Source organism: Sus scrofa, chromosome 3 (assembly GCF_054392235.1).
Source record: "Sus scrofa isolate SSC_HxYL_T2T_F1_AM1 chromosome 3, Sscrofa_HxYL_maternal_Yorkshire_Landrace_v2.0, whole genome shotgun sequence".
NCBI classification, from domain to species: Eukaryota; Metazoa; Chordata; class Mammalia; order Artiodactyla; family Suidae; genus Sus; species Sus scrofa.
Window position 1 is genome coordinate 132,149,626 of NC_139385.1, and position 131,369 is coordinate 132,280,994.

The following is a 131,369-nucleotide window of genomic DNA, read 5'->3' on the forward strand; positions in this document are numbered from 1 at the left end:
CATTATAGGCAAACAGTTATTTTTAGGTTGACCATTTCACCTCCATCATTCATCTTACTTTCTCTCAGTAACTCTAGAACATACATGCCATGAAGGGCATAGGATGCAATTACCACCTGGTGCCATATGATAACTAAATTCTCCCATAATTTTTCTCTGTTTGAATGAGTGCCAAAACACCATTAGATCTTTACACTGATAAGCTCTACCTCTCAGGAACTTATCCCACTGTTGCCTTTGAATCATCTTTTCCTCTTATGTCCCAATTTATACTCCATGCTATAATCTAATAGAACTTAGATGGCATCTCTCTGTGGCTCCACACAGAAGAAGGAGGAAAAGAAGGAAGTGGAGGAGAAGAGGAAGGAAGCGGAAGTGGCCTTCTGCTGGCTCTGATAGGAAGTGGCCTTCTGCTGGCTCTGATCCCTTATTTTAAGACTGTCTTCATCAATGTGAGAAATCCCTGGTACAAAACTAAATATTTTGGTGATTTACACAGGATTATGTGATTGCCTTTAAATAAAGAATATCATTAATTCAAACTTGTGTAATTACTGTACCAGGAAAGACAGACAAATATAGTGGGAAGGTTATTAATTTTAGTAAAGTGTTATGAATTCAAGTCCAAGCTCTGCCATTTATCAGTTGTGTGTTTTGGGCAAACCATAACCTCTCAGAACCTCAGTTTCCTCACCTAGAAGATGGGAAAATAATCTTCTTTTATTTTCTTTTTTTCATTTTTTAAAGTTTTGTGAAAGTATAGTTGATTTACAAAGTTGTGATAATTTGTGCTGTACAACAAAGTGATTCAGTTATACATGTACACACATCCATTCTTTTTCAGATTCTCTTCCCACATAGACTATCACAGATTGTTGGGTAGAATTCTCTGTGCTACGCAGCATGTCCTCATTGGCCAATCATTCCAAGATGGGAAAATTATCTTGACCTTATCTATTTTCAGGGATTTTTGAGAGAATCACAGAAGATGATACATGTAAAAAATGCCTTGTAGGTTGAAAGGGCTAGGGAGGTGGGTGGGGCACTCCGCTCAGCATCTCCTGGGTCTGACTTATACTATCCCACCTTCCTTGGTGCCACTGGCAGGCAAGGGCTGGGCTGATGTTGCTGACTCCACCATTTAGCTCAGCTGCACATCTCAGTGGACTCAGATGACTCAGGGAACAGCTGAAGCATTTTCAAATCCACATCCATCTCCAAATCCAATCTGAACTGGCCACCAGATTCTTTTGTTATCTTTCAGTTTGGAGCATGCTAGGAATGGCAATTATGAAATTTTTAAAGGATTCATTGGCATCATTAGAACGAAATTCATCTTCAGAACAAAGAAGACTTGCTTGTTTGTGCATACAAATAAATCCGGCACAAAAGCCTGGGATAACTCTCCTTTTCCTCCTTGGCAGAGTTTCTGTTCTCTAGAAATAAAAGAAATTCTGAGAGGTGGCATATATTGAAACTTTATTCTTCTTTCTTGGAAATAGATTGAGTACTGTGGAGGGAATATATGAGGGAAGTACTATATTGAGAATTTGTCATGCTTGTCAAGAAAATGAACATTTACTCAACGCCTACCCATGTACTGGGTGCTTTCCCTCTGGTGTCATTACATTCGGACAATAATTCTATGAAAAGTGCTGACATCCTTGCTTCAGAGAAAAGAAGACAAATATGGAGGGGTGATGCCATTTCTCCCAGGAGGCACAGTGGTGAGAGAGTGTTCACACTCTGGTGTGACTCCAAGTCCATGCTCTTTTCTAAACGCGAAGGGAACCTTCCCTAGAAAAGAAAGAAGTCCTTGGCATCCCCCAGCCTAATGAGCCAGGGTCACGAAGCTCTTGTGGCAGAAGGTGGTAGGCTGAATGTGCTCTGAAACCTCTGGCACAGGCCAATTTTAACTGGCAAATGAGCCTTCTTTCATACTGACCTTTATGGGAAAATATTATAGAGCTTGAGTGGGAACAACAGAAAGATGCTCCCATGTTTCAGATCAAAGATGAGCTGTCGGCGGGTACCCCATTATTTTTCCCCATAAGCACGGGCAGAGTCAGGCTTCAGCTAGGTGGCAGAGCTGGCCAAGTTGACCACCCTCTCCTAGGTGGAGTGCTTACTAAAAAGAGCTCTGGATTTGGGGTCAGACAGATTCAAACGTCAACTGAGCCGTCTACTAGCCTTGTGACCCTCAGGAGAACATTTAACCTCTCTGAGCCTCAACAGGGCTACTGGGGTGACTAAATGCCATATGGCCTCAGCATGGTCCCTGGTTCAGCAGGTGCTCAAGGTAGAGGCCTCGTGGAGATGCACCCCCACACCAGCAGTAAGGACCCACAAATGGGCTGGGCTTGCCCCGCCTTAGTGTTGACCTCAGGAAGATGGCAGCAGAGGGATCATGGATTTAGGGAAGCTATGTGGTCAAAATATCCCCCGCACTCATTAATTCACCCTATCTCCACAGCATTAAGGGTTTATTATCTCGGTGAGAGATCACCGAAGCCCAAAGCCCACCTTTGGCAAAATAATTTAGAAGAGCACATAAAAAGCAGAGAATCTCTATTTTACTATAAAGCATAAGTTAGAAAGGATTTTTAAAAATGTTAAAGACACCTAAGATATCTTAAGGACACTCTGATTCATTTGTCAACTTTACCATCGTTTAAAAATTCAGAGCACTGAATTTCTGAGCAAGTCATTCAGGAGAGAGAACCCATCCCTCATCTTAAGCAATTCATAGCTTTTCTCTTTGTAGGACTGAAAATGCCACATAAAGAGAGGGCTGCGTATTGTCTTAATAGTTCAGGGTATTTGAATATACAATACAAACAGCCAGCAATGGAGAAAGGACAGTAAATCTCTCATACACATGAGATGAGACTCTGAGATAATGGAACTATTTGCAAGGACATTCTTCAGAGGCTTAATGTGAATATCAGATAGCAGCTGTCTGGGGAGGCACGCTGTCCTCAGGTTCTCCTACCAGAGTGTGCAGCTTCTCAAAGTCTCAGCAAGGATGTGGCTGAGAGCCATCTGAGCCCCCGCCCCCATCCCTTTCTCATGACTACCTACCTTCAAGATCAGCCCTACCCGCTTCTCCAAGATACCTTGGACCTGAGGACAAGGCACCTGAGCAGCCAGGACCCTTAACTGCTGATCCAGTTCTGACCTCATGCCCCCATTTAAGGTGATGAGAAATCTGGTTCCTGGTCATAGTTCTTTTTATTTTGATGTAATTTTAGACTTGTAAAAATAGTAAAGAATAGCACTCTCCACCTAGCTGGCCCTAATGTTCATATAACCATAGCAAAATTTAAAAAATCACAAACCCAGGAAATGAACACAGGTGCAATCTTATAAACTAAACTGCAGGCCAATATTTCGCATTGCAAACAATGCTGCCACGAAGAAACTGGTGCATACGTATTTTCATATTGTTGAGATATGTCTTCAGGATCGATTTCAAGAAGCAGGATCGCTAGGTCGAAAGGTAAGTGGATTTACAGTTCGGTCAAGGGCTTCCAAATCCCTCTCCAAATAGGTTGTAACAGTTTACATTCCCCACCAGCAGCGTGTAACAGTGGCTGTTGCCCCACAGATTTGCCAGCTTTTACTCTTTTTTATCTTTGCCGATCCGATAGGTGAGACATGGGTATCTTGTGGTGTTTTAATTTTCATTTCTCTAATTATGAATAAATTTGAACATTTTTCATATGGTTGTGGTCCGTCTGCTTTGCTTTTGTGGATATCTCAAGGAAAGTCATGGAACAATCCACCCACTCCAGCTGGGTGAGGGCAGAGTAAACGTTTCAGATTCTTTGGTCCAAAGTTGGACATTGGCCGTCATTGTCCCTCTGCTGGGTCTGGTCTCAGCGCCTTGGGAGTATCTTACTCTGCTAAAAGATACCAGGAGCTGTCCTCTCCCCAGGAAACTGAACTGATAGAAGGAGCCTGGGCTTTGTGTCAGTTGAACCTGGTACTACTTTCAAGCTATGACTTTTGAGGTAAATTACTTCACCTGTCTGGGTCTCGTCCATATTTTTTAAATGAGGACAGATAGAATCTGTCTAATCCACATGGCTGTCACAAAGATTAACGACTCAATGGGAACAAAGCTTCGCCCCAGTTTTTAACAAGTGAGAGACCCTCGGTAAATGTTAGTTCTCCGGAGTTCTCCCTGCCTCTCACACAGGCCATGGAATAGGGCTTCATTAGCAGGCACACCCTTGCCTTCAGATGCCTGAGAAATACGGGTGCCATCGAAGATGCTTTAACCCAAACATTGCTTCTTTGACCACAGAGCAGCAAAAGAAGATGGCTCTTGGGTAACAGAAATGAGGTGCTGTATCATCAAATCGAGAAGATAATTGAGATGGGCAGGGACTATATCCAGCAAATGAAAATACAAGATACCCAGATAAATTTCCATTTTACACCACAGGTATGAATACTATTCGTGTGGGATGCTCTCCTAAATTTAGAAACGTCATATTATTTTAAGCACATTCTTAAAGTATGGTTATTTGGTGAGACTGGTATTGCCAAGTAAAATGTAGGATATTTTTGGCATAAGTGTATCCTACACATTGCATGGTACCTACTTATATTAAATATTATTTGGTTTTGGTCTGAAATTGAAGTGTTGCAGGGGACGTACTTATACTAAAAGAAATATTAGTTATTCGAAGGTCAAATGTAACTGGGCATCCTGTATTTGGTATGGCAACTTTAGTAGAACACCTTTCATCTCCAAAAACTACCTGCCTACTGCCCTTCACAAAAGGTGAGTGTCCCTCTGTTGCCCACTCTGTGCCCAAGGATGCCAGAAAAGTAGATAAATAGGCAATGAAACCGACTAAAGAGAAACTTCCATGGATGAAATGGCTGGCAGTTGTATCTCTTAAGATACTTTGGTTGCCCATGACAAAAAACCCAACTTGGAGCTTCCTAGGGGCTCAATGGGTTAAGGATCTGGCATGGGCACTGCTATGGTTCTGGTTACTGCTGTGGTGGGAGTTTGATCCTTGGTGGGTGCAGCTGAAAAACAACAACAACAACTTAAGCTGGTGTACTCAAAAGATGGACTGTAGCCCCAGGTCGCCAAAAGTATAAGGGATAGAGCTGACTGAGGAGGAGGAAGAGGTTCGAGGAAGTCATTAGGAGCATCTCTTTTTCGCCACCTCTCAGCTCTGCATTTCTGCTCTGACTTCATTCTCAGACAAGCTCTCCCCATATGGTGGCAATGATGGGGACCAGCAGTCTCGCTCACATCATCCTCATAAACAATGATCCTGCAAAGGGGTGGAGTTCCGCCTCTCCCATTTATTTTTGCAAAAGAGGACCCTAAAAGGGCTGGGGCATTGCCCACTCCTGTGACTGACAAGTCAAAGCACAGCCCCTTCAGAGAGCATAGGAAGGGGTTTCCCAGAGAAAGAAGATCTTTGTCACCAAAGGAACAGGGAAAGGAAATGGGCATAAAGAAGCAAGAACTGTATCGCTCAATAAAATTTGTTAATCCGGCAAGCCTCCAATACCAAAAGAAATTCCTCTGTTACTGATGCAGGACTTTGAGCAGGAAGGAATCAAGACCAGGATATGACCAGTTGCCTACAACTGTCTAGAGAAACCAGTTAGTACTAGCATGAGGCCAGAGAGAATAATGAAACGATGAAAGTGTGACACTCTTTATCAGTCTACCCGACATAGGGATGAAATCCACATGGGAAAAAAAAAATCTGCATAATTGTGACACTAATAGAAAAGAAAGTGATCTCAGATTTCCACCAAAGACCTAAAGGAAACTGAAAATGCACTAGTCATTTAGAAGGAGGGGATAAAGTTAAATTTAAAACACCAAGTGTAGCATTCCCATTGTGGCACAGCAGAAATGAATCCAACTAGTAACATAAGGTTGCAGGTTCGATCCCTGGCCTCGCTCAGTGTGTTAAGGATCTGGCATTGCCATGAGCTGTGGTGTAGGCCACAGACAGAGTCAGATCCTGTGTGGCTGTGGCTGTGGTGTGGGCTGGCTGTAGCTCCAATTCGACCCTTAGCCTGGAAACCTCCATATGCCAAGGGCGTTAGCCCTAAAAAGCAAAAAAAGTAAATAAATAAAAATTAAATTAAATTAACTAAAACACCAAGTGCGGAAGCATTCACTTCCCTGTCTGAACTCTCCCACAGGATGGCCTCCCTCCCACCAACACAGAGCTCTGCAAGGTCGACTTTTCTAAAGTTGCTTCTCCTAATTTTCTAGTGTCCTCCTAGGGAGAGTTTTCTGAATGGAAGAATTCGATAATTATTAAATGTCGCAAGCTTGAAGTGACTTGCTTTGGTGGAAACAACATTTCCGGTGACCAGTCAGCCCTGAAATTAAACAAATAGCTTAAAATGATGGTGAGAAATGGGGGGTGGGAAGCTAGTGAGGGAATTGCCTTAGATCTCGAAGGAAATATTAATTGGAATTCATGGTGGGGTCCCGATAAGGGGATACTAAAGTGTGATCGAGACACAGTTCTTTCAAAAGAGCAGGGAGCATATCTGTGATTCTCTCAATGGAAGCATTGCGCAGAAAGGGCAAGTGTGGGACAGAGGGCAGCAGTCAGGGATGCAGCAAAACGCAGAAACCCCCCGGTTCCTCCCTGGTCTGCACCCTAAATCCTTCCGATCTTCCACGGCATCTCTGCCATTAGAGCAGTTTTTCTTTAATGGCATTTGATGCCTGTGATCTCAAATACCAGTCCAAGAGTAAAAGGAAATATTCCTCAAGCTAACTGCTTAGAAAAATCTAACAGAGGAAATACTATATTTTATCATTTTAAAAGATTAGTGTGCTTATAAAGTGTAATAGAGGAAAAATGGAGTGAAATCACATTTCCAATTACCTCAGGAAAGCATTACTCAAGGACATTTTTCCCCCCTTTTGAAGCTTGAATTCCTGCATTAAGGAACAAAATTGCCTTCTTCTTATATGTGTCTTTCTAAAGATTCTATGGTACTTTTCCTGGGTCCTAGAGCAAGGTAACAAGTCAGATATGAAATCATAAACTACCCTCACTCTAAATCTAAAAGTAGAATGCAGGGGGAAATAACAGCAAAACTCACACTAAGGAGGTATTGATCAAAGACCAAAGACGTGAAGCTTTAGAATCAACATTTACCTTTAAGAAATCCTGGGGAGCCCCACGCAGCCCAGCCTCCACATGGAGTCGTGTTCAAAGGAAACACAAACTGGATTGTAACAGCATTAAAAAAAATGCAGATCTTTAAAAGGGGGCACCAAGGCGGGGTGTTTATGCATCTCAGCACCCAAAAATTTCCTGCAAAGATATTAAGGCATTGATTCCTCTCCCCTCTCTCAGGCATACAGGGAGCTCACCATGATGCTCCCCTCTTCTGTCCCTTCTTCCTTCGCAGCTGTGTTTAGCGTCACGCTGGCAGGATCCATGCTCATTCCCAGGCCTGCTATTCCTAATAGTCAATCATGTTCTCCCCACGTGGTGGCAAGGATGGGGACCAGCTGCCTCAGTTCACGTTGTCCTTGTAACCAGTGATCCCCGGAAGGTCAGTATCTGCCCCTTCCCCATCCTTAGTGGACTCTCCTCTTGCTCGGACTCTTTTCCTTAAGAGAAGCTCTTAGGCAGCAGCGTCCCTCACACGCTGACCCTCTTGTTCTGTCCCCTCAGAAAGAGACAACAGGAAGAAGTTGGGAGGCAAAACTTTCAAGGAAAAAGTTACAAAGGAACCCCTAAAAATATGGGAGTTGAGGGACAAGGGTTCAACAACCCAGGTGAAATAATAGGGAATGTCTTTGTAGAACAGAAACTCCTTTGGCCACCTGGATGGAGAATGAATGGCTCGGCAGACAGCAGAAATACCTGCCATGTCCTTGCTCTCTAGAAGGGAGAGGAAGTGGTAGGCTCAGGAGACAGGACTTTATGCAAAGAAGGACATGGCTGATTTATACATCCATGTTCAGAGCAGCAGTGTTTTCATAGCCAAAAAGTGGAAGCAACCCATGGACAAATGAAGGAATAAACAAAATATGATATATTCAAATAATGAAATATTATGCAGCCCTAAAAAGGAAGGAAATCCTGTTACATGCTATGACATGCATGAACTTTGAAGATATGTTAAGCAAAATAAGCCAGTTACAAATGGAAAAATGCTGTATAATTCTAATTACATGAAGTTCGTAGAGTGGTCACATTCAAGAAACAGAAAATACAATGATAGCTGCCAAGGGCTGGGGGCAGGGGAAGAAACTAGAGAGGTGTGGTTTAAGGGGTACACTGTTTCAATTTTGCAAGATGAAAAGAGTTCTGGAAATTGGTTGAGCAGCAAGGTGAAAAATACTTAACCCTACTTGTGTACACTTAGAAATAGGTACAATGGTCAATTTTATGGTATATGTACTTTGCCACAATTAAAATGTTTAATTAAAAATAAAATGACATCGGCGTTCCTGGTGCAGCTCAGTAGGTTCCTGACTAGCATCCATGAGGATATGGGTTCGAGCCCTGGCTTCACTCAGTGGGTGAAGGATCTGGTATTGCCACAAGCTGTGGTGACGATTGCAAATGCAGCTCAGATCCCAAGTTGCTGTGGCTGTGGCATAGACTGGCAGCTGCAGCTCCGATTTGACCCCTAGCCTGGGAACATCCATATGCTTCAGGTGCAGCCATAAAAATTAATTAATTAGTTTAAAATGACATGGTTAGGCGGACCAAAAGATTTCGATGGTATGAAGACTATGTGTCAGAGGGGCAGAAACTGGAGCAGACAAAGGATGAGGCTGATGTAAAAGTGCAGGGGAGGGAGTTCCTGTCGTGGCTCAGTGGTTAACGAATCCAAGTAGGAACCATGAGGTTGCGGGTTCGATCCCTGGCCTTGCTCAGTGGCTTGGGGCTCCAGCGTTGCCGTGGGTTGTGGTGTGGGTTGCAGACACAGCTCAGATCCCGCATTGCTGTGGCTCTGGCGTAGGCCAGTGGCCAGTTCCGATTCGACCCCTAGCCTGGGAACCTCCATATGCCGCAGAAGCGGCCCAAGAAAATGGCAAAAAGACTAAAAAAAAAAAAAAAAAAACTGAATGGCAGTATCAAGAAAGGCGGGTTCCCAGGGGGGCAGAGGGAGGGACCCAGCACCCTGCTGCCTCCCCATATGCCTGCCCAGCCACGGAGAAGGAGCTCTGCTTCTCCTACATGCCCTGATACGGCTGCCTTCTGGGTGGCACACATTGGCCCTGTTTCCCAGAGTCACCGCAGAAAATCAGCACAGCCTCCACCTATGATCCAAAGCCCTGCCCAGCAAGCCAGGCAACACAGACTGCAGACAAGGGCCCTGTGTTGTGGCTCCTTAATTCTCAAGGCATCGCCGGCATTGAGCTCTAATCTGTCATGTGACCGGAGAGTGACCCTTCCACATGGCCATTTCCCAAGGAAAGAGACTTGAAAAAAATATATATTAAAGAAAACCACTCCAAACAAGAAGCCACGCCATCTCCATGTCGCCTCTGCCCGGGATTGAAGGCAGCTTACCTGAGGGCGGGTGTATGCAGGGGCCTCATTCAAGGGCCACACAGCAAGTCTGGGCTGTGAGTCAATCTAATAGTTGAGACCTTATCGTAACAAGACCCTAATATACAGCTGAAAACTGTCAGCGCATTCCTTTTGTTCCTAAATTTCACCAGCCTGCTGCAGAAATGTTAAGACTGCTGCATATCCCATTTATAGGTTCTCTCTTCCTGTTCTCCATGTAATCTTAGCATCTTCACTATCACTCGGCCCATTCTCCACATAGCTGCCGAAGAAAGGTTTCTGGAATACAAACTTTACAAGGTTAGTTTCATGCTACCTCAAAGACTCCCCAGGGGACACAGGATAAAAATCCAAGCTTGTCAGCCCAGATCTCAAAGTCCTTTGCAACCTGACACGGCTTCCCGGCATTTGCCTCAATGGCCTCAAGTCTCAGCTCAGTCCAACACACTCCTTTTGTTCCAATGTTGCCTTTGACCAAAGTTTTCTCAGCCTAGAACACTGTCCCATCTTCACTAAAGCCCAATCATCCCACCTAATTATCACACACCCACCCGTTTAGCCTAAGTGCCACCTCTACGGCCAAGCAGGGTTAGGTTCCTCCAACTGTCCCCTCCTTCCCAACACCTATCAGGCCGAAAGCACTTATCCAAAGACTTGAACACAAAGGGGCAAAAATCATCTTTGTCATCAACGAAAGTTCTGATGATTTTGAACAGACAAGAATCATTTGAGAAATGTTGATCCTTTCAAAAGCTTTCAGTTGAGATGGTAAAAGAGGAGGAAAAAAAAATTTTTTTTTTTTTTGAAAGAACCACATGATTATTCTGAGTCCAAAAACCCAGCAGCTGGAGTCTGTCAGCGAGGGCTCCAGAGACGCGTCCTTGGAGAACCTGCACTGCCCTGGTCCTGCCCTCCCCACGGCTTGGTTTCTGCTCTTCCTACCGATCAGTGAGGCTTCCTCGTGTTTTCTAATGACCTCTCGCTTTTGCTTAAGTTATCTACCAACTGTTTTTGTTGTTTGCAACTGAAAGTGTCTTCACTGACAGAGGGAGTTCCTAAAGTCCACTTTGGCTATGGAGCCTAAGGATGTGAGAGAACTGGGAAAAAGAAGCACGAAAGAAACAAGCTCTTGTCCCCAGAATGTCAAGTTCTGGTTCTTGAGACATTACACAATAGCCTGTGATAGCCCTCAGTGAGCCTCAATTTCTCCATCGGTAAAATGCTAAATGATTTACAAGATGCCTTCTAATTCTGACAGCCTATGAATTTCTGAGAGCCCAGAATGAGCCAATGTACATATTTGTTTAAAGTCCCTGTACTGATCATTCCACCAATAGCCCGCGACACTGGCAACGCTTAGTGCCAACCCCAAAATCCTGCCAGAGACACAGTGCAGTGAAGCAGTCCAGACACGTTCCTTTGTTTATTTGTAAATCAAAATGTCTGGGCTTCCTTGAGGCATGCCTCTGACTCCTGACCCATGAAATGAGACACAAATCTAATGGCAAAGACCTTGAAGAATAACACAGAACTTCAATGAAGGCTTTTGAAGGAACTGTTACTCACATAAAATGTACAAAAGGATTTCTTTAAAATGCTTTTTGAATGTATTCCTTCCCCCCACCCCCGATCGACAAGGCAGGGTGACTACTGCATCTCTGTCTATCCACATGGCGCTCTCACAACCAAGAGATGCCCCCAGATCCCCACTCTTCCCTTCTGTACGATGCCCCATCACCCATGCATTCCAGCAGCCCCTCCAAATCCTGCCATAGGATTAAGATTTTCCCCAGCATGCCCTACGTCCCTTTGTCATCTACTTGTTGCTTTGATGTTCTTGCAAGATGAGACTTCCTAAAATGGGGGTAAATAGATCATACCCTCCCTCAATAAATAGCCACATACCTGGGAGGAAGGGGCACCTTGGGGAAAATTTGAGATGCATTATGTAAGGCGAGTGCAGAGAAAAAGAGAACGAGCCAGGTTTTCAGGCAAATAGAAGAAAATTTATTAGAAGGAAAAGGAGAGGGTGACTGACACTTGAGAAGAGCAAGTCCCCTGCCCTTCTCGCAGGGCCTTCTTATACCCCACGGATGGGAAATCGGATTCCCTGAAGCGGGGGGGGGCAGGGGGGGGGGCTAGTTTATCTTTCACCTGCAGCTGGACTCTGGTGGTCACTCACGTAGTCATGAGAAAGTTGGAGGTGTCTTAATGGTAGGGTGGTCTCCTAATCTTGAGAAAACCGAAGGTGTGCGGCGTCCCACAGTGAGGGGGGAAGGGTCTCGTGGTCTGGGGAAAGGAGGCACCAGCGGCCAGACCAGGATGTCGGCTGAGCAAAGTGGTCCGTCTCAGGAGTCAGCATGATGAGCCGTTTTAACAATGAGCCCCCATTCAGCCCCTAAACATTTCACATTCGGATTCTGGCTCCATTCCCTGTTTCAGTTCTGAAGGATTAAAATGTGTAATTCATTTAAAACCCCTCGTCCAATTGGCAGTTCGAAGTGGCCTCGTTTAACCCTGGCTTCACGTGACCCCCAGCTGTGCCGCTGGAATCAAAGCCTCAGCACAAAAGGGCAGCTGCCTCATAGGAAGGCCCATCAGGCCAGGCGGGGAGGGAAGCCACCACTCCCCGAGGCGCTGGCACTGACTGGGGGGTCTTACTGGCCACGGAAGGTAGGCACTGCTGATGCCTCTGGACTGTGATCTGAGGGCACTGCTGGAAGGGCGACCTCAGAGTCCTGGCTGGTATCTGACAGGGGTCCAGGGCCCATGGAAGAACCTCTGCAAAACGCCCTTCTGTAGCAGCAAAACAGCTTCCTCAGGAGGATTCACATTAAATCATCGCATCAAGTCTCTGGATCTGCGGAAGACACTGGGCTCACATCATTGAAGTCAGGTCGCTCCCCTCAGAGAGGTGAATTGAATTATTTCAAGCCAAATTGACAGGCCTTGTGTAAAGGGACCTACAGCTCTCGGTTCTCGGTGGTTGTACTAACAAGCTGCCAGCATCTCACACCTCTTAACTAGCATCTCCGCATCCATGCTTTTTCCTCTCTTCTCCACACTTGAAGATAAAATTGCAAAATGATCAGGTCACTCCTCTGTGTACACCCTGAAGCAACATCTCATGTACTTGTAGGGTGAAGACCAGAGCCCCTCAGAGGACCCCCCAGGCCCTGCATGGTCGGTCCTGCCACCACCCAGCCTCAGCCAGGCCCCCTGTGGCAGCCATCTCAGACTCGTCTATGTCCTTCAACCACCTGGCTTCCTCTCACAGCCTCGGCATGTGCTGTTCCCCCTGCTGAGACCCTGTCCTCTACCTTTAAATAGCTCGTGCATAGTCTTCCTTCTGTATCAACGGACATCTCAGTTCCTACGGGGAAGACTTTTATTTTATGTTTCCAAACCAATATTGATCACAAATGCAATGTTCCATTTCTTTTTACAGGACTTTGATTAAAGTGTAAGTTCATGAAAGCAGAGGCCAGGACTTGGTTTTTTGCTTACTTTTTTTCTCCCACTAACTAGCACAAAACTTGAGAAATATGGGAATTAGGAAGGAAGGAAAGGGGAAGGGAGGGAGGACCTGAAGTGGGGGGCTTGGGAGATGACTTTCAGGCCTCTGGGGCGGAGGAGGGTACTGCCAGTCCCTGAAACAGACAGGATAGAGGATCATTATCTTAGAAAGAGGATGAGGTCAGTTTGGAACTTAGAAGGACACCCCTGGGGTGATATTCCTCGTCCTACTAAGAGATTTTCTCTTGATCTGACACTCAGGGGACTGAGTACGTCCCAAAACATAAATGTCTGCCTTTGCCTTGTACGTGGATGGGGTTTTACGAGGAAGAGAGTGCACAGAAAGGAGAGCGCGGGGCCAGGGGAGGCTTGCACAGAACCCATCCTTAAGTACGAGGCAAAGAGTGAGCAAGCCCCAAAGAAGATAGAGAAGGAATGTCTAGAAGTTTACAAAAATCCAGAGAGTGGTGTCAAAGACACCAAGGAGGGTTTCCAGAAGAAGGGAGTGGTCAAAGCTGTCCAGGGCACTTGAGGGGCCCAGTCCAGGGTGGACTCAGAGTGTGCAGTGGAGTGACTTCGGTAAGGACCATCCCAGGAGAGGGGTGGGGGTAGGGGACTGCGGGGATGCGAAGAAAGGAAGGAAAGGCTGAAACCATAGGCAACTCTTTGGAAGCTGGGCTCAGAAGAGGGAAACCAAGGTGACAAAAAGGAGGCAAGAGAGGATGAAAAATATTTGGGCAATTTTTTAGGTTGCGTTGGAAAGAACCAGCAAAGCAAAGAGAAGCCATCGGTGACAGAAAGGGGGTGATGGATGGATACATGCTCTGGCATTGAAGAATGAGTGACTGTTATTCCCATGGCCGGGCACAGTACCTGGCACCCAGTACCAGTAAGTACTGAATGAATGAATGAATAAAGAACAAATAGGTGAATGGACACAGGGAGGTGAAGAAAATGGTTTTGAAGAAGAATGACTTTCTTAGATGGAAAAATGGCAGAATGGGTGCAGATATAAATAAATTGCTATGGATTATGACTAGTATTGTAGCAAAAGCCTTCATTTTGAATAATCACCTCTACCTCGGTAGCTATTTGGAGATGGACACTATTGAGAAGGTGAGGCTCTTGTCACACAGGGACACCACCTGAGGCCCCTCAGTTTTACCAGGCATCTTGACTACCACGGATGTGGCTGAGTGAACCAGAAGACGCAGCGGCGTGGGGAAATCTGGCCTATGGAGCCAGGAGGACGTAGATGTAGTTTTTAATCCTGCTTAAAACTTCATACCCTTTTGACCTTGGGAGAGTCCTCTAGCCTCTCTGCACCTGAGTTCGTTCTTAGTAGAAGAATGCTAAAAATTCATCTTTAGTCATGACATTTTGTGAGAATGGGCGTAACGCATCTGGCACCCTGCCCGCCGCAGAAGTGCTCAAACGTTGAAGATGAGACTGTTATTGTTGCTTGTGTTGTTGATGTTGTTTTGCAGCCAAGAAGCAAGCCCTTCTGCTTCTAAATATTTTATTTAGCAGAAACCTGAGACTCCTTTGTAAAGTGATAGCCCTGAGAATGCTTGCACAGTGTCCCATCAGCAAATTGACAAAAGCAGCCCATGACTTACGGTGCACGAGTAGTCCAAATGCCTGACACACCATCAAGAGAGGTGAAAAGCCCCAAGTCCAGGCTCCACCTCAAAGGCAGACAAATGGGTGAAACAGATGCTTATGCAAATGAAGCTACCAGACGAAGAGAGTCAATCAGCATGGATATGCCGTCGCCGGTAGTCACAGTGGGTCCCATCCTCCCAGACGGCACTGTTGAGACGGGGATTTGGATTCCATGAACCCAAGATGGGGCAGCCAGGAACAACAGAGTGCTAGAAGGGTCCTGAGTGGAAGTCCCCAGAGATGTGTTGCTAAAGCCAAGTGGGGAGAACAGTTTGGTGCACAAGCCAGAGGGCAGGAGCAGAACAGCAAAGAGGAATCAAGGTCAGTGTTGAGTCAGGGCAGAGGCAGAAGAGGAGAAAACTGGAAGCAGTGCAGGAGAACCCAAGTGATTGCAGAAAACCATGATCACTCCAGGTCTCAAGTTTTGCTCCGTTAATATTCATGCTCTTGCCGTAAAGGGTCAGGACGGATACCAGGGGCCACTCGCTTAGCATCTCATCTCCTCACTTTTTCTTCTGCCAACTGGTTTTTGTTCTTTTTTATTAATTACCTGGTATTTGTTTGTTTTGAATATATAAGTGAAAGTCCTTTGGGGCAGCAGTTACGGAATGAATGCATATGCTGCAGTTATTTTAATTCTGTCATGTTAGATGGATATATCTTTGTAAACTACTTTAAAGCCCTCCTCTAAAGAGACAGGGCACAAACAATTAAATAATATATACTTTTTAAGTATAGAGCTATGCATAATTTCAATGTATTTTACTTGGCCACCTCTTTCTCAAGTAATTTAGTCTTTTTTTATTAAGGTGTCGTTCATTCACAATGCAATGCCAATTTCTGCTGTACAGCAAAGTAACCGAGTCATACACACATATATATAATCTTCCATTATATTCTATCCCAAGAGACTGGCTATAGTTTCCTGTGCTGTACAATAGGACCTCATCAAGTAATTTATTCTTATCTCCCTGTTTCTCTCATCTGTATTCCACAGAGTCTTGATTGAAATTGGTGGCTGGGGTTGGAATCTGTTTGGGGAAACGAATCACTTTTAACTCCCTGTAAGTGACCTCATTTTTTTTTTTTTTTTTTTGGAATGAGGTGGAATGTTATATATTTTAAATATATAAAAATATATTTTATTTCTATAGTAACAATAGACACCATTTACTGAGCAGTTGCTATTTACTGGGTTCGGTGCTGAGGGCTCTTTAAATTTTATTTCATGTAACCCTCACGAAACTGAAGATGAAATTTGCTGCAAAGGTCACTCGGTTAGGAAAGATCTGGATCCAAGGATACCAGATGCCAGAATCCTGGCTGTTTCCTCTAACATGCACAATCATTCATAAATGTGTGCCAGGGTATACCAGATACCCCACAGAATACCAGTAGTGGAAAGGGCTGGAACATGCCACCAAATTCTACCACTTACCCTGACTTCTCCAGCAACATCTCCAAGATTAAAGTCTTCCACCTGGGGAGTTCCCATCATGGCTCAGCGGAAACGAATCTGACTAGCGTCCATGAGGACACAGGTTCAATCCTTGGCCTCACTCAGCGGGTCAAGGATCCAGTGTTACTGTGAGCTGTGGTGTAGGTCAGAGATGTGGCTCAGATCCTGCAGTTGCTGTGGCTGTGGTGTAGGCCAGCAGCAACAGCTCTGATTCGACCCCTAGCCTGGGAACCTCCATATGTGCGGCCCTAAAAAGACAAAAAATAAAAAATAAAAATAAAGCCCTCCACCTGGAACTCAAGTATAGGAAAAACAGATTTCCCTAGTTTTGTCATTCTTCTCAAGGTCAACCCCAACTTGGACCCACACATTCACTGAATTGTACATATTTTGAGAACTCACAGATACAAACGAATGCCTACAGAGCCCTCACACACACTTCATATCTCAGAAAGGGGTAGTGGTCACATCTCAAAACCTCTGTGGCTTCAGCTTCATGGATGCTGGATCCCAGACTGCCACTGAGATGCCAGGAGAAAATGAACTTGTCTACTGCCTTGTCTCGCAACTCTTGTTCTCTCAAAGCTGGAGCTAGGCTTGCACAGATGGACTATTTCCCTCACGGTGGCCCTGAAAGCTGGATGGGAATAACAAAGAACAGAGTTCACTGCCACTCCTCTGGACAGACCAGAAGGGGATTTGGCAGCACTCTGAAGAACCCATGTTCCTCTCTGCCTGGAATTCACCATTCAGGATTCTTTAAGGTCTCTTGGATCTTCAGGATTCTCTGAAAAAAAAGTACCCTTGGAAGGAGGGGAGATTAGACTTCATGGGAACTGGTTCCCCCAAACTCCTTCTAGTCCTGATTTTTAACCTTGATTAATCCCCTATGAGAAAGGGATAAGTGATGGGGAGGGGGGTGAGTAAGGAATGAAAGGTTAAAAAGGGCTGGAGGAGAAGACAGGCTGTGCCCAGAGCCAGCCCCGTCCTTCACCTTCCTATGGAAGCTCACCTGTAGTAAAGGTAAGAGGTTGTGATGTACTGTGCATGGCCACAGGGTCTTGACTCAAGAGTTATGCTTGTTGGTCCCCCAACACTCATTCCTTTGTTCACAAAACCATTCAATTGTTTTCATGCATTTATTCATTGGACAAATATCCTCTGAGTACTTATTACCCACTTTTAAAAACCCACCATCTAATGGAGAGACAGTTATATATACATTTTATATTACAGTGGGGGTAAATATAACAAGATATAGAGAGATGATGGATGATGGATGGATAGATAAGAGGGAGGTAGGGGAAAGAAATTAATTCAGGAGCATTAAGTTTCGTTGTTTTATTTTTAAGGGAGGAGGAGGCAATTATTGAGCTGATTCATAAAGGGTTAACAGCAGTGAGATAGGAATTCCCATCCCCACTGCACCACAGTGAGATCCAACCGTAGTGGCTTGGGTCCCTGCAGAGTCACGGGTTCTGTTCCCCAGCCTAGTGCAGTGGGTTAAAGGATCTGGCATTGTTGCATCTGTGGTATAGGTCACAGCTGTGGCTCAGATTCAGTCCCTGGCCCATGGAACTCCACATGCCACACTCTATAGCCATAAAAACAAACAAACAAGAGAAAACTAGTGAGAGGGTAGGAAAGAAATCTTTCCAGAGAGAAAGAGCAGTAAAAGCACAAGCATGACAAAACAGTTGCCAGTTGTATATGTGTGTGTGTGTGTGTGTGTGTGTGTGTGTGTGTACAAATAGCACACTTTCAGTCTAGCTGGTCAGTAAAGTATAAGGTATAAGGGGCAGAGGAAGGGAGATGAAGCGGAACTGGGAGACCTGGGCCAGAAAACAGAGATCGCATAGTTGAGTTATAGAGTCGGAACTTCACCCTTGGACAATGAGTACAACTGAGTGATTGATTGAGAACAGCAGTGACAGGGTCAGAGAGAGAAAATTCAGGGTTAGTTAGGGTGAGTCAAGAAAATGCCCTGGAGAAGGGAGATAATGTGCCTGTTGTCTTAGTAAAGATAGGAGGGATCAACTATTATTCGAAGAATCTGAATAATCTCTGGCCATATCACCAATTACCTCAATACAAAGAAAATCCAGCTCATTTGTCTTAACTCTCCATTGTGGGTATAGATAAGCAAAGATCTTGCCATTTTTCACTATGATATTGAGCAATCTCTCCATCTGCAGGTAATAAGTATTCATACCCTGTAGAAAAGGAAAGAAAAACTCGATAAACAACAACCAGAAGGTTAGAGGGGTTGCCCAGGGCATATAACTAATAAACAACTGAGCCATTATTGGAACCCAGGCCTGACCCCAACTCCAAAGCCCTGATGACAAAGCACCTAGCCTCAGCTGTGACAAATCATAGAAAGTTCACTCTTTTTTTCAATTCTGCAATTTATTCCACTTAGTGACATCTCTCCTCTTTCATGAAGACTTCAATACCCTCCAGATCACAATGACGTTTCCCTCCAAGAGGCCCTTTATATTTGCAGTCAAAATTATATAATCCCAGAGTTCTGTTGTGGCTCAAGGATAAAAAATCCGACTAGTATCCATGAGGATGCATGTTTGATCCCTGGCCCCACTCAGTGAGTTAAGGATCTGGTGTTGCCATGAGCTGTGGTGAAGGTCACAGATGCGGCTGGGACTGGTATTGCTGTGACTGTGGTATAGCCAGAGCCACAGCTCTGATTTGACACCTAGCCTGGGAACTTCCATATGCTGTAGGTGTGGCCCTAAAAAGCCAAAAAAAAATTATATAATCCCCTATATTATTATGACATTGTTTCATGTCTGTTATTCTTACTCACACATTGAAATTCCAGATTCTTAGGAGTACAGGGACCTATTAAGAGACAGTTCATTCTCACATGATGAGAAGAAACACAAGATACCCAAGACTTGCCTTTGTTCTGATCTACTTTTTCAAGGATGTTTGTAGAGCCAACAGCCCTGGAAGAGAGAGAGAGTGTCTCCAGGAAGTGTCATCCAGAACAAGGAGTGGGTTTGCTTACTGAGCAGCATAATAAAGGTACTGTCGACTCTGTAGCAAAGGATAGACCAGCTTATTTCCCATTATAAAATATTTGGGGAGTTCCCATCATGGCGCAGTGGTTAACGAATCCGACTAGGAACCATGAGGTTGTGGGTTCGGTCCCTGCCCTTGCTCAGTGGGTTAACGATCCGGCGTTGCCGTGAGCTGTGGTGTAGGTTGCAGACGCGGCTCGGATCCCGCGTTGCTGTGGCTCTGGCGTAGGCCGGTGGCTACAGCTCCGATTCAACCCCTAGCCTGGGAACCTCCATATGCCGCGGGAGCGGCCCAAGAAATAGCAACAACAACAACAACAACAACAACAAAAAGACAAAAGACAAAAAAAAAAATTTGGGTTCCCTCAGCTCGGGTGTACCCTTCAGGCCCATTTTGCCTCACCCTATGGAAATGAGCTCAGGAACTGGTATAAATGCTGACACTCTGGTGGCTGCCATTGCTGTGTCTGATGAACTGCCCTTTGTCTCTGAGACACACAACCCAGGAATCATGTGTCCTCTGCCAGCAGACTAATTTGTTACCATGAAGGCAGGGTAAAATTCCAAATTATTCACATTTCTCTAGTCTTCTCTTCAATAACTAAGAAAGTCCTCATCACATAGTAGGACCTCAGCAAAAACCATCATGAGCAACCAATTTTCAGCATTCAAGTGTGGAAGTCATATTATCGGTAAATGTTAAAAATTCAGCCTCTTGAGATAGTCAAAATCTCTTCAATCAGATTTATACATAACCATTAGTCATGTATCTTAAATTAGTATTGAGCCAGTATATGCAATGGCTGAGAGCATGAATTCTGAGATCAAACCAGCTGCTTGGTTCAAATTCTATCTCCTAAATTACCAGCTGCGTGAGTTTGGGCAGGTTTTATAACCCCTCGGTTCTTTAGTTTTTCCTAATGGTAAAATGAGGGTAACACCAGTATCTTAGTTCATGGGGTTGTTGTAAGGATTAAATGAGTGAATTTATATAAAGCACTTAAACCAATGCCAAGTCCACATATAATGTTGTTATTGTATAGCTGCCATTTCAAATGTAGCAGCACATTCCAATGGCATCAAAATTACTTTAAAAACTCCAAGTCTGTTGATTGCAGAAAAATTCTTGAAATGGACTGAAACATTTAGCCATCAGAAAGAAGGATGCTTATCCTAAGACAAACCTATGCAGCACCTCTATAGAAGTCTGGTGCTCAGGTAATGATGGAAACCTTTGCCAAAGTTTTTATAGATCATGGTGATAACAGTCCTCCCTCAAATACCAGGTTCATAAGGCAGTTATTTTGGGCCCATGTTATTTTTAGAATCCCTCGTTGTTGGACAAGGCAATACTGGATTCACCAATGACAGCAAATCTGTAGCTGCTCAAGAGAGCTCCCGCAGTTCAGGGGTCTCCTGCCTTAGGATGCACACGATCATCAGGGGAAGGTTAAAAGGTCTATACCAGCAGCCACTCAGGGGCAGAAGAGGCTGCTTTTGACCTCAGAGAAACAATGGCTTTTAATATCATTTTAATGAACCAAAATGAGTTTACCAGGCAAAGAATGAGGTGAGGATTAAGGAGACAGTAAGTCTGAATCATGTGGTTTATAGTCTACACTGTACAGGTTCATTAAATACGTGTCAAGTCCAGTCCTCTTTTGTAATAAAAGCTTAGTATGAGAAAAAAAGAATGAATATATGTGTATATATAATTGATTCACTTTGCTGTACACTTGAAACTAATACAGGAGTTCCCACTGTAGCTCAGTGGGTTAAGAACCCTCCATAGTGTCCACGAGTATGCAGGTTCAATTCCTGGCCTTGTTCAGTGGGTTAAGGATATGGCATTGCCACAAGATGCCGCTCAGATCCCATGTTGCTATGGCTGTGGTATAGGTGGGCAGCTGCAGCTCCTATACAACCCTAGTCTGGGAACTTCTATATGCCGCAGGTCCAGCCCTAAAAAGAAAAAAGAAAAAGAAAAGAAACTAATACAACATTGTAATTCAACTACACTCCAATAAATTTTAAAAATAAATTTAAATTTTTTAAATGTAAAAAAAAAAACCTTAGACAAGAGTGCAATTTGGTTAATGAAAAGAGGAAAGCAATGCTTATTGAGCACCTACTGTGTGTCTTTAATGTGCACTATCTCTACTGTGGGAAACGGGCCAGATTAGTCCCCTTTGAATAGTTGAGAAAATGTAAGCTTCAGAGAGGTTAAGAGGCCTCATTGTGATCACAGAAAAGTAAGTGGTGAAGCCAGACCCTGAACCAAGGCCAGGCTCTCTTCCTGCTCGGCCTCAGGTACCACAGCCCAGATGCCCATCCCACTGCACTGTGAGCTTTCCCTAAGCAGCTTTATGTCCTTTTCATCAGTGTATCACTACATATATTTATTAAATATAAATATATATTTATGAATGTAGAGCCTTTAATAAACTTTTATTGAACAGATGAAATTGGACATCAGGCAAAATCATAGTAAATAGACTGGGTCCTTGAACACAATCACCCAAAAATAAGACTTATCAACCTGGGAAGCTGCCACAAATAACCACAAAATGCTGCAAAGTCCCTTAATCACCAAGAGCAGCTCGGGCTGGCTGGTTAGAAGAAGGGACAATTATACTGGAGGTCCCAGGAATATGAAAGAGAAGAATGGTCCATTTAAAATCTTATTACCCTCCATGCATTACCTTAGCTTTGACTCTGGGCCCCCAATGTTAGTTGCTAACTCTTGCCATGAAGCCTAGAGTGAAGTCTGATCAGACGCGTATCAGTCAGCTGAGTATATGGACTCTAACAGCCGGAAATGTCCAAGTTTCTTCCTGCAAGGCGTCCAGCCAGTTGGACTGATCCCTGGCTGGTTGGGGCTGGGGGTTTTCCTGAGAGGCCATCTGGGTTGAGATCACATGGAAAATGGTCTGAAATGGGAAGACAAACTGACTGTGGACTTGAGGGCAAACCAAACCAAAATAAGGAACAGAAAAATCATTTGCCAAGATCCAAGGCCAGAAGGTGAACAAATGTCAAGGCAGAGAATCAGGAGCCAGATCACACCCAGACCCATCAGAAGCTGGAGGGGACCAGTAAAGGGGCCCTAAGTCTACTGCTCTGAACAAGAGAGCCTGAGTCAATGACTATGAACTTGCAGCTCACTCCTATGGGCTAGGCAGTCAGGTTGACTCCGAAGCAAAATGTATAGCAAACATGAGCCACTCTTGCTCCCATCCTAACATAGTCAACCCCCTTGAGAACCTGGAAAGGATTCAAAGGAGCTGGCCCTTTAAGAGCCACCCCCTAGCATTGCAGTAAGATGTACCTGAGACAGCTCTGAAAGCTTTCTCTTGCTGGGCAGTGGGAGGGATAAAGATGAGGATAGTGCTTGATGTCCACCCACCATCCACCTTCTCTATGACACCAAGAACCCTGCGCCATGACTTTTCCCTTCCTTCTGGAATCAGTCGGGGCTGACCCGGGGGGGGGATGGGCCAAGTGTCTGACCCTGAGCTTGCACGCCATTCAGTCCAGGATTAGAACTGCACGTGCTGGAGTCATCATCACCCACGGAGAGAATCCCTTGCAGCAATAGATTTGCTGACAGAGTCTACGAATCCATCATTAGCTTTTCAGAAACAACAAGGCTATTTCTTGCCAGCACTCGGGGATGAATGTATGTGCTGTGCATGCTGACAAACATCTTTTACAGTTTATAAATACCATAGCACGTGCTCTGTACTCCAATGGGAATAGATCCGGTTCGTCTGCTGCAGACAAGGCGCAATTTCAGCAGATAATTGCTACTGGAAAAAGAGCTCTGTGTGCGTTTCATACATCTGGTCTTACAGCACCGTGGAACTTTTCCATAATATGTATACCCACGTTGGTAGCTGGCAGGATTCATTTGGAAAGAAAGCTGTGTTCAAATAAGCCTTCAGGAAACATGTCCATTGATTTTTTTTAATGATGCAAGAAAGTCCATCATAGACACACGTGTAGTTGCTGCTTCTCTGTATTTCTTAACAGAGGAAAGGGCTTCATGATAGCTTCTTACTATGCAGTGCTGTAGAACATGCACAAAGCATTTTTACATCCTCATAACCATGATCTTTTTGTTCCCTTTTCATACATTAAGATACTGAGGCTGGAGTTCCCATCGTGGCTCAGTGGTTAACGAATCCAACTAGGAATCATTAAGTTGTGGGTTTGATCCTTGGCCTCGCTCAGTGGGTTAAGGATCCGGCATTGCCATGAGCTGTGGTGTAGGTCGCAGACCTGGCTCAGATTCTGCGTTGCTGTGGCTGTGGGGTAGGGTGGCAGCTGTAGCTCCGATTGGACCCCTAGCCTGGGAACCTCCATATGCCGCAGGTGAGGCCCTAGAGAAGACAAAAAAAAAAAATAAGATACTGAGGCTGAGAGAGCTGAAGTGGCTTCCTCAAGCCCATTCAGAAAGAAGCAGAGCTAAATGCAAACAAAAGGTATTCTTTTGTTTTAGCCTTTTTTTAATTAAAATACAGTTGATTTACAATGTTGTGTCAATTTCTGCATCTACCAGCCCCAAACTCCCAGTCCACCCCACTCCCTTCCCACACCTCCTTGGCAACCACAAGTCCATTCTCTATGTCTGTAAGTCTGCTTCTGTTTTTAGGTTCATTTGTGCCATATTTTAGATTTTATATGTAAGTGATATCACATGTTATTTGTCTTTCTCTTTCTAGACTTACTTCACTTAGTATGAGAATCTCTAGTTCCATCCATTCTGCCACAAATAGCATATTTTTTTTTATGGCTGAGTAGTGTTCCATTGTATACATGTACCACATCTTCTTAATACATTCATCTCTTGATGGACATTTAGGTTGCTTCCATGTCTTAACCATTGCAAATAGTGTTGCAATGAACATAGGGGGTGCACATATCCTTTTGAATTGTAGTTTCGTCTTGATATATACCCAAGAGTGGGATTGCTGGATCATACGGTAGCTTTATTTTTAGTTTTCTTAGGTACCGCCATACTGGTTTCCATAATGGTTGAACTAACTTAAATTCCCACCAACAACATAGGAACATTCCCTTTCTCCATCCCCTCTCCAGCACTTGTTAATCATAGACTTATTAATGATAGCCATTCTGACCACTATGAGGTAGTACCTCACTGTACAAAAGGTGTTCCAATTCCAGGTCCAGTGCTCTTTCTCATCTGCAAATCCCTTGTATCTCAGTGAAATTTTCTATTTTCCAGAAACCCTTACAATCACCTAAAAGTTGATCCAACATTAAATAAATTCTTCTGTTTTAGATCTCTACTTTTAATTTTAAATTAGCTTCAGTGTCTTTATAGACAATAATACTTCATAAATAATTTTTCTACTGACCCGGGTAAAGGTCTTACAGTCAAATTGTGTTTGATTTTAATAATGTATTGCAATCAGACAGAAAATACCAGGTCCTGCCTGGGTACCACCTGAGCTAAGTCAAGAGAAATCTTGCACCACAATAACATGAAGGACCACTTATGAAGTGCACACTGCAAGCACTGTACCAGATACTTTATATTGATTAGCCAGTTTAATCCTTACTCTATCTCTGTGAGAAGTTTGGTGTCAACCCCATGTACAAATGAGAAGATAGAGACTCAAGGAGATTAAAGAGCTTGTCTGTGATTACAGACCAAGCTAGGATTAGAACTCAAGCTTGTCTGACACCAAAACCCATGTTCTTATCCTATGTTCTTTCCTTTCAACCAATAAGATGCATTATATTAACATATCATTTGAATTAAGTCTTCTTAGTAACTTGGATCCAGTAAGCTGAATATTGATCCCCAAACTATCCAGGTCCTCATCCCTCCCAGGGCAAAGAAACTTTGCAGCTGTGATTAAATTGAAGAAATTGACATGGGGAGATTGCCCTGGATTATCTAAGTGGATCCTAAACGTAATCACAAGTTTCCTTATAAGAGGAGGAAGCAAGAAGTGTGGCACAGAAAAAGAGAAGGCCACCTGACCACATTGGCCAAGATGGCAGTGAAGTGGCCACAAGCTAAGGAATGCAGGTAGCCATCAAAAGCTGGGGGATGCACAGAACAGATTCCTGCCACCATGCCCATAGCATCCAGAAGGAACCAGCCCTGACAACACCTTAAGGTTAGCCGCTCAGATTCAGTTCAAATTTCCGGCCTCGAGAACTGTAAGAGAATGAATTTCCATTGTTTTAAGCCAGGAAGGGTGTGATAACTTGTCACAGCAGCCATAGGAAACTAATACTTTTGGGAAAGTTGTTTAAGCATTCTACTCAAATACCCACCCTCGTCTGGATGTTGGTCAGATTGAGTAACACTTAATAAATATTTTATTGTCTTCTCTTAACGTTCCTGGGGGAAAAATAATTGAGTGAAGCTTTCAAAACTGGGATTCCTTATAGCAGGAGAGGGAGTTCAGAATGGAAACTGAATAGCTCAAAGGCCACAGACACTCCTTATTCAGGGGCAGTTGTAGTTGGGTCCGTCCTCAAGGAGTGTGAAACAAGGACAAATGAATTTAAACTGCTGTTGGCAGCATTTAGGTTAAATTTAAGCTGTAAAGTGTGTTCTTTGAGCCTCGGGAGATTTTTTAAAACTGAGGAAATACATGTCTCAGACAATTTGAAGGTCTCGGCAGAAGCCATTTCAATTACTTCTTGAGGATCCCAGCTTTCCTACGACTCTTTAATGCATGATTTGTAGAAAGACCTACCTGAAACAGGTGTTCAGAGATGCCAGGTTAACTGGAAAGTAATGGCTATGCGGTACCTTCTAAGACTAGATTGTTGATAGTATTGAAAAACTGTTAATTTTTAGTTTTACTAATGGCATGGCAACGGTGTTTAAAAAAAGATTATTCTTTTAAAGAAACTGAAATACTTACAGAATCAATGATATGACTGACACTTGCTTCAAAATAAACTGGGAAGGAGAGGAAATGAGTCAGGGAAGAGATATAACAAGTTTCTTATTAAATGATAATTGTTCAATGAGATCCTGCTGTATAGCACAGGGAACTATATCTAGTCACTTGTGCTGGAACATGATGGAGGATAATGTGATATATATATATATGAATGACTGGGTCACTTTGCTGTACAGCAGAAATTGATAGAACATTGTAAATCAATCAAATAAAAATCTTAAAGAAATTATAATTGCTAAAGATGAACAGTAGGCACATGTAGGTACATGACACTATTCTTGCAACTTTTGTTATGTGTTCGAAATTTTTCACAATACAAAGTAGGAGGAAGCAGCAGGGGGCGGAGGGAGGAAAGGAAGGAGGAAGGGAGAAGTAAATAATTATGGCTGTGTCCTGCTGGATTTGGTCTCTATGCCTTTGCATGACCTAGGTTGAGTCACTCCTTTTTCTCATCTGTAAACTGGGGAGATGGGCCAGGTAACCGCTCATGTCCCCTGCAGCTGTCACATTCCATGGCTTTGGGTGGAGGTTTGTCATCCTTGTGCCTTCTTTTGCTCAGCTCACCCCTCCTCTCTGTGGGTTCCTAAGCACTCTGGCACTCTTCCTGGGAAGGACAAAGTAGCAAGGGCCGAAAATGATGAAAGGTTGGGCCAGAGTGACTTAAAACAAATCAAAATCAAGTGCCTATTGACATTCAAGAGCCTTTTTACCTACCTCGCCCTCTAGTGCTCTGGGGGCCTTCACCCCTTGCCACCAGACAAAGGGATGTCTTTGCAAATGTGTTTAATAGCCTAAATTTTAAGGCAAGCTATTTGCCGTGCCCCAACAACAAGAAATGGAACCTCATTCGTTGGGACTCCACTGAGAGACAATAAAAGAAAAATTAGATGGCGGGTTAAAATCAGTTTTATGCAAATTTATAACCTAAACCAAGTTAGAGCGGCACTGGCCAATTTTCAAAAAGAGAGTTGATTACATAAGTGTCAGAAGTAGAAGGAGTCTGGTGTGTGTTACACTCACCTCCAACCTGAGAAAACAAGCTCAGAGAGGGGCTGCCTGGCCTCCTGGTCGCACAGCTGGTCAGCCCTGGAGCTGATACCGAATCTCCAGGCTTCCTGACACCCATCCTTCCCTAAACTAGACGTCCAGCTGGGACCAGTCACAAGTTTGCATAAGAACTAGAGAAACACCTTTCTGCTCTCATGAGTCAAACCCTGAAATTGAACCATAGAGAAACTGCTGTTATTCTAGGTCAAAAATGAGAGAATCCTGGTAATCAATCATCCTTTTCTGAATGTCAGAGAAACCTTCTCCAATAAATTACAACAGGGGTCTCAGACACAAAAGTCCCAAAGCGATGGCCCACCAAGACCCTCTAGAATGGGACACTATCAAGTGCCCTTAAAAACACTAGGTTAAATATCAGATCAAGAACTCAAGCACACACAAAAGCAACCGCGAACAAATGTTTCTGGAGGGAAAAAAAAGAAAACTGTAAAAAACAAAACAAAAACCAAACAGGAAGAGCAAGCAAAGTCACAATGTCTGCCTCTATAGGCATCGTTACCCACCCCCCACAAGAAAAGGGTGGGATCATCACATTTAAAAGCAGAAGAGCCTTTAAGTAAAGAGGGGTGGTCAGCAGAGGGTGGGTGCGTCAGGGGAGAGAAAAGCCCAGAAGGCAGAGATTAGCAGGGTCTATGACTGGGACCTGTCCAAGGTCAGCGAAAGTTTTATCCCTAAGGCTGAACTAAACTCACCAGGATCTAAGACTAATGCTCCCCAACAGTTCAGGTATCACCTCCTCCAGGAAGCATCCTTACTTTCTCCCCCCACCCACCCACACACACAGAGGTAAGTCAATGGACTTATCTACCTCCCATCAGCCTAAAGGTTCCCGAGGGTAAGGGCCACATCTCGTTTTTATAGCCAGTGCCTAGCCTGAACACACACCCCAGTAAGCACTCCAGCAATGGGAAGCTCAAACTATCTCCAATAGAGAAGAACAGGGAAAGAAGAAAGCAAGCCTTGGTGGGATGGGTCCTTGGGTCTTCAGTGGCCTTCCAAAGCACCATAAAGAATTGCTGCTGGGAATTCCTTTGTGCAGCAGGTAAAGGATCTGGTGTTGTCACTGCAGCTGTGGCTCCAGTTTGATCCCTGGCCCAGGAATTTTCACAAGCCAATGGCACAGCCAAAAAAAACCTGTTGCTGAAGATGAGAAAAACAAATTGGAGGAAACAGGTAACATCATATGTTAGGGACAAAAAATTTGAAAGAATTCAATGACAAAATGAACCCTGGTGCCCAGGACTGATCACTCAGAAACAGGCAGTGCCAGCGGGGTGGTGCCTGGCTTCTTCCTCCCCCCTCAGTGCCCACTCCACCACCAGCCTCCCTGCACCGTGGGCATCTAGGCACTGACTCAGCCCTTCCCACACGAAGGATCCTGCCATCTCACCATGTGGGAATGAACAACAGGTGGCCTGCGTGTGCTTCAGGAAAGCTGAGAGGGCTATAAACCCAAGAAGGCCCCGCAGCTCTTGGTGGCTAGAGGCCAAATGAGACACATGAATTTTTTTTTTTTTTTTTTTTTTTTTTGGCTTTTTGGCTTTTTCTATTTTCAGGGCCGCACCCACAGCATGGAGGAAGTTCCCAGGCTAGGGGTAAGTCAGAGCTGCAGCCACCAGCCTACACCACAGCCACAGCAACTCGGGATCAGAGCTGCATCTGCAACTTACACCACAGCTCAGAGCAATGCTGGATCCTTAACCCACTGAGCAGGGCCCAGCATTGAACACACATCCTCATGGATTATTAGTTGGGTATATTACTGCTGAGCCACAGTGGAAATGCCCATATGAATGTTGACTGAAGAGCATGGCAGGGGCTGAGGTGAGGCTCTCGGGAAGAGAGTTCTAGTTGGCCCTGCCCAGAGAGAAGCCACCACCCACACCACTCTGCACTCCATCAAGGGCTCAGGCCAACTGCCTCCAGGAATTAATATGATACAGGCAGAAACACGAGTCCTATACAGCCATGACCTTGGAAAAGCTCAGAGTTAAAAGATCCAGGGGTGGAAACTGTTCTTAAATACCCTGAAGCTGAGAGTTGGTCCTAGATTCTTGTAGAACCATGGGTTTCTCACTGTTTCAGCCACTCAGAGTTAAGGAAGGACTCTCAGAACCTGCTCTAGCTTCTAGAAAACTCTGCTCTGTCAACAAATGCGTGCTTTGTGATACCGGAGAGGAAAGGTGCACAAGCCAGCATGTCCCCTTTCTACTCATGTCCTGGAAAAATCAACTGGCAGAGGTCATTGCCGTTCATGTCTTCAGGTGCGCATTGCCTTGAATGTCCTAGAATCCAGTCCTGAACCCAGCGGATCAGGAGGCAGTGAGGTGCAGCATTCAAGACGCAGGCTCTGGAATCTTGCTCCCAGGGACGTAAGCCCAACTCTGTTATTCAGTGTGTGAGATCAAGTCACTTTTCCTGTGAACTTGTATCCTCATTTTAAAACAGAGGCAGTAATACAGCCTTGCTGCTAGGGATGTCCTAAGGAATAAATGAGATTATACAGGGTAAGCCCTTATACAGTAGCTTATTATTATTATTGCTGTTGCTATTAATACCACTGCTATTGCTATTACTATTACTATACAAGCAGTCTCCAGCTACTTTATTACTAATAGGGAAATCTTAAATAAAACTGGGTTCCAAATTCTATTGCTATGCTTCCAAATTATATTTATGCCAGCACAAATGCTTGTTGGGGGGGATATTTTTCCAAATGGGCAAGGGATGACACAACTGCATGGAATAAACCACCAGATTTTAAACTGACTTGAAACCCCATTCATCATCTCAGAAATCAAGGAAAAATTAAAAGGAGTAACAAGTCAAAAAGTTACCTTCATCAGGAGTTCTTATTGTGGCTCTGCAGAAACCAACAGGACTATTGTCCAGGAGGATGAGGGTTCAACCCCTGGCCTCGCTCAATGGGTCAAGGATCCGGTGTTGCTGTGAGCTGTGGAGTAGGTTGCAGACTTGGCTCAGATCTGGCATGGCTGTGGCTGTGGTGTAGGCCAGCAGCTGCAGATCTGATTCAACCCCCAGCTTGGGAACCTCCATATGCTGCAGGTGTGCCCTAAAAAGCAAAAAAATAGTTACCTTCATCAGATAACTTACAGAGATTGCCCTTCTTTCAATGAGATATATCTGCAAACATAATAAATTGGATAATGAATCCATGTGGGTCTTCCATTCAGAAGATCTCACAAAGAACCCAGTCTGAGAGCATAAAGAGTGGCCACACATCTCCAAAATCAAGATTTTAGCTAAATTCTCTCCGCTCCGGAAACAAGTATGTACGTTGCCTTTTATCACGAGGGGTTTCTACATACGGGGTGGACATGACTGCCTCTCAGGCTATTTTTAAAGGTTGGCTCATTTCATAGCTCCTGGCACAGCTTTGTTTAGGGATTTAAGTCTCACTCCTCTGGCCAGAGTGAATCACATCTGTGTTTGTACAACTCTTCCCCTTTCTTCCCTTCTCTGCCTGCAAGTGTGTAAGTCTGTTCTCCATAATTTCCAGGTGATGGGTTTTTTGTTTGTTTGTTTGTTTGTTTGTTTGTTTTGTCTTTTTAGGGCTGCACCCGTGGTATATGGAGGTTCCCAGGCTAGAAGCTGAATCGGAGCTGTAGCCACCAGCCTACACCACAACTCATGGCAACACTGGATCCTTAACCCATTGAGTGAGGCCAGGGATCTGACCCACAACCTCATGGTTCCTAATCAGATTCGTTTCCGCTGCACCACGACGGGAACTCCCAGGTGGTTTTCTCTTAGCAGTAGAAATTAGAAGATAGATGGTGGAAACATATCTGGTAGGGCACAGGTTTCAGGCACATAGGCCTGTCTGAGTATTTCCTAAACATTAGCGGCATAATGAGTTTACACCTGACGGTGTGGTTTAATCATGAGCATGATCTTCCCGCCTGCCCACCGTCAAGTCTACTGAACAAAAGAACTAGTCCACTGTTGATGTATCTCCCAAATCCGAAACATACCGAAAAGGGAGTTCCCATTGTGGTGCAGTGGAAATGAATCCAACTAGTATCCATGAGGATGCAGGTTTGATCCCTGGCTTTGTTCAGTGGGGCAGGGATCCTGGCATTGTCGTGAGCTGTGGTGTAGGTCACAGACGCAGCTCGGATCTGGGGTTGCTGTGGCTGCGGTGTAGGCTGGCAGCTGTAGTTCCGATTCGACACCTGGCCTGGGAACCTCCATATGCCATGGGTGTAGCCCTAAAAAGAAAAAAAAAAATTCAGAAAGGGCCCTTGATGCTCCAAAAGGAGCATTTTCCTCCCAAGCCAATCGGGAACACACTGAAATACCTTTATTTGACATAAAAACATACAACCAAGACAGTCTCCACACTGAAGTAGGCAGTTTATTAGGCTCCTAATTTCCATGTCAAGGATGTGAACATGGATTTACATGCATTGTCTCATGTGGATCTTACTTACATGCATGTAGTCTTCGGGGCCCTTGCTTCTATTTGCCAGTAATTTACAGTTAGCTCAATGTGAGTAAATGATAAACACAGAATGATACAGAAGCCATAGCAACACATCCCACCCACTACCATTTACCCTTTTTTTTTTTTTTTTTCCAAAATCATATCACAATCCTCTCTGGTAAAAAATAACTTTCAGAGCAAGGCATTTAATGGGCCTCACTGAGAAAAATAAAGACATTTCTAGCATTTCAGAGCAATGAAATGTCCAACTATGGCTGAAGAGTACACCCTGAGAATTAAATGATTTTGAACGAACCCATTGAGGTTTCTAAAGCTGTGTTAACCTAAGATCGGGAAGGGACACAAGATACAGGCACGACCATCCCCGCTTATTTTGCTGTGCCATTCTCCAGGGATGCTATGTTATAAACATCCTCGTTGTCTTCAATGCTCGAAGCATCTGTGGAATCGGGGTCGCTCACCACAATTCCCACCGAAGAGAGACTGGTGATGAAGGCGTGCATCCGCTGGGCATAGATGTCCCTGATGTTAAAGTAAGGGAGCTCCTGGCACTTCTCTGGTGGGTCCTCACCGCACTGGTCCACGTCAATGTCCTTCTGCTTCTGGTAGTACTTGGAGAACTTGTTGAAGATAATGGTGATGGGAAGGGCCACCACCAAGATGCCACAGATGATGCACGTGCTGGCGATGAGCTTTCCGGGCAAGGTGACGGGGTGGGTGTCTCCGTAGCCCACGGTCGTCATGCTGATGGTGGCCCACCACCAGCAGACGGGGATGCTGGTGAGGCTGGACGTGTGGTCATCTTTCTCCACCGAGTAGATGAGCACAGAAAAGATGGAAATGCCCACCGAGAGGAAGAGAAGGAGCAGCCCAACTTCGTGGTAGCTGTGCCTCAGTGTGGCCCCCAACGACCGAAGGCCCACAGAGTGCCGGGCAAGCTTGAGAATTCGGAAAATCCTCATCAGCCTGAGGATCTGGACCACCTTGCCCATGTTCTCAATGTCCTCGCTCTCCTCCTCCTTGGTGTCTACCGCCAGCGTGGCGTAAAAGGGAATGATGGAGACGAAGTCGATTATGTTCAGGGGGTTTTTCCAGAATTTCTTTTGACACGGAGCAGCAGCCAGCCGGATGGCCAGCTCGCCGGTGAACCAAGCGATGCACGCGACCTCCACGCCTTCCAGCACGGGGTCATCCACCTCCCCGTCCTCGTTCTGGAACTCCGACATGCTGTGGACACACATGGCCACGATGGAGGCCAGCACCACGCTCAGGGAGGAGATGGCAATGAGCTTGGCCGACAGGCAATAGGCTGGGTTTTCCATCCGAATCCAGATCTTCTTGCGGAGCTGCCCGAATCGCAGCTGGTCGAACTTCTCCAGCTCCTTCTCGAACAGAGACGACTCTTCAAACGAGGAGTCAGTGCTCACGTCATTGCTCTTCTGGTCCCAGTCCTTCTCGTGGTTTTCCTCCTTGCGCTCCTGGTAGCGGTTACTGCAGCAGGAATCAATGAAGAGCTCGTTGATGCCCCAGTACTCAATCTCCTGGCAGAAGGAGAACACACACAGCTCCTCCATGACGTGCAGCTTCCCCGTGTAATAAAAGTTCAAAACGTATCTGAACAGGGAGGGGTTCCGATCAAAATAGTACTCCTTATCCGCCACGCTGTAGTCATCGCAGAGCTCCAGGATGGCCTCTTCCGAGTGGCAGCGGAGCAGCCTCCCCAGCCTGGTGTGCGGAAACCGCAGGAGGGTGCTCTGGTCCACGGACTGCTTAAAGCCCCCCACGTTCAAGTTGACGAGTTCCTCGTCTGGTCCAGGGCGATGGAAAAACTCACCAAACACCATGGTGGATCCAGGAGGCGGAGAGCTGGCTGGGAAGGGAGAGGAGGAAGTTCACACTGGCCCTGGAAGGAACACAAGACGGTATTAGCACTGGTCCATCCAGCCAGCTGTGCCAAGCTTATTTTTAATCTGCCCTTTCCAAGATGCTGGGCTCCTCTCAAAGCAAAACAGAAAACGGAATAAAAAAAAGAGTACATGATCCCATTTTGACCAGAAGAAAAGCAACACAGAACAGGTTTTGGGCATTTGGTTTTTGTGTTTTCTTTTTTCAAAAAAACTTAGGTTTATGTATCTGGGGGGGGGGAGTCTACCATATAATTTTCATGAATCCTAATTCCTATTTCTCTAATGTTTTAAACATCCAAAATTACCTCCCATGTCCCCCCTGCAAAAAAAAAAAAAAAAAAAAAAAAGCATTTGGGATCACTTACACAATACGAGCATCTCCAGTCTCAGCCACGAGCCTTCCTCCAAAGACAAGCTAGTTGCTGCCCAGTTTGTAACTCATCTTTCCTTGTCCCTAGAGCTGGGTCACACACCCTCAGGAACAGCCCTCGCCTTTGCTCTGCACCTCGTCCACAACCCACACATCGCTGGAGGCTCAGGTCAGTTCTCGCAAAAGATGCTGGTTTCCTCTTATGTTCCAACGTTTCACTCCTTTTGGAGAAAGCCCTATTCCCTCTGTTTCAATGTGGACAGTCAAGAGGATATAATTATCTCCCTGTCCTTAAGTACCCTATATCTTGAAGATATAGTTACACTTCATGGGATGAGGTTTCAGGTACGTACGCAAGGGAAGAAACTGACTTGGGGAAACCTTTTTAAGTTAATGGCACTATCAGTTTCCTGATACAACCACGCTCCTCCCTCATCTCCTCCCTCCCTTCATAAGCAGTCTTCCACACACTCTCAATCTACCATCCCCAGTTCTATGCTGGCCCAGCACATATGGGCTGTAAGTCTTGACACTCACCAGGATGTACCAGAACCATTTCTCAGAGTGCAAATAATAGATGTGACCATCATCCAATATAATGATGCTTCCTCAGAGCTGATGATGTCGATAAAAGAAAAGGGTAGGACTGTTATGTACTGAGTTCCAACTGGGTACCATTAGATGCTTATACATATTATGTCATTTAATCCTTTCAGTAATATAAGGTATGTGTATAGGAAATATGGATACTCAGAGCAGTTGAGTCCAAGATCACAAGATAAGTAAATGGCAGATTCACGATTTATACCCAGGTTGGATTAACCCCAAAGCCTATGCTGTTTCTATTACACACATAAGCCACCTTAATCCCTTCCTATTTCTTTCCTTATTATAATCCAATAACCCAGTGTGGGAAGTGTTACAACAGAAGTGAGTGAAGCATCCTTGGAATTACTGAAAAGAGAACAATGACCTTTATCTAGAGAAGCTTCATAGCAGAGGCTGCGATCAGGTCAAATGTAAAGGTTTAAGCAGAGCTGAGCAAAGAGGGAAAGGGACGTTTCCAACAAAAGGCATCAAAAGGTGGGCAGAAGCCAAGCTGTAAAGAGACCTGTGTATCAATCTAAAGAGTCTGGACTTTATCCTATAGGTAAGACCACTGAACCATCTTAATCAGTAGTGGACACAGCTGTATTTGTAACTGTAACTTAGAAAGCCCCCATTGGAGTTCCCACTGTGGCTTGGCAGTAATGAACCCGACCCGTATCCAGGAGGACACAGGTTTGGTCCCCAGCCTCGCTGAATGGGTTAAGGATCCGGTGTTGCCGTGAGCTGTGGTGTTGGTCACAGATGCAGCTCGGATCCCCCATTGCTGTGGCTCTGGTGTAGGCTGGCTTCTGCAGATCCAATTTGACCCCTAGCCTGGGACCTTCCATATGCCCTAAAAAAGCAAAAGGAAAAAGCTGCCATTGACAGCAGGATAGAAAACTGCTGGGGGGAATGACTGGGGCCAAGGAGGTAGGGCCTCACTAGACTAGGTGAGAGAATAACCCAAACTCATACAGCAGTGGTGGATATAAAGAGGAAGGAGCAAAGTCAAGGAGTTTATAAAGTAGAACTGACAGGACTCGGTGACGGATTGGAAAGAAAAGATCAGGGAAGTTCCCTTTGTGGCTTGGCGGTAACAAGCCCGACTGGCATCCATGAGGATGCAGGTTCAATCCCTGGCCTCGCTCAGAGGGTTAAGGATCCAGCATTGCTGTGAGCTGTGCTGCAGGTTGCAGATGCAGCTTGGATCCCGTGTTGCTGTGGCTGTGGCATAGGCTCTCAGCTGTAGCTCTGATTTGACCCCTGGCCTGGGAACTTTCATATGCCCCAAGGGCAGCCCTGAAAAATAAAAAAATTAAAAAAAAGAAAAGATCAGGAAATGGAAAGTCAAAAGGAGGATGTGTTTTCTACTCTGCATAAGTGGGTGACATCATTAGAGGAAGCAAAAAGGTCAAGAAGGAATTCCTTGCCCTTATGGTTACGAAAAGCCAAGGCTCTCAGCGAAACAAGAGATTCCTCCTCTGAAAAGGACACACTAGCAAATACAGCCTTAAAATACAGCCCTCTGGCAAGTACCTTCGGAGAACACCTACTGTCACAAGGAACGTGTGGCCATTTTCTCTGGACACACCAGCACTGAATGGGTTTCCCATGAAACCAGAGACCACAGCCCGGGCTGGCAAAACACTTAATAGATCTGCTGACCTCTTTAAGAGATTTGATTTTTTTTCTGCCTCTGCTTTCTATTTTTAGTTAGATATTTTCTTTGAAGGGCCTAAATCAGAGCTCACAGCCTGGTCCAAATATTAATGGAACCTCAGATCTCTGAAAGCAGCCTCACACTCATGGCAAGTAGAGTACTAAAATGTTCTGGGGACCTAGCTTTCACTAAGCCAGTATTAAGACTGCAATGGACATTATCTCCTGGTGGGTTATTTTTTATCTCCTTGGCCCTCCTGGAAACCCACAAGGGTATAAAGTTGCTGCCCGCCTCCATAACATTGCCTGCTTAAGTCCATCTCATAATCAGAATGTGCCACTGTTTCCCAATCATGCCACAGTCACTTCTCCAAAGAACACCATTATTAACCATAATATCCATCTTCTTGCTCTGGCCTCCTTGCTCTGTATTCACTCTGTGCCAATGAAAGAGAGCCCTTTCTGAGTCCATTCATTCCACAAAGTCTAATCACAAAGGCGAGATGCATCATAAACCAAGGGTCTCTTGTGGGCTTTTAGAAGAGAGAAAAAAGAAAGCACCTCAAGGTCAGAGCAAATGCTTCCACTCAGAGGGCAAGGTGAGAGTCTCTAGGTCATGGTGGCCAGAGTACAGTGTTGACTTTCTTGGCTGTGTCTGACCCACAGCAGCCTATGGAGGGCAGGAAAGAAGATCCATCTTCACAAACTGTACAAGGTTCCCTTACAAGCACCTCTAGTCCCTGGCTAGTTACAAACATTCCTTACATAATCAGCTTCCCCTCAATACTACCTTGGGGTTCTACAGAAGGAGAAGCAGGACCAGAAGAGATGAGTAAGGAATCATGCAGCTCCTAAGGCTTAGAGCAGAAGCCCAAGCCAGTGTCCTTATGCCAACCCGTCCTGCTCTATAGCATGCTGGCTCGCACATTCAAAGTGGCATAAGAAAAGCAGACATTGGAGTTCCCATCGTGGCTCAGAGAAAACGAATCTGACTAGTATCATTGAGGAAGCAGGTTCAATCCCTGGCCTCGCTCTGTGGGTTAAGGATCCGTCGTTGCCATGAGCTGTGGTGTAGGTCATAGAGGTGGCTCAGATCTGGCGTTGCTGTGGCTCTGGCGTAGGCCGGTGGCTACAGCTCCAATTCGACCCCTAGCCTGGGAACCTCCATATGCCGTGAGAGCGGCCCAAGAAAAGACAAAAAAAAAAAAAAGAAAGAAAGAAAAGAAAAGCAGTATTGAACCCCATTACTTACAAGAGTCCCACATTCAGGCCAGCATTCATTTAACAGCCATCATTTACTCCTGTTCAGAAAATACTTACTGAATCAAAGGTATATCTACATGTATTTTATATAAAATATATATTTTTTCTACATGAAAGTATATATATGTAAGTAAATGTACATATAAAGGAATATATATTATATACATATACACCCACATGTAGTGTGAACCATGTATATGTGTATATTTATACACATACTAAACAGAATTTGGGTCAATTCCTCCATAAGTGAGAAAAACCTCTCTAATTAAACTAAACATATAGAAAAACAACCACAACAATTTAATTACATGAAAGTAAAAGCTTTGGTATAGGAAAACATGCCATAAGTAATGTTAAAAAGAGAATATGAGAAAAAAAAATTTGCTACTTATATCACAGACAAGCGGGTAATATACCTAATATATAAAGAGCTTTAGGTAGAGAAGAAAAAGAGAACAACAATATTTAAAAATGGGCCATATCTGAACAGAGAGTTCACAGAAAAAAATGTAAATGGGTCTTAAAACAGGGGAAAAAAATGTTCTGCCTTGCTCATAATAAGATAAATGCACATTAAACCTATGGTGCAATATCATATCTAATACCAAAAGGGAAAAGATTCCAAAAATTGCGAGTTCCCACCATGGTGCAGTGAGTTAAGAATCTGACTGTAGCAGCTAGGGTTGCTGCAGAGGTGTGGGTTCAATCCCCAGCCCGGCTCAGTGGTTTAATGGATCTGGCATTGCCACAGCTGCAGTGTAGGTCTCAGTGTGGCTCAGATTCAATCCCTGGCCCAAGAACTTCCATACGCTATGGGCGAAGCCATGAAGTGAAAAAAAAAAAAATGCTCTATTACTGAGTATGTGGGGATGAGGCACATTTGTAGACTGAGAATATAAAATAAAGGAGAATTTGGAAATATCTAGCAAAACTGCCCACAAAATAGGAGAATATATTTGCAAATTATGTATCTGATATGGATATCGTATCCAGAATAGATTTTTAAAAACTTTTATAACTCCACAGTAGAAACACAAATGGGCAAAGGATTTTATAGACATTTCTCCAAAGATATACCAATGGCCAAAAATTATATGAAAAGCTGCTCGAGGTCATTATTCTTTAGGAAAATACAAAGCAGAGTCACAGTGAGATAGCACTTCACACCACTAGGATAGTTCTAATCAAAAAGTAATAATAAAACAAGTATTGTGTTATAATACAATATGTGTTCATAAGGATGTAGAGAAAGCAGAGCCCTTGAGTATTACGGGTAGCAATGGAAAATGGTGCGCCCACTTTGGAAAAGAGTGAAGGAATGATAGAATTAAGATCTCCTGGGAGTTCTTGCTGCAGTGCAGCAGAAACAAACCCAACAAGTATCCATGAGGACACAGGTTCGATCCCTGGCCTTGCTCAGTGAGTTAAGGATCCAGTGTTGCCACGAGTTGTGGTGTTGGTTGAAGACAAGGCTAGGATCTGGCATTGCTGTGGCTGTGGTGTAGGCTGGCAGCTGTAGCTCTGATTTGACCCCTAGCCTGAGAACTTCCGTATGCCTCAGATGTGGCTCTAAAAAGCAAAAAAAAAAAAAAAAAAAAAAAAAGATCTCCCATTTTGCAGCTCATAAGGAATAATGGATCTAGGCAATGACCATTATTGCTAAAACCCAGACAGAAAGCTGATGTGGAACATCCTAACCTGAACAACACCTGAACCCACTGAGCAAGACCAGTGTAACAAAAAGAGACAACAAGATGGAATGTGCCTCTTGATGGAAATAGAGACGCAATTCTGAACTATTCCAGCCAAAAAAAAAAAAAGGGAAAAAAATCAGGCCCGAATTTGTTCTAGCCTCTAGATCTACCAGTTGAAATCAAACAGAGATTTCAGAAGAGCATGTTCAAAGACACTCTAGGGATGCAGTCAGCAAAATCCAGCCTGTGGGAAATTATACAGAACAAATGACACAGATCAAATAAATGACATACCCAGTAGATCCAGTGTGTGGCTCTCTGTAGATGCTGATTCTAGCTAGCCAAGTGCTTTTTAAAATGTCTATGAAAATCAGGGACATCTGAACAGTAAACTAGACACTTGATAACCTAAAATAATAATTGTCCATTTTTTTCAATGTGCTAACGGTATTGTAATTATGCTCTTACAGAGAATGTTTCTCTCTGGGGAATATACTCTACAATGTCATGGATAAAATTCTACCACATTTAGGATTCATTTCAAAACAACCCATTGGTGTGGGGGGAGGGGACAGGAGGAGTCCCTGATCGTATAAGACGGCTTGGGAATTAATAACTGTGAGAACTGGTGCAGCTGGGTGATATGTACAGAAGAGGTGAATGCATTATTCTCTCTATTTCTATACATTTTAAAACTCTCCATCAAAAATGCTTTAAGAAATTTTTACCAAGCACCTTTTGGGGCCATGCACTGTGGTAAAGGCTTTTGTATTTATTATTGTACACCCGTGACTTCCCAGCAACTCCTGCTGTGCCTGGACACTAGTTAGCAATCAGTAAGTGTCACGGAGTGAGTGAATCATTTTATTTAATGCTCCAGCAATCCTAAGGGGTAAGTCTTATACTCCGCGTTGCAAATAGGGAAAGCTGAGGCTGAGTGTTTGGCCAACATCACACGGCTTTTATAGGGCAAACTCTTTCCATTGTACCTCAAACACGAGTATTTAATTTCTTAAGTGGGAGAGAGGAGGGACTGGTTGATCTTCAATTTTACATATTTTATCAGTCATCCTAATTAAGGAATGCTCTTTTTGTTCAGTAGGTTTGATACTAGTGTGCCTGCCGAGAACACACGTGGCCTCATATCAGGCACATCTGTGGGTACCAAAGTCATCTGGCCACAAGCTAGAAAAATCAACTGCTATTTTCATTCTCTTCCTCGAGAAAAGCTTAGGTTCGTTGTAATAATCTTCCTACTTACTATCAACCCAAATCACTCGTGATGAGAACACCTTATACTGTACCTGGCCACCCTGTGCCTCTTAGTGTTTATAAGATTAAAAAGAAAGAAAAAGATGTTAAAATCCAAGATATTCTCTGGCAGCTTAAAAGAAAAACCACATTGATCCACTTCACTCCAAGGGGCATCCATAAAGCCTTTTCAAAGCCATTAACCTCTTACCTCTCTGCTTCATGCTCTCAAACTCACTTTAGAAAAAGTCTCAAAACTGTTTTGTCAAGGCCAACACACAATACATGCACACATGTGCATGAGTGGCTTTGATAATGCACTTGATTTGCTCAGAAAAGGAAGAAAAGTATAACAAATACCAGCCACCTGTACTTGCTTTACTGGGCAGAAACCACTTTAAAAAATCAATTCTATAAAAGTAAACAAAAACTTAAATTCCTTTTTCCTTCCCACTTACCCAAATCTATGTTAGTCTTACCATCAAAGAAAAAGAGGAGGGGGGCATGTTTCTGCATTAATACTGCCATCTTTTGGAATAATCTTATTACAAACTTGCATTTCATTCTATTAAATTTAAGAGAAAAATCATTTCTGTTTCTAAAAAGGGTAGGTCATGCTAAATTCTATTAGCGGATATTCCAAATAAAACTAAACAAATGTAAACAGAACTGAAAATCTAAATTCAATCCACACTCAAGTATTGAGCATCCTCTAGTCCAAGAAGAGAAACTTTCCTGGTGACAATCTTCTCTTACATAAGACACGCTCCCTGTAGACTGGGGTGGGTAACAGTGTAAGGAAAAGAAAATCAGAAGTCAGTGTCAGGCCACAGAAGAGCCAGACAGCAATGTCAATGGCATTGAATGGTCCACCCTGGCTGAGGGTTTGGAAATGGAGATGCTGGTGGTCCTTGATTCAGGCCTTAGTGAATCAGAGCATTTTTACAATAGCTAAAAAGAAAAAACTGTTTATGAGACAGCTAAGAGGACATGCCCAGAGCCAGCATGCAGAACACACAAAACTTCAAAGAGCCTTCTGGATCTGAGTCTTTGTTTCTAGGGATCAGAATTTCCTGGACATCCTGAGGCTCCTGCATGGAGCCATTGCCCCCAGGAGCCTTCCAAATGGTTCCGCCCAGGCCAGGGAGAAAGCCTGGACAGAAGAACGTGTGAGTTCCACTGGCCAAGTAGGCAGCAAGGAAACTCCTGGTCTGCTCTACATCTGACATGGTCCTGCAACATTAAGCATAGCTGACAACATACCAGCAGCACAGGTCAGCAGGGTCCCAGCTTGCCTTAATTCAGAACATTCATAACCTAAACCCAACATTTAAATGTTAAACTGAAATAAATGAAGGTCCCTTTATCTGTACTGAACTACCGGAAGCAACTAAAGAAAAGAGGAAAAAGTTACAACTCCAAAAGTGTGTGCTTGCGCTGCCGCTTCCCAGCTACGTGACCTGGGGTGGGAAGCATCTTGATCTACAGACAATGATATACACACCTTGATGATACAATAACAAATGCAAGAGTCTTTTGAAAACACAAAATGCGTAATGTAAAACCTTATTCCAAAAATAAGAGATTCCCTGCACCCTCCCCTCTCCTTCCTATTCCTACTTACTCCCTCTCCTCTCAAACCCCCTCTAGCTGGGACAGTCATAGCAGAGTGACATTCATTGTCCCTGGATCTCTATTTAGTGTGGCCGCTCCCCTTTGGAAACTCCCTGAAGGATCCTTGTAATCCACTCAGCTCATCTCCAAAAAGGAGGGCGTGCAGGAGGCTGAGTGATTAGGGAGCCAAAGAGCCAGACATCTATCCTACTTGCAAAAAAAGCAAAGAATCACAGATGAAAGATTTTCAACCAGAAACAGGAAAAAACGTGGACTTTGCCACAAGAGGGGAGCCTTAACTCTATGGTAACTACCTCTTCCCACCTCCAACTCAGTCGTGTTACATGGTGGAACCCGCATACAAAGAAATGCTTGTCTGTGATGTTCTGGTGTCCTGAAGACAGATTTCTGGGGAATTGCAATGCACCCACGCCAAATTAAGAGCTCACACCTCCCCCACGCCCACCTCCCAGCTCTGTTTACCTTCTCCACAGCCCTTCAGGTGCATTTTTACTTGAGCCCCCAGTACAAGAGATTATAGTGTTTTCACAGTTCTCTTTATCCCCCACAAGTCTGACTATTGCTGTCATTAGACTCTAAGCTCTTCCATGGAGGGGACCGTGTCTTGAGAGTCAAGGTCTTTATCTCCGAGCCCCAGTCCTTTATGCTAATCGCTGCCCAAGGTCTTGTTGAAGATACTCATTTTTATCTCTGAGGATTAACAAAAACCATCACCGCTTTTGTCAAAGAGCTAGCAGAAGGGTCTAGACCAGGCATGGTAAAATGAAATGCGTCCAGTGGTCAAACAAGGAAGTTAAACAAATGAAGTGGGCTGGCTGGGAACTGGGATGAGCCATCCACACTTGTTTAAAAGGCGGAGGCTACTCGGAACCAGAGTCCTTTGTGCAAACCAAGGACCAGTTTAGGTGTATCTTACACTGTTCCAGGAACACTCAGAAATCCTGATCCTTCTGTGGGATAGCTCAACTTTAATTAGAACTGATTCGAAAAGGTGTCAACATTATGTGGCTCAAAGAAAAATATGTCTCTGGGCCAGGTATTTCCAAGAAGTCCTTGATCTGTGACCTGAGTGAGATTCTTACCAACCCAAGCTCCAAAGCCTCCATCTGAAGCCAGAATGACTCAAATGGACACAAGTGGAATCTTGTTACAGGTATTGTGAGGTAGTGTCACTCCCTTGAGGCTGAACTGTGAAAAACAAAAGGGGGTGGGCGATGTGGACACAGGATCTTTCAAAGTTCACCTGCCCTGCCCCCCAACACAACTCCAGCCCAATCCTTCCAGGCTGGTACTCTCCCTTCATCGTCTGCCCCAACTGCCCAGTGGATTTTACAGTCGCAAGAGTCTCTCTGATGTCTGACCTTCATTTCTGTCACTACACCGGCAGGTTTGATCCTCCCTCACTTTGATAAGTGATGGTGTCAGGGAAAACATCAAGGAGGCAGCTCTTACCCTTGTGGTGTCGATGTCACACACTCTGCCTTCATCCTGCCCAGTGGAATGTCCATTGTCATCCAAGAAGCTCCACCCTTCCCTCACTGCCAAGTGTGGTGCACAGAGGCATTTAGCGGCCAGAATGAAGAATCCTGTCCCCTGGTTGTATCAGCCAAAGAAATCGCTGGGAAATCACTCAGACCTGCAGGAAAAAGCATCAGTCAAGTTTTAACTCCAAGGAGAAAGCACATCCAAGAAGTTTTATCTCAGACTCAATGCTCTGGGTATTTTACTTATCAGACACATATCTCTAAGATAACTCTAACTCATCTAACTCTCAGGGAACCATCCCTCCCACTAGACACATGGATAGGAAGACAACACAAAGTGATTCCCAACCCACTTTCAGGCTTAAGGACTCTTGATCTTGACTGGAATAGACACCCGGGGCATCTCCACTGCCCCCAAGGCCAACAAAATATCCAAAGATAAAACAAGGCACTAGAATGAGGACTGCAGTTCCTTCTGGGCACGTTATTTTCCTAGCTAATTCATCAAGGTTATAATTATAGACCTCTAAGTGAATATCTTTAATCCACATTCGAGACCGAGTTCTGAGTGTGACTGCCCTGATAGAATTAATACTGATGCTCTAATTTGAAATCAATAGATTTCGGAGGCCAGACAAATTCAATTACGCTTCATTCGTCCATTGCCAATTTCACAGATCAGAAATGACTACACATGCTAGATCAAAGCTCTCTAGTTAATGGGGGGGGCTACGGGGGGGAGAGTTAGGTTTGTATCAAAACAAATAAAAGGACAAATTTCAATTTTTCTCTCTGAACAAATTAAAAAAAGTAAAAAAAAAAAAAAAAAAAAGTCCAATTCCCAATGAAGTAAGCCTTGCCTCATGTTGGTGCATTCCCATAGATTTATACTAGTATCTAAGCATCTATCCATTGATTTTCATGTTTTCCAATCAATGCTAGGTCCAAAGGGGAGAGGGGGAAGATGAAGAAAAAAAGATTGATTTTGAGCTTCAGAAAGAAGTGAAAGAAGTGCCTCCAGCTATGTCAGTCATTACAAAGTTTCATTATAGTTGAAGATCTGCCTGGCATTATTCAAGGCACTGAAATTACAAACAAGATGCAGAGCCAGTCCTCCCCCCAACACCAGGAGTCCACAGAAGGGCTCCCTAAATAACAAACAGGGGGTGACGGTGTCCTACCAACATCAAGGGGGCAATGGAGAGGGAGCAAAATGGGAACGGTTTCCAAGCTGGTCCCAACAATGGCCAGAGCAATCCTTCAGGGAATTTCTAACTCTCATAGACGTGACAATGAGGAAGGATCCAGAAAAAAGGCAGCTCTACCCACGTGAATTTCTGAGATGAGACTCTTGGCAAAAGAGGCAGAGAAAGTCTCGACAGGGATAAATAAACTCAGTTCAGAAGCCAGGACCCTCTCCCTCTCCTTTTCCCTCCTTCCCTCCCCTTCCTCTTACTTCTCCAGGGCCTCTCAGCAGCACCTCATTGGGCTAGCCTCAGAGTATTTGTGTTCTACTTGAAATGCAACAATATCGTTGTGCCTTTTTTAAAGGGTATAGCGCACATATATAGGCTTCCTTTCTCTACCAGACGCCTTTCCAAATGCAGCACATTTTAAAAGGAGGTAAGATTAATCTGGCTAGGAGATAATTAATAACTGCAAACAGCTTTGATATGACTATATTAATTACTGAAGAAAAAATTAACAAAGTGCATAGGGTATTCAGCACTTCTAAGAAAACCCAAGCACTGTTAGGCACTGGCTCATCACCCAGAAGGATGGGATTGGCCCAGGGACAGACCATGAGGTTAGCCAAGTATCTTTTTTACAGAAACTGGTGCCCAGTGGGCATCAATGTCTGATGCATGAATATCATCCCAGGCTGTCCCCTTTCTCTCTCCTTCCTAGAAAAACACAGAATTCTTGTGCCTGGCCTCATCTTCCATAACCATGATTTCTGAACAAAAAACTGGATTTTTGGAAAACATATAAAACTAGTTGATACCTCTCTGTGAATTTATGTCCATTCATGCCCTGCTTAGGGCATTCACACACTTAGATGTGCCCTCTCCAAGTAAAATGATAACTAGCATTTTTTAGTCCATATAACAAACACATCAAGAACCTTCCCAGGTGGTGATATTCCCATTTTATACGTGGGACACTGAGGTTCAGAGACACTGTCTGCCCAAAGTCCCACAGCTAACAAGTGCCAGAGACAGGATTCAAACCCAGGTAATTCTGCCTGATTTCAACTAGTGTAGAAAAACAAGATCCACTTAGCTGAGGGGGAAAGTCAAGGAAGGACTGGGAGAGGTGGCAGAACGTGGCCCCAACCAGCATGTTTGGGGGGAAGATAAAACGTGTACTTCCAAGGAGTTCTCGCCTTCCCACTGAACAATCCCACCAAATGGTTCTATTTCGCTATGTTCCTGCCATCTCGATCAGTGTGCAACTGTTCAAAAGAAGACAGGATCATTTGTGATTTAGCACTTAGGCAGGTTTCTGCCTTTGTTGAGTGATTCAGCAGGATCCTAGCAAAACACATCCAGTTCACTCAAGTATCACTAGCCTCTGCAGAATTCATTCCTCTTCACAGAACAAAGGGAGACCCTCCGAGGCATCCTTGGACTGCCCTCTAGCCTGGCTGTATTTCCTGGCGGGTTGACTACAGCAGTTTAAAATGTCGAAGATGACTGCCTCCAATACCGAGAGAGAGAAGGTGAAGATTAAGTGGCATACTGGACTCTTTCATCATCCAGAGACCTGACAACCAATCTCGGAACAGAATGAGGAAAATCAAACGGACAAGCAGACAGTACACAGGAGTGCTAATGATGCCCTATGTCCTTCTCCCAGGACTCAGAATCACAGGAATAAGGTTACTCCCCCAAAATTAAACTATAAAATCAGTGCCTAAGAGCTCAAAGCAGATGCTCTAAGTGACAGTGCAGCCAAGGTCGGTGTCCTCTGTATTTGCAGAGCATCCTGACAGCACCTGTCATATTATTCTGAAATGTTGTCACCTCAGTGCCATCCACTAGACGGAAAAGCCTCCAGTTAGGGACAGCGTCCTAATATCAGTCTTCAAATTAATTAGCCCTGTTACACAATGATGCTTGACATATTTTTGTATTGAACCAAGGTCTCTCCCCCAAACCAATGAGACTAAAGAGAAAATTAAAGAATCAATATGGATAATGAAAGGCAGTGGGTCAGCCATGGAAGCAGAGGAAGAAAGTGTAAAAGATCAAAAGTGGTTGCCAAGACCCATTCCAGCACTTTCTCAAGGAGAAAAGACTTATCCTGAAGATTGAGTCTCTCCAACACTGACGGGATACATCTTGAGTGGAGTTTTAAGTGTCCAGACATCAGAGTTTCATGGATTATTAGATACCCCAAGTCTCCCCTTGTTCTGATTCCAGGTCCCCAGAGGCACCTGCTGGCGATTTCAGTTGCCAGGCTTCTTGCCAACAGGGAGTATATAAGCTATGCAGCCAACACAAGCATCTGCTCTGTCCACAAGCTCTATTTATTAGTGGCACTTAATAAGGCAAAAATAAGTTTATTTACTCAGCTTCCTATTCGAGTCAATTTTCTAGAGTTTGACCAGTTCTGGGAGACCTGAGAGTGAGTTTCTGAAGTTGCAAGTCTGAGAGAGAGCTGACCCTGACCTGTGATAACGTTACCAGGTAAATGACACACACCTAAGAGGCCCCTCCTGGTGACCAGCCAGTTTCCCTGGAGACACCCTGACCTTGCAAACTTCCACAGCAGGGACTCTCAGCTCACCACCATTGACATTTTGAGACCAAATCATTCTTTTTCGTGGGGGCTCTCTTCTGCCTGTAGGATGCTTCCCTGGCCTTCCTCACTAGGCTCCAGCCCCCAGTGGTGTGACAACCAAAATGTCTCCAGATGTTGCCAAATGTTGCTTTGAGAGGAAAATCATTCCCCATCGTGAACCACTGCTCAACAAGTAGAGTAGAAGAATCTCGGGCATCTATTCAGGAGCTGGAAGTTCAGAAAAGTCAGAAAGATAGATTGTACTAATACCACATCTGCTGATGGGGGCTGGGGAAATTTCCCCCAAAACATGTATTCTTTCAGAATTCAGTCATGGCATTTCTGGTGTCAGACAAGCAAAACTTGGCAAATGAGTTAAGATAAAAGCAAGGTTAACCTTTTGTTGAAACTCAAAGCCTGCATGACACAATTTGAGTCTACAATAAAGGTTAGTGGGTTTTTTTTCTGGGAGTCTGTCTTATATTTGCTAACATTTTTGGTCACAGAATAATGCACAAGGCCCGTGAACTAAGAAAGTTTCAAAGATGTTGCCTACTTCCGGGGGCTGGAAGGAGTGTTTCTGCTGCCCACACCCACTCTTAACTAAATCTTCTCATCCTGCAGGAACTCACTGATGTTCCAGGAAAAATGCAAATATATATCAGTTTTACAGTCTTGCCACTATTCATGAGACCAATTTTCAATAAAATCTAGAGTAACAAAGTAACACGAATAATAATAAAAGGTGACGAGTTCTCATTGTGGCTCAGTGGGTTAAGGACCTGATGTCTTTGTGAGGATGTTGGTTCCATCTTTGGCCCCTTTCAGTGGGTTAAGGATCCAACATTGCCCCAAGATGCAGCATAGGTCACAAATACAGCTCGGATTCAGGGTTGCCATGGCTATAGTGTAAGCCACAGCTGCAGCTCCATTTCGATCCCTGGCCAGGGAACTTCCATATGCCATATAATAATAATAAAAGGTGAAATCTGACGCTACCTCTAGGGTTAGGGTTAGGGTTAGGGTTGCTTAAGTATTAGAATTGTGGTCCAAGGCTTTCCTTAAATAAAATTAAAATATCACAATCAGGCCACCATTATGGAATTTAATGTGCCAGAAAACCTGTACTTATATGTAAATCCTACATTCCAAAGCAGTCAGAATAATACAACGCTACCTAGTTGATTCAGAAAGTAGATTACTAAGAATATATGCAAATAACTTCATTTTTCCAAATTATCAAACTTCAAGAAATCCCTTCAGTGAATATGAAAAATCCTTGAATTAGCAATATTTTTTTTTCCTTGATTTTGCTCTGTCCCAAGAAGAAAATGAAAACTTCCCAGGATCTAACCTATTCAGGAATTAAAAATAAATTGACAGAGGTTCTGGTCTTCAGAGAGAAAACCAATAAGTGTTTTCTAAAATAAGGCCTCAAGGTATTTGAAAGGTTAACACAAATAATAGTTCTCTTGGCCGTCCGGAATAGTGACTGCAATACCATCCCCAGAATCCCAAGGGCTGGAAGCCCAGGTAACTAAACACCATCTCCTCTCCTGGGGTTCTGTGTTCCTAGACACCCTCCCCTGGGGAGCAGTGTGGAGTAGCAGGCTGTTGTTGAGTCATCTCCAAAGAAAAACCACAGAAATGAAGGCGAGGGAAAGCCCTGTGAAAAAGGCTGCACCTCATAAGAAGCAAAATCACATAGCCACTGACCCATGGTGCTCCAGGATCGCCACCATTCCACTGGCCCCAGGAAGGGGTGCCTCGGCTCCTTCCACCCTGCAGGAGTTCCCCAGCTTCATGGCTGACCCCAAACAGGGGCTCAAGCCTGCAGCCAGGGGAACAGGCAAATCGGTCCACCTGGGGGCTTTAGACTTGGGCTCAGTCTCATCTGCCCCCGTGTTTTCATTGAGGCTGAGCCATTGAGGCATCAAACATCTACAGCAACACAGTGTTAAAATGAGCAACTGGAAGCAAGCGGTTCTGGGGAGTACAGGCGAAAACAATCGATCATCCAATGGTAGTAACCACGTTAACCGGTTCAAGGAAGCCTCTTGGTGGCCCCCAGTCATGTGAGTCATGAAATCTCACAGTGTCACATTTAGGAAGCTATCCTGAGGACATAAATTAGACACAAATCCAAGAATGTAAATACAAGGACGTTCACTGCATCATTAATTATTCATAAGAATAAAAAGTCAAAGGCAATCTAAATGTCCATCAGTGGGGAATGGTTAAACAGATTAGGAGGTAGCCATGCAGTGGGATTCTCCGTGGCCATTAAAAAAATGCTGAAATGATAGTAACAGCTCCACATTCTGAGCCCAGCGCCGCTCCAAGTGTTTGCGTGCCCGAACCCATTTCATCCTCACAACACGCATACAAGCCATATTTTTTATTGGACTCATTTTACAGATGGAGAAACTGGTAAATAGAAAAGTTAACTAACTCTCCAGGGTCAACAGCTCTTAAGGGGTAGTTTCATGGTTTGAATTCAAACAGTAATACTCTAAAGCCATTTCCTTTTCCACTGCGCTCCACTGCCCGCGGATTCATGGAAAGATAGTCCCAATATGAGAAGTAAAACGAGAAAATAATTTAAATAAGATAATGCCATGATGTGATCTTTATAAACTGATTTGGTAAAATTAAGCAAACTCTCTAAGAATATGCACTAAAATGCAAAATCTATAACCATATACAGGAACTCTGGCTGACGGACTCCGGGGTGATTTTTTGCCTTCAGCTCTGTACCTCTCAACATTGTGTCAATTTCTTTACAAGTCTTACAAAACACTTATGAAAATGGCTATTTCTACTTGGGGAAAAAAACAGATCATAAGCAGCCTTGGTCAGTATCTGGAAGGGGGTGGGTAGTGGGACAGACGTTAAGTCAACTTACAGATCTGGGGGTCAGAGAACCTCGGCCCGGCTTCGGTATCATTTGTAGGAATCACAAGCTTCTGCTGTTCCTCACGTCTGTTTGAGGGGAGGCACGATGCAGGGAACTACAAAGAACAAAATACAACTGTGGCTCTTGCCCTCAGAGCTTACGGGAGCTTAGAACAGTTTGGGGAAGGGTAAATACATAAATAACCCGCAACCCTGAGTAGAATTTGTCCTGGAGGCGAGGTACCGCGAAGGTGCTGCAGTTCACAGGAGGTACGGGGTCCCTCCAGAGAGGCAAGCAGGGACAACTACACCAACAGGTGTATCAGGGCTGACCCCTGAGGGCTGGGTCAGATGTGAACAAGGAAAGGAGGCAGACGAGAATGAGAAGGCTGTTCTCCAAGCAAAGGAAAGAGCGCAGGCAAAGACGTGGAGACTAAGCTTGTCACAGATGCAAAGAGCAGAAAATCATCGGTGAGTTTGGCCCAGGTGTAGCCCTAGGACCTGGAATAAATAGATTAGATTCTTTCTTCTTAGAATATAAATAACTCTGTCTGTCCCATCCACACCTCTGTGAGCTAGGAGTAACCCAAGTGAGAGATGTCTCTACAGAAGGAGAATGGAGGAGTTCCAATTGTGGCTCAGCAGGTTAAGAACTGGACTAGTATACATGAGGATGCAGCTTGGATCCCTGGCCTCGCTCAGCGGCTTAAGGATCTGGTGTTGCTGCAAGCTGCAGTGTACGTAGGCTGCAGATGCAGCTTGGATCCCGAGTTGCTATGACTGTGGTGTAGATTAGCCGCTGCAGCTCTGATTCAACTCCTAGCCTGGGAACTTCCATATGCCTCAAATGCAGCACAAAAAAAAAAAAAAAAAATGGAGATTGGATTTCCTATGGCCGTAGAGAGAATCTGCTGAAACAAAGGGACCACCACACTCACACCCCAGATCTCCTGAACTATTCAGCCACAAGGAGCCAGTCAGAGAAATTAAAAACAAAAAACAGAAAAATCTCTTGGAGTTATCCCTGTTCATCTTTAAAACATCATCATTAAAAATAAAAAACAAAAAAAATCCCTGGCGTTATCCCAGAGCTTCTCTAATGAGTTAATAAAGAATATACATTGCTAAGTCATAAATTGGCTTTAATATTTTGTTAAATGTATTTCCATACAAGTGGATTCTTTTATATCCTGCGGCTTTTTTTTTTTCCTTTCAAAATGCTATTCTTAGGAGTTCCCTGGTGGCCTAGCACTTAAGGATCCAGCATTGTCACTGCTGTGGCTCAGGTCATGGCTGTGGCACATGTTGGATCCCTGGCCTGGGAACTTCTGCAAGCTGCAGGTGCAGCCAGATACATATATGCACACACACATATATGTATATATATGTATGTATGTATATTATGTATATATATATATATATGCAAATAAAATATATGTAAATAAAATGACTTTTAAAACTAAATAAAATGGCTTTTCTTAAAAGTAGTCCATCGGCTTCCCAAGACAGCCGAAGGGGTCTGTGGCACAAAAAGAGATAAGAATGCCTTAGCTGGAGATCCTGTTAAAATGTAAGTCACTTCATGTTACTCCTGTGTTCAACCCTGTGGTGACTTCCCCTCTCCCACTTGACTTATCTGATTTTATGCCCTACTCTTTTCACTCTCTCATCCCCAGCTGGCATACTGGTCTCTGTAACAGCCCTTAATCATACCAAGTGAGGCATATTCCTGCCTCAGGGCCTTTGCACTGGCTGATCTCTGTGCCTAGAAGGCTCTATTTCCAGGTGATTGTGTGGCTTCTTCCTCACTTCTTTCGGGTCTTTACTCAAATGATAGCTTCTCAAGGATGCCTTCCCTGGTTACCCCATCTAAAACATCCCCCAATGAAACTCCTAGCCCGCTTCCTTACTTTATTATTCTTCTCCTTAGCATTTGCTGATCCCTAAAATACATGTAGAAACATATGCTTTGTTTCTTTATCTTATTTATGGTTTGTTTTCCCATTAGGATATGAGCTCCATGAAGGCAGAATTTTTTGTCTTATGCCTTTAACCTCCAGGACACATATGAGGTTCCTGAAAATTACACGTTGAATTGACTGATGAATCAATCAGTCGGTTAACATTTATCACATAGCTTGGCTACCAGCTGCTTCCATTCCATGTCAAATCTTAAGGTCTCTCTTGCCCACTGCGCTACTGGGAGAAAAGAAAAATGACAGCAAATGTGCTTCTGAAATTGTGGTCACCACAGAAGAAAAGTGGCTTTATTTATCAGCCACTGCAGAAGAGAGATACATTTTTTTTCCTTAATCAAAAAAGAGTTTTACATCAAAGACAAGATAGATAAGCTCTAATACACACACAATAAGTTACTGGATCAAGTTATATCATAACAAATACAAAAAAAGTAAATAGAAAATTCAGCATATGGCATAAAACCAATAACAGCACACTAACCCAGAATGCAACAGAAGTGATGCCGGTTGATAAGATCATCACACAGATTCCACCTGGCAAATGATAAAAAAGGAAATGGACAGCTTACAAATGCACGAGTAAATGAAGGCAACAAATCACCACGTAGGCACTGCTTGACTTACCTTGCTGTTGTTAAAATGCAAAACTACCCATTTGAAGGTACCGCTGCTCACATATTAAAAGCACAAAACTGGAGTTCCCGTCGTGGCTCAGTGGTTAACCAACCCGACTAGCATCCATGAGGCTGTGGGTTTGATTCCTGGCCTTGCTCAGTGGGTTAAGGGTCTAGTGTTGCCGTGAGCTGTGGTGTAGGTTGCAGATGAGGCTCAGATCCCACGTTGCTGTGGCAGTGGCATAGGCCCATGGCTATAGCTCTGATTCAACTCCTAGCCTGAGAACTCCATATACTGCCGGTACAGTCCTAAAAGACAAAAAGATTAAAAAAAAAAAAAAAAAACCACAAAACTGCATTTAATACTGGTAAAATCTGAAGTTCACAGACATACAAAACATCTCACTCCATTCTATACCCTGGGAGCACGTGGTTTTGACAAGAACAAACTTTTTCTTGTAGGATAATCTGCCAGCCTACCAGAGCTAGGACTGGACTCCTTGTGGTTATAAAAGATAAGTAGAGGACAAATAAAGAAAGTACCATTTTATATCATAATGTCCTTATAAGTTATGTCCAAGTCACTCACACTAAAAAATAACACAGGATAAAACCTACCAACCCCAAATTCCTCTTTGTAACACAGCTTCTTTTTTTCTTAACTTTATTGGAGTATAGTTGACTTACAATGTTGGATTAGTTTCAGGTGTATGACAAAACGGCTCCATTATACATATGCATATATCCATTCCTTTTTCTCATATAGGTTATTGCAGAATACTGAGTACATTTCCTTGCGCTATACAGTAGGTCCTTGAGCATGGGTATACTATGCAACACTGCTTCCTGAAACCATTTTTTCACATTCATCCCTCCTTCTTCTCCTACAATACTTGCCCTGACACTGCACTGTCTTTGCTAAAGGCACCTCCAGATGACCAAACCCAAAGGAACCTTCCCATCTGTGCTTGGACTTACTCATCCAAGGCTTTTGTCACTGCCAATCCTGGCCCCCTGCAGATCACTGATGCCACTTGTCTGGCTACTTAGTCCTGGTTTCTGTGAAACCCAGTTTCCTCTTCCCAAACCTTGAGTCTGAGGTCACAAAATAAAATACCTGCAGGGGCTCAGCAGTGCCCCAAATGAGAAAGGAGGTCACCTGGATGCTGTGACAAGCTGGAGACCACCAGCCCTGCCAGAAAGGGACCTCTGTCCCTTACCTGTGGGCATCAGGTGGCCAGATTGCCCACACTGCTGAGAACATCCACACATCTTATTTTTATGGGAGAACTTTCCCAACTTTTTCAATGTTATCAATTTTATGTTAATATTTTAATACTGTAAGCCAAATGAAACAAATCTGTAGCCTGGATATAATCTTCCTCCATGTCCCTCTCTTTTCTCCTGGGAACGGCACCTGAGTCTGGAGCCAGGTGTGGAGCTGCAGCCCAGAGCTCCCTCCTACATTGTGGGCTCATGGAACTGCCTACTGGATATGTCCAGTCAAATGTCCCAGTGGGACCTTGAAATAAACACATCCACAATTTCCCTTCATCCTCTATCCCCAAATCTCTCTCAAATCCCTTTCCTTCCCCTATCTCTCCTGCCTCTGCTTTAATTCAGTATTTTTCCACGGTTTACTCCAATAGGCTTTTGAGTAGCCTGCCTTAGGCCTGCCCCCATTCTCTACCCTCAAATTCATTCCTCATGCCAAGCTAAAGTTACCTTCTAACATGCCCAACCTTAAAGTGCTCTGATGGCTCACCTGAGCTTCAGGATAAAATCTGGCTTGAACTTGAATCCTAGGATCACCACTCACTAGCGGTGTGATTTGGGCATGTCACTTAAGCTCTCTGAGCTTTGGTTTCCTTGTCTGTGAAACCTGGCTACAAAATAACACATACTGCATTGGGCAGTAAGGACTATAGATAAAATAATAAAAAAACAAGGCCCTCTGTGCTTGGTACATAGTTAATGCTCAATTAAATGTTAGCTGTCAATATTATTATCATTCCTCATCTATTATCGTAGCCTGCATAACCCAACTCAAACTCCAGGACTATGAAGAATTATGTGAAATTCTCCAAAAGTGCCCCTGACTTCTCACTTGCTTGCTCAGAATGCCTTCAAGTCTCATATTCTCTATCGCATTCTTCAGAATCAAGTCTTTGACCCCTGACCTCTCCTTACCCCAAAACCAGGCTTCCCCACATCCCCACCAGTATCTGTATCCATCTGAGTATATAACTTACGGAACTGCAGTAAAGTATTTTTCTCAAAGCCTCCACCGTGACCCTGTGAGCTCCTCAAAGACAGGGCCTATTTTTTTCTTAATCTTTGCATCCTTAATTCTCAGCAAGAAATACAGAATGAATTAATGAATGACCTTCTTTAACACCTAGATCCACCCAGAGAGGTAGGCATCCTCATAGGCCACCATTTACGGATGAGGGAATTAGGGTTCAGAATGGTCAAGGGCACACGGGAGACCACAAGCCCAGAGCCCAAGCCCTGCTCTCGCAGTGAGGCCCCTGCGGCAAGCGGATCACACTCTGCTCCTGTTAGTGGTCTGCTGAGTGTCCTTACACACCAAGCTCACATACTCACAGCAAACCTCACTTTCACCCTCCCTCACTAAACACGTGTGGGAGAATACACACATATATATATCCTTTTTCATCTCATACTCTTTTTATGAAGAGCTACCAAATATCTACCAAGGTCATTACATAGGTCACATGTGATTAGTACAAGAGTCACAATTTTTTTGTACAAAGTGTGTACAGTCAGTCTTCCTGCGGGAGTATCTACTACAAAACAATTTTTCTAGCAAACCCCATAGAGTGCTTACTTTGTACTAGGCGCTGCTTTAAATACCTTATTTCATCTGCCTTAAGGTAGAGGTTGTTATCCCCATTTTACAGATGAAGAAACTGAGCCCAGAGAGATTAAATAACTTTCCCAGACAGTAAGTGTTAAAGCTAAGAGTCAAATTCATAGGTAGGAGCACAGACTCTGTACCTTGTCTGACTTGATTTGAATTCCCATTCTGCTACTTTCTAGTTCTATGACTTGGGTAAAGTATTAAAATCTCTCATTGATATTTCCTGATTGATAGATAGATAGATAGAGAGAGAGAGAGAGAGAGAGAGAGAAAGAAAGGCAGGCATAACAGGTAAACTAAGATAAAATGAACATGCCTACCTCAAAGTACTGTTATGAGAATTAAATGAGTTATTATGTACATCAGGTTTTGAACAGTACACAGCATTAATGTAAGTCCTGCATGACTATCAGTTATTATTATTTTCATCATTAAGCATTGCCAGGGTCCGGCATGTCCACAGAGATCACGCATCTCTTTGATGCTATTTCCATCTCTCCTCCCAGGTAGACACACCCGCAGCAGCACCGCCTTCAGCAACACTAGAAATCTGGCAAAGTTGGTCGGCAGGGCCTTAGTTTCCTGTGGCCCCATCAGTACGTCCCTCGATCCCTTTTGGCAAACACCATCCTTGCGATGGCCTGTTTCCCTTTCAAAACCGGTAGGAAAGCCTGTGAGGTTAGTCTTCGTGCCCTGGTGTGAGGTCAGACCTCCTGACAAGTCCCACATCACTGAGGAGTTTTTGGATACAAACAACAACTGCGTGGCTCACTGAGAGATCCAATGTTTGTCAGTCAGAAAGCTCTCTGAGGCACGCGGGGCCAAAGAAAAGACTGGAGAACCACACCTGGCCACCGTCGGGAGCCAGGGCACTTCTGAATGACCTGGGAACATAAAACACCTCCTGGAAGAAGAGGCCTGGTCAGGGAGAGCAAGGAACACAGCAGGGGCCTCCTCTGTCCTCCAGTCTCTCCACTGACAGAGCGCCTGAGGGGCTGGGCCGAGAGCCGCCTGCCCACCCCGTGCCCACCCACTGCCTGGACTGGGGCAGAACGAACCTCGGGGACATCCTTAATACGTGGCAGCTCTCCACGACAACATGCAAACAAGGAGGAATACATACGCCCCGGAAATCAGGGGGCCGCAGGAAGAGGAAACAATGTGGCCAAACATTCCAGGGAACCCTCCCAGAGAGTTCTCCATCTTGATCTTAAACATAAATACAAATACAAATATAAATATGAATGTAAATATAAATACGGAGTTCCCATTGTGGCTCAGCCGGTGAAGAATGGCGTAGGTCGCAGATGTGGCTCTGATTCGACCTCTAGCCCAGGAATTTCCATATGCCGCAGGTGTGGCCGTAAGAAAGAAAAAATAAATTTTTAAAAATATAAATATAAAGAATGTAGACGTCTAAGGACTATCAGGCATCAAGACGCCGGTCAAATCAACCACCTGGGTGAGAAGCCCCCTCTCATGCCCCCAAATCACACCAGGAGACAAGTCAGTGATCATCTTGACCCCACTTCTCACTAACACCCCTTCCCTCAGGCAGTCAGAGAGACTTTTCTAAACTACAAGTCAGAACATGACTCTACCGTCTAGAAATCTTCAGCGGCTCCCCGTGTGTTCAGGACAGAGTTCAACCTTCTCCGCAGAGGCCAAAGCAAGAACACCCCCATCTGCCTCTCAACCTGGGCGCCCACCAACCGACCTCAAACCCCTCAGCCTCAGTCCCGTCAGACTACTGACCAGCCTGAGCCTTGCCGGGCACTCTTTTTTAAAAGCCATTGAAGCTGTTCCCTCTGTTCCCTTCTTTTCCAGTCAATCTCACTTTTGCCTTCAAGAAATCGGCTCCAATGGTACCTTTTCCAGGACATTCTCCTTTGATGTAGCACATGCGGGTGCAGGTGCACACATGCCCCCCCACACACACACATCTATGTCTAAATAGGCACCTTCAAAAAAAAGAAAAAAACAAAAAACCAGTTCCTGTTGTTGCTCAGTGATAAGGAACCCAACTAGTATCCATGAGGATTCGAGTTCGATCCCTAGCCTCGCTCAGTGGGTTAAGGGTCCGGTGTTACCATGAGCTGTTGGGTAGGTTGTAGATGCAGCTCCGATCCCCTGTGGCTATGGCTATAGGCTGGCAGCTGCAGCTGCGGCTGCAATTCGACCCCTGGCCTGGGAACTTCCATACGCCTCGGACGTGGTCCTAAAAAGACAATCGATCAATCAATCAATCAATAAGAACTTTCCTCCATGCTTGCATAATCCTATTTATCTTAGTAGTATCACAGACATGAAGTGGTATCAGCATCCGATCCACAGCAGACAAGTGGGAGATGTCTCGTGGAAGAGTGACTAAACGAATGTTCTACTTCAGGGTAAAATACAGGGATGTTTCTGCTCAAAAGAGTGGAGAAGCCTGCTTGGAAAGTGCCTTCACCTCGTACAGTCTTTCGTGGAGGCTCCAGGATGCAGGGGATGAGAACGGCTGACCAAGCCTGGCTTCTCTGTGCCCAGCCTGAGCACCTGACGCACTGTAGTCTTGCCAAAGGATTGTAGAACAGCATTTACTGCTGCTAGGAGTCACAGGTTTTTCCAAGTCATAAATCCTCAGCAGGGAAAGATAAATTAGGAGATTGGGATTAATATATACACACTACTATATATAAAATAGATAACCAACAAGGACCTGCTGTATAGCACAGGGAACTCTACTCAATATTTTGAAATAACCTATAAAGAAAAAGAATGTGAAAAAGAACATATATATATATAAACTGAATCACTTTGCTGTATACTTGAAACTAACACAACATTGTAAATCAAACGTTCTTCAATAAAAACAGAAAAGGAAAAAGAAAGGCAATAAATCCTCAGCATATTTGTAACAAAACTCCAAGACAGCCAAGTGTCTGTTGCTGTAGTAAGTTGCCACAGTGAATATTTATTTCATGGGGTAAAAAAAAGTTCCACTTAACATTTTAAATATGATGGTTTATGTAACATCTAATCCATTATTTGGAAGAGAGAAAAAATGTTTTTATGCTTCACAAACATCCACATCCAGCTCCTGGAAGCCATCCTGGGAGGATTTTTTTTTTTTTTTAATGCTCTGCCCAGAGCTATCCACTATGACTAATTCCATACTTTATCAATAGGAAAAAAATTATAAATAATGAGATCCGTAGGCGAAGCAAGTCAGAAAGTTTTCAATTTGACTTATGAAAATTAATTCTCACACCTCTCCTTTCTCCAGCCTATGCCCTAACTGTGCTTACCTCTCTCTGAGTATCCAAGTTCTCCGTACGAGGAAAAATGAGGTGGGATAGAGCAGGAAGGAAGAAAAGGAAAGCCTCTGAAATGCCCAAGTAAGCTCAGCAGTGACAAGTGACAATAGCGAGAGCCCCAGGGACGGCTTTAGTCACCATCTCTGCACAGATGCAGGTTTTCCTCCAGAGGGGCTAAAAGGAAGTCCCCACCCCACAGTAAATAAGAATGCACACTTGAAAAAAACAATTGATATGATACTTCTTTTTTCTTTTTCTTTTCTTTTCCTTTTTCTTTTTTCTTTTTTTTTTTTTTTTTGGTCTTTTTAGGGCCACATCCGTGGCATATGGAAGTTCCAAAGCTAGGGGTGGAACTGGAGCTGCAGCTGCCAGCCTACACCACAGCCACAGCAACATGGGATCGGAACCACATCTGCAACTATATCACAGCTCACGGCAACACCAGATCCTTAGCCCACTGAGTGAGGCCAAGAATCAAATCTGAGTCCTCCTGGATACTAGTCGGGTTCAATACCACCGAGCCATGACGGGAACTCCACCATCTAGTTCTTTCATTTGAAATCATAGATAAGCAATATATGGAAATGCTAAAGTTCAAATTCAGATAACATGAAAGAGACTAAAACATATAGCATAACCAAAAATTAACTTGGTAGCAGATTTGTTCTACAGCACTGATTCTCAAAGTGTCGTCAGGGACCTCTAGAGCTTCTAAGATCCTTTAAAGACTCCATGAGGTCAGAACTATTTTCATAATAAACTAAGGTGTTATTTTCCTGCTTCCCTCTCATTCTTTCACAAGTGTTCAATGGAGTTTTCCAGAGGATATATAATGTTTGAGAATATAACAGACTAAATAGAAAAGTGAATCTAAGAATCCCATGGTGTTCTATTAAACTAGACAATAAATAAATTTGTAAAAGTGTAAAACAATGCCACTCAAATTTTACTGCTTAAAAAAGACAGCTATTTTCACTAAAATATGCCATTTAAATGAGGTGATTATTGTTATTTTAAATGAACTAAAAATTAAATAATTTGAAATGTATCTATTTTAATTTCTAATATAATTTTTTTCTTTTTACAACTGCACCAGTAGCATGTGGAAGTTCTGGGGTTCGGGATCAAATCAGAGCTGCAGCTGTGGTCTATACCACAGCCATGGCAACACTGACCTATAAGGCCAGATCCTCAACCCACTGAGAGAGGCCAGGGATCAAACCTGCATCCTCACAGACACTATGTCAGGTTCTTAACCCACTGAGCCACAATGGGAACTCCTCTAATATAAATATTGACAGCTATAACCCACTTTAACAAAAGCTTTTTGAGGTTCTCAATAATTTTTAAGCATGTAAAGAACCTGGGTCCAAAACACTTGAAAATGCTATTTCACAGCAATGAAGTCTCAGTGTCTTTTTTCCCCAACTTTTTTTCTTTTTTTTTTTTTTTTTTTTTTTTTTTTGTCTTTTTATCTTTTCCAGGGCCGCAGTCACAGCATATGGAGGTTCCCAGGCTAAGGATCTAATCGGAGGTGTAGCCACTGGCCTACACCAGAGCCACAGAAACTCAGGATCCGAGCCGCGTCTGTGACCTACACCACAGCTCACGGCAACGCCGGATCCTTAACCCACTGAGCGAGGCCAGGGATCGAACCACAACCTCGTGGTTCCGAGTCAGATTCATTAACCACTGAGCCGTGATGGGAACTCCTCTCCAACTTTTTTATCATGGTAAAATACACATGCTCTAAAATTTACCATCCCCCCTATTTTGAAGTTCGGTGGTATTAAATGCATTTGTAACATTGTGCAACCACTCTCCAGAACTCTTTTCCTCTTGTGAGACTGAAACTCTCTACCTAATATGGTACTTTTTTGTGGTTTGTCCACTTCATCCAACCAGCTAAGCAGCCCGCATGCAGTAAGGGATGCCCTTCCTCCTCTGGCATGTATGCCTGAGCCCGTGATGTTGGGGGTGGGGGAAGGACCCGTCCCTAAGAGAGAGAATGCCATCTCCTCCCTTCTACACCACTCGGTCCTGGATGTCCACTGCTCAAAACCCTCTCTGTCCCACTCCTATGACTTAACTGTCATCCATGAAGCATCCTGAAACCTAACCCCAATGTCTAATAACACTTAGGCGGGAATTATTTTCAAAGAGCAGCCCTAACTTACAAAGGAAGGGTTTTAAAACAGGGCTTGCTGGTGTGCTCTTAACTGTTGACGTGGGTGATAAAAAGCAACTAAAGGCAAACTCAGGAGAGTCTATGGCCACGTTACATAATGATGCATCCTACTGTGTACTCTCTACTTCAAAGCCTGGCATAAAAGACACAAGATGAGAAGGCAAAGCGTGCTGCAGCTTCCGCATTTTAAGTCTGGAGGAGCTGGGAGAAGAGAACTCAGGGCTCATCACCAAAAAGAGACACCACGCTGACATTTGATTTCTAATTAGATCAAGAAGCCTGGGGAAACTGCTTAAAGGTGAAGCGCTCAGGCACCATGTGAACTTTCACGAGATTCCTATTTTTACCTATCCGGAGAGCCTACACTGTAGGATTCGTGATTTAAGGAGATGATGAGAGGGTATGGGGATAGTGATACCATTTTACACTTCGGCAAAGACAGACAGACAGATAATAAACACTGTCACATAAGGACACTTTTTTTTTTTTTGTCTTTTTGCCATTTCTTGGGCCACTCCCACGGCACATGGAGGTTCCCAGGCTAGGGGTCTAATCGGAGCTGTAGCTGCCAGCCTACACCAGAGCCACAGCAATACGGGATCCGAGCCGCGTCTGCAACCCACACCACAGTTCATGGTAACGCCGGATCGTTAACCCACTGAGCAAGGGCAGGGACCGAACCTGCAACCTCATGGTTCCTAGTCGGATTCGTTAACCACTGCGCCACGAGGGGAACTCCGACACTTTTTATTTACACCTTTAGCTCAGGGGAGACCAGGGTCACAGAGAAAGCTCAACCCTCAAACAGACTAAGGGCTAATCTTGGCCAGGCAGTAGCTAAACACCAAGGGGAGGAGGGCAGGCAGGGTCTTAATGTCAGGTGCCTCATGAGGGTACCACACTTAGGAAACTGGGATCTTAAAAACCCATAAGAAAAACCCTGCACAGAAGGTATGATTTATTGACCCTCAAAGAAAAAGATGCTGAAACATCCTTGCCAGAACCCAGGCATCGCCTCTTGATCCAAATATATAAACAACAGTCTTCTCCCATCTCTTTAGCCAATTCTTCATTTTAAGTAAATCACAGAAAATGGTTTTAGGGGAGCTCCCATCATGGCTCAGTGGAAATGAATCTGACTGGTATCCATGAGAACAGAGGTTTGATCCCTGACCTTGATCAGTGTACTAAGGATCAGGTGTCATGGTGAGCTGTGGTGTAGGTCCTAGATATGGCTCAGATCTGACGCTGCTATGGCTGTGGTGTAGGCCAGCGGCTACAGTCCGATTCAACCCCTAGCTTGGGAGCTTCCATGTGCCATATGCTGTGGGGGCAGCCCTAAATAACAAAAAAAAAAAAAAAAGAGAGAGAGAGAGAGAAGAAAATGGTTTTAGGTTCACCTTGGCAAGTCAATCAGGATTTAAGAAAGCCAAGCCAGTTCGTAGACGAATGAAAGATTAAAAAAAAAAAAATTGTAACAGGAGTTCCGTTGTTGTGACTCTGCGGTAATGAACCCAATGCCAGTTCGATCCCTGGCCTCGCTCAGTGGATTAAGGATCTGGTGTTGCCGTGAGCTGTGGTGTAGGTCGCAGATGCAGCTCAGATTCCGAGTTGCTGTGGCTGTGGCGTACACTGGAAGCTGCAGCTCCGATTCAGCCCTTAGCCTGGGAACATCCATATGCCGCAGGTGCAGCCCTAAAAAGGAAAACAAACAAATAAACAAAAGCAAACATGTTCAAGCCCAAAATATTAATCCACTGGCATTCTTTTATTTCACACTACTTATCTGCCAGGATATAAGTCAGCAAGCATGGCTGAAAGAAGTCTTCAAGAAGCCGATGCCTCTTAACTGATCTTCGGAGTCATCTTCAACGCTCTGGTCCTGTTTGGGCTCCCATTCCCTACGACTCTATATACATTGGCCTCTGGATTCTCTTATCAGTTCTTTAAGGCCCCATCAGGCTCCCGTGATGTTCCTTATGGATCTGTAGGCCAGCATAGTCTGTGAAACATGGGTTCCCAGATGACAAACCATATGTCATTCTCTCGCATTTTTATACCAAGACACCCGTGGGTACAGAGGAAGAGTGGCATGTGATGAGGAAGACCAGGTAAAGGGCTCCTCTGAGACACAGAGAGCTGGCTCATCACCATGCTTGGAGCGCTCCATCGGGCCTCGCCCCCATGCATCTTGGAGAAGCTTTTGGCATCTTCTCACCACCACGCTGATCACTGATGTCTCTCCATTTAAGCCAACTCGAGAGCAGCTTCTTGGTGATCATCAAAGACCAAATGCTTTGAATCTCACCACAAATGTTCCCACATACCCACTCACAGTTCTCCTAATTCAATTTATAAAAATGATCCAAATTAACACATATAAATGACATTACTGAAGAAGGTTTGTAGAAAGATTATCCCTTTTTTAATCACAAAATCACTAGGCTGTAGCCACAGAGAGAGATGGGTATGTGTTGATTTGCTGAGGAGCTGGACTCAGCTCCCTGACCTCAGCCAGGGTCGCCTTCCACATGGGCAGACAAAATGCGAACCCTCGCCTGCACTCAGCCCAAATCTCTGTTCCCTTTCACAACCAACCTATAGGTGTAGAGTCTCTACTTCTAGCCTCCCATTCATTCTCACGGAGTCCAAGCTGGCTTGAGGTCCCACCTCTCCCACATGCCTCGAACTAGACTCCCACCTGCCCTGATAAAACCTCTCTAATCTTTTCTTTTCTCATCTGGTCTTCACAGACGATCTTCTAGAAATATAAATTAGCTCCTGACACTCACCTGCCACAAATCCATTAACTCCTTCCTGCAGCCCTCAAGACAAACGCTACGATCCTGAACTTGGCCCAACATGCACAGCATCACCTGGCCCCTGCCATCCTCTCCAACCTCCTCCAGGCACCTCGGCCCTCTCATGGAGTTTCTCCATACTCAATGTTCATTCCTGCCTTAGAATCCTCACACTCTCTGCAACCTGGAAATCTCCTCCTCTGCCTCTTCATGTGATAAACTCCTCTCTTCCTCTGAAAGGTCTTCCCAGCTCCCCCATCTAAACTAGCACCCTCCTCTCCCTTGCTACTCTCCTCCCACGAAGTTCTTTAGGGCACGTGCCACTACTTAAATGTTTGCATTTATTTGTTTAATGTCTGTCTCCTCACCCAGCCCCAGCATAGTACATAACATCGGGTAAGTACTTAAATACCTGTTGAATAAATGTGTGTATTTATATATGTAAAGAGGATATATACATGACTCCGTACATTAATCATTAAGTCAACATTGGTGAACACCTGCTGGGTGCTCAGTTGAGCTCAGTTGATCCGCGCAGGACAACAACAAGATGCTTCATTCACTGCGGGCTTCAGCAACCACGCCGAAGCCAGCTGCTGTCAACATAAACTGCTTATCTGTAACGTTCCTGCCAAAAGCAGGTCTTGGGCCTTTATTCCAACACTTGTGCAATCAGACAATTTTATAGGGCATCTACTCCAAGCAAGGCTCTGCAGGATTCCAAAGAGAGCAAGAATCCCCACCCACCAAGAAAAATGCTACAACCTAATCTAGTAACTATCCATAGCTTAGCAAGAAGAGTTTACTTTTATAAGGGGTAGGTGTGTGTATTGCAAAGTTGCAAAGGATGATTTAAAGAAATGATAAAGGAAGACAAGAATGAGAAGTCTTCCAAATCCACCTCCACAATTGACTGAACATCTAAACATTGTCAACGTGTTCATCATAAATGAGATTTACTGAATGTAAAAGTAAAACAACAGTAAAAAGGATTTTCTCTTTCTCCCTCGCCCGTCCTGAGCATCCTGATTAGCCAAGAGCGGTAACCGAAAGCCAGCTTCAGGATGACATTCAAACTTCACCACCTCCAAGGACCCTCCACATCCATCACCCTCCTTGTGAGGCAGGAAGAGAATGACTTGGAGTCAGAACACCCCTGACAAGGCTCACTTGGTCTTATTTTTGTCATCTGCAACTCAGGCTTCCTGTCCCCTGCCAGTCACCGATCACACTTACCAGGAGAACTGAAATGAGAAAACTTTGTGAAGTTTCTGCAAACTACACTAGACTAGACAAACGTGACAGAACCACTGTGACTTCTATCGGGCTCATATTTAGCATCGTCTGTTGTCCTGTCTTGTGCTTGAGTCTCCAGGTCCACTGCCAGTTCAAGTCAGAGAAAATGTCTTGGGTTCTGCCTGTTCTCGGTGCCTGCAGTACTGGGCGCAGGGTGACCACACAAGAGTTTTTCATGAGTTGGTTACTGGTTGGTTTATTTGGTGGATCTGACTCTGAGTGCAGTGTTCTGTGATTTTCCTGGGTTTCTCATTGACAATAAACACATTTTCTGGAAATAGCCACACTGTTTACCTTGCCCATGATCTTTAAGGTCTGCCTCTCCTTTTCCCAACCAGCTGGGCAGAATTCCATTGGAAAGAGGGCAACTGTGGCAAAAGCAGAAAGAGCATAGCATAGTTTCTAGCACGGTTTTCAAATTTCTTTTCAAGGGGACAAGGGGAGCCAAAACATCGCTTGGTAACAGCAAGCCACCTCTCCCGGTCACCGTTCAACAAGCCCAGTCTGAGTCCTACTAAGTGCAGGGCAAAGGGCAGAATCTCACAGTGGCTCCTCAGACCAACCACCAGGGATAGAATCGTCCTTGTTATGGTCCTCGTTATGTGACTTTGCACAAAATACTCACTGGTCTCTTTTTCTCTCCTCTACAATAGAGTAATTCATGGAAGCAGAGATCAGAGTAGTGTGGCAATAAGCCAAGGAATACCTAGAGCTACCAAAAGCTAGATCAGGCAAAGACCAGATTGCCCACAGAGCCTTTAGAGGGATGGTAGCCCTGTGGGCTACCTTGTTTGGGGACTTCTAACCTCCAGAACTGTGAGAGAATATTTTTCTGTCATTTTAAGTCAGGAAAATAAAATAAAATAAGGTAATAAAAGAGCCTACCTCCCAAGGTCATCACCAGGATGAAATGAGTTAATACATGGAGAGCTTTCAGCCCATACAGGGTAACAACAATATTAGACATCTAGATCCTGGAAGCTAAATAGACCAAGGTTCAGAGATGCCAAGTGACTTATATCAAGACAAGGAGCCATAAGCAGGTAGAAATCAGGGCTGGAGCCCAGGATCCTGGTCCTAGTCTGTTCTCTATGATGCCCCCTCACGGATTTTACATACAAGTGACACCCAGGGGATCTACCTTCCTGACACCTGATAAGCAGAGGCAATAAGCATGCTCTCCTCCCCCTATGCCTCAGCCTACCCTGGAGAGCCGTCCTGGCCTGCCAGTGAGGCCTCAGGCCCAGCCCCATCCAGTGGTCTCTGATCAGGCTCAGAATATCCTGCAGGGGCTCTGTTCCCTGCTGGCTCTCATAGCAACACTGACACAAAGAAGGGAAGCCTCACTTCCTAATGCGGGTGTTCTAAGGATTAAATGAGATAATGCCTGGAAAAGGGCCGAGCAGAGTAGCTGGCATATGGTAGGCGGCCAAGAAATGTTATCTGCGGGGGAAAAAAAAAAAAAGTGGAAGCAGAGGAGGAGGAGGAAAACCCCGTGGTGCCTGCTCTCTCAGAGCTGACAGCCCCAAATGCCAGACACAGGGCAGATGGAGCTCTCTGGTACAATAGAAAGATGCAGAGTCTGTGAAGGATAACAGTGAAAGGCAAAATTCACTGAATAAGGAGGAGGGGACTGGAGTGCCCACCCTTCCCCTACTTTCTTAAATAATAATAATAATATGGACGAAGAAAAACCTTAGCTGGTGCTTTGCCGGCCAACTTAAGTGTCAGAGCATTGGATTTTTAATATTTTAATATTTCTGAACAGAACAAAGATTGCTTCCAACTTCCCAATTTGCTCTCATACACTTGACCAGCAAAACCTTAGCTTTGCTGCATTCATTAATGGCTTTCTCTATTCAGGCTGATTTTCCAGGTAATAATGGCTCAGAGACAAGATTGATTCCGCAAGTCTCCTTAGAATACTCACATGCTCTGGATTCAGCGTTCTTGAGTATTCAGTATCATCTTCTCCCTACCCCAGTACTGACAATTCCTAGTTCTGAAATGACTAACAATACTAGAACCCGAGAAGGGTGGAATTCGGTGAGACAAAAAAAAAAAAAAGAAAGATCAACTGAAACTTCATCCTGTGCTGTGACCAAGGCCTGGCCCCAGGCACCATGGGCGGGTTGTAGACACATACTGGATGAATCCCTGTCCTCAAGCAGCTTACAACCCAGTAAAGAGTGAGAACTACCCTGAACACCAAGTTCAACCACAGAATCAATGCCACCCTCTCTCAGCCTGAAACGCTGAGAGTACTGGGGAGAAGAGCACTAAGGCATCTGCCTTTAGCAAGAGAGGCAGGTGCTCAGGAAAATGCTTACTTCCTGTTTACCTGGGCAAGTATTTGCAAGTAGTCCACAAAGGGGAGCAACTAGGTGTAACTTATACAGTTCTAAGTGAATGCTTACGCAAATCACTTAAGCAAATACATGAAAAGGGACGGGAAGGTTCCTGATCTTGTTTTCCTCACCTGCCCTGCACTCGGAGATGAAATGAAAGATCAAAACCTAGCAGCTACTCTACCCGGACGACGAAGAGAAACACCACCCCGCCCCCCAACCACGCCGCAGCATCAAACCAGGGCCCCTGGGTCCTTCTGGCAGGAGGAGGTGGTCCTTTGCAGCCCTCCACCCGGGTCCTGGGCTGTCTGAGTTAGGCTCTCTGTTCTGTGTCCCAGTACAGACGCTGGAGACATCAAGGGCGCAAAAGGTGCTCCTTTCCCAAAGACACAAGAGGCAGAGCAGGGGAAGAGCGCGCAGGGGCGGCGGGGGGGGGGGGGCGGGATGGGGGGGCATCAGAATGATCTCTGCAATGCGAAAGGCTCGCAGCCCGGCCCGCCGCGGCCCCTGCCGGCAGGTCTGGCTCGCTCGCCAGCCAATTCACCTCAAGAAGTCGGGCAGCCACCCAGAGGGGTGCGGGAAACGGAAGTTCCCGACCCCAGGGCACCCACTCCCATCAGTACCACTGATCCAAACGCACGGTCTGCGTACGACTCAACAAGGGCCCTGCAAGCTCCAAGCCACTTCCACCCGGGGCGCACCGGCAGTCCCTAGGCGCAGCGCGGCACCAGAGCACCGGTCCTGGATGCGCTCTTCCCCGCAACTGTCGCGGGGCGCTTTGCACCTCTGCAGGGCAAAGGGGAGGGGAGGATGACAAGGAAGAAGGCGGAGCGGGCGGCCTGGGAAGCACTTACATTTGTCAGGAAAGCGCCTCCTCTCGAGGAAGAGAAGGAACGGCTTCCCGGCTAAGGAAACGCCCCAGGGATGCCCCTCCGCGGAGTGCCGCCTTCCCCCGGCTCCTCGATTCTCCCGCCTCCATCTGTCCTCCACCCCGCACCCAAAAGCGGACTCTAAACAGCGTCCCTGCGGCTTTCCGAAGGACCCAGACACTCCCTCGGCTGCCGGCAACTCGCGCAACAGGCAGATCCTTAGGGTTCCAGCGACGACCGGCTCTAGGGACGGGAGGATGGAGAGCGTTGGAGACAGGCGCCCAGCAGGATGCAAAGTCCCCTGCGGATGTAGATCTGCCGGGTCGTGAACCCGTAACCAAGGCCACGACAGGGCAGGGCAGCAAAAGGTAGGGAAAGTTACCGGGTCGTATGGAGAAGTCTGCGGAGCGCACGGAGAGGTGGGGACACAAGTAGGTACCTGCAGGAGTCCGAGGACCTCTGGCTGCCTCGGCTCTGGGACGCCGCCGGCCCGCGCCGCAGGGATCTGGCGTCTCCGCGCGGTCCCGCGCCCGCCGCAGCGGCGGCGGCAAGGAGAGCCGAGTGCCCCGCGTCGGTCAATCGGTCCGTCCCGCCCGGCAGGAGCTTGGCGCCCCGGAGCCGCGGGCGGGGCGGGGCGGGGCGGGGCGGGGCGGGGCCGGCCGCTGGGCCGCCGCCCTATTGGTCCCAGCCTCGCCTGCCGCCTGGCTTCGGGCTCGCAGTCCTAGGTCCCCGGGCTGAGGGCGCGGCGCTCCGCCGCCGGCGGTCGCTGGCTGCCGGGCTCAGGCCGCGCGACTGGCGGACCCTGGGACGAACAGAGAGGCGTCCCCGCCAGGCGCGCGCCCCCGCCTAGACCCAAGTGCACAGTCACTCCTGGAGCTGCACGCCGGGTCCGGGTGGGAGCCGGAGCGCGCCCCACGCCTCCTACCTGCGCGCCCTGCCGGGCTGGGGCCACCTTGACCCTGTGGGACACGGACGACCCCCTCTGCTGCCCCGGCGGCTCCCGCAACCGCCTCTCGGCCCAAGCAACACTGAGAATTTGCCGGGATTTTCTTAGGAAGTATCGAGGCCCCCAACTTGTTTTAAAACAAAGTGCAAAGGAGGAAACATCCCCTGGTCCTGCCTGTTTACCTCCAGCCCCGCTGCCTGAAGACTCACGCAGCCTACAGAACCAGATTGATTTGCACGCTCCGTTCCTCAACTCACCAAGTCCTAAGGGGTGAACCATGCACCGAGCGGAAAGGAGGACAAGCGGAGTCCCCTTCTACCAGAGGAAGACGCCTGCGGCCACGGTCGGACGGCAAACCAGGACCTCAGCGAAAGAGGCGTGTGGTCCAGAAGGCATCGCCCGCCCCTCTGCAGTGAGGGAGAACGCTCAGTGAACCGCCCCGAGGAGAAATGGGACGCTCGGGGACCCACCCCCGCGCTCCCCCTCCCGCCCCCAAACTGCAGATTTTTAAGTTGTGCAGACTTGCAATAATTCCTCAGAGCCAGCTGCTCTAAGATGTAGGCGCTCAGTGTTCCTTGGGTTCCCGCCCCACATCACGCAATCCGCCAGCTGCCCGCAACCCGGCACCCGCTGATCACCGGCCCCAGACCTGCGCCTAGCTGGTCCACACCAAGTTGAGTTCCAGGCCCTGAGCCAGGCACACAGGAGGCGATGGGGGCAGAGGGGTGTGTGGAAAAGTGAAAGGCACTTTCTCTGACCTCATCAAAGTACCCCAGAGTACCTTTGCGTTCTCTTATCGTTTTTGTTTGGTCAAAACCCACAGCGTTCCCACTGTATCTGTAGGCTTCCAGAAGGAGGTGAAACCTGCACTACACAGGCTTGGCTAGAGGAGATGAGAATAGTGAACAGGAATGGCAGAGGAGGAATGAAAGCCCACCTTTCCTCACCTCAGCCTACAGCATTTTCTTTGTCCTATGGAAGGTGAGGTGGGATGTAGGTGACTGGAGATCTGATGTTTTGTTCTCTGATCTACTGGTTCTTTGGCTTCACCAAACCTGCCCCCTCTCTTGTGGAAGAGGATCCAACACATTTGTCTACACTGCTGTTAGCAGATGGCTGAAAAAAGGTAAATGTTCATAGATTATTCTTCATTTTTAGCATAAAACCTAACATTAGTCTAAAAATATGTTTACATGCATCAGCATCTGGGTAGAATGCCTTCAGATCTCTCCCAGCAGTTAGCCCTTTAATCATTTTCAAATCACCAAGTTTATCCAAAAAGTCCAGCATTGTTTACTCGACAGTGAACTATGTCGGGAATCTCTAAGCACTGCAGGAGCCATCTGCAGTGCAGAAGAGTCTGGAATGAGGTCCTTCTTATGGGTTCTGGATGGCACATGTGAACTGGGAGAAAAGGCACGTGGGGGGGGTTAGCTCAGGAAGGGCCCCAACTTGGCATCTATAAAAGGTGGGGACAGAAAGGACAGGTTCCACTCTAGGCATACTTGGGGGAGGGGTGGGGAAGGGGCACAGAATTCGAAGTCAGACAGACTGGGTTCTCATCCTGCTGTGTCCTGTAGAAGCCTTGAGATTGAGACACTTAGCTTTTCAGCCCTGGTTTCTTCATTAAGAAGAAAAGTTTCTCTCTCAAAGGGTGATCATGAGAAGCAAATGAAATGATAAACAGGAAAGCATTGCATAGACCATAAACAACATGTCTGTTACCTGAAAATTTATGAAGGTTGAGCCAGGCCAAGTGGCAAATGCACTCCTATACACACACACACACACACACACACACACACACACGCATGCTCCCTTGTCCCCTGGGTCTAGAGCCCCTTCCTCTGACGTCAGTCTCCATCACCACAGCACACGCTCTTAACTGTCTGACTGCCTCCTTCCTCCCACACGCTCACCTCTCACCCCATCAGAATGTTTTTATGCTGTGTGATATGAAACCCCATCTTCTCTTCACTACCCAGTCCATAGGAAAGCACCTAGACAAGTCGTGTGTTAGCTGTAAGGGGTTGATCACCAGTTGCCAGTAGGGTTCATTCCTCCAAGGTTTCAGAAAACCTCTCTCACCCATTTACCCACATGCCCATGCAGTCCCTTCCCTCTCCCCCCCAAACCTGCCCTTGATCTTTCAGTCTCACTAAAGTCCAAAGGACAGAAGATAGCTGGGTGTCACCTCTGGAGGTAAGAAAAGTACTAATTTGCTTTTTTTTTAATTTTTATTGGAATATAGTCAACTTACAAAGTTGTATTAATTACAGGCATAAACCATGATTCAAAAAGATTCATGCAACCCCAGTGTTCATTGCAGCACTATTTACAATAGCCAAGACATGGGAGCAACCTAAATGTCCATCAACAGAGGAGTGGATAAAGAAGATGTGGCACATATGTACAATGGAATATTACTCAGCCATTAAAAAGCATGAAATAATGCCATTTGCCACAACATCAGTGGATCTAGATATTATCATACTAAGTGAAGTAAGTCAGACAAAGATAAATATCATATGAAATCACTAATATGTGGAATCTAATAAAATGATAATAATTTGCTTTTTTTTTCAGGCCATTCCCATGGTACATGGAAGTTCCCAGGCCAGGGACCAAATCTGAGCCATGGATACAGCCTATGCCAGAGCTGCAGCAATGCCAGATCCTTAACCCACTGTGCCAGGCTAGGGATGGAACCCTCAGCAGCAACTCAAACCAACATGACATCCTGTATTTCTCTGTTACCCTCTATCAGGTAAAAAGAAACATATAAACCATCACATTAATCTCCTTGCTTGGATGCCAGGCAGCTCAAGACTAAATGCAGTTAACTAGTTAGAGTGGTTTTTTTTCCAGATTATTGCTGCAATGGTCACTCTTCTTTCATGAAATCATTTACATGCTTACTTTGAATATCCTATTATATTATTTTTATATTGAAAGTACCTTAAATTATTAGGATCTCCAAATATATAGATGCAAATTCTATGGATTAAGAAGTAATACATGTACACAATGGAATATGACTCGGCCATAAAAAAGGAATGAATTAATGCCATTTGCAGCAACATGGAGGCAACTAGAGATTCTCATACTAAGTGAAGTAAGCCAGAAAAAGAAAGACAAACACCACATGATATCACTTATATATGGAATCTAAAATATGGCAGAAATGAACCTATGCACAAAACAGAAACAGACTCAGGGACATGGAGAACAGGGGGGGGGAGAGGGAAGGGAGGAGGGAGTGAGTTGGACTGGAGTTTGGGGTTAGTAGATGCAAACTATTGCATCTGGAGTGGATGAGCAATGAGATCCTACCATATAACACAGGGAACTATATCCAGTCTCTTAGGAGAGAATATGATGGAAGATAATATGAGAAAAGAATATATATATATATATCTAGGGAGTTCCCGTCATGGCACAGTGGTTAACGAATCCGACTAGGAACCATGAGGTTGCGGGTTCAATCCCTGCCCTTGCTCAGTGGGTTAAGGATCCGGCGTTGCCATGAGCTGTGGTGTAGGTCGCAGATGCAGCTCGGATCTCGCGTTGCTGTGGCTCTGTCGTAGGCTGGCAGCTACAGCTCCGATTAGACCCCTAGCCTGGGAACCTCCATATGCCGAGGGAGCGGCTCTAGAAATGGCAAAAAGACAAAAAAAAAAAAGAATATATATATCTACCTGAATCACCTTGCTATACAGCAGAAATTGGCTGAATATTGTAAATCAACTATAGTTTTAAAAAATAAAATGAAATCAAATGAAAACAAAGACTAGAATACTAACCTGCCTCTGAACACCTCCTCTGTGGTTCTGGTTTTGGCTAGATGCTCTCCAAAGTCCTTGGTAGTTCTTTTATTATTATTATTATTATTATTTGTTATTTTTGTTTTTTTGAACTGGTGCAAAGTTTACTGTGTCATACAACGTGGCTCACAAAAGCGATGGGGAATTCCAATGCGCCAACTGTTTCTTGAATTGTTTCTTTTACCCCAATGGAGACAAGATCCTTTCCTGCAGAACTGCGCCCCCCCCCCCGCCCCGCCCAAAACAGACAGAATGCAAGACCATCACAATGGGGCTATGACCAGTTCCACGGACACGCAACACATTGGCATTGACATGCCCAGAGGGGTACACCAGACAGCAGTGGGTGCTGGGCCAAGGAAGCGGCGTGATGCACCCGTGGAGGAGGAGCCCCGGCTGTGTCTGGGAATACATTTCACACAGGGGACACGTCCCCGAGGACGGGCTGTAGTGGCCCCTAAAGCAGGTCAGATGTGTGACTTTTCATCTTGGGCCAATAAATAACTGTTGGATGAACGCATAAATTAGAAATGGATGCTACTAAACTTCACACGCGGGGAATGTACAACCGGGTGGAAATCAAATCAAGCAAAGTGGCAGGGTAGGTGAGAGGGGGTCTGGAGGTGAGGGATTATCAACAGCACGCACTCTATTTGGTACCCTAACTTACGCGCCTTTAGCTGGCTTCTGCTTTCCTCCCGGAGTAGGTGCTGGCACAGGCGTCTCCCAGCGCAACTCCCTGGGCGGAACGTGGGTCGCTGCTTGAAGAGAGAAGTGCTGGAAGGCAGCGGGCTGGGGGGTCCGGGACTCTTAGCTGCTTGCCTCTCCCCAGTGCTAGACGCCCACGGCCTTGATGAGCGCGGCTCCCCTGCCGCTACCGTCTTCCCATGAGAGGAAGGACGCTTTACACGTTGGTGACAGTTCCTTCGCTGGTGCATGATTCTGGAGAAGTGCAGATGAAGCTTGTAGAGCGTCCCGTCCACACCCACGGTCATGTTCAGGTGGTCCAGCCCCCTGTTCTCTAGGATCTTATCCACTACGGCCCCCGAGCCCATGCCACGCAGCTGCTCCACCCTCTTGGACACCACCCCGCTGACACGATCTTCACGAGGATACTGTCATCGCAGGTGCTGTTCAGGCCCAGCTGCTAGAGGACGGCCCATACCTGCAGCAGCGCTAACCTGTCCCTTTCGATCTGAGAGAGATACTTGGTCTGAAAGATATCCCACCTCTTCAGTGGCTCAGAGATCTGAGAAATCCCCTTTTGGTGAAGAAGATCAAGACGTTGTGAACAACTTTACCCAGGTACATGCCACTGATCATCTTCTCATAACTTGGTTTCCCGGCATTTGGAGAATGTTTGTCACAGACTGTTCTGATGTCATCTGGACACTTATTGTCCCCAAAGGCACCCCACTCCATGTTGCTACACATGCACCCCTCAGTTCCTTCTAGAGTCTGGACATTCTTCACTTCTTCCATGTAGCAGGCATTGCTGCCCGTCTCTATGATGAGTCCAGCCTCACAGGTGGGTTCCTCATAAGCACAGGTCATTATGGTGCCCACTGCATCGTTGACCACAGCCACCATGGCCAGGTCGAATTCCTCTCTCCTTTTTATCATGTCCCTCAGTAAGGTTGCTGCATCGTGCCCCATGCAGTTAGTTGCCTGAAAACCCTTGGTCCAGGTGATCAAGATTCCCTCATCCAAGCTCCTATGCCAGGGAAAGGAAAACGTGAAGCCCAAAGGTATTCTGGGGCCCTCAATGCCCATGTAGTCCATGAAGGTCCTTGCTAGTTATAAAAGCTTTACAATTCTACAAATAAAAGGACACAGTTTATACATTATTTTTAAAAAAGAAGAAGAATAGAAGAAGAAAGAGAGAGAAAGAAAGAAAGAAAGAAAGAAAGAAAGAAAGAAAGAAAGAAAGAAAGGAAGGAAGGAAGAAAGAAAGAAAGAAAGGAGGGAAGGAAGAAAGGAAGGAAGGAAGGAAGGAAAAGAAAAAGAAAGGAAGGAAGAAAAAACCCTGTGAGGGAATATTGCTTAAGTCTCCAAGCACAAAGGAATGCTCTTCTAGGTACTTCGAAGTATCCTCTGAGGACTTCCAAGTTGAGGTCCACGGAACATCTGTGCCATGGTCAGAAGCTTTGGGAAAGTTCATACTGCATCCACCTGTCAATACACATAATATACCTTAGCTCAGCAAAGGCTCTGTCTGAGAGGTCAAGACAAAAAAAATACTCCAATGGATGAATTTCCAGACTGCTCATAATCCAGCCAAAGCCTACCTTTTTAGCCAATGTCAAGCTCTTCACACCTTTCTCTCTGTCTTACCCGTTCTCTCACATCTTCTCCCACCCCAACACACACACCCTCCAGTCTTACCTTCCAACCCAACACATCAGCTCCATCTTTCTCCTTTGCTTACTGTGTGCTTGTTGAGCCTTGGCCCTTCCTGCACCCTGTTTCTATAATGCCCCCTTCTCTACCTGGCAAATGCCAACTCAATCTCCAATATCATTGTCACTCATTTCCTTGGAGCTTTCCCTTAACCCACAAATCATATTTAACCACCCCTTCTATGGGGTCCCATTATACTTTGCACAAATCTCCAGGTACAGTTATTCTTCTGTGCTGTTTTTGCTTGCTTAGATTGAATCTCCTCTATTAAACTGTGAGCTCCTTAAGGGCTGACATTATGTGGTATTATTCAACTCAGTACCTTCAGAGCCTGGCCCATTACAGATGCTCAGTGATTGCTTTAAGAATAAAATGGATGGATGGATGGATGGATGGATGCATGGATGGATGGATGCATGGATGGCTGGACGGACAGAGGGATGGATGGACAGAGAGATGGATAGATGGATGGATGGACAGAGGGATGGATGGATGGAGGGAGGGATGGATGGATGAATGGACAGAGGGATGGATGTCAGGCCTTTAAACTTCAGGGAAGGTACAGGAAAGCAAACTCAGAGGTACCAAAGACCAGATATGTCCACTTCATGGTTTTTCCTTTGGAAGAATTCTGGACATTCCTTTTTGTCTTTTTGGGGGGAGTGGGGGCTGTACCTGTAGCACATGAGGTTGAATCAGAGCCATGGCTACCAGCCTATGCCACAGCCAGAGCAACACCAGATCTGAGCCACATGTACAACTTTTGCCACAGGTTGCAGCAACCCAAATCCTTAACCCACTGAGCAGGGCCAGGGATAAAACTCACATCCTCATAGATACTAGTTGGGTTCTTAACCCACCACAAAGGGAACTACCTACACCTTCATTTTTTAATAATCTTCATTTGTATAACGGAACATAGGGTCTAGTCTTCAATTTCAACTTGAAGAATAAAGCGTTTACTTACAGCAGAGACTGTTGGGCACAACCCCATGGCCTTTTTCCTTCCTTGGTAATAGTCCCCCAGTGGTTACCTGGATAGGAGGATGACCAACTCTGGGAGTGTCTCAGTTTTAAAACTGGAAGTCCAGTGCCCCCAAAAACCTATTCAGTCCAGGCAAATCAGGACTGTTGATCATCCTACAAGATGCATTGGTGCCCAGGATAAAGTCTACATGTCCAACCCCATCAAGCCAGTAGGGGAGAGCATACAACTGAGGTATTTCCAATGGGAGGCCAGTGGAAGTGACCCATCCAGTCTCTGTGACAGGAGAAATTCTCTATTAAAATTTTCTTGAGGAGTTCCCGTCGTGGTGCAGTGGTTAACGAATCCGACTAGGAACCATGAGGTTGCGGGTTCAGTCCCTGCCCTTGCTCAGTGGGTTAATGATCCGGCGTTGCCGTGAGCTGTGGTGTAGGTTGCAGACGAGGCTCGGATCCCGCATTGTTGTGGCTTTGGCGTAGGCCCGTGGCTGCAGCTCCGATTCGACCCCTAGCCTGGGAATCTCCATATGCTGCGGGAGCGACCCAAGAAATGGCAAAAAGACAAAAAAAAAAAAAAAAAATTTTTTTCTGGAAAAAAAAATCACAGCTTCTTATTGCAATAATAACATAGGGAGGCAATTCTACCATATCAACATATAGTAGTGAGAAGGAGTCAAAAGATCTTTTTGGTGAAGAGTTCCCCTTGTGGGTCCGTGGAAAAGAATCCAACTAGGATCCATGAGGATGCGGGTTCGATCCTTGGCCTCGCTCAGTGAGTTAAGGATCCGGCGTTGCCGTGAGTTGTGGTGTAGGTCACAGACTCAACTTGGATCCTGCATTACCGTGGCTGTGGTGCAGGCCAGCACCTGCAGCTCTGATTTGACCCCTAGCCTGGGAACTTCCATATGCCACAGATGTAGCCCTAAAAAGCAACGAAACAAAATAAAACAAAACAAAAAGACGTTTCTGGAGGAGCAAGATGGGAAGTAAGCCCCCTGCTGGCTGTATGCAGCAGGTCAGGCTCCTGAATGCACCCAGCCTTCCTCTTTCAATGCAGCTGCAGTTATACCTAGGAGCACTGCTCAGCTAGACTGACTTAGTCATCTTTCTTTCCTTCTTTTTTTTTTTCCCCTTGGTTGCAGAAGGCTAAGGTTCTCTTACTCCTCAGTTCTAGCATATTCTCATCATTAGCACACACAAGGCCTCTCTCCTGTTCTGATTATTTATTTTGCTTTTATCCACACTTGCACTGCCACCCCAACTCTCCATAGGCTGCCATTCTAACGAGCCTATTGACAGCCTTTGTTTCCATGTCCCTGCAAAATGTGTATGGTTGTGTTGAATGCATACCATTTTAATTTAGGCAAATGAGACTTTGTCCTCTCTCTCAATCTTCTCATGTGTTTCACTCTACAAGGTAGGCTGCGTTTTACCTCCATTCCTGTTACTCTACGTGCATCTCCTCTTTTTGGGGGGTGGGAACTGCACCTGTGGCATATGGAAGTTCCCTGCCTAGGGGTTGAATTAGAGCTACACCTGCTGGCCACAGCCACAGGCACAGCAATGCCAGATCCCAGCCGCATCTGTGACCTACACTGCAGCTCACGGCAATGCCAGGTCCTTAGCCCACTGAGCCAAGGATCAAACCCCCATCCCCATGGATACGATTCGGGCTTGTTACTGCTGAGCCACAGTGGTAACTTCTGCATCTCCTTTTTGTTACTGTATGTCATCCACTCTCCAATGATGGGTGCCCAGAATATCCCAAATTCCCCACCACCACAAACAACAGTGGGAGGAACAACCACACATGTGTCACCTTATGGACCTGGGGAGAATTGAGGGTAGTACTATGTACCCAGCTGCAGGATTGCTGGTCATAGGGTACAGAGAGGGCTGATATAGAAATGCTGAAACACTTCTATGCTGATTAGTACATAACTCTACCCCCAAGACCTCAGAATATTCTTCCCATTGCCCCTGCCCCTTCTCCAAGAGCCCCCAGAAATTTCCACCATCCACCCATTAGCCCATTAATTAAAGGGCTAATGTCTGGCCCAGAGGGAACTGACAGTCTTTCTAGCAGCTGATAAATATTTTGAATATCACCCCTGGATAGGCATATACTTAATTTAATGGTCCTAGTCTTTATTCCTCCACAGAGAAACCAAACCGAAAAAAAAAAACCCTTCCCTGAAGAGTTTGGGCTCTTGTCCTGTCGCTAAGGAATTCTCAGAAATACTGCTGATGCTCCCATCTGCAACACCAAGGTCAGGTCCTACTCAATGCTAAGCAGAGATGTGGGAGCCAGCAGACTGTGACGAAACTCTGATTCAGGGCCAACACCACAGGCAGCTGTGCCAGCAGGTGAAGTGTCCTAGGCCCCGAGTTTTACCTCTAGCTGGGTGACTTGAAGCATCTCACTTCTCTGACCCTCAGTTTCTTCCTTGGCCAGACACTTCCCCATGGGCTGGGAATGGGGTTCAAAGAAGGTAATGATGTGATACAGAGCCATATTGAGGGAAGAAAAACCTTTTGGTATCCAACTCAGCATCACACTGGCTGTGTCACCTTGGCCCTTGCAGTGTCTTACTTCCTCAAGTATAAAATGGGGATGATTATACTGTATTGTACTCCGAATTACGAGAGTCCATGTGCCGCCTTGCCATCGTTGAGCCTCACAGGTCCAAGGAGGCTTAGCCATGAGTTGCCCTGCTCTGGCCAGATACGCCCCCTCCCAGTAGGGAAGGACCCTCCCCTGGCTGGTTCTCTGTCAGCTGGACCAACTGCACCCCACTGGGTCCTCAGCCTAGTGGGTTTCAACTCCCTGCCAGGCCACAAAACTACTCAAGCTAGACAATCACCTCCTCCTGCAGAAAGCCAGAGTCACGTCACTTGTTTGTCACCCCCAAGCCTGCCTCTTGTAGCTCCTGCTGGTTTACTGTGGCCCCAAGCGCAGCCCCATGTGACCCTATAGGCATATGGCACCCTCCTCTCCAGGGCTGTGAGTACATGTGACCAGTGAACTGCAGTCAGCCTCACCTGTCCACCTGGCCAGGTGTCCAGCCATCTTATACTCTCTGGTGCCAGCAATCCCTCCTGCACCAGCGGGGTGAGGAGGAGGTGATCAGAGCAGACACTTAACTCAAAGGGTTGTAAAATTGAAGTGAATGGTACATGTAAAGCACCTAGTGTTGTGCCTGGACTGGTGGAAATTCACACCAACAAAGAAGGAAACGAATGAGAACATAGCCACAGGCAGGATGCGTTCTTGCCAGAGGGTGGGGACCTGCTAGAACCCGGGTGGGAATGAACACTATTGCAAAGACCTACTCATGCTAACAGGCTTTATGTTTCCCTTACCAAAGGGGGAAAACACATTGAAAAAAAAAAAGAAGAGATCTCTTTTTTTCTGAGTATAATAAGAAATGTTGTCACTCATAACTGAAATGGCATTGTAAGGCACCCCATCTCCCTTTGGCTCAGTTTTCTCCCCTGTAAAATGGGGGGTTTGAGCTTAATACCAAGACAGAGAAGGGAGCTGAAGAAACAGGATCAAAAAGATTGATTGCAGGGGCCTTCCCTGCAAGAAGAGCTCATGACTCAGCGAGATGGCACCACCCTGCCTCGTGCACCAGGCAGGGAATGAAGATAGCTTAGCAGGCTAATATGACTGAGAAATAAGAGCATTTAGAGACAGTGACAGGGCCTGCCACTTGTCACTCAATTTTTATTTACAGGATAGTCACATGCCTAAGTAAACATATCGTATTCTCTTGCAATTAGTGTGGCCATACCAACTTTAATTCGGTCACAGGTAAACCCAAGTAGTCTTTCAAGATGTTTCCAGAGAGTCTTTTTAAAGAGAGTAGGTATGCCCTTTTTCCTGCCTTCCTCCAACAACTGCCTGGGATGTGGATGAGATGGCTGGAGGTCTAGCACCCATTTTGGACCATGAGAATAAAAGTAACACCCTAGGGATGGTGGAGTAAGAACTAACTGAAATCTGAGGCCTCACCAGTTCACAAAGCTATTATATCAATGCCAGTAAATAATTTATTGGTATGTCTATGTGTGTGTCTGTGTATTGATGCAATAAATTCTCATCTCAATTGATACAACAAATATTTAATACGAATGATTATACATAGTTACTGTGTTACATAGTTTCTAAAGATCTCATGAGATTTTTTAAAATATAGAACTCTTCAACAATACAAAAAAAGTTTACCTTCTGAAATGTCAAGTTTTATGGTGGTGCAGCCTTGCATTGCAGGAATTTTCACAGCTAAGAGATCTAAATCAGTGTATGGGCTCAGGTCACTTTAGGATGGAAAATTCTGGAAAATTCTACTTTCTGTACGAGCAGATAGATTTCTAAATCTGCTCTGCGGGCCTTGAGGCCACAGGCACCATAAGTGACCTGCACACACACTCACATGCACAAACCTGCATGAACACATACCTACTCTTAGAAAATTGCACATGTGCATCAACACACACATAGCCACACAGGTACACCCTGGTATCCACACCCTGTGGCAGACTTCCGTGGTTCCCTGCAAGGGTGAAGGTCCAAGATTTCTCCTTCACCAGAGCACTAAGCTATATGAGTTGTTCTTTTCAATAACCTTGAATCCTGAGCTGGAAGACAGATGCTGATTCATAAAGAGAAAGGAGCAAGAAGGCTCAGCAAGTCAGCCCTTGACCTTCAAGGTGCACTCATGGAGAAGCAGCAAGAGGAGCATCCCCTCCCCCATACAAGTTCAGGGCCAGAAGAAAAATCCTGATGAGCCAGGGGCAATTTGGACTTCAGGAGGCCTCACTTTCCTGGAGGATTCATCCCTGAGAGTGTGAGCTAGGCTCCTACCTGGCCTTCTGTCCCCTCTCCAGGGCTGTGCCTCTAAATGAACTTATTGATTGACTCATCCACAGCTTGCCTATTTTGATATCTCCTAGAGCTCACCCTCTGGCTCTGATCCCAGTCTTCTGAGGACCTGCTCTGCACTGCACAGTGTGCTGAGGACTTTGGAAAACACAAGGATGAATAAACAAGGGAGCAGTCTGTCTTATAATCAACTGAGAAACAAATATGGAGAGCAGACTCCATAAAAATGGATGGAGAGTTACAGACATTGATAGGAATCTAGAATGTCACTTACTACCTTTTGAATCTTGAGGAATTTGAAATTTTCTTATCCACAACATGGGAATAATAGCATCTGCCTTCAGAAACTTGTAAGCAGAGTTAACCCCTCCCACAAATTATTTAAGGATCCCCCTCTGGTACTCAGCAAATCTTTTATTCAATTCTCATTTTATGTTATTTGAAGAATAGTTAATTTACAATGTGTTAGTTTCAAGTGTACAGCAATGTGATTCAGTTATGCACACATGTACTCTTTTTTAGATTCTTTTCCATTATAGGTTAATACAAGATAGTGATTATAGTTCCTTGTGCTACACAGTAGGCCCTTTTTGTTTGTCTATTTTGCATATAATAGTGTGTATCTGTTAATCTCAAACTCTTATTTATCCCCCCCTTTGGTAACCATAAGTTTTATTTTCAGTGTCTGTGAGTCTATTTCAGTTTTGTAAATAAGTTCATTTTATCATTTTTTAGATTCCACATATAAGTGATATCATATGATATTTGTCTTTTTCGTCTGACTTACTTCACTCAGTATATTCTCCAGGTCTATCCATGTGGCTGCGAATGGCATTATTTCTTTCTTTTTATGGCTGAGTAATATTCCATCATATACATGTGCCATATCTTCTTTATCCATTCATCTGTTGGTCGACATTTAGGCTGCTTCCATGTCTTGGCTATTACAAACTCAACTCTGTTTTTTTTAATATATCCCAAAGAACTCCCTCTAAATCTGTTCCACCCTATGCCCTGAAATGGCTCCATCCCAACCCAATCTCTAGGTCTCATCCTTAGCAGATGAACTGGCCACCTAATTACTTAGAGGATAGAGGCCATGAAGTTGTAGTCCCTCAACATTCATCTTGTCCACCTTGAAGTCTCTCTGTGACGCTATGCATCTTCCCTTTTTCTCCTGCTTTGAAGAAGGATGCTTAGTCCCAGGTACTTCGGAGAGTAAAAATAACAATGACCAAGAGATCCAAGGTTACAGATAAAGAAGATTTTAATAAGTAATCACCAAGGAACTAAGTATAACCCTAGAATGCACATCATAGTATAGTGGAAACAAATAGGTTTCAGGGTCAATTCCAGGTTCTCTCACTTACAACCTTTGCTGCCTTGAGCATGTGACTCAACTTTCATTCATTAATTCCTTCAACCAACATTTGAAGGTCTATTGAGTTCCAAGTATACGAGCCACAGCTACAATTTAAACATTATAAAATTGGGTAATAATAATGCTAACTTAAAAGTGTAAGGTGAGGCTTTAGTTCCACACTGAGCACAAGAGGGAGTAATAGAGGCGAATTATTTTCCACTTTCCTTCCTGGCCCTTAGTACCTATGCTCCTATGCTGTATATAAAGAGGAATTTCTCATAAACAAAATAAATTCCTAGTTGGATAATGAGAAGAATCAGTATAAATCCCACATAAACTTCAAAGCACACCCTTCCATTCTCACAATAAAGTACCAGGTTGTGAGTAGCTGGTTAAGCTGCAGTCTCATTACATGCAATCCACCCCAGGGCAGAGTTTGCAAGTCCTGCCAAAGGATGACAGGCAGGACCCCTTAGGGGAGAAGCCTGGCAGTGAGTCTTCCAAATTTACTCATTTATTCTCCCTAACAATCTAAAGAGTGACTTTTTTTTTTTTATGCTTTTTAGGGCCACACATGTGGCATATGGAGGTTCCCAGGCCAGGAGTCAAATTGGAGCTACAGCTTCTGGCCTATACCACAGCCACAGCAACTCAGGATCCGAGCTGCATGTGCAACCTACACTACACCTCATGGCAACGCGGGATCCTTAACCCACTGAGCGAGGCCAGGGATCGAACCTGCATCCTCACGGATTCTAGTCAGTTTTGTTTCTGCTGAGCCACGATGGGAACTCTGTGAAGCTTAATGTTATATGAGGTTCAGTCCAAAGAATTGGGACTATTGAATGTGAATTTCAAGGACTCAGATTCATGGCTGCAATTTTTAAATTTTGTCTTTATTTCTCTACTACTGACTTAGTTAACTCTTGAGAATCCACTTCTGGCAAGGCAGCAGAAAACAATCTTGATAATTCCAGGAAAATCTGATGATTCCGAGTTAAATTCTGTAAATTCAGGCTCTTCCCCTGCCTTCCTTTCCTTATCCTCTGAGGCACCTAGGATCTGTGGGGTGCTGTGGATCACCCCAGCAGTGGAAGGGCAAAGACTCCCAGGGGGCCTCCACTGAGGTGGTCTTCCTGCTGTTTGATATTTCATCTTAGGCCATCACTCATCACTGACATCCGTGTGTTGGCTGGGTCCTCAGTTGCTTGTTGAATGCCTTCTGTTCCATTATGGACCGGACCCACGTGCTTTTGGGCCATTACCCCACTTCCAGCACTTCCGTGGTACCTCTGTGGGGTTCAGAAACTCTCAGCCCCTTTTCCTGCACTCCACGGGATATGAAGCCCAGGGAAGCTACACTCTGTCCCACATTCCCAGACAGCTCGATCAGCTGCCATGGTTCTTTGGCTTGGATGCTATGGTGGGAACAGACAACTCTGTGTGGTTTGCAAAAACATGAATACTGGTATCTGTTCTTATATCCTTCCAAACCTACGTGGGGTGTCCATCTTCCTCCCTCCCCTTCTTAGGGCCTTCACCAGCTCTCTCAGACCTAAGTTCCGAAGGTACTGCCACCATCTCATAGTTTGCTCTCTCAGCTCCGGGCAGGAAAACCCAGTACTTCATCTACTCCCTCTCTCATCTCCTGTTTATGCCAGAACCTCAGCTCTGGGGCTCGTATAATTAATTCCTTTCCCGGGAAATCATTGTTATGGGCTTTGCGAGCCTATTTTGCAAGTCAAAAGTGAAACTCTGAAATTTCTTTCTCTTTGCATTCCTATAACAACAATGCTAATCCTGGCCTCTGACTAAATATGGGGAAGATTGTGTACAAAAATGTGGAAGGGAGAAGCACTCTGATTAATATTTAAAAGAATATCTCACTGCATATACAGAACCGTACATGGTCCCTGCCACAGAAAATCTCCCAGTCAATGGAAAATTTTTCACCAAATGGCAATCAGGCCAATTGACCAGATCCAGTAGAAACCCCAAAGACTGGCTAAGACTGGCAGAACTGGCTTGTAAAGAACCCATAGATTCAGCTCTATCCTTCACATTTGTGGGGCCAGGACAAGAGTATAGATTAAGGTCCTCAGACACTCTTGCCTCCCCATTCTGGTTCCTGCCAAGAGCAGAAGAGAACCAACACATTCATCCTAATGAATACACCAACCCACTCGTCCAAGACATCTATAAGGCCTGCTTTCGGGGCGTGTTGTCCCAAAAGATTTTTATTTTTTCAAATGTGTTGTTATCCAGAGACCATCTTTAGATGAATGGCTTGGCTTGGTTATCCTATGGACCATAAGAGCGTGTAAATATAAACCCCAAACATGACGGCAAGTACAGAAAAAAATTATTTCACTCTGAATCCAAACCAAAATGGACAAGCTTTTGGACCAGCCCCATTTGCTTAAATGTGCATTCCCCCCACCCTTCCCCTAGGTATCTAGCCCTCTGGGAGTCCAGGTTTTATGGAAGGGTAATGGTTACTTTCCGCATTCATTGAATTTACAAGGTTGGTCAGAGCAAAAGATGGGTGGGTCTTGGTATGTGGAGTTCCTGGGCCAGGGATTGAATCTGAGCCACATCTGTGACCTATGCCACAGCTGCAGCACTGCCAGATCCTTAACCCACTGCACCACTGCAGAAACAAGTCCCTGCCCTGTATATTTGTAAACCATTTATTTAGTGCCCAATAATTCACACGTATTTTAATTTTTCAGATTTTGTTACATTGTAATATGAGTGGGGATTCGTACAAATTTAAGACATGCATATACACACTGAGGTATATGGAATGATTGGTCAACAGGGATCTGCTCTACAGCACAGAGAACCCCGCCCAGTATTCTGTGATAATCTTGTAGGAAACATATCGGAAAGAGAATGGATGCGTGTACATGCATAACTGAGTCATTTTGTGGTACAGCAGAAATTATCGCATCCTTTTAGGATCAGGCTTTTTTTTTTTTTTTTTTTGGCCACACCCATGGCATGTGGAAGTTCCCAGGCCAGTGATCAAACAAACGCCACAGATGCAGCCTGTGCCAGAGCTGCACCTACCCCAAATCCTTAATCTGTTGAGCCACAAGGGAGACGAGGGACTAAACTCCCTGCCTTCCTGTGATTTGTGGTGTCAGGGATGTGGCTTTCCCTGTGGGTGGAGCAGACACTGTGGAACATGGCTCAACCTGGGTCATACTGCAGGTACCCCCACGGGAGGGGCCTCATCAGCAAGAGGCCCTGGATGGGGCGCTGGTGGCAGGAGTGAAGGAGGAGGAAAGACTGTAAGAAACAGCACTATTCTGTGATAATGCCCTTGACTAGAGGGTCCTCAGAAAACCCGTTCCATCCACCTCCCCACCACATCTGGGAGGGGGCCGAGCCACAGGTGGCTCTTCAGAGCACTAGAACTCTTTGCCTGTCCTCACCTGGCTGCTGGGCCACTGATTAATCCTGGGCTAATCCACTTCCTTCTTGGGCTCCAGTGTTCGCCCCTGTACACAGGTGACTGGAGGAGAGGCTCTCTCTAACATGAGATGCTTCTCCATAAATTATGCGCACACACACACACACACACACATGCACCACACCCCATCTAACATACACTCACATCCATGCACACTATACACAGACACACACACCCCAACCTAACATACATACACACACATAGGCACCACACACACACACAGGCACACTCTGCAGGACCCCGAGTTAGTCATCACTGAGGCTGACAGTTCCCTATTCTCTGGGAATGTCACAGCCAGGAGAGAGGGCAGGAGGCCTAAACCTGAGCCAAGATGCCGGGGGCTGACAGCAGCCTCCTTGGGCTGGGAGCCCAGAAGGTTTGGAATAAGAGTCTATGGGGAGCTATAATGTCCTCTGCATTTTGCTCTCCCACTTAGGTGGTTTTTAAGAGACACTGTTTGCAGAGAACACCCAGAGTTGTATTAATTGATTAACGTAAATTGAAAGGGGGCGATCTAGGGCAGGGGCATGACGAGAAGGGTGGACGGTGCCCTGGTCACTGCAGTTTACCTCTGAGCTGCCCCTTCCCCCTCGCCTGGGCTCTGGGCCACGGGAAGAGCTTTGCCCAGCAGGCTCACTGGCTACAGAAAAGAAAATGGGAGTTCCCACTGTGGCACAGTGGAAATGAACCTGACTAGTATCCATGGGGATGCGGGTTCTATCCCTGGCCTCGCTCAGTGGGTTAAAGCATTGCCACAAGCTGTGGTGTAGGTCAGAGAGGAGGCTCGGATCTTCCATTGCTTTGGCTGGGGTGTAGGCAGGCAGCTGCAGGTCCAATTTGACCCCTAGCCTGGGAACTTCCATATGCCACGGGAGTGGCCTTAAAAAGCAAAAATAAATTAATTAATTAATTAAAGAAGAGAAACGAGGCCCAGAGGCTTGCCGAGCAGCCTCAACTCAAACCTGAAGAGGATTTCTTTTCTAATCACCCATGTCAATCTCATCCTGTCAAAGGGCTCTTTTTTGCCTTTAGTGACACCGGGGCAGATGCCACAACCTGTCAGGTAGTCGTGTTGAAAGTCTAGGATAGTTTGAAATAAAACTGCAAACATACAATAGTCCAAGAGCCAACACACAGGTTTCACTTCCCTCAGGTCCCCGCTGGTCTTGAGGCTGAAGTGACCCGCGTGGAGACACCCAGGAGTGGAAAGGGGTGACAGCTCTTTCACAACGACCCCCTTTCTTCTCCAGGAGCAAGACCTCCCTCTACTGGGACAGAGCGGAGAGAAGCAAAACGAGAAAAACCCGCATCGTGCAGGACGTGCGCTGTTTGACTTTCCTCTTTGTTTCTGCTGAACGGGCGATGGCTGTGGTCCTGTCAGTGGCCCTGGTTCCTCTGCTTCCCACCAACTTGCCGTGGACGCTGGGACAGGTGTCCGTCCGGTGCGGTTCCTTTGCGGGTGGGGCTGAGGGGCGTGCACACCTCAGGGCACCTGACAGTTCTTCTGCACGTCCCACTGAGGCGGAGTCTCCAGTCCAGGCTGCCGCCTCTTCCTTCCCCAGCCCCCATTCCCTTTGTAATTAGGGACCCTCCCTGAGAACCACTCGAGGGGCAAACCTGGATGTCTCAGGACCTCTGTGGTCTCCAGCAGGCCCACGGAAGTCTCATCCTTCCCGCCAGACCACAGGATGGAAAGAGACTGCTTCCCCTCTCCGTGTCTCCCCGGGCTCTTCCCGCTCAGGTGGCTCAGGGCGGGTCCGCAGCATCTCTGTCGAGCAGGTGCCAGTCTCACCTTCCTCCGTCTCCACGTGAGCCTCCGGAAGCTTCCTGCTTCTGACTTGTGGGGGGGGGGGGGTTCTTGCCTCTGCTGTAGGGCTTTGCCTTCCACTTTGGTTCTTAGAGATGCTTGGGGGATGGGGGCAAAGAAAAAGCCCCACCCACCCAACAGAGCAGGGGTCTCCCGAGCCCGAGCCACACCCTTTAGACCCGAGAATGCCTTTCTCAATCCCAGCCTCCTTACAGCACTTCGCCCTTGCTAAATGGGGCCAACGAATGTTATTTAGGAGGACTTAGGGCAGGTTTTATTTCAGTGAGGTTTGGGGTGGGGGGGGGGTTGTTCCAGGAACTAGGATGGCCCAGGTCTCACTCAGCACTCTGCTCTCAAGTTGTGCACCCGCGTCTTCGCGGGCGCCTCCAAGAAGTTATCGGAGGAGCACAGGCTCCCCCCTGTGGCCATTTCGTAACATTGCATCGCACAGGATTGTAGACTCAATCCTGCAGGCAAAACCTCTCACATTCTCATTCCGTTGCATTTACTTCCAATAGGCTTTCCACGTGCACAGAAAGTGTGAAGATCTATGTTCTTTTTTTCATTTAATTGCCCAAGACAATTTAATTTTGTAATTTTTCTGCTCTTGGGTATTTTTAGTGTAAATTTTTCATTGTGCAAAATAGTGAAGTAATTGCTAAACTACTGAGTAACAAGTGTATTTTTCTTTATTTTTTTATTTTTTTTATTTTTGGCTGCACCTGCGGCATGCAGAAGGTCCTGGTTCAAGGATCAAACCCATGTCACAGCTGTAACCAGAGCCACAGCAGTTACACCCTGGATCCCTAACCCTCTGAGCCACAAGAGAACTCCTATAATCTCTTATTTTACACTCAATAGTTTTCTCTCTCTCTCATACACACACACACACACACACACACACACACACACACACACTTAGGGAATATTTTTCTTCCAAGTAAATGTTGGGGTGGGAGGAGAGAAGGGAGTTTCTTACATGCTTTCTCATGTGTGTATCCACAATTTGCTATGTGCTTTTTTTTTTTTTTTTGGTCTTTTTGCCATTTCTTGGGCCGCTCCTGCGGCATATGGAGGTTCCCAGGCTAGAGGTCTAATCGGAGCTGTAGCTACCAGCCTACGCCAGAGCCACAGCAACACGGGATCCGAGCTGCATCTGTGACCTGCACCACAGCTCACGGCAATGCCGGATCATTAATCCACTGAGCAAGGCCAGGGATCGAACCCGCAACCTCATGGTTCCTAGTCGGATTCGTTAACCACTGTGCCACGACAGGAACTCCTGCCATGTGCTTTTTATATGAGAACTTCGTGACACAGTAAATCCCTACTTTACATTTTTTTTAAAAAACCCTCAGTTCAGAAGAGTTAAGTAACCTTCCCAAGGTCACACAGCTGGTGAGTGTCAAGACCAGGACTCAAGCCCTTTCAAGACCCCAAAGCCCTGTTACCTCTGAGATCCTAGACCTACCAAACTAGAGCTTCCTTCTACCCCTGGAAATGGTGTCATTGAATGAGATCAGTTGGGACAGCGTCCAAAGCTTTCTGGGTCAGTTGTACACATTCATCCAGAATGGCCCCAGCCCAAAGGGGCACTCACACTGCCTTCAGGGCAGTCAGAGTCTCCTCACCTCTCCCTGTCCCTGGAATGTACATTCTGCCCACGTTCTCACAACGGGAAGTGTTTCCGAGGACACACGCAGCCTTCAGAGAGCACTGAGTAGTTGAGACCATCAGAAAGAGTTGTATGTCTTATAGAAACCACAAAAGATCATGGAGAGAGCTAAGAACTGAGTTTTAACCTCACCTCTGTTCTTCGTTAGCTTTGTGACCTTGAAGGGTACCTAACCATGTGACCCTCGTTTTCCCCATATGCTGGAGACAGCATCATGTGCTTTGCAGAGGGGGATGTATGGATGGTGAAATACTCAAGTGTCCAGCAGAGCCCCTGCGGCATTGTAGTAAGTATCCCTTAACAGCCATCCCTGGGCACCTACCGTATACCAGACACTTTCCAGAGGCTGAGGGAGATAGGATCAATGAGACAGACTACAAATATTTCTGTTCTATGTAAAAGCAAGACGGAGAGTACAGGACCTGGATCAAGTGCCTGAGTTTGAATCCTGGCTCCAGCTCTCCTCAGCTGTGTAATTTAGGCACGATTTTTCTCATCTATAAAGTGGGGGCTGGTAGGTTGGCACCTGGAGCTGAAGGGGCAGAAGGAGGCTTGGTAAGAAGTTGTCTGAGGCTCTGTGCAGCCCAGTTTGGCTCAGAAAGAAAATTAGATGTGGCCCTGGTACTCAGGGTGGTTACACAAGCCACTCGGACCAGTGGAGGAGTGTGGAGCTGTGGGGATCTCTCTTCAGCTGCTATACCTGTGTACACGTGTGTCCCAGGCCCCCTGGGATGACATATTTTGTTGGTGCACAGTTGGCCTTGGAAGTGTCTCTAGCCTTGGAGTTTGGGACCTTCCCCAGGTTACTGATGTATTGAGAGTTGTACCTTTGGCTTCCCCAAGCCCTTTCTTGGGGAAGGGACACCAGCTGAGTCAGATGCCAGCACCACTCAGTGCTGGGGTTGGACCCCTACCCAAGGGATACATAATTTAGGAGGTAAATGTTGTGACTTGGTGGTTCCATGTTCATTTTTTTATCATCCCATGATGATTCAGTAATTAATAGAAGCTCCTTTCTTCCCAATCATATTTGCAACATTATCTTTTTGAAATAATTTATGGTCAACAGTTTATCCAAAGGCTTTCATTGAACCATTAGTAAAAAAGCTACAGAGCAAGATACATAATATTGAGACTTCACCTAGACTCAGGTCAGCTCTAGCACCTAAACTAAGTAGTAAGTTTTTTTTTTATATACATGTATAGTCTAGACTCCGAATCCTCTTCTATGTGCATTTTTCTTTGGTGTCAGAACTGACCCCATAGCCCACTGGCTCGTATTTATCCTCGTTCCCTTGAGGCCAACTAGACAACAACCACGAAGACTTTAGAACCTGTGTGAGAGGTGGGATTAGAGACAGAAGAGCTATAAAGTAGAAGGTGATATTTTAAACCCCCTCCCCCATTACTTTCATTAAAACCACTTTGGAATCTCTTCCAAATATCATCTGTGCTCGCCTAGAGCGTTAAGTCCTTCCAGAATTGCTGCTTTGCCAAAGTTGCCTTTGAAAGACCGTCAAACCCTTGCTTTGATGAAATATTTTTCTGTTCCTTGATCCTTCTTCTCTGGAGAATCAATAGGTAAGATTTTTACACTTTTATAACTTAAAGCTCCATGCTTGGCATACTAGATATATTGCTCTTTGAATGAAAAGAAAATCCTTAAACAAGGAATTCACAACCAAAGAAATCTATGAAGGAAAGCTGACCATTAAGCACATCATTCCATCTGTCTTATCGTTTGTCTAATTTCTCTTCTCACTAACTTTGCTTCGGGTGGTCAGTGTGGATGGGTGAAGAATGTTTTAGTTTAACCTGAGACTACCATAGGTTTGCAAGCAGGACTAATTACTAAAAAATGCAAGAATGTCCTTGAGTTGAACATTTTATATCCAAGTAGAGTTATGCTCCGGATTATTTACACTTTTGAATCTGAGGATGCATATCTTTTATCAGTTCTAGGATATTCTCAGCCATCATATCCTCAAATATGACTTTACTTGTTCTCCTCTTCTGGAAGATCTATTAGGCACGTGTTAGACCTTTATTTTTCCATATTCCATTTCATTCAAATTTTCATCTGTGTCTTTGTTACATTCTGAATAAATCCTTTAGAGGTATCTTCCACTTCTCTAGTTCTCTTCAGCTGTATCTAATCTTTTGCATTTTACACTGAGTTTAATTTTAATAATGAGTTTTAATTTCTAGAGCTATTTGATTCTTTTTCATGTGTGCCTCTTATTTGATAACACCTTAGACTTGGGTTTAATAATATTCATATAGCTTCTAAAATTGAGTTTGTAAATTATATCTTAGAGTTCTATTATCTGAAATTCTGATACTACTCTTTATCTATTAGCTGAAAGATTTCTTTATGGGTTGTGTTACTTTATGTCATGAAGTCATCTTGAGTAGGATTTTGTTGATAGGAGTCTGTGTAGCCTGGTTTGAAAAGGCATTTCTCCATAGAGGTTTTGTTGCCTCTGCAAGATAGCCTGGTGTTATTATCAGGGGGAGAACATTTTTTCTTTAGGGTGGCACTCACGACATATGGAGTTTCCCAGGCTAGGGGTCTAATCGGAGCTGTAGCTGCTGACCTACACCACTGCCACAGCAATGCCAGATCCAAGCCATGTCTGCAACCTACACCACCACTCACAGCAAGGCCGGATCCTTAACCCACTGAGGAAGGCCAGGGATCAAACCTGCATCCTCATGGGTCCTAGTCAGAATCATTTTCGCTGAGCCACAACAAGAACTCCATGGAGAACATTCTTTTGATAAAGTTTCTAGTTTGGTTTTCTACATCAAGTAGATTAGAAAACCTAAAACCCAAATCGCACTGTGAGGGCAGACTTGGTGTTATAAATGCTCGGGGCAGGTTCTTCTACCTAACATTTACCCCAAAGAGTTCACAGATGGAGACACTTCCTTGTTATCTTTTCTTACTGCTAGGTGGAAACAAAGGTTTTCTAGCTTACCCTTTCAGTGAGAGTATAATCCTTTGCCCAGCAGCATGGGGGTGGCGGGGAGCTCAGACTTCATGCAAGGATCCCATTTTAAATCCAAGCTTTGGAGTTCCCGTCATGGCTCAGTGGTTAACGAATCCGACTAGGAACCATGAGGTTGCGGGTTCGATCCCTGCCCTTGCTCAGTGGGTCAAGGTTCCAGCGTTGCCATGAGCTGTGGTGTAGATGGCAGACGCGGCTCGGATCCTGCGTTGCTGTGGCTCTGGCGTAGGCTGGCAGCTACAGCTCCGATTCGACCCCTAGCCCGGGAACCTCCATATGCCGCAGGAGCGACCCAAGAAATGGCAAAAAGACAAAAAAAAAAAACAAGAAAAAAGAAAAAGAAAGAATCTAGCATTGTCTCTGCTGTGGTGCAGGTTCAATCGCTGGCTAGGGGAACTTCCACAGGGGGCGTGGCCAAAAAAAGAAAAAGAATACCTGTCTTTGGTTATGAGGCCTGCCGTCGTCACCTCCGGCTCATAGGCCCATTCTGCTGCAGGGTCCAGTCATCGCTTCATTGTCCAAGGTGTGGTTACCTCTTCTTTTGCAGTCTCAAGGGTTTCCCTTAGGGTTTCTACGGGCTCACCCATGCTCTTACGTATATTTATGACACCCTCTCAACATTTCCAGCTGTCATTCAGTGGTAAGGTTTTCACACTTCTCTGTTTCACAATGATTCTAGAACAGTCTCCACCCCTATATAAATGTCTGCAAAACTGCACATCCAATAGCTCCATTGTAGTTGTTGTACTGAAGCTGAAAGGAACCAGGCCTAGATCCATCAGAATTCAGTTTACAAGACAAAGGCTACCGACTTGCAGTTGTTACCAAAACAAGAACAACGTTTGTGTTCAGTGTGAAGACTTGAAGAACGAGCAGAAAGGTATGAATTTTTTTTGTTTTTTACCACATCCTTGTGTCTTGTCTGTGTTCAGTGAGGATGATGCTATATCCACAGTTGTCATCCCCGATGTCTTTTGAAAACCACATCCTGACTTATGAGGACCATGCCCTTTGCTTCAGACCTGGAGCAGCGGATCCTGTGTACCAGTAAGATGCAGGGGAGGGAGAGACCAAAGCAGAAAAGAGATTGTTTCAGAAATCTTTACTTTGGGGTTCTGTGTCTATGTAAGTAAAAGACTTTGATATTCCACCTCCTTTTTCTCCCCATCTGGAGTTTTGTGAGAAGCAGGAGAATGGAGGACGGAGGTGGAGAAACTCCATCACAAGCTAATGATGCCTGATGATTCAAGGATACTGTATCTAAGAGGATACTGTTGTGTTTTTCTTAGACTGAGATGTGCCTGTTGGTGTCCTCGCCATGATACAGTCAAAGAATCCATATCCCAGATTTGAGCCAGTTGGTCATGTTGCCCTGACCATGAAGTTGTCCAAAGGTAAGTTCTTGGTAGTATGAGAGCACGAGTCATCAGGAATGCAAAACAATTCAGCTGGGCCTTATGTAACACTCCCTAGCACTCTTATTTGTATCTGTTTTCTCATTTGTCCTTCAGCTACCATGAGAGTCAGGCAAGAATTACTCCAGTTTTACCTATTAGGAAACTAAGGCTTAACAAAAGGTGAACTGAATATTGCAACAAATTATAAAAGAGAAATCTTAAAATGAATAGATCTTATGAGTCAATGACTTGCTGATGTCCAATAACAAGATGGGCAAAAATACACACAATTTACCAAAAATACAAACATCCTATACATAAAAATGTTTACACTAGAAGTTGGAAGTAAAGATTAAAAGTAAGTTATAACTTCTCACCCACTAAATTAAAATACCTGGCAAAGTCGATTCTATGTTAGCAAAGGTATGGTAAAACAGGTGGTACCGTATTGCTGCTGGTGATGAAAGCTGGCATCATATTTCCAGGAGGCAATGATACTCTGCCTCAAGACCATGAGTAGTTCATATTTCTGCCTTTAGAAATGTGTTGTGAGGAAATAAAAAGTACTCAGACTCAGATACAATGTGATCACTCAGTAACTATAAATATAAGTTTGTATACACATACGTTGAAGTAAATAATATTCTAGAGTGAGCTAAATAATATTCCAGAGAAAAAGAAAGGCTATTCCAGAGAGAGAGTGAGAGAGAGAGAGAATATTCCAGAGGGAGGGTGGAGAATATTCCAGATATTGATTGATTGATTGATTTTTTTCTCTTTTTTTAGGGTTATGGATGTTCCCAGGCTAGAGGTCAGCAGCTCGGGATCTGAGCCACCTCTGTGACCTACACCACATCTCATGGCAACATGGGATCCTTGATCCACTGAGCAAAGCCAGGGATTGAACCCACGTCATCATGGATACCCACCTGCCACAACGGGAACTCCTGATTGATTTTTTTTAAGCCAAAACCTCCAAGAAAAAGGACATTATGGTACACCTAATAATAGAAAGACTAAGCTATTATAGCAACTCTGTCTTAATGAGAGTTGATACAACAGCTCAGTCTTTCCTAAAACAAGCACAGACAGCATCTATTGCTCCAAAGAACATGAAGGGTTGCAATGACTCCTGGGTCCCATGAGAGGTGATGTTTGGGTAAAGATATCACGAAGAATCTGTGCTATTTCAAATACCCAGGAAATTAATTAATAAAGATGTTTCTGGAAGTTAGAGATTTGGCCAACTGAACTCATTCCCCATGGTGACTTCTTCCTGAGAGCAGATTCCATCATGCCCTTGGGTCATACTGAGAATCAGTGTAAAACCATCACAGCTTGTCATCTTCTAGGAAAGTATGTTTCAGGAGAGGATCTGTCTTTATATAAGAATCTAGAATTCATGGGAGTTTCCATCGTGGCTCATCCTTAACAAACCTGACTATCATCCATAAGGATGTGGGTTTGATCCCTGGCCCTGCTCAGTGGGTTAAGGATCCAGTATTACCATGAGCTGTGGAGTAGCTTGTGGACGCGGCTCAAATCTGGCGGTGTTGCTGTGGCTGTGGCTGGCAGCTACCGCTCTGATTTGACCCCTAGCCTGGGAACTTCCATATGTTGCAGGTGCGGCCCTAAAAAGACATAAAAAAAAAAAATCTAGAATTCAGAGACCCGAACAAGAAGGGTGTGGAAACGCCTTTTATAGAAGAAATACTTATTTTCAGAAAACCGAAAATTCAGAAACTAGGGTCCATAAATGTGAAGCAATTTTACCAAAGGGATATTTTATTTTAAAATAAGCACTGGAACTTTAAGCAAAGCTTAGAATAGTTTGGGGAAAATGCTATTGGAGAATTCTGACGAATGCAGCTGCTCAGTCATATAGTTTCCTTGAAACTATGTGTGCGGTTCACCTCCTGTTCTTCAGCAGGAGGAAGTGCGGATTACACCACCTGAGAGACCATCTCTTCCAGAGCCATCATCTGGGCCACTTCAAATATAAGCTAAGGACCTTTTCACCCAGGGGTCAATGACTCCTCCAAAACCATATCCTTGTTTGTATAATGGGTTTCTGAGGATGTCTGGACTCAGCTTTTAGTGTACACCTGTGTGTCGTATGTAGATTTCAAGCACTGAACAGCGTGATGAAGTTCTCTCTAGTCTTAGGAAAGAGCGTTTAGGTGAAACCACTTACTTCCATCCTGGTTTCCATGTGTTTTAAACCACATACTTAGCATCATTTAACAATCTACTTAAGAATGATTTTGATCTCACTAAGGGTAAAAGAACTTGAGTGAATCTTGTTCTTCTACCAGTGATTTACTGAGTAACCGACATGGAGGAAGATAAACTGAATCCTGGCCTGGAGCCGCTCAGGGTGGGATTGGAGGATGGAGTATCTGTGCAGTGATAACAAGTAGAAGGATGTAATAATAAGACTGAAATAGACAAGCACTCAAACTGTATTTTGACAAAAATACCACATTGTCACATGAACCCCTTGCTATTTCCTGTGGTGGTTTGAAAATTCTATGCATTCATTTCCCAGACACAGAAGAACCTGAACAAAGGCTCAGAGAGGAAATCAGATACGCTGTGTACCTTCATGTTGGGGGGTGGGCAGGGGCTACTGCTGCAAATGCTTCCATCACGGCTGAGCCACATTCATTCGACAAATGACGGAGCATCTGCATTAGTCAGAATTCTCCAATAGCATTCTCCAGAACCAGTAAGATAGATAGATAGATAGATAGATAGATAGATAGATAGATAGATAGATAGATAGATAGATAGAGATTCATTTTAAGGAATTGGCTCCTGTGACTATTGGAGACTAGCAAGTCCAAAATCTGCAGGGAAGACTGTCAGACTGGAGACCCAGGAAAGAACTGATGCTTCAGTTCAAGTCATAAGGCCATCTGTGGGCAAAATCCCCTCTTGCTCAGGGAGGTCAGTCTTTGTTCTGTTCAGACCTTCAACTGATTAGACGGGGCTCACCCACATTATGGATGGAAATGTGGTTTTTTCATGGTGTATCAATTTAAATGTTAACTGGCTAACAATATCCTCACAGAAACATCAAGAATACTGTTTGACTACATATCTGGGCATCCTGGTCCAGCCAAGATAATGCATAAAGTTAACTGTCATAGCATCTATGCACCAGGCATTGGGGATATGGTGATAAATAATGTACTAAACTTGTTTACTAAGTTATATAAGCTAATTTCAGAGAGCGTTTGTCTACATGCACAGCATGAGCGAGGGTACACTAGTTGTGGTAGAGCGGAAGGGGATGGCTGCAAGGGGAAAGATGCCATTTAAGCTCTGCTAGTGGATCTAGGGAAAGAATGTTTCCAGACAGAAGTAATAAGGGAAAAGGTCCTGAGCTGAAAATAAACTTGAGCTTTTAAGAAACAGGAGAAAAATTTTAGAGCAGAACAAGGACAGTGGAGCAAAGAGTTGAATGTGACTCAGTGGGAGCTAAGTAAAAAGACACGCTGCCTTGAAATGTCACCAAATGGGTCTCCAGTAGGGGCATGAAGCATCTGACTTGAAATGAGAGGTTGCACTGGCTTCTCTGGGGACTTTGACAGAACAGACTGGTCCAGGGAGACTCGGTTGGGGCTGATACTGGGTGGTACCTGCCAGAAGTAGAAATTTTAATAGATGTGGCTGGAAAGTACCTACTGCTGATGCTTCTGAATTTGTTTGTCTTTTTCCCAAGGGGACTCGGCTCAGGTACACTAGTTCCACTTTCTAATAACAGCTTCCAACAAAGCATGACTGTCCCATGCTGGGGTGCTCAGCTTCTCCATTTAAAATATGAGAAAAATAGGCAAAAATCATTCTCAATACTTCCGTTGGCCAAACGTTGCCCTTCTTCTGTTGCCAGGCCACCCTTCCAGAGACATGAAAAGGAAACAACTTTCCATGAGGCTGAGAACTATTGTCATCTACCCACTGTTAACTCTCCCTGGTTTCCTTACTTACAGAACCTCTGTTTTACTGCCCTGTACTTTGGCAAATAGAAGTACGGAGAAACTGGCTTTTGCTCATAGTGTCTCACATCCTAAATGAAGAAGCTGAACTCCGCAGTCTAAGACAGTAAGATTATTTGGAGGGGCACCAGGGCTTGGCTCTGCCAGGAGTATCTGTGACAGATCTGGTCTCAGCATGAGCAGGGGAGAGATAGAGGATCCAGGACTCCACTCCCCCCAGCAGTAGAACAACCCTTCAGGAGAGAGAAGTGTCATCAGCTCACCCAGCACATCACAGGGAGGGTGGCGGGGAGGGAGAAAGCAAGGGCTGGAAGTTGGAAGCAGGAAGATCTCCCCGGCTGAGGTGGACTAGGAACCCAGGATGGCAGTCGGGATGGACGTTAAGTTACCCTCTCACCAGTAGTGTCTCTGAATTCTCTTCAAGGTCATTGCAACCTTGTTTTATGGTAAATACCAATCTCTGCTGGCAGTTAGCTTTACATGGAATTTTCCACCTGCTTCGAATAGTGTTTCCCAAGGATGCCAGTAAATTCAGTGCTAGGTGCTGTGATACCTACTTTACAGATAAGGAAACTGGGAAACTTCTGGTGGGGGGAGTGGGCAGAGGAGACTCTTCTCTGTCACTCCTGGTGTGAAATCCCCCTTCCAGAAGCTTCTCTCACTTCCCTCCAGGATGTAGGGGATGGAGGATTTTCGAGAGTATGTTCTAGATTTTTTTTTATTTTATTTATTTTTTTAGGGCCACACCCACAGCATGGCAAGGGGGTCGAATCGGAGCTGCAGCTGCTGGCCTGTAACACCGGATCGGAGCGGTGTCTGTGACTTACACCACAGCTCACAGCAATGTCGGAATGCTAGACCCCTTAACCCACTGAGTGAGGCCAGGTCTCGAACCCATGTCCTCATGAATACTAGTCAGGTTCATTAATTTCTGAGCCACAAAGGGAACACCTAGATTTTATTTTAAACTCTTCATCAGCTAGTGGAATTATTCTATCGTTTTTGATTACTCTGTGCTTTTCCCTTTTGTGTTTTATTTATTAGGCTTTGCTATTAACATTACGCTGTCATTGTAAAATGGATTTGGGAAATCTCTCCCACCCAGAGATTTCTATTTACATGTCATTGGCCTGAACTAGTTCACGTAACTGTCCTTCGCTTAAGGGAAACTAAGAGACTTAGGTTTGTTTATTGCCATTGCCAATAAAATTGAGGTTCTGCTGGTAGAGAAAAAAAGAGAAAGTGAACACTGGGCGGGCCACAGTAACTCGCAGCCTCCTGGAAATTTGCTTCCCTTCTTCTCCTTGTATCTCTGCAATCTAAGGTTGAAATTGTATATTCCTCGTGTGTTAGGAAGAATTTGCATGTAAAATCACTAGGACCCGCTGTAAATAGGGTTTTTTTGTCTTTGTTGTCTTTTTTTTTTTTTTTTTTTTTTTTTTTTTTTTTTTTTTTTAGGGCTGCACCTGAGGCATATGGAAGTTCCCAGGCTAGGGGTCGAATCAGAACTGCAGCTGCCCTCCTATGCCACAGCCACAGCAACGCCAGATCCGAGCTGTGTCTGCGACCTACACCACAACTCAAGGCAACGCCAGATCCTTAACCCACTGAGTGAGGCCAGGGATCGAACCTGCAACCTCACGGTTCCTAGTCAGATTCGTTTCTGCTGTGCTATGATGGGAACTCCTAGTTTTAATTACTGAATTCCTTTCTCTAATGATTATAGAACTACTTGGGGGGTTGGGTTTTTCCTTGAATGACTTTTGTAAGCAGTAATTTCCTTGGATATTTGCTCATTTCTCTAAATTTTCTGGTATCTATGTTTATTATCTTAGTCTTTAAAAAAAATCTATTTTTTTAATGCTCAGGTAGTTTAGTTTTGCCTTGTCTATGTTTTCTTTACCAGTTTTACCAGAGGTTGATCATTAGGCTTTTCAGAGAACCAGCTTTCAAAATCATTGATGCTGCTGTATCATCTCTATTTTATTGATTTCTGCTCTCATGTTTATTTACATCTTATGACTTTGAGCTTAGCGCTTATGATGCCGTTATTTTACTTTTTTTTTTTTTTTTTTTTTTTTTTTGCTTTTTAGGGCCTCACCTGAGGCACATGGAAGTTCCCAGGCTAGGGGTCAAATTGGAGCTGCAGCTGCCAGCCTATGCCACAGTCACAGCAGCTCGGGATCTGAGCCCTGAGCCATGTCTGTGACTTACACCACAGGTCATGGCCATGCTGGATCCTTAACCCACTGAGCGAGGCCAGAGATCAAACCCATGTCCTCATGGGTACTTGTCGGACTCATTTACGCTGCACCACCAAAGGAACTCCCTGTTTTACTACCTTTTAAAATGTCCGCTTAGCTTATTAACTTTCATTTTTCCTCTTTTCTGATAGATGCATTTAAGGCATTTGTTTAAAGCTAAATGTTTTAGCTATATTTTACAGGTTTTGATAAATAGAATTTCCCTCCTTTAGCACTAAGTATTTAACTTTCATTCCATTTTCTTCCTTAAACTATGAAGTCTTTAGAAGTATGTTTTAAATTTTCCAAATGTTTTATTTTGTTTTTGTTTTTAACTTTTTTTCTTTTATTCCTTTCTAACTTAATTGCATCATGGTCAGAGAACAGTATGACACTGATACCCCAAAATTCATTGAGACTTGCTAATGACGAAGTATGGAGTTGGTTCAAAAATGTTCTATGTGTGCTTTAAGATGTATATTCACTTATTTCTGGAAAGTGTCTTCAAAACATGTCTACATAGCTCACAATTAAAAGTTCAAATAGGTTTTTCAGGAATTCCCTGGTGGCCTAGTGGTTAAGGATTCAACATTGCCACTGCTGTGGCTTGGGTCACTGCTGTGGCACAGGTTAATCCCTGGCCCAGGAACTTTTGTATGTAAAAAAAAGTTCTAATAGATTTTTTCAAATTTATTCTGCTTTCATCGTCATTCATCTGTTTCCTCTTTGTCTTTGTTTTTTGAAACTTACTATTTAATAGTGAACAGGTTGCTTGGTTATTGAAATTGGAGGACTTCTCATCCTGTTACCTAATTCCGTTGACCGTATTTGCTGACTTCTCATGGTGTGTATTCTCCTTTATGTGCTTGTTACTTTCCCCTTCTTTGTCGTGAGACTCCTCCAGTGACACCTGAGCTGAGGCCTCTGCCTCCAGCAGGTATGTGGTACACTTCTGCCAGGCATCCAAGGCATAGTAGGGGTCCAGAACCAATTTTAATGTCCGTGTCTATGCTAGCTCTCCCCAGGCCATGAAGGTAGTATACAGCTGAACTCTAAACCTATGTAGTGTGCAGACTCATGCATATATTGCTTCCTTTTGGCTCCAAACACACCATTAAGTTCGCTACAACTAAGAATTCACAGTGTACAATTCATAATGTCATGAATGCTGTTTATCAGTTTTCAGTTTTGAGATTTGACCTCTAGATAAAACACAGAACAGCTCTTTTCCTCCCTGGCAGCTTGAAGACTAGCCGCCCATCATGAACGACTCAGTAACTATCTGGACCCCGAAGTTCATGACCAACCGACTACTTTCACGGAAACAAATGATCCTCCACCCTGGGAAGGGAACAGTACCTAAGACAGAAATTCGGGAAAAACTAGCCAAAATGTACAAGACTACACCGGATGTCATCTTTCTCTTTGGATGCGGAACCCATTTTGGTGGTGGCAAGACAACTGGCTTTGGCGTGATTTATGATTCCTTGGAGCACACAAAGAAAAATGAGCCCAAACACAGGCTTGCAAGACACGGCTGTATGAGAAGAAAAAGACCTCAAGGAAACAGAGAAAAGAACGCAAGAACAGGATGAAGAAAGTCAGGGGAACTGCAAAGGCCAATGGCAGTGCTGGCCAAAAAGAAGGAGTAAAGATTCTGCTGTGACTGTGTCTGTGGTGACTGCAAAATTTTCATGAGGAGCCTAACAAACGAAGAACTTTTACATGAAAAAAAAAAAAAAAAAAAAAAAAAAAAACTACAGAACCACTCATTGGGAGGAGTTCCTGTCGTGGCTTGGTGGTTAATGAACCCGACTGGTATCCATGAGGACTCGGGTTCCATCCCCGGCCTTGCTCAGTGGGTTAAGGATCTGGCATCGCTGTGGCTGTGGTGTAGGCTGGCAGCGACAGCTCCGATTCAACTCCTAGCCTGGGAACCTCCATGTGCACTGGTGTGGCCCTAAAAAGACAAAAGACAAAAACAAAACAAAACAAAAAAACCCTTATTGGAATTAGAGGGGAAAATGTATTGTTATAAATCTTACCAATGTAAAAAAAAAAATAGATTAGAAAATGTAATATATGAAAAACGGTAAATGCCAATTTCTGTGTCTTTCACATATGTCATTTAAAATCATAAGGTTGGGAGTTCCCGTCGTGGCGCAGTGGTTAAAGAATCCGACTAGAAACCATGAGGTTGCAGGTTCGGTCCGTGCCCTTGCTCAGTGGGTTTATGATCTGGTGTTGCCATGAGCTGTGGTGTAGGTTGCAGACGCGGCTCAGATCCTGCGTTGCTGTGGCTCTGGCGTAGGCTGGTGGCTACGGCTCCGATTAGACCCCCAGCCTGGGAACCTCCATATGACACGGGAGTGGCCCAAGAAATAGCAAAAAAAAAGATAAAATCATAAGGTTGGAGTTCCCATCGTGGCTCAGTGGTAACAAACCTGACTAATATCCATGAGGATTTGGGTTCAGATCCCTGGTCTCACTCAGTGGGTTAAGGATCTGTCATCGCCATGAGCTGTGGTGTAGGTCACAGACGAGGCTTGGATCCCTCATTGCTGTGACTGTGGCTGTGGTGTGGGCAAGCAGCTGCAGCTCCAATTCAGCCCGTAGCTTGGGCACTTCTGTGTGCCACAGGTATGGTCCTAAAAATGAGAAGAAAAAAAAAGCAGAAGGCAAACTCTAGAATAAAAGAATAAAGTCTTGGCTGAAGGTCAAGAAAGCTAATTGTACTTGGCATTTTCAGTTCCTCTGTGCTCTTTGAACTTATGTTTTTATTTTGCTGTATAATTAACTAAAACATATTTTTAATAATACTACGATCTCAAGACTGAATTAAGGGCAACAGCTCTTTTCTGTGCGTGGGTCTCCGTCTCCAGGTTAGATCCTTTATAGAAGCCCAGTCTCTGGATCAGGAGGCCACCTGCCCTCTTCCCTTCCCAGTGGGAGAAAGAAATTCACCTGCTGCTAACTCTACTCCACGGAACTTCCTGCTTTAACTTTTTGAGAAAAGGAAGGCTGAAAACTGACCTATGCTCCTGAATTTAAGGGGAGGGAAACTAACATTTACTCCATCCACCACTGAGCATGGAACTTAATGCCATTGCCCCGTTTAATCTTCACTTCTGGCCAGTGAAGTAAGCTTTGTTCCCCCTTTTTGCAGAAAAGAAAGGTATCTGGAGTTTACGAACCTTGTGGCTTTGGAGACATTGCTAAGTAACTCCAAAACGGAGGCCTTTCACTAAACTACCTGGTCGCTCAGTTTCTGGGACCATGGAATGAGAGCCACCAAGCCTTTCCTCCACCTTGGTATCCAGTCTGTTCAGAGCCCTGGCTGAGGGGAGGGGGCCTGGCCTTGATGGCAGGAGCACAAACCATCCCCCTTCTGCTCCCAGACTCACGCTTGAGCATTGCTGAGCGAGGGTCCCACCACCCCACCCTTCCCTCTGCACAGTCCAGGACCAGATCTGTACGATTGCCTGCTCGCCCAGAAATCATGTTTTCTGAATGGAGTCCTTGTTTTCTAGGTACAGGCTTCTCTGGCAGCAGAACAGTCTGCGGAGGCCCTTCACAGTGAGCCTGGAGGGCTCTGAGCGGGCTTCCACGACATTGCGCACTGTCCCCTCGCCACCCAATTCGGACACCAGAGGGCAGCTGGGTCTGGAAGCAGCAACTGGGTGCCAGGTGACTAGGGAGGCTGACAGCAGCAAAAAAAAAAAAAAAAAAAAAAAAAAGGCCTCTGTTCACAGGATGGGCAGGGATTCCAAAAGTGGGGGGAATAGCATCTGACCCGGGTTCCAGTTCCTGCTTCTGCAGAGACCGAGCTGCTCTTGGCTGAAGGTCATCTGCATTGTTGGACATGCTCTGGGCTCAGGAATGGAAATTGTTGTTCCTTCCTGGTTTTTAAAATACGCACACTCCAAACAAACAGAAAACAAGGCCCTAGGGTTTCTCTGGCACCTCTTGCTCCTTTTAACTAGACCCCTTTATGACAGGAGCCTCCTGATCCCTCTGGCCCCCCAGGGGCCCACTTTGGCGCCTCCAGCCTTGTTAACAGGGTTAGAAGCCCAGACTGGGAGCCCCTCAGAGGCTCACCTGCTGCAGTGAGGGGTGGACAGGGAGACAGAGATGGGCTGAAAGGACCTCTTTTGCAAGAATCAGAGACCCCAGAGAAGTGACTGGAGCATTTTATTTGGTTTTATCTACCAATTTAAATCCCTGGGGGTTTTGAAAAGGTCATTCCCCCAAACAAGAAAACTGAAAGATCAAAATAGGGAAGCATTTCTCCTTAAGTCAGCCATAAGTGGAGAAATAAATCTGCCCCCCATTCCTAGAGTCTACCCTGTAAGAATTAATCACAGATAGTACCTGGCTCAGAAGGCTCCTGAGCAATCAGTCATTCCGCCCATGTGGCCATCATTCTGTAGTTTCTACTGTCACATGTTTTTATCTGAAAGCAGATGGTGCTGCTGAGGAAGCTGGGAAAGTTCTGGAAGCAATCAGCCCTTTACTGCCACAGGCCCCGGAAACTTGTGTCACTCCCAGAGCCTCATTTTTTTTTCATCTGTAAAATGGGAATAACCTCATCTACCTCCACAGGCTTGCTGAAAGTGTTAGGATATGGAGGCGGGGGGCAGGCCATCTGTTACTGCCAGTTGTACACTAAAATGAACCTTCAGGAATGACAGAATGCTCAAGAACTGGTCAGAATTTGGAAATATCTTTTGCACAGGCTTTTCCAGAGCTTTCCAAAGTTGGGCCCACCTTTCCCTTCTCACCTCTTCTCCTGGCCCCTCACTCACCCTCCTCTCCATTTCCACGAGGATGCTCTGCCTTCCAAGCCCCTTCCAACCCTCCAGCCTCAATGCTCTCATTGTGTAACCCCTCAGCCCCTTCCTTCTGTCCCCAGAGGACACCCCTCCACCCCACAGTTCCTAACAGATCACTGTCTGAGACACAGTCCTCTCTAACCAGTCATGGAATCTTATTCCTCCACCGCTGGAGTATGAACTTCCGAAGGCCTGCGTGCTGCCTCTCTCCCAGAAACCAGGCAAGCTAAGCAACATGCCACCGGCTCATCAATTCTTGTTCCATGAATAGATTCATCATCTTCACGTATTTGTACAGAATAAGGGTGTTGGTTACGTCCAAACCTTTGTAATCGGCACCCAAACTCACTTTTCTACCCTCCATCTCGGCCCATGTGCCCTCATACTGCGCCTCTCACTCATTCCTGCCTTTGTGTGTTCGCTTTTGCTGTCCTTGCTCTCTTGAACTACTCCTGTGCCCTATCAAGATCCCACCTACCCATCTAGGTTCAAGTTCAGTGCCAGCTTTCCTACGAAGCCAAGGAGCCCCATCCAACAGAACTGTTTCCTTATTCTCATCGATTGTAGACACCTTTTAAACTTTCCCACCGTTTATTTTTTATTTATTTATTTAGCCTAGATATGCTTATTTAGGTTTAGGCCTATCTTCCCCAACTCCATTTTAACTTCTGGAGAACAGAGACTGTATTTTGCCTTCACGAGTTATTATGAGGAATAAGTGAGACCAAGTGGGTTAAGGAAGAACGCAGTGGTGCTGGTGTATAAATCTGCATGCATCTTGATCGCCCTCCACCCACTTGTTCCACCAAGGCCTAGTGCTCAGCTAGCTACACATGTGCTTGATAATCTGTGCTGCATGAATGATTGAAAAGATAAAAGGAGCTCTTAAATATAAGCCAATGCAGCATGGAAGACTGCTCACAAGGAGAGCCCCAAGAGAACTCAGTGCTAGACAGGTGTGGTCCGCAGTAGGCAGAGGGTGAGGGCAGTGGGGAGAGTGAGAGGGGGAGGAAAGAGTCATGCCCCTAGAAGTGAAGAGGAAATTTTTTCAAAACAATAAGAGAGACAGACGTTGTCACTGCAGTGGCTCTGGGGCAGATTCATCCCTGACCCAGGAACTTCTGCATGCCACGGAACAGCCAAAACAAAAACAAAAATAAGAGAGGGGGGACTTACAGAGAAAGCAGAAGTGAAAAGAAAAACAACTTTAAGAAATTTTGCCACTAAATATAGAGCTATCATATGACCAAGCCATCCCACTTCTGGGCATATATCCAGACAAACTTTCATTGAAAAATATATATGCACCTGTATGTTCATTGCAGCAGTATTCACAATAGCCAAGACACGGAAACAACCTAAATGTCTATTGATAGATGAATGGGTTAAGAAGATGTGGTATATATATATACCACCTACACACACACACACACACACACACACACACACACACACACTACTCAGACATAAAAAGACAATCACATTTGTAGCAACATGGATGAAACTAGAGACTCTCATATTAAGTGAAATAAGTCAGAAAGAGAAAGGCAAATACCATAGGGTATCACTTATATCTGGAATCTAATGTATGGCACAAATAAACCTATCTACAGAAAAGAAAAAAACTCATGGACATGGAAAACAGATTTGTGGTTGCCAAGGGGGAGGGGAGGGAGTGGGATGGACTGGAAGTTTGGGGTTAGTATCTACTAAATGTTGCATTTAGAGTGGATAAGCAATGAGATTCTGCTATATAGCACAAGGAACTATATACAGTCATTTGTGATGGAACCTGATGGAAGATAATGTGAGAAAGTCATATATATATACATGACTGAGTCACTTTGCTTTACAGCAGAAATTGACAGAACATTGTAAATTAACTATAATTTTAAAAAATTTCTAAAAAAGGAAATATTTCCAAAGGCTGAACTTCCTTGCAGGTAGGTAAAGAAGAACAGCATAAGAAGTAAAACAAGAAAAACTTGAGTATTTAGTAATTGAACCACTGGACCACAACGTCAGTTGCTCATTACAAGTGTGTTATGTTCTATGGAAGGGGCTTAGATCTGGAGCCGGATAAATAATCTCCTGCGTTAGCCCGCAGGCAAGAGAGGCTTTCTCTCAGATTGAGAGTCCGCTTGTCCACAGCCAGAAGGGTGTTCAAGCTTTCAGCCTCCCGCTCCTGCTTTCCCTGTCAATCTCCTTTTCCTGCCTTCCAAACTCTGTTTCAACCAGAGCAGGCCCTCTTCTGATCCCCAAGCCCCAGCGCTTTTTCAGACCTCCGTGCTTCTGCACCCGCTGCTTCCCCTTTCCGGATGCCCTTGGCTCCCTAGAGGACAACTTCAAGAGCCTCCTCCTGTGTGACGCCTTCCCTGAGTCCTGCCAGGAGCATCAGGTCCTTTCATCTCTCTACTTGTCCTTCTCCCTCGCTGGGCTGTGCGCCTCTCACCTCTGCTTCTGCACCATGGAAGGGCTGCTGCTGAAATCCGACTCCAGGCTCCTTCACTGGCCCCCATTCCTGGTTTCCCAGCTGCCACCATCACTGCATTTCTCCCCTTGGTTTCAGTGCTGCCACAGTTCTCAGCCCACTGCCTGACTCCCGGCTGCCCCAGAATACCTCAGGCCTTTTGATGTGTGTTAAAATCCTGGAACTTCAATTACTTAATTGTCACCTGCTTGCTCTGCTAGGAAGTAATTAGATGTGCGCTAAAAACAGTGATGTCGTCTCTGGGGGATGCAAATTCTTGAGTTAGGAAGGGGAGTAAAATTCAGTTCAGGGGCTTAGGTTTTTACCACCCTTCCCTACATGCAGCTGTGATGCCGTGTGTGTGCACTGATCAGATTCAAACATTCAAAAAATTCCATGCAACCCTGCTTTGGGAAAGCTCCTGGTGTTCTCCTTACTTGCTGCAATAATAATAAATTCTTCCATTTTCCGGGAAAAAAAAGAGGTTCCATGCAAAACCCACCTTGAAAAGCACATTTGCTCTTCTGTCTCCATGACAATGCCCTGGAGAGCAGGCTTTAGGGCACAACTAGATCCCTCAGGAGACAGAAGATTTAGCTAGAAAGAATCAGACTAGAAGAAGTCTTAAAACTTGGATTCTGCTGCCAGTTCTGTCATTTTTTTATAGTGATGATATTTGACTCTGAAAAAGAATGGGTGTGTGTATGTGTGTAACTGAATCCCTTTGCCGTACAGCTGAAATTATCACCACATTGTAAATCAACTCTACTTCAATACAATTTTTTAAAATGAAAAAAAAAAAAGGATATTTTGCCACTCTGAGCCTAAATATCCTCATCTGTAAACTGGACCTGACAATCCCTGTTCAACTTTCTTTATAATGAGGTACAGGTAAGAATTAAATGGGGTAATGTATATAAAACTGGTTTGTAATCACTAAACCAATATAAAGACACACCTGGGATAGAAGTACGGGCTTGGCGTGGAGGACCAAGCTGGGGTTTGATTCCTGAGTCTCCTGCTGCCAAGTGGCATACACTTAGATAAGTTGTTACCTCTCTGTGCCTCAGTTTTCTTATCTCGAAAATGGGGATGACTTTGGTTATTTCATAGTTTGTAAAGTAGTAATTTCTTACTTCACAGGGGTTAAAATACTTATTTTCTGTAACGTACTTAGAATGGGGCCTTACCCAGAGAAATCACACCATAAGTATTAGTTGTTTCCATTATTATCATCATTTTATTTATGTATTTATTTTTGCATTTTAGGACTGCACTCACAGCATGTGGAAGTTCCCAGGCTAAGGATCAAACAGAGCCAGAGCTGCCGACCTACACCATAGCCACAGCAACTCAGGATCCGAGCCACATCTGCGACCTACACCACAGCTCGGGGCAATGCCAGATCCTTAACTCACAGAGCGAGGCCAGGGATCAAACCCTCATGCTCACGGATATTAGTTGGATTCATTTCCTCTGTGCCATGGTGGGAACTCCCTTACTGTCATTATTTGTTTTGTCATTTAGCACCTAAAAGAAACTGAAAAAAAATAGGTAAGCTTCAGTCCCTAGGAACAGGTACTTCTGAAATCTGATTTATGATACCTTTGAAAGCATGCAAATAAAACTCCCACACGTTTGTCAAATTCCATTCTATGTGAGAGAGGCCAAGATCAGTCAGGCTCCATACACCTGGGAGGAGAGTAGGAAAGGGATCACAATTTGAAATATGCCCTGATCTCCGCATATCCTAGTAAGTTGTTTGGACAGAGGTACATGCAACTGCAAACGTTTTTCAAGTGTGAGTGTGGACTAGTGGGAACAGCTTGACTGCAGAGGCTTTCCGGCCTCCCTGCTGCATTTGCAGCACACGGAGCTTCGTATTGTCTAAGGAGTGAGTGGAGCATCCCTGGATGGAAGCCTGGGCCCCAAGCCAACTATGTGACCTCGGGCAAGGTACCTTGGCTTCTCTGAGCCAGTTTCTTTATTTGCGAAATGGGCTAATCTTAGCCATCTCCTGTTGTTAGCTGTTAAGAGTAAAGGAGAAAAAGTACACAGAGCCTTTGCCCTGAGGCTGCCACCTCAGAGGATGAATCCAGAAGTGCTGTTGGCAGGGCTGGGAACAGCCCATGCAGTGCCTTCTAAACGCCTGTCTCCTGCACACCCCTGACCTCCAGCCGTGCCGGCCTGCACACTTCACTTATCGAAGAGAAACAGAAATCAATAGAGGTCATTTGAAAAAGAACTTAATGGAAGGTTCTGCTAAGGAATAGGGGAGTAGATAGTCCCAAATCCAAGAGACGCATAAATAACTGCCTTTTTCCCAGCCTTCTCTGGAGTTTTTTGCTTTCTTTTTCCTGGGGGTTAGAGACTTTCTAGATCTAAAATACTACAAATAGGGCCTCCCAGATGCTTCAAGAAACACTGCTTAGTCTTCACTATTTCATTGCAAGGTAGAGGTTATCTCAGGTTCCCAGCAAGAGGACAGGAGGCGTTTGCCAAGCTCTAGTCAACCCAGCACAGCTTGACCCAAAGGGTCAAGGCCCAGGTCCAGGCTCCTTCCTGCAGCCTGGAGCACGTACAGGAATCAAATGACGCTTCAGGGTGGTCACATGACTAAGCTGCGTCATAAGAGCTCGAAACAACAGCGCCAAAACTCCTTTGCACATGCATCTTCTGTTGCTGTTTTTGTTTGTTTGTTTTGGGTGTTTGTGTTTTGTTTTGTTTACAATATCTCGAAGTACAGGTAATTCTGTGGACCTGTCAGTTTGCAGAGGCTCTCTCTCCCCCACCCCTGCTCTGGCCTCTCTCCCAATTAGCTAATGTGGCAGAAACGACGAGAAGAACAAAGAAACCTCAGCCCGGTGTGAATTGCGGAACACTTTATTGAACACAGATGAACAGAAGTCAGGTTCCTCTGTGGATGAAGAAGGACTCGAGGCGCCAGCAAGGAAGTGAAGAATTTCTGAGGAAATGTTTGGGGCGGAGGCAGAAGTTCAAAGGGAAATCATGTAAGGGACAAGACGAATAGCCCCTTCAGAAATGCTTCAAATGGTAAAAGCAATGAGGGTCCCAGAAGTGGAGAAGCTGAAACGAGGCTGAGAAGCCTGGGAGTGAGCATTTGCAGAGAAAGCCCTCTGACTGCCCAGCCAGTGCCCAGAGAGCCGGCAGTGCTCTGGGAGGGGCCCAAGCTTTGAGTTTGAGCCAAAGGCCCTTGCTAACTCGCCAACCACAGGCCGCCAGCTAGTCATGTGGCTGTGCTAAACCTTTGTTTTCTCATCCTCAAAATGGGACTGATGATGCCCACCTCCCAAGGGCTGTTCAGAGGATTACGTGAAATTATAAACGTGATGTTTCTGACCACGACATAGAGGCACACAGACTGTGAGTCCCTGTCCGTGCACCAGAAATAGCCTATTCCTAATCCTGAGCCATGCCCGAGCCAAGTGCTTTCAAATGCTCTCCAGAGGGTTCAGGGCCCTGTCCAGCTAGCTTCCCAGGGAGGGAGGTGACTGCTCTGGAGATTGCCACAGGGGTCAAGTGTTGAAAGGCAGCTGCCACTCCTGCTCCAGGCCGCCTGCCCGGGGCTGCAGGTGGTGTAAGATAAGGCCCTGGGCCAGGGGCCCACTCCCAGGAGTCTGTCTCCTTCTCCAGGCTTTCCAGATGCCTCCCTCCCATCCCACCCATAATAAGTACCTTAGGAGTCCTCAGGACAAGCCCACCTAGCAGTTGAGCCTGTGGCTTTCCAGAATTTTTTGAAAGTGAAGACAGGATCTCCTATTCCATCCACAGTATTTGGTTCCAAGGGCCATCAAATTACCCAGCTGTTCATTAACCATGCTTAAAGCTTGAGCCTGAGAAAATCAAGCATTTTCATGGTGGTCTAGACCCAGTGCTTTCACCACTGCTGCCCCAGTTCAATCTCAAATCTGGGAACTGAGATCCCACATCAAGCCACAGCTCATGGAGGCAAAAAATAAAAGTAACAAAAAAAATCAAAAGCCAAGAGCATGAAGGTTCCACCCTTTTTAAAATGACCGAGGAAATAACAATTAACCTAAATGCTGATCAAAGGCTGAACTTTTCCCATATTACAATCTTCTAGTGCTCTCCTGCAACACATGAAACACCACACACACACACACACACACAGAGGAACAAATACATGTGTGCGTGCATACACATACACTCCCGCATGTACACCTGTACATGTACACGGTAGACTCTCCGGAAAAAAATCTTGACCTTGTTCAACATTTTCTAGTTTCCTTTCTAAAGCATCAATGACAAACTCAACTATAACTAAAAAAAAAAAAATTTAAACGGTTTATGAGAAGCAGATGAAGATTTACATACATAGGATGACATTTTAGCAACGGTGCCCCATCACCACCCACCACAACCCAATGACAAGTTATACGTGTTCTGCAGTTAGAAAAACACCCATCGGAAATAAAGTTAGATCCCTTCTCAGCACTCTGTATATTAAGGATCCACATATAAATAACTCTTAAAATATTTGAAAAATATCGGAACACTTGGACAGACTTGGAACTGGGAGAAGTCAAGCAAAGGGAAGAAACACAACAGCCATTAAAAAAGAGAGAAGATATTTGATCATATAAAAGTGAAAAGCTTCAAAGAACAAAAGATACGAGAACCCGAAATCATAAATATAAGATACCATAAACAAGGAGGATAGATTGGAAGGAAAATTTTACCACAGATATCATGCATAAAGAACGCTCCCAAATTATTACCAAGAAGATAACTAACCCAACAGAAAAATGGCAAGGAATATATAGAGGCAAGTTTTAGAAGAGAAACCAAAATGAACAATGGCCACATAAAATTTTAAAAGATGGGCCATCTCACAGCGCATACAGGGAAATTAAAATAACACAAAAACAGAATCATCATTAAAAATTTCAAGAAGATGGATAATATTCATCGGCAATGTGGATCGGCTCACTCTGTTCCATAATCTTGGGGAGTATAAATACAAACTTTTATAAAAGTCACCCAACAGTATTTATCTAAATTCAAAATATGCACACAATTTTGATTCAGGAATCCTACTTCTGAGAAATTTTCAGGCTAATGAAAATATCAGTGGATAAACCTAGTCATCTATAATGTTTGTTACAACATTTTGGGGGGGTAATAAAAAACTGAAAACAATGTAAATATTCAAAAGGTCATTCGTTAAACTAATTACGTTTAGCATAGCCTACCTGGACAGCTTTCCACTGTAACTTCTACATGTGTGACTTAGAGCACATCTGTGCCTCAATTTCCTCATGTATAAAATGAAGTTAATTATGGTACTTACATCACAGATTTGCGTTACATTGGAAGGGCTTTTACTATATACTGCTCAGATAAAAAAACAAAAGCAAGTACAGAATTCAAGATATTCTTTTAAAATGTTTAGACACCTATATTTATTTGTATATGGTTGTATAGGCAAAGGAAAAAGTGAAGCTATACATTACATTATGAACACCATTTAATGCCTTTGTTATTTATTATTAAGAAGAAGAAAAATCACCAAAGGGGGGTGGAATGACAGGAGAGGTCAACAGAGGATTCACTGAAAAACAAATGGAAATGGTTAATAACCATTGGGAGAAACATTCAGCCTTCGAAAATCCTACAGTTTTTTGAGAAACTTCTTAATTCAAAGTCCCCATTTCAACGCCATGTGCCAGCAAATTAGCTGAGCTGAGGGTGCTACGGTCCCCCACCCTAAGATAAGGTGGGAGAAGGGGGGAAATGTACTTATAGTGGTGCTTGTGGGGTGATTTGGGGGTGGCAAAGAGGGGGGAAAGTTACGGATAAAGAAATAAATACCTTTGGATGGGTGAGAGATAGACTTGGGTTCTGATCCTGACCCTTTTCGTTTATCCTTAGGAACAAACTAGTCTCTTATTCTTTTTTGAGTCAGTCTCTTCATTTGAGAAATGAGGAAGTGAAGGGATTCAATGAGGTCACATTCATATCCGGCCTGGCCCAGCTCTGTTCAGGCCCAGGCTGTGGTGCTGGGTCTTCTTCCTCTTCCTCCTCCTCCCAACCCCCTCATTCTCTGCTCTCCTCCCCCCCAGCATATATATATATATCCTTCTTTTTCTTCCCTTAAGAGAGGAAGGGCTGCCCTTTGGCCTATCCACTCTGTCTTAATGTAGCCTGTCTGCCTGTGGACTTTCTCTTTACTCTGTCACTAATTTCTTCTGCAAAAGTGATCTGGTCCCTGCAAAAGTGACAGCCTGATTTTAGCCAAAGTGTGCGCGCGCGCGCACACACACACACACACACAAGCACACAGAAACGATGAAATAGGAGCACTATAGCCCTTTACTCGATGCTAATCTTTCTAAATAAGAATCCAGGTGTCACCCTGAATCCTGCACAAACTACAGGATTGGTTAGCAACAGAAACAAAGCTCCCCACACCAAAACGGCAGGAGAAGATGAACTCTAACAATGCTACGTGATTGAAAAAATACATTTAACATCATTGACCCTTTCCAAGATCTTGAACAGACAGGAAAGAGCAAAGCAATCGGTCTCTTTGCAAAGCGCAAGTCTCTGGAGAAACTGGTGGGGAAACCGGAAGCAAAATACCTGCCTGTCAGGCAGAGCCGTGCTCTGGTGGTTCCAGCAAGTCCAGCGGGAATTCCTTAGAATTTTTCGGACACCAAGGTCACTATATAAGAACCACTATCTGCTGTGGTTCCATGAGCCAGTCCAGGTCTTTAAATTTCCTCTGCCCCACCCAGGGGGCTGGAGTGGTGAGTCCCTGGGTGCCTGGGCTGTGCTCGGGCACTCTGGGGCCGAGGCTCCCGTCCGCTGTTGAGAAGGTCTGTGAGTTCCCCGATGTACTTGATGGTGTACTTCAGCGTCTGGATCTTGGTGAGCGGCTGGCCCCTCTGGCTGTAGACCGGTGGCAGGTAGTTCCGGAGGGTGTGCAGGGCATCTGCCAAGGTCCTCATCCGGAGCTTCTCCCTCTCGCTGGCCTTCCGCCTCCGCTGGACAGACATCCTGACTTTGGTGCCCTTCTGGGCCTTGGCACCACCAGCGCCCTGCAGGTAGGCAGGCTGGAAAGCTAACATATTATAGTCTACCTCCACCAGGCCCCCCGTCCCAAGGCCGCCGCAGTCATCGCCGCCCCCGCTGTTGGCACCTCCATGCCCACAGGGGAGCCGCGCCACAGCTGGACAGGGAGACGAAGAATAGGACTCCAGCGATGGAGCTGGAGAGAGGCTCTGGGTGGGGGAGGCCTGGTTCAGCTCGAAGGGCCCCGCCCTGTCTTTCCAGTCCCAGGAGGACAGCAGGCCAGGGCTGTCGGAGGAGCCCAAGCCATCCTCCAGGCTGAGGAAAGTCTCACGCAGGTTGGCCATGCCTGCGACACAGCTGCAAAGAGACGGACTCCCTGGCAAGTGAGAAGGAAAGTTCTGCCGCCAGAGCCAGGGCAGAGCTCTCTTTTATGACGCTGGGGGAGAAGTGATGAAGTGGGAAAGAGGGCCGGGTGGGGGGAGTTCAAAGGAGAAACCAAGGACCGAGATGGAAAATGAACTCTCCAGGTGTCACTTTCTCCTCATTGATAATTAGCATCTCCCAGCTAAAATGTCTTTAAACAGAAAGGCCTCCGAGAGAAGAAAAAAGGAATTATCTTGTTGTAACTAAACCAATTAAGGCTGCATAACTAGACTTAGCATCGTCCTGTGGACCTCATTAATGAGGGAGCCAAAAAAAACAAACCTGGGGCCATCTCCAGCAAGGAGGTGGTGGCGAGGGGCCTGGAGGAGAGAAGCAGAGCACCCCAGAGGGGCCACAGCCACCTTGATATTTCAGGGCAGATGGGGTGCACTGTTGGAGAAGCAGTGCGGGCTGGGGTGAAATAACCCCTCTGAGCTTGGATTCTTCTATTTGTCAAATGCAGGCAATAGCTCTTACTTCACGTGCCTGTCGAGAAGAGGGCACACAGTGGATGCCAGTTGCCTTCTTTCCTTCCTTTTTGGCAAATTTCCTGGGGTTTTGCAGAGGGCAGACGAGCCCCCCGGCATGCCTACCCTCAGAATGGCGAAGGCCGGCGACGACACCAGTAAACCCAGAGCCTGAATGAGCAGGAAATATCCTTCAAGAAGCTTAAAGCCCTTGCTTGCCCTGAGCAGTCTGGGATTCCCCACAGCAAACAGACAGCAAGAGGCAGAAAGCCCCCTTAAGGCAAGGAGTTTGCAGTGTACCTGGCCCATCGTGGTAGCTCTCTGAAGGTCTTTTTAAAAATCCAGTTCCAGAGTCACACCTCGTTTTTTGAAATGTATAAAGGAAGTGTGAAATTAACTAGGGAGACAGTTTTCCCCACCGTAGCTCCAAATGCCTCTGAATGTGTTAAGTTGGATGGGGCTGTGAGTTTGCTTCACTTCCTAATGCCTTGGCAGACAGACCCTGTGCTTTGGAAAAGGGGTCTCAGAGTCCCCATTTGTTCCACGGACGCAACTTATTCCCCATGCAATGACTTCTACAAATTACTATGAACATCAGAATCACAGTGAGTTATATTTCATATGAATGGGTCCTTTAATATGGTTATTTAAGCCCATTTGCAACTATTGAAGAGATGTTGATGGTATAATTAGAACACTTATGGTATGTTTTAATTAGTTTGGCTTGGTGGGGGGAATTTAGGCAGGTAATATGCGGAAGAATGCTCTTAATTTGCCGTTTACTAAAGGACCCAAAGCCATATCTTGAAGAATAATAGCGTTAATGAAACATAATGTATGTAATAAATGGCTTCCCTTTCCCTTCTTCTCTTTCTCTTCCTTCAACGCTTACTGAAAAGCATAAAATCCATTGATTCTACTCAAGGAAATTTACATATTCTAGAACTTTTTTTTTTGTTTGTTTGTTTTAAGGGCTAAACCCATGGCATATGGAAGTTCCCAGGTTAGGGGTCGAATGGAAGCTGTAGCCACTGGCCACAGCCACAGCCACAGCCACATTGGATCTAAGCCACGTCTGCGACCAACACCATAGCTCATAGCAATGCTGGATCCTTAACCCACTGAGCAGGACCAGGGATCAAACCCCCATCCTCATGGATACTAGTTGGGTTTGTTTCCACAGCGCCACAATGGGAACACCCTAAAACTAATTTTTATTTTAAAAAAAAACCCTCCACTTTGCAGATAAAAATACTGAAGCTCTAAGAGGTTAAGAGACTCAAATTTCCCTCGTAGGAAGTGGTAGAGCCAGTAGGAAGTAGCTGGCCCAGGATCCCTTGTAAGACCCCAAAGCCCACCTTTAAAAAAATTTTTTTTCTCTATTTCAGTTATTTTTGGTAGAGACTGGTGACCTGGACGTAACTCAGAAAGAAGGGGACTCTCAGGAGACCTGAAGTGGCTCTAGTGGCTACCGTCATAGTAGGCGTTCAGGCCTTATATTCCAAACTTCAGTTTTGCATGTACCACTACTTCTGCTTTAAGATTCCATAAACATTTTTCCCTCTTTGAAGCTTCTTCCTAAAATTGCTGATTTTTTGGGAGGGGCAGGGGGTTGCGGTACCCATGGCATATACACCCAGACCAAGGATCGAACCCACACCACAGCAGCAACCCAAGTTGCTGCAGTGACAACACCAGACCCTTAACCTGCTGCACCACAAGAAAACTCCAAAAACTGCTGATTTCTTAAAACTCCTATTTTCAGAAATTTCATTTCTGCAAGGAGACATCTGTCGAATCCTGTGTATATACTGTGGACGCTTATCACATGTAGGTTTTATTCTTATTATTGCTGTCTATTCATGGTCAAACTCACCAGTATCAGAAAGACTTCCTGGATTCTGACTCCCTTCCCAGGTCCCCCAGCATTTCTGGCCCCAGAGAACCTGCTCCAGAACAAGGAAAACACCTATTTCCACGTTTGTCAATGCAGACTCTCACTCTGGTAAGAAACAAACCAGAACTGGACTTGCATTTACCCTGCTCGTCTCTGTGAAACATTCTAGGCCCAGTCAGAGGAAAATGAAAGCACAGGACAGCCCAACACCATTAGCATTTGAAGACCTGTATTTGACACACATTAGTTGGTGCTTTTTCATTTCCACTGAGGACTAGGTCACGGAAACTGGACAAGACTAAGCAGGACCCAAAAAAGCCTAAATGTAGCAAGATGAGCCAGAGGTCACCTCCTTTAGAGCAAAGGACTCACCCCCTCAGGGCCATAATATTTTTATTCGTAAAAGAATAATCATAGCTCTTCGGTCTTCTTTGTGAAGAGCAGCTATGAAAAGAGGAGTGTAGACCAGAGGGTCATTAAACCCTCTTCCAGCTCTAAAATGCAATGAAACGATGAAAACCGATGAAACGTGTTACTACGTGAACGTGTTACTTAATCAAAAGAACATCCATCACACCCATGAAGGGACTTAGAGACCACGATACCCACCCTTTAATCCACTTTCTAGAGATGGCAATGACTCACTCAATGTCACACCAAAAGGCTATGGCAGAGTTTCCTCTTGGCTCATTGGGTTAAGGATCCGATATTGTCACTGATGTGGCTCAGGTCTCTGTTATGGCGTGGGTTCAGTCCCTGGCTGGGGGACTTCTGCATGCCACAGGCTCTGCCAAAACAAACAAGCAAGCAAACAGAGGCTGTGGCAAAAATGGGAAGAGAAAACCCAAAGTTGCCTGACTCCCAGATCTCTCATTTTTCTTCCCTTGAAACTAACAGAGATTAAGTGATAGATAATTTTTCACATCCGTCAGAATACATAGTGCCCACAGTACTGAGTTATTGGGATAAATATTTTAATATGAGTTTAAATATCATTCGTTTGAAAAAACATCTATAAGTTACTGTGATTATGACTATAACAAATTAAAAAGCAGTCTCCCACCCTCAGGTGCAATCCTCAAGAACTTTCGAAATCTCCTGGTCCTATTTTCCAAGCGGTACAGATTGTCAGCTTTCAAATCCCAGGCCATTACTAGAATATTTTCACTGTAGTTACCCACGGAGCAGGACCCGGGATTTGTGAGGCAGATTAATGAGTGGTCTGGTGTCTAATTTCCAGTATGATGAGCTTCTGAGGGAATGACCGTCACGTTCTCAATAACTTGTCATGACAGAGGCATGGACACCTGGGCCTTTCACACCAGCCAGAGGTGCTTGTAAATTCTGGATCTAAGAAATCCAGGAAGCTTTCTTCATATAGAGCCACTTCCAGGAAATTGACAAATAGTGCTCCAAGAATCAACTAGAAACAGGCGGCAATCGGCTCCTTCAGTGCTTGAATCTGAAACCACCCATGGTCCCATGTCACTGCTAGCCCATCAGGCACCTCTGTGCAGTACAGAAAACTGCTGAACTCGGACCTATTTCAGACCCACTGACCTGGCTCCACTCCCACAAATGGTGATCCTGGGAGCCCTCTGTGACATTGCAACACCCTCTCTTTTGCAACATTAGCATTAGACATGTTACATGTCTCATTTGCAACAATGGCTCTTCAGACATGAAGGAGAGATGGAAAGTGGAAGTAGTGTAAGAATGTGGCTACTGAGTCATAGGGATCTGGGACATGTGAATGCCTCTCTCAGCTTCAGCCTTTGTCTGTACAATTGAAAGATTAACACTGACCTCACAAAGACTATACCTTTACCAGGTCGACACATTATATGCTTCAGATATGGTAATTTAAACAGTACTCAATTCTTGATTTCTTGAGTTAAGAGATTAGCCACAATATACGTAGTCACACATGCATCTCCCCCATTTTCCACTCAAGACACCGCTGCTTAGAAATCAAAATTCTCTCTGTCAAAAGCAACTATATGTAAAATGTAAATATTTTGTATATATATACACACATACATATGAAAGCAGTTTAGGCAGCATCCTTAACTAAAAAGCAATGGTTACCCAGGGTGAGTGGTTGGAGCCATCAGATTCCACTGCAGTTGGTAAAGGGATGGATTACCTGTAGAAAATTTAGAAACAATGATAAAAGTTGGTCTGTGTTTTGCTATTGCTATGTAGTGTCAGTTCCAAACAATGACAATAAGAAGAAGACTACTCTCCACTGTGGTCCACTTCTACCACCACCCTCTCCTTGGTATCACTGCCAAAGGGAACTTCCACCTGCCCAAAGAACTTGAAACAGACTAGCACTTTGGACCTCTGACCCAGGGCACTTCAATCCTAGTCCTACTTCTGATCCTAATTTATAGTGGAACATTGAAGTGACTCAGTATTTATGGACCTCACCTTCTTCAAGTGAAAGTTAGCACTGTCCCCGGTACCCTGTTGCTAGAAAGTTTAAAAGATTTGAAACTGAAGCTTGACTTTGGAAAGTGTAAGTAAGCTATGATATTTCCAAGATTAACAAAAGAACTACTTTTACTCTTGAAATCAATTTTACCATGAAAACAAGTATTACCATGCTCCAGAACACCAGATAAATCAGCATGGACAATGGCTCTTTAAAATCTGTCTTCTGAGAAATAGTGCTATCACCAGACTTTAGAGGAGCCTCAAGGTGGAGGGTCTGTCTCCCTTGTGACCTCCTGGATCCCTGTACTCATGAAGCAGTACATGTGGGCCATTTGCTCCAGGCAGAGAGAGGGCTTGGATTGCAACCTCTCCTTGATGCTGCAGATAAGAATCTGGTCAGTAACCAAAAAAAATCTAAGCTCGGAGAGTAATTAAAATGAAGGCTGCTCTGTTGAATTCTTACCATGTGCAAAGAATCAGACTCCTCTATTTTAGATTAGCTCATCCTAATGTTCACAGCAATTCTATAGAGGTTTTCAACCACCCTTGAAGGAGGAGGAAACCTGTGTTCAGAAAGGGATGAAGCAAAGCCAGCCAGAGGATAGGAAAGGCAGGATGCAGCCTGAGTGATGAATGCCAAGTCCCGGGCATCTTCCACTAGACACACTGCCTCCCAGAAGCAGTCATCCGTGTACCATAATCGCTGGGAACTTCTGCAAGATGTAAGGCTTGGCTCAAAACCCATCTCCTCCAAGAAGCTTTCCCTGCCAGCCTCAATTCTTAGAATTTTTTCCTTCTCTGATGACCAGACAGTACAAAGCTTTGACTCCATTCTTTCATCACTAATATTTACTGTCTGATACTCTGGTTATCTAGTCACATGTCTGACTAATTACATTTCTCTTCTCTACGAGGTCTTTGCATGGTTCAAGTTGCTGAGAAGAAGATCACTGATTAGCCTATAGGTTTTTTCGTTGTTGCTGTTTTGTTTATTTGTTTTTTCCAGCCTCACCTAGGGCATAATGGAAGTTCCCCACCAGGGATAAAACCTGAGTTGCATCTGCGACCTAGGCCACAACTGTGGCAATGCCTGATCATTAACCCAATGCGCTGGGCTGGGGACCAAACCAGCAATGCCACAGAGATGAGCTGGATCATTAACCCTCTGGGTTAACTCCAGCCTATGGGTTTTTACTTGATTCAAGCACCTTGCTGGGTGCTGAGGACAGAAAGTTAAAAGAAAAAGCTTTTGGAGTTCCCTCAGCGGTGCCTTGGGAGCGCTGGGCACAGGTTTGATCCCCAGCCAGGCATAGTGGGTTAAGGATCTGGCATTGCCACAGCTATGGCTCAGGTCACAACTGTGTGGCTCGGATGTAATCCGTCGCCTGAGGACTCCATATGCGGCGGGGAAGGGGGGCAAACAAAGAAAAAAATAATAATAAATTAAAACGCTTCTGTCTGCATATTGCTGCAAGTATTGAGGGTGGGCGTAGAGAAGTAAAAATACTTATAAAACAATGTGTAAGTGCTATGATAAATGTAATCTTAGGGTACAACCCACATGTTTATATGTAACAGTCCTGGGAGCCCTCTGTACTTTGTCCCCGCTGCAATATTAACACTTAGGACCTCAGTGGCTGTCCAAACACTGGTGGATGGCTAGAAAGTGATATTAGTGTCAAGAGAGGAGCTACTGGAGGCCGACTAAACCTGGGTCCAATCTTAGAAATACTTGCACACAGATGAGGGCCACCATAAAGAATATGGAAGGCTTTTTGAAAGATAGGAAGTCCACAGCCTTGCTTTTTCTAAGTAATATTTGTGTGAGTTCTTAAAAGGATGTTCCTTTGAAAGCAGGGATTTTTTTTTTTAAACAAGATGAAAGGTTGGAAGAGAGCGTTCTGGCCATTGCTTGAAGGTTAGATGCAGTGTGAACTGTGCAAGAAACTACCAGCCATTCCATGCTCCAGGCATAGGGGTGGGAGATAACTGGAGGCTGGAACTGGAAAGGAGAGCTTTGTCCATAATGAGAAGGCACTTGGAGTTTATCTTGTAGATAAAGGAGCTTCAGGAGGAGGCTTAAGCACAGACTGGATTTGGCTGGCATAGCTCTGGAGCCATCGTCACTCCCACTGCTGGAGAGGGGGCGGGGGTTGATGACTTGTTTGAGTAGAACATGCCTGGAGGCCAAGGCTTCACCAGATCTTCTTCTAGGTGCTTTACAGAGGTTAACACACATTAATCCTTAACGCCCCTCTGAAGTAGGTGCTAAGAACCTTGCCAATCCCGTTTTACTAATAAGAAATTGAGGCTCGGAGGGGTTAAGTTAGATTCCCAAGACCCCACCCCTAATGACTGGGGAGCTCTAAGAGTCGACCTTGGTTCCCGATTTTTAAGGACTGGACAGAACCACTGAGAAGGGTAAAAGGCAACAGCGTAATGGTCCCTGTAATGCTCCCGAAGCCAGAACTCAATCTTGAACTTCAGTTAGGTCAGTCTGCGAAGACTGATTGATTCGTACCATTCAACCCTGTGGGCTGTGTGTCCAGGGCCGGAGACTGGCCCAGCGCATCAGGCAACTGAGGAGCTAAAAAGATGACGTCGGTTTAGACTTCCTGTCCTCACGCCTAAATGTGATGGTAGGATGAGGTAGATACGCCTCTCTGCCTTGTTAGTGGACAGGCCTAATTCTTACAGTCTAAAACTAAAGAGAGGAAGTTCCCGTTGTAGGAGAAAAATGTCCCGATGAAAAGGTAGAAAGGAGAGACCCAGGCCATGACGACTAAGCAAAGTCCAGCCAATGGCCCCCAACCACCCCTTCCCCACGCATCTACTTCTGTAAATTTGTTTCTGCATCTACTACCTTGCCTGACCTCACTCGGGTCCGACCAGCCAAGCATGGACCCGGAGGAGGTAGCCCATAAAAGCCTTGGGAAACCCTTCTTCAGGCTCAGACTCCGGAGAGCCATCTCCTCTGAGCCCGCGGGCGTCATAAACCTGAGGTCTCCAAGTCTCTGAGTGCTCGCTTGGTTTCTCGCTGAGTAAGAGTGGATCCACTGCAGCCACAAAGCTGCTGGAGCTGGAACACCACAGCCACGGGGCTGTCGCCAAAGCTGATACGCTGCAAGCGCAGGGCTGCTGGGCAGCTGCCGTAACACCGTCACGGTGCTGCAGTAACAAACCCGACTAGGATCCATGAGGATACGGGTTTGATCCCTGGCCTGGTTCAGTGGGTTAAGGATCCAGCATTGCTGGGAGCTGTAGTGTAGGTCACAGATGTGGCTTGGATCCCACGTTGCTGTGGCTGTGGTGTAGGCTGGCAGCTGTAGCTCTGATTTGATCCCTAGCTTGGGAACTTCTGTACGCCATGGGTGAAGCCCTAAAAAAAAAAAAAAAAAAAAAACTAAAGGGAGAATTGTGTGTTTCTGTGTGTGTGTCTGTGTGTGTGTGACACTTTCTTGGTCATACACATCCATCCCAGTGATGAAACAATAATAATAATGTATTTATTTAGCACTAAGTACTTTGTAAGGTTTATTCTATTTCAATCTTACAAAAATCCTTTAAAGAAACTGAGGCTGGGAGTTCCTATTGTGGCTCAGTGGTTAACAAATCCAACTAGGAACCATGAGGTTGTAGGTTCGATCCCTGGCCTTGCTCAGTGGGTTAAGGATCCGGCGTTGCCGTGAGCTGTGGTGTAGGTCGCAGATGCAGCTCAGATCCCGCGTTGCTGTGGCTCTGGCATAGGCCGGTGGCTACAGCTCTGATTGGACCCCTAGCCTGGGAACCTCCATATGCCACGGGTGCAGCCCTAAAAAAAAAGAAAGAAACTGAGGCTTAGAGAAGTTGAAAAAGTGGCCTAAAGTCGCAAGATTAGGAGGAGACATCGTTGAGACGCAGGCAGCCTGACTTCGGAGCACCGCGCTTCAGGGAGTGATTTTCTATCAGGAGGAGGGTTCTGGAAGTCTGCTTAGTACCTGTTGTTGTTTGCAGTTGTTTTATGACTTCAGATTTGCAGGTCCACAATTGAATACCTCTGTCCCCTCATACCAATTTCTAGTTCTTTCCTTAGCCTTAGGCCACACAATTATCCAGCAGATAAGAGGGATATTAAGATATATTATCCCATAATTAAAAATTTTAGAAGTTCCCATTGTGGCTCAGTAGGTTAAGAACCCGACTAGTATCCATGAGGTTGCGGGTTCAATCCCTGGCCTTGCTCAGTGAGTTAAAGATCCAGCGTTGCTGCAAGCTGCAGCTTAGGTCGCAGATGCAGCTTGGAATCTGTTCTTGCTGTGGCTGTGGCATAGGCTGGTGGCTGCAGCTCTGATTGGACCCCTAGCCTGGGAACTTCCAAATGCCACAAGTGTGGCCCTAAAAGGACAAATAAAAATTTTTTTTTTGAAAGAATTTTTTTGTGAAAATAAAACACTTTGTATGTATTTACATCAATCACAGCAATAACACCCTTTTTTTGAGTACTTATAGCAATTATTCTGGGCTGGGTGCTAGAAATGAGGGTCTTGCATACTTTAGCTCATGTAATTCTCCATATAATCCAAGAAAGTAGGCATCACCCTCAGTTTACAAGAAAGGATGCCAAAGCTCAGATACTCAGGACCTTGCCCAAGGTCAACTAGACACTGAATTTCCTTTTGGGGCCACAGCCTTACCCAACACCTTTGCAGCAGACACACCAGAGCCAGCCCTGCCCCCTCTGCCTCCAGCTCTGTGCTTGCAACACACACACTCAATAGACCCTGGTTTCAAAAGCCATCTTTGGACTTTGGGGTTGACACACTCCCCCGACCTTTGTATATTTCACAGTCCCTTGTCCCAGGCACAGCCTCATAGAACCTCACAGACCAAGCCAGTGTCTACCTTCCGGCTGGCTAGGGACAAAGACAGTGTTTGAACACAGTTAAGACTAAGTAAAAAAAAACCTGGACCTTTCCCCTCATCACACAAAATTGGCACCCAACTAACTCTTAGATAATTCTCATGGGGCAGAGGGAGTATGGTGTGTGTGTGTGTGTTAAAGAAAAGAAAAACACTTTTCTTTTTTTCTTTTTAATTTTCTTTCTTTTTTTTTTTTTTAGGGCCACACCTGCGGCATATGGAGGTTCCCAGCCTAGGGGTCAAATCGGAGCTACAGCTGCCGGCCTATACCACAGCCACAGCCTCTTTTTTCTTATTAAAAAAGAACACTTCAGGGCAGTGTGAAATCTCTCTGTGCCCTTGAGCTGGTAAAGAGGAATCAAAGTAGCAATTTCCTGGCTGCTGGCCAACATGGAGCTCCTGTGTTGCAAAGGCTGGGAGGGTTCCCCCTGAACCAGTCGTGGTTCTTCCCAGCATTCCTTTCATGTCACTGCCACTGCTCTCTACAAACTAAGGAAATAATCCAAAGTTTGGCTCTGCTCATGTGCGTTTGAGGCCCATCGTGAAGCCAAAGAGTACGTTTTGGTTTTCATCCTCTTAAAAAGAAATTGCCAAGCAGCGTGCAATGTGCAAAGAGATGATTTTCACCAGCAGAGTTTTTAAACAAGAGCAAAATGGCAGGAAAAAAATTGGAACGAAATCATTTGACTTACTTCATAAGAGAGACGAGAAAGAAGATAATTATGCTAAATTGTAGAAATCCTTGGGAGCAGAAGGAGAACTCTTGCAGACCCCTCAAGCACTTCCTCCTGAGGAGGATGCCTTGACCTGAACTTCAGTTGGTCTCCATGCCCTTCCCTAAGCAACCTCAGGAAGAGGGGCAGCATCCTCGCTCCCAAACGTCTATAAGATGTCTTTCCCCTCAAGCACTTTGACAAACTGAGCTCAAGGTCCTAACTCATCAGCTCGCTCCCCAGCTGAGACAATGGGGCTTTCTCTAAAAAGAATCCATTCCCAAGTAGGCATGTCCCCGTGCGGTCCCTACGGTTTCTGATCAGAACATAAGCCATCTTCTCTTTTGAACATAAGACTCAATGTGTTCATTTGGGGGAGCGGGGGGCAAATCCAGTCACCATGTCTGCACGAAATGGGCAGTTGGGTGGAAGACAGGAGGGTAGCAGAGAGGGGAGAGGGATGTGTGGGGAGGGGGAACATCAGAGCCGGGGAAGAGGGTAATAAACAGAGGAAATGAAGCTAATTCTCCCTTGAGAGGACAGGGCAGACTGTGCTGATTTTTCTTACTGCAAGTGAATATGAGCACTTCATCTTGGTTCAAAAATCTCATGTCAGAATTTCCCCACAGATAGCTGGGCGTTTCCTCAACAAGAGAGGGGGGAGTAGCTTTGAGAGCCTCACCACTGATCCTACAGCAACCATTCCACAAGATTCAAAAAAAAACAAAAAAACCTCATGTGTTACATTTACACCTACTTCTCCTTTTAAGTTGGATTCTTTATGGCCACTGGTATTTGGGGTGGCATTTTAATACCCATGTCAAAAAAAGTTGAAAGCAATTTGCGCCGAGGCTGTTCTCTAAGGATTTCCCCTCTGTTTTTATCTGCCTGAACAGCAGAAAACTGCAAAGTTCCTTCTTTGGTCCTCACCCATGCCAGTAACTAAGACACCGAAATGCCTAGTATTAAATGGATGCTCAATGTTTTTAGCAGGATATTTGGATAATGAGCCTGCTCTGCTCGCTTTCAGAAACTCAGCTTCTCCTTTGGACCGTTTTTCATTCAGACTTGCATATTTGCAAGTTAACTGACCCCTAAAAGGGAGATACAAGGCAAGGAAGAAACTTGGGAAAATATTACCCATAAATGTAAGTCAAAAGGCTATTGCTATGAAGAACTCATGTAAGAAAAATACAAGCTTGCCATTGGGGAAATGAACCAGGGCACAAATCAACAGATCACAAGAGAAGTACAAGTGGCTAACAAATGTGGAAGAAACCGCTCACCTCACTAGTAATCAAAGGCATGCAAATAGAGCAACAAGGCAAGGCGGTTTTTCACCTCCCAAATTGGCAAAGTTGGCAAGAGGGTGAGGAAACAGTCCCTCTCACACACTGCTTGTGGGAGGGTAAACTGGTGAGATTTTAAAAATATTTTGTCGTCTCTAAAATGCATCTTAGATTTAAAAGTATCTTTGACATGAGCTTTATTCCATAGAGCCAAATAAAGCCGCAGTCAAGTATTTATGAGCAAGAATAATCATCATGGTGTTATGATAAAAAAAATTAGAAAAAACTTCAATATTTAACAAAAAAAATATGTGATTACCAAAATTAGATTCTCTCCATATGATGGCATACTACAGAGTGGATAAAAATCATATTTAAAGGGACAGATACTATAGGAAATATAATTTAATGTTAGAGTTTTTAAGTAGGATGCATGGAATTAATACTTTGATCCAATGAAATTTTTTTCATAGGAAAATGACCAAGTATTTAAGAATGGTTATCTCTGGTGACAAGAATCGAGGGTATGTTTTCTTCATTCATCTTCGTTTCTTCTTAAGGAGTAGTTTAGTGTCATGGTTAGAAGTGTAGACTCTGCCGCCAGGGTCCCTAGGTCCAAACATGGACTTGCCTACTTTTGCAAGTAACCTAAGCAGGTAACTTAATCTCTCTATGTTTCAGTTTCTCTATTCAAATATAGGAATAATAAAAGCACCTACTTCACAGGATTTTTGTGAAGATTAATACCTGTAAAAAAATTTCAGGGAGTTCCCTGGTGGCCTAGGAGTTAGGATTCAGCCCTTTCACCACTGCGGCCTGGGTTCGATCCCTGGTCTCGAATGAGATCCCACATCAAGCCACTACACCTCATGGCCAAGAAAAAAAAATGTTGAAGAAATTCATTATACACAGCCTTGGATACATTATTGGTAGCCGCTATTATACCTTAAACTTTTTAAATTTTAAAAAGTTATTAATTTAAAAAGTATAATTTGTGTAGTTGTGGCTCATTGGTAATGAACCTGAATAGTATTCAGGCGTGTTCCATCCCTCGCCTTGGTCAGGGGGTTAAGGATCCAGCATTGCTGTGAGCTGTGGTGTAGGTCACGGATGTGGCTGGGATCTGGCATTGCTATGGCTGTGGGGTAGGCCAGCAGCAACAGCTCCAGTTCACCCCCTAACCTGAGGACTTCCATATGCCATAGGTGTGGCCCTAAAAGGACAAAAAAAAAAAAAAAAAAAAAATTAGAATTTGCAGAGCAGTGACTAGGCCAGGAGCTGGCCTGAGAAGGTTCATGTATCAAGGATAAAGACTCAAGAATCATAGTTGCCCTCAGGTAGAATCAAAGCATCTGGGTAAAAGAAAGAAAGAAAGGACAAGGACAGGAGGAAGGAAGAAGAAAGGAAGGAGGAAGGGAGGAAGGGAGGGAGAATGAGAGGGAGGGAGGGAGAAGGGGACTGGGGGAGAAGCAGTCAGTAAAGGTAACAGGACACGAACAAGTAGGATATGATCAGGATTCTGAGTCCTTGCTGGAGCTCCGTTTAGCGTTCATGGCATAGCTCACATGCATACCTCCCATATTTTCATGACAAGAAGAATAACCTGGGGAGAGAGTTCCCGTTGTGGCTCAGCAGGTTAAGAACCTGACTAGTATCCATGAGGACACAGGTTTGATCCCTGGCCTCGCTCAGTCAGTTAAGGATCCTGTGTTACTGTGGCTGTGGCGTCGGCCGGCAGCTGCAGCTCTAATTGGACCCCTAGCCTGGGAACTTCCGTAAGCCACAGGTGTGGCCCTAAAAAGAAAGAAAGAAAAAAAAAAAAGAACCTGGGGAGAAGGAAGAGTTATTTTCAAAAGAAAGGTTTCCAGGCCCCTCTCCTAAAGAGTCTAACTGGATAAGTCTGGGCAGGAGCCGTGTAATCTCCGTAATTAAGAAGGTGGAAAGAGGGGAATCGCTGACAAACAGCTAAGACCTCCAGGGGCCCAAGAGTTACTGAGACTGGCACCAGGAAGCCAAGAGCTGTCCAATGCAGGCCCTTTGGTCTAGATTGTTAGAGACAAATCCTAGGAGGCAGAGTGCAGGCCTGGGGGGCCTCCAGGGCTTGACTTTACCATGTTATTAAAACCTCTCCTGTAACTTATCTGCCTCTCATTGAAGGCCAGCCATACTCTGGCCCATCCTGAGCCTTCCAACTTTATGTCCTCCTGGTCCTCAAGCATAATCTCTGCCCCGTTCCAGATGGCCCTACACTGTCCCTAGACCACATTTTCTTCTCTCAGCCTTTGCGTGGGCTGCATCCCTCACCCAAGGCTCTCCCTCCAACACACACCTGCCCCTTAACTTCTCAGATTCTCTCAGTCCCTCTAAGATGGCTTTCTGGCATCTTCTCCAGAAACCTGTGCCCCCTCTACTCCTCAGTGACCGTTCATATGGAAAGCCCAATTCAGAAGTTTATAGTACTGCCCGTATTGTTAATAATTTTTTCACTTGTTAAAAATCAGAAACAAGGACTTTAATAACACCTAATGCAGGACGATTGCCTTATAAGACGTAGATTTTCACATCTAATTATATCCTCGGAGCTTCACAACAACCTCATGGGATGGGTAGCATCATCATTGCCATCGGAGAATTGAGTAAACTGAAGTTTAGAGAGGCTTTTTGCGCTTGCCGGTGGCAAAACTAGCAATACGTGGCAGAATTAAGAGACTGGGCCACCATGGGATCCCTCATAGGAAAAGTTGAAATGTAGGGGGTTAATGAACGGCTTTCTTTGTGGTCCAGATCCAGGGGGAGGGCTGAGACATGAGGCTTTAAAGAACAGCTGCATCTCAGGGCTGAGCCTGTGTCATCCATGGGCTCAAATGGTGGGCTCATTGCAGCTGTTGAGGGCTTTAGGGAGCCAGACAGCTGTTACCAGGAGATGGATTCAAAGAGAACAGAGGAAATGGAATCTGCGGAAATAACCACACCCGGGGGTCCGTGCATGATACCCTTCTCGGAGCTCAAAGCATCCTGAAGATGTAATCTAATTATGCCTTGAAGGAAGACCAGGTTGGGCAAGTACAAGTGAGAAAGCCAGGCAGAGAGAAGGTAAGTGTCTTCAACTCGACTTTTTCCTGGACATTCTTAGGCATGGAAAGCAGAGTCTTTGAGGCTGCACAGCCTTTTCAATCATCAGATTTTGTGATGGGCTCTGCTGAAGAGTGGACCTGGGGAGCCTTGTCTGCCCGAAGGGACAAACAGCTGGGTTGGAGATAAATTTCCTACTCCCCTTCCCACCCCCCTCTTTTCCCCATAATGCAAACTGTTGCCATCTAATAGATCTTAGTTTTCTCCAACACTCTGGGGACTGTGCCTGAGCCCTTGGTCTGTTTTTGCTTTGGATATTCTCATTAAGCCAGCTTACTTGTCACTAAAGCTACCTATTCACTCCTCACTTTATCTCCCTTTTCTTCAGTCTGGACTTTCCTTTCTCACTGTCCATAGAGGACAGGCCACGCATCCCACTGCTAGTCCTTGGCTGGTGTAGTTTTCCTGCCTGGGGTGAGTGGTGCCGTTCCATTGCCTCTCCAAATCCTAATGGTGTTTTGCAGTCTACTCTGACTACCAGTCAACCCCTTGGTGGCGGGGGGTTGTGTCTACTGTGTCCGTGGGCTAACACAAGGCTTTCCTCCTATGGTACACGGCACTCAACTAGACTATGAGCTGAGGACTATGAGAGGCTTCCTTTCTTCAGTTACTCTCAATGGCCCATCACTTACTGTGTAATGATGTGTATTCAGTGCCCACTTGCTTAAAAACATCTATTTCTCTACTCTTTTAAACTCATTTTTCTACTTTAAAGCATCCTGTCCTATGTGGGGTTGAATTTTCAAATCATTATGAACATAGATGGAGTACTCTCCATGCATTTTGATTAGTACTTTATCTCACGGTTTAATCAACACACAACTCTAGGGGGTGGGGAGTGTTAGTATCCATACTTCACAATGAAACACCTGTGGCTTAAAGAGGTCAAGTAACCTGCTTGAGGTCACATGCTAATGGTCCAAGGTCTTAACCACTTGCTACAGTGCTTTGCATAAAACACTAAATGCCCTTTTAGGAAGTGTACAAATGAAGAGTTCTGATGTAATAGATGTTCCAAATAAATGGGTGGTCTGGCCTTTGGAGAATGGGGTGTTCCTCCCCAAACACTGGGCTCTTCCTACCATATCCTAAACCTTATCTAGAAAACATATGGCCCAACCAAGGGTTTGGTCCTCTTTAGATGCCTAACTGAAACTTATTACACTGAGGGTGACAACAGGCTTGGGTGGAGGTGGTCCGAACT

At 45.1% G+C, this 131,369-nt stretch overlaps 2 protein-coding genes and 1 pseudogene across 23 annotated transcripts; 1 reads left to right on the forward strand and 2 right to left on the reverse strand.

Moving 5' to 3' along the window:
• Positions 1-31,608: 31,608 nt before the first annotated feature.
• Positions 31,609-69,888, reverse strand: KCNS3 (potassium voltage-gated channel modifier subfamily S member 3). 21 transcript variants are annotated; one of them, XM_085015979.1, is made up of 8 exons: positions 68,364-68,427; positions 65,609-65,682; positions 58,183-58,351; positions 52,714-52,766; positions 50,264-50,369; positions 43,541-43,724; positions 43,171-43,276; positions 31,609-33,621 (listed from the first exon to the last, which is right to left on the reverse strand). In XM_085015979.1, exon 8 carries the CDS (start codon positions 33,560-33,562, stop codon positions 32,087-32,089), a length of 1,476 nt encoding a protein of 491 aa, XP_084872105.1. In that variant the 5' UTR covers positions 33,563-33,621; positions 43,171-43,276; positions 43,541-43,724; positions 50,264-50,369; positions 52,714-52,766; positions 58,183-58,351; positions 65,609-65,682; positions 68,364-68,427; the 3' UTR covers positions 31,609-32,086. The 21 variants fall into 21 exon arrangements, with proteins under 21 accessions (XP_084872105.1, XP_084872104.1, XP_084872106.1 ...); XM_085015978.1 differs by having other exon boundaries at positions 67,245-68,427; XM_085015980.1 differs by lacking the exons at positions 58,183-58,351; positions 65,609-65,682; positions 68,364-68,427 and adding an exon at positions 69,735-69,888.
• A 24,292-nt stretch (positions 69,889-94,180) lies between these two features.
• LOC102160892 (small ribosomal subunit protein eS24 pseudogene) lies at positions 94,181-102,346 on the forward strand (annotated as a pseudogene). Its single transcript, XR_014839786.1, has 2 exons — positions 94,181-94,301; positions 101,790-102,346. The product of XR_014839786.1 is annotated as a small ribosomal subunit protein eS24 pseudogene (transcript).
• An 11,695-nt stretch (positions 102,347-114,041) lies between these two features.
• On the reverse strand, positions 114,042-115,333 carry MSGN1 (mesogenin 1). Its single transcript, XM_003125359.4, has one exon. It carries the CDS (start codon positions 115,248-115,250, stop codon positions 114,606-114,608), a length of 645 nt encoding a protein of 214 aa, XP_003125407.2. The 5' UTR covers positions 115,251-115,333; the 3' UTR covers positions 114,042-114,605.
• Between the last annotated feature and the right edge of the window lie 16,036 nt (positions 115,334-131,369).

What these genes read in the sequence shown, in the direction of transcription:
- KCNS3 (XM_021085916.2), bottom strand. Translation starts at nt 33,562, where the DNA reads ATGGTGTTTGGTGAGTTTTTCCATCGCCCTGGACCAGACGAGGAACTC.
- MSGN1 (XM_003125359.4), bottom strand. Translation starts at nt 115,250, where the DNA reads ATGGCCAACCTGCGTGAGACTTTCCTCAGCCTGGAGGATGGCTTGGGC.